Here is a 144,179-nt window from a genome sequence, read left to right as displayed (position 1 = left end):
TCTTAGCCCATTTGTACTGTTATAACAAAGTACCACAGTCTGGTAATTTATAAATGACAGACATTTATTTCTCATACTTCTGGAGTCTGGAAAGTCCAAGATCAAGGTGTCAGCAAGTTTGGTGTCTGATGAGGGCCTGGTCACTGCTTGCAAGATGGCACCTCGTTGCCACATCTTCCAGAGGGGATGAACACTGTATCCTCACATGGTTGAAGAGAGGGAAGGAGCGAATTTGCACCATCAAGCCCTTTTCTAACGTCACTGTCATTCATGAAGCCTCCATCCTCATGACTTAATCATCTCATAAAGACTCCATTTCTTTTTTTAAAAATTATACTTTTAAGTTTTAGGGTACATGTGCACAACGTGCAGGTTTGTTACATATGTATTAATGCCATCACATTGGAAATTTATTTTTAACACATGAATTTTTGGAGACATTCAGACCACTCTACCTTGTAAGGAAAACTTATTTGAAGTCTCATAAAGCTTTAAATATCTAGGTGAACACCTAATTAAATAGTCCAAACTTCACACATTTGGAGTTTGTAAACATTCAAGGACATGACAAAAGGTCTTGCTTGTTAAACAAATAAAAAGTGAACCCAAGGGTAAAAGGGGACATGTAAATAACAGTACAAGCTATTTTCAAGTACTTTGTTTTATTTTTATATAACAAATTTTCTTTAACCCCTTGTTTTCCTTAGGTGTGACTGATTGCATTAGGTTTTAAAGTGAGTTAGTGTACCAAACTGAATGATGTGTATGGTCTTCAACTGTGATAGGGTTTTGCATGTACAGAGTGCATAGTACATCTCACTGGTTTTTATGCCTCCAAATCTGCTAAGTCATCACAACCTGGAAGGTCTTTTTACTTACAGAGTCCTTATTGTATGCCAGGTACTATTCTAAGCTTTTCTTATTCATTAATCCAGGTGATAGTCACATTAATGCTATGAAGTTGGTATTATGATGAATATTCCCAGATGAAAATTGAGGCTTGGAAAAGATAAGTAATTTGTTCAAGGCCATGAAGCTAGTTAAATGACAGAGCTGGTGCTGAGCCCTTAACCAGGTGCTATACTGCTCCCTGTATTATATCTATAAAAGGAGTGATGTTTGCAGTGCTTCACCCGGATGTCTATATTCAATTTGAAGGCTGCAGTCTTAGGTTATATTGCATATTCAGTTAGTTCCATCTCTTTGTATTTCTACTAAATTAGAAATTCTTTTATCACAATTATAAGCTCTTAGAAATGGCAATGAGTGTTTGTTGGCTCGTTTATATAGTTCCAGATTTTCAGACTGCATAGGGATCCAGAATTATGATGAAGTTTTCCACTGAAGTCTATTTTGAGCATTCTAAAAAATGCTAAGCTAACTCACATCAACTTTGAAAGCTTCAACTTGTGAGATATGGCCAATGCTTTTCCAATCTACTCTTTAGGTAGTAGTCAGCTTTGGAAGTATAACGCATGTTCTGTTGCAGAATTTGGATTTTGTTTTAAAATAAGCTTAATTTCTTTCTCTGATAAGCATTGAAAAAGAGCCAAACTCTTAGCTGTCAAGTTGCTTATCCCCCTGCTTGATCTACTTAAAAAATCATGATATGCCCAATCTCAGAATTGTTCCTTTTTCATCAGGAAGTGGTATGTTCAGGCTATTCAAGATACTGGATATATCTTTGAGGCACACAGCTTGCGCCAGCCAATATAAACCACCTTTTCTGGTACTACGAATTTGTGAAGAGATGTTTTTATCTTGCCTATCTTTTCAAAGCCTCTGTGAGCACCTGTTCATTGAACAGCTAGCATTCCTCAGTGGAGAAAGCAGTCCTGCTCCCTCTATCAGTTTTTCTACACAGCACACTGAGCAGGTCATTCCAGGGAAGATGTCCCTTGCCTCCCAGTGCTCTTTCCTTCACCCCCACCCTATCCCAAGACTCCCTCACTCTCTACTCTGCTTATTTATCTCCACGCTACTTATCATCTTCTAAACTATTAAGTTGAAGTGTATGAAGTTGTCATTTGTGTAGGACCAATGCTGTCAGATATCAAGCATCTAACTGACTTATTTATTTCTTTTATTGTTAGTTTCCTTCCATACACCACACAACACCAGAAGGAGGCAGGATATTTTGTCTGCTTTCATAACTGCTATATCCCCAGTCCCCCCAAAGTAGTGCCTATCACATACAATAAATGTTTGTAGAATTAATTAGACCATATTTGCAATTTGAATCATTTCCTTCGATACTGAGTCAAGATGAGGAGGCAGGTTGGTGACTGCCAAGAATTCTCTATTTATAAGGCTCTATGACACCTGACATCTGGGTGCAATTTCTTTACTTGTCCAGCAATACCCCTTCCTGTACACACACATGGCCACACAGCTCACACAACAGTTCTGATCCCAGTGCACATTTTCTTTCTTTCTTTTTTTCTTTTTGAGAGGGAGTCTCACTCTATTGCTCAGGCTGGAGTGCAGTTACGTGATCTCAGCTCACTGCAACCTGTTTCCCAGGTTCAAGCGATTCTCCAGCCTCAGCCTCCGGAGTAGCTGGGATTACAGGCATGTGCCACCACGCCCAGCTAGTTTTTGTATTTTTAGTGGAGATGGGGTTTCACCATGTTGGCTAGGCTGGTCTCGAACTCCCAGCCTCAAGTGATCCACCTGCCTTGGCCTCCCAAACTGCTGGGATTACAGGCATGAGCTACCGCACCTAACCCAGTGCACATTTTCTAATGGGCATGTTGTAGCATTAGCTCCTCCATGTTGTATGCAATTAATATTAAATGACAATAGTGTCATTTGATAACGCAATATTATGTAGGACTCATTCTGCTGTTTCTGTGGATGTGATATTTGTTAACTTTTTAGTTTATCAAGTGTCTCAGTGGGTACCTAGCTTGTACCTCTCTTTCTGTGAGGAGTACAACAGTGAATGATGCCTCTGATTTCAGTCACATGTCCTTAAACTGATTAACAAAGTTAATCAGTTTCATACTGGAAACATGTACTCATCCTGGTAAAATGTAATTGGTTTGCTAAAAAGATCACCATGCTTTGTTTAAGAATGAGAGAACTGGGGATTTGTGAGCGTCATAGATGCCAAGGAGCCTGTCCAACATTTATGGAGGCTTTTGGACTAAATGAAAAAGGGTTTGATCTGTCTGTGGAGACAGAAAGTAGATGAGTGGTTGCCTAGGATTGGGGGTTTAGGTGGGTAAGAGGTTGTGATGGCTAAAAGGGCACAGGGTTAATATAAATGTGTTTAAATTGATTGTGCCGCTGGTGGCTGCACAACCGCAGGTACTAAAAGCCATTGAGTTGTACTCAAAATGGGTGAATAAACCTGTCAAAAAATGAAAAAAATAAAGGATGAGAGAACTTCTTTACCTTCATGTTACTATTTCACGTAGTCTCATAGCATACAACACACTAAGGGTTAGAGGTGGCTAGATCTCTTGTCCAACAAAGTCTGCTTTTTTAGGTATTTCTAGTTGTGGTTTTTTATTTGCAAATAAACATTTTAGTCACAGACTCTTTGTCAGAACACATATATTCAATTGGAACACTGTTTATGTGTACAACGAACAGAAATATTTTTGTTACTCTTTTCATAATTTTAAGCTTTTCTGAATTTATTTTGAATCACTGATCTATTTTTGTAGCTACAACACTATGATAATTTTAAAATTCCAGGTGTATGCAAATAATCTGAAAATTAATTAGCTGAGACTAATTCACCTTAGTTTGCAGCTACCTTGTTACTCTTGAACATCATTTAAGGACATAATGATAATTAAGAAAAATAATATTTTGGAGACAGTAATAATCTTGTATTTCACACTTATGAAATGCAGATGAGCACAACTGAATAATTAATCACTTTTCCTCTGATACTGCCAAACCACCTGTGGACCACTTACTAATGTGCAGGCAGTGGTATGTTGGTAATTGTTTAACAACTGGTTCTCTGGGGAGGAGATTCTGGGGAGGAGGTCCCTTGATTTGCAGCATTTGCCAAATTTGGTGGTGTAAACACTCCCACTATGACCAATTTTAAGCTAACATGGGCCATCAGAATTCCTGAATACTTAACAATTGGTTCTCACAAAATCAAAGTTGTATTAGTTTGTCAGCATACCTTTGGAGGGGGCCACATATCTTATCTTGAAAAACTCTGGTCAAAGGGAAAAAGGTGGTAATTTCTCTAAATTAAAAACCTGTTGCTTAAATTTTAAGACATCTTCTACTTCAGTTTTGTCCTCTAGCTTAGAGATGGCTTATTAGATGCAACTGATCATAACTTAGCAGAGATTTCAGTTTTGGAACCAAAGGGAAATTTCACATTTATAGACTGACTTTATTAAATATGTGAATTGAAATTGGAAAGTGACTGGAGCTTAAATACTTAAAATGGGTCACAGGTTTACTGAAATCTGTGAAAAAATCAGTATGTAGTGGGTTGAGTTGAATCTCTCAAAAAGGATATGTCCAAGTCCTAACTCCTTCCCCCCTCTTCTCATACTTACGAATATAACCTTATTTGGCAATAAGGTTTTTGCAGATGTAATCAAGGATCTCCAGATGACATGATATTGATTTACAGTGGTCCATAAATCCAATGGCTAGTGTCTTTATAAGAGAAAGAACATTGAAACACAGACACAATGGAGGGTAGGGAATATGAAGACAAGGGCAGAGATTGGAGTTATGCTGCCACAAACCAAGGAACAGCAAGAACCACCAGAAGCTGGAAGAGGCAAGAAAGGATTATCCCAGGAAGTCTTCTGAGAGAGTGTAGCCCTGCTGGATTCTTAAGTTCAGACTTCTAGCCTCCAGAACTGTGAAAAAATAAAATTCTATTGTTTTAAGCTCCCACCTTGGGTTGTTATGGCGGCTTTAGGAGCCTAATACACGATATATAAAATTAGTAGTAAAATAAGGAAAAATACTGTTTAGCTAGTTTGTTTTCAACTGAGTTACACAAAAATCAAATATATTCATCTATTTATATTTACTTTACAAAAGATGTCAATATCTAGCCACTATTAGTTTAAATATAAAGTTAATTGATGACAAGTAGTCATTAAATAAGATTCCTGTAACTATTAAGATCATTGCTCTATGAGTATCCTAACTACCCAAATCATGAGTACCGTAACTAGTTGATTTAGGAAACTAGAGTTTACAAAACCAAATAAATGCCTATAGACATTAAGCAGGTGATTTAAATGAGTGAATTTAGCTGGATCTGGCATATAATAGTGTTTGAAGAGATCTCTAGAGAACCGGTGTATTCATGCTATACATAAAAGAGAACTCAGCTATTCAACTCCAGTGCTTATTGTCAGTGGAAATGTGAGTTTCCAGATCCTCTGATTTTTCTGAGGAGAAGTCAGGAATCCAGATTTTTATGTGATAGCCCTGAAATTTTAAATGTTGTCTCAAAAAATAAAAAGGAAAAAGAAAAGGAAAAAAAAGATTATCTGCTTCTGCACAAATCTGTGACCTCTGCTTTAATATAATAACTTGCATAGGTAAACGTTTGTGTCAATTTGCTTTTGACCACTGAAATTGCTTTTTAATGCTTTTAATTACCAATGCTCAACAATAAAAGTAGGTTTAAAATTCCTCATCCTTTATTCTCTTGGTCAAAGTAGTTAGAGTGGCCAGTGGTCTATGGAGAGGAAAATCTTTAATATCATGGGAATTTGTTTTCTAAAACAATTTTGAAGTAAAGGTTTTCACACAATGAGGGTCTTTTCGATTACAAAACAATAGATTTCTTTTGTAAATTTAGGTTTTCATATATTGCATTTCAGGAGATTAAAGTTTCCATAATAAAAAATTGTTATTTTATGAAGAATTCCAACCTCTCATCTCATGTTTGAAGCCCATAGCTTTCAGAACTAGTTATTATGTCTTAAAAATGTCAGCCATCCCAGTTGAAAGAAAGCCCATTTTCTCAATTTTAAACACACATTTGAGGGATTATTTTTAGCTATGGGGACAAAGGCAAAATGGTTTGTTCTACCAGGTGTCATGCTGTCTTTAAATTTTATGAAAAGAAGGAATTAGGAACAAATTCTGGACGATGTTCTGCAGCACATAGAGGTTGAGGTTAATTTATTTTAATTCCGTATTGCTACCTGCTGGTAGGTTACAATGGATGGGTGACAGTTTACAGTATCTAGAGGCACGGCTGCCAGTAGAGGACTAAAGACACTCTCACAGTATCTAGAAGTCAGTGTTCTGAGTCTGAAGGCTCTGAGAAGGTGCCATAGAAGTGGGCCAGGCAAGTCCTGCCTGCAAAGGGAGTAAACCAGCGAGGCATAACATTATACCGATGAATCAGAATAAGGCTGGCTGTTTCGACCAAGCACACTTTCTAATAAAAAAAAATGGTGAAGGAAAGACAGGTGTGCCTCATGGAGCAAGATGATAGGATTCACATTGAGGATAAATGTAAAAGTATTTAAATAAATATAGCCAATTGGGAAAAATATTAAATGTATAAATTTTGAATAAGCATAAATAAATTTAGCCACAAGGAGAAATTATGCCTAATATATTAGAGTTTTCTGATTTAGCAAATGAATTTCTGGAAAATGAATTATCATGGGATTGGTGGTGGGCAACAAAAGTTTGCATATGGATGAAGAGATGGGACAAAAATCCAGAGACATAGGTGAATATTTTTCTTCATAGAAAAGGCTATAATAAGGTTTCTTCTTGAGAAAAGTTGTCTTACTGAACATTTGAAAATTAAGACATAAAAAGTAATAAAAGGAAAAAGATAATGTAAGTATTAATTTTGCACTTGACCCTATATTATTTATAAATTGAATATCCTGTCAACTGACACATAACATATCTGTGTGGGCAGAAACATAGCAAATGAATCCCCTCCTCCTACTTTTACTGTTCTCTCTCTTCCTCTCCCTCTCTCTCTCTCTCATCTTTCATCAAAGTAGTATGTCTACTTGCTTTAAAAAGTACAGTAGTACTAAGAAGCCTTTAATAGCAGTATCTGCCTCACGCTTTTCCTTTTTCCTGGTCCTGCTTAGGAGGCAGCCATCTAATACACATTAAGCTGTTCCCCCTAGAACTACTCTAATACATTTAAATAATCTAATTATTCTGCTATTCTTGAATCAGTTTAGACATTATCAATTTTAGACAAAGATGTAGACAAGGGCTTATGAGTCTCTTACCAGACGTTCCATTTTTCTTTCATCTTCCTAATGAAAATTGTCATAACTCTTAGATAAAGCAGTGGTTCATTTGCATCTGGGATATTATATACAAGTCCAGCAAGTGGGCCTTGAGTAAAGGGCAAGTGAAGTGATTAGCAGGGGGAGACAGGCTTCTGGTAGACTAACAAGATCCCTTTGTAGAGGACAGATCAAGGCTGACACTGGATATGATTGAAGCTTAAAAATGCATAAATACTATGGACAAGGTAGACACAGATGTGTTTTTATTTTATCTTGAAATTCTAGGAAGTAAAATTTTGAATAAATATGAATACTTTATTCTGAATATGCTATTTCCTTAGAAAATTAATCTACTTTACATAGGTGTTCAGTTTATACCCCTAGAAGAGGAACATATTTTTATAGCTGGGTTAGACAGCTGAGTGTATGTGTTTGTGTGTGCATTTTGTGTGTTTTTCTAATTTTAAACAGCTTCTATGTTAAAAATAAATGGGAACCATTGAAAATAAAACTTAATTTATTGAATTGAAATTTTAATGAGGGTTTATGAAATTTGCCATGTCTTAAAATGTGCATTGCCTGGGATTTTGCATGAAAATATAGAGTAGCTTCATAAGTGTAACAAAATAAATTATATGTCCCCTGAACTGCTGGATAAAGAATAATTTTCTTCTGAAATGCACACATACAAACCCTTAAAAGTGTTGTCTCTAATGACTTTGCCTCTCTTGGCAGGCAAATAAATGATTAAATCACATTTTAGCTTTGGTTTAGAAATATCTCAAACATTTTTGCTTTGCACAGATAAATAGAATTTGTTATCATTCTATTTAAAAACAAAACAAAATATTCTCTCCGGCAAAGGCCACTTCAAAATATGTTTCCATAGAAACCAGAGAAGAAAAATAAATGGGAACAAACATCACTTTAGCTCTACTCAGAATGAGCTACACTGGCCAGAGATTTAAACTTGGCTTGAGATAGCACCATTCATGATCATTACATAAGTTGTTAGGAAAAGTAATATCTATCCATTATGTGTACACTTTCTAAATAGTTGATTTATTGCTCTTACTTATTTGATGTTGAGGTTTTTTCCCATTTCTTACTATCATTAGGACAGGGAAGAAACTTGAGATCTTTATGCAACAGTAGTCTCCACAATTTTAGAACCCGGGGAAAAGAGGTGAACTACTTTTATAACTCTTCTATATTTCATATTATTCTGGTTAAAGTATAACCTGGATGAGAATTAAAAAGCAATCCGTAAGGGAAATCACTGGAATTTTTTTAAGCCCTTGATATCAGAGAAGCAAAATAAAAAATTTCATTTTAGATATAAAATGTTTTTTGAAGTTCCAATTGTCCAAAAATATTTCTAATATTATTTTAAATAGAAACTTAGATTTAATCCTAGTTATAGCACACATTAGGGTACATATGATGAATGCCAGTTTTGAGTCTGTTGAATATAGCCGTGAATCTAGAACTTCAGGGATAGTAAATATATAGTGCATAATCGGCCACTTCTCCATCCTGAACTCCTAGCAGACATTGCTAATCAAACTCATCATTCTAACCTGCAAGTTCAGAAGGGTTTAATTTCAAAAATATATGGGGAACTCCAACTCAGTGGCCAAACACACTCAAGTACGCCCACGCACATCCACATGAAACAAAAGCATGTTGAAAAATGAGCAAATAACTTGAATAGACATTTTTTCCAAAGAAGACATACGGTGGTCAATAAGTATATGAAAAAAAATTAACCACATTAATTATCAGGGAAATGCAAAGGAAAACTACAATGAGATATCACCTCATACTTGTTAGGATGGCTATTATCAAAAAACCAAAAATACCAAGTGTTGGCAAGGATGTGGAGTAATTGGAACCGTTGTACATTGTTAGTGGGAATGTAAAATAGTACAGCAGCTATGGAAAACAGTATGGAAGGCCCTCAAAGAAATTAAAAATAGAACTGTCATATGTTCCAGCCATTCTACTTCTAGATATGTATCCAAAAATAAAAATAAAATCAGAATCTTAGAGAAATCGACACTTCCATATTCATTGTGGCATTATTCACAGTGGCCAAGAAATAATAGAAACAATCCAAGTGTTCATCAACAAATGAATGAATAAAAGAAATGTGGTGTATGCATGCAATAAAATATTATTCAGTCTTATAAAAGAAGGGAATTCTGTCATATGCAACAGCATGGATGAAACTGTAGGACATTCTCAAGCTAGTCACAGAAAGACCAACTGAAAGATTCCATTAATATGAGTTATTTATAATAGTCAAATTCATAGAAGCAAAGAATGCAATACTGATTTCCAGTGGCTGGGGGTGGAGGAAATGGGGAGTTGTTCAATAGGTATAAAGTTTCAGTTACGCTAGATGTTCTAGATATCTGCTGTACAATGGAGTGTGCCTATAGTTAACAATATTGTATTGTGCACTACAAAAAAATTGTTAAGAGGGTAGATGCCATGTTAAGTGTTCTTACCACAAAGATATAAACCCCAAAAAGAAAAACAAATGGAAACAAAGACACTTTGAAATATGTCAAATATGTCTATTTCCTTTATTGTGGTGATGGTATCATAGGTTTTTTGCATACGTTCAAACTCATCAAATTGTACACATTAAATACAAGCAGTTCTTTGTATATCAATTATATTTCAATAAAGCTGTTTTTAAAGCAGCAATTTTGTTTCGTAAACTGTTTATACTGTGCCCAAAGGATGGTAAATAATTTCATTCCATGAGCTAACATTGGTCTAGGGATAGTGCTGCTGGGAACATGTCAAAGAAGTCCTGCCTGAGCTCTGCAGGTTAGAGTGATGGGCTTGATTAGCAATGTCTGTCAGGAGTTCAGGATGGAGAAGCGATCGATTGTGCATTATATATTTACCATCTCTGAAATTCTAGATTCATGGTTACATTCAACAGACTTATGACTGGCATCCATCATATTTATCCTAATTTGTGCTATAACTAGGATTCAGCCTAAGTTTCTATTTAAAACAAATGTTTTTGGCAATCAGAACTTCAATAAACACTTCAGATCTGAAATGAAATTTTGGATTTTGCTTCCCTAACATCAAGGGCCAAAAAAAATTCCAATGACTTTCTCATCAAATGGATCTTTAGAAAGACAGAGAGATAGCAGAAGTAATAAAAGGGAGAACAAGAATAAATATAAAAAATGAGATACTAGTATTCATATCTTAGTAAATGGTAAAATATCTCTCCTCTATTTCTGCACTTCTATATTGAATATATAGTCTCAGGGATATATAGATATAGGCCCAGGGATGTCATTGTAAAAAATGAAAACAAGAAAAAACAAGAACTTTTATCACTTCTTAAAGCCAATTAGGGGCATGAAAACACAAATATACTGTTTTTTTTTTTTTTTTTGGTAGAATCAGTCCTTGCCATGTGCCTGTAAACTTGTTGCTACTGCCAAATAACTCAGTCAAATATTGACTTCTTTAAACAGACATGTTTAAGCATGATTTTGAGGGAGGGAGGATTAAAGATGTTTCTAAATTGTTCTTAACACATATTATTTTCCCAAATACTGATGTGATAAGGGGAATTGGTCAAGAAGAGAAGTATCTCTTGGGAACAGAAAATAGGCAGGAATTAACAGTGTTTCATGGTGATGTTTCTCTGAAAAGTAAATACCATGAATGTTTCTAACAATTATAATAGATTATAAATTTAAAAAGAAGTTCAATGTCTTGAGACTAGGACAGGGAAAATAGGACCCTCTCCTATATAGATATTTCATTCTGAATATGCTCTTTAGTAAACTGTGTATGGTCGTGTATTTCCATATTGACTGGAAGCAAGCCAGAAGAAGTGTGTGCTTTCCTTCTAGTAATTAATCAACACAAATATAGTTTTACCGTGTTGAATTTACTACTGCTCTTGTGCCACTCGATTTAGTCCAGTCTAGACCTAAAACTTGTCTCTCAGAAGTCTTCAAAACACACAGACAAAATTCTCTACTCAAGTAGAGAAAACACTTTTGACAGGATTTATTTAATGTTTTTGAAATGGTAATGAACACCATTTATTGCTTTTGATTATGAATTCAATTTAATGTCTGATTTTAAAAAATATCTTTTCTAAGGTTGATGAGAATTTTTAAAAGATTTGAAGCAAAGTAAGAAGGTCCCTTGCCACAATTTATTCCTAAATATTGCCAAAAATTACCCCCATTTTCTTTTTCCAAAGAGGCATCCTTTCTTTTTTTAATACAAAAGAACTATTCTTGTGTGAAAATGCGACCTTTATAGGATTATAAATGTCAAAACATGGTCTTTTTAATTCTCCAAATTTCTGACAGGAAAAATGTCGAATTTATTTACTGCCACCTTTTTTGCTTTTGTGTTCGTAGCTCTTAGCCCAGTGCTTGACACATAAGTGTCTAATAAATGCTAGTTGACTTCAAATGAATTCTTTGAAAAATTCGGTCTTTTAGATCAAAGATATTATCTCTATTATTATCATAACCCGATATTTACTAACCCTTTGTCAAAGTAGAAGAAAGTCTTGTCAGTGAAACCACATATTATAAGAAAGACAGGGTCTTGCAATGTAAGAGTTTAAACTGAAAAAATCAGTGTTAATCTGTGAAAAGAACGTGCATTTTCCAGCTCTGTCACTATAGCAGCAGCAGGATTTCTAATGCCCAGGTTTTTTTTGTTTTTGTTTTTGAGACAAAGTTTCACTCTTGTTCCCAGGCTGCAGTGCAATGGTGTGATCTCGACTCACTGCAACCTCTGCCTCCCGGGCTCAATTGATTCTCCTGCCTCAGCCTCTCGAGTAGCTGGGACTGCAGGCACTTGCCACCACGCCCAGCTAGTTTTTGTATTTTTAGTAGAGACGGGGTTTCACTATTTGGCCAGGCTGGTCTCGAACTCCTGACCATAGGTGATCTGCCTGCCTCAGCCTTCCAAAGTGCTGGGATTACTAATACCCAGGTTTTGATCTCTAGTATGTAATCTAGGTTTTCCCAGAAGCAGATACTGAGGCAAGGATTACAATACAAATAGAAGAGTGGAAAAATGAGAGAGGAAAGGGAAAGAAACTGGTAGAGGTTACATTTTCTTACAAGTTGCCACTGCTGGTAACTTAGAGCTCTGGGATTCAGAGTGAAATGCAGCCTCGGAATTATCCCACCTGCAAGTGAGGGAGTTGGAATATTTACATCCAACTTCCTTGAGTCATTGGTTGAGGGCTGCTCTCAGGTGGCTGGAACTTCCAGCCTGTCAGTCAAGAAGTGGAACCCAGACCCTGGGCAAAAAGACCTCAGGAAAAAAGAAGCAGACACTAGCATTTGAAAACATGCCAGTGAGAACTGAAATGGGAAGGTGAAGAGAAGGGATGGGGCAAATACTGTATCCCATACAAATCTTCTTCTTCTTTAAAAGAAATCAAAACTCTGTAGATAGCTTATTCCAAGTCTTAGGGCAAGGACAATGCAGATAGATTTGGAAATAATTATTGTCAGAGAACAGGGACATTTTAAAGGATTTTGGGGCACTCTTAAAAGGACAAAGTTGTGAGGATTTAAGCATCAAAATAATGATGGTAATTGTGGCTAATTGGAATATATTGAGTCTATATAAGGCCAGTATTTCATGATAATATGAAGTATACAAGACATACTCATAACCATAAAAGAATGGTGAATAGAATAGGGCATGCTTAATTGTATTTATTTAAATAAATGGGAATGCTAATATACGTAGGTATGTTGTTACTACTATTTAACATACATCTGTTTAGGAAGTATTGATAGGTACTTATGTCCATCTGATATGGTTTGGCTGTGTCCCCACTTAAATCTCATCTTGAATTGTAGTTCCCGTAATCCCCACGTGTTGTGGGAGGGACGTGGTGAGAGGTAATTTAATCATGGGGACAGTTACCCTCATGCTAGTGAGTGAGTTCTCAGGACATCTGCTGGTTTTATAAAGATTTCCCCCTTTAGCTCAGCACTTCTCCTTGTTGCTGCCATGTGAAGAAGGACATATTTACTTCTCCTTCTGCGGTGAGTATTTGTTTCCTGAAACGTTCAGCATGGCTGAACTGTAAGTCAATTAAACCTCTTTCCTTTATAAATTACCCAGTCTCAGGTATGTCTTTATTAGCAGCCTGAGAACAGACTAATACACCATCCAAACACAGGGAACTATAAGTACAGTTCTGATAAAAGTAGCAGTCAGGAAGGGAATTGAGCTTGGATTCAGCATCAGTGAATACACAAAATAACCAAAGAGAATAGGGGCTTGACAGTGTGCTCAAGATGATAAATTAGCCAAATGAGCTAAAAGACAGGTAATGGCTGAGACTCGGTTGCTCCCAGTCTCTCAGGAGACACCACCTCTAGATGGCCCTATTAATAAAAATAATAATGATAAATATATAAAAATGTTAAAATATTAACAACACAGGTCTATATCTTAGAAAAAACCATGCATTATGGTAAATCTTGTCATAATTTAAAAGTATTATCTTGTAACATAACCAACCAGAGAAAATAATTACTGTAACTGATCTTAAAATGTAACATTTGATTATAGACTCTGAAGTGCAAAAAAATCTTAACCTACAGTTAGTATTTGTATTATTAATGAAAATATATTTATATTATAGAAAAAATCAATTTCTAACATTGTTAGGAATCAATATTTTCAGAGAGAGAGAAAGAGGAATTAATGGGTGCTAGAACTATTAGGTGAAATGTTGATGGAGAACATTTTATACTTTACTACATTTTTGTCGCTTTGGAAATTTTCACAATAAAAAATTTTAAGAATTTTTTTAGGAAAAGGCATCAGGTTGCACAAAAGTAAAACCTCTATGAAAGGTATGAATTTTTAAAATTTGGAGAGAAGAGAGGAAATTGAGAAAAGAAATTAAGTTTCTTGACTTAAACAATAAACAATCCATCAAAAACCTGTACACTTGATTGTTCTGGTGAGACTATAGCAAACTTGAGAAGGTGTCAAGATAAGTAAAAACCCTGAGAAGATATTACAGTAGTATGGTACTAATCCTAGGAAGATTTAAAAACATGTACAGTAAGGAAATAAATCAAATTCATGGTGTTTATAGATTAAGTGTAAATGTATGCTTGCTAACACATTTTGTAACCATTGCCTTTATGTGTGTTTTGCATGGTGTACAGAGATTTTACCTATACAAAAGTATTAGTCATGCTAAATTGTAATTGCAATTTTGTACAAAAACAATCAAATCTGTGATCAGTGTTTAAATGCTCAAAAATGGTTTTTATGTCAAAAAACTAGAAAGATTTTAAATGGACAACTTGATGCATCTCAAGGAATTAGAAAAGCAAGAACAAACCAACTGCAAATTAGTAAAAGGAAACATATAATAAAAATCAGATCAGAAAGAAATGAAATTGAAACTAAAAAATACAAAAGATCAATGAAAGAAAAAGTTGTTTTTTAAAAGATAAACAAAATCAACAAACCATGAACCAGACTAAGAAAAAAGTGAGAAGACCCAAATAAATAAAATCAGAAACCAAAAAGAGATGGCACAATGGACACCAGAGAAAGATAAAGAATCATTAGAGATCACTGTGAACAACTCTAGGCCAATAAATTTGAAAACCTAGAGGAAGTGTATAAATTCCTGGACACGTACAACCTATCAAGATTGAACCAAGTAGAAACAGAAATCCTGAACTGACCAATAACAAGTAATGAGATTGAATCAGTAATAAAAAATCTCCCAACAAAAAAAGAAGTCCAGGACCAGATGGCTTCACCACTGAATTCTACTGAAACTTTAAAGAATTAATATCAATCCTTCTCAAACTACTCCGAAAGATTGAAGTGGAGGGAACTTTTCCTAACTCTCCTATGAGGCCAGCATAAGCCTGATACCCAAATTAGAAAAGAATACAACAACAAAAAAGAAAACTACAGGCCAATATCTCTCTGACCATTGATGTAAAAATCCTCAACAAAACACTAGAAAACTAAATCCAACAATACATCGAAACAGTAATGCACCATGATCAAGTGGGATTTATCCCAAGAATGTAAGAATGGTTCAACATATGCAAATAAATAAATGTGATACATCACATCAATAGAATGAAGGACACAAAAACCATATGATCATCTCAATAGATATCATTTGATAAAATTCAACATCCCTTCATGATAAAAACTTTCAACAAATTAGGTATAGAAGGAAAGTACCTTAACATGATAAAGGCCGTATATGACAAACCCACAGTTAACATTATACTGATTGAGGAAAGACTGAAAGCTTTTTCTCTAAGAACTGTAATAAGACAAGGATGCCCACTCTCACCACTTTTATTCAACATAGTATTGAAGGTCCTGGCCAGAGCAATTAGGCAGGACATTCAAATTGGAAAGAAGGAGTCAAATGTCTCTGTTTGCGGATGAAATGATCTTATGTATAGAAAAACCTAAATAGTCTACCAAAACTGAAAAATAAATTCAGCAGAGTTACAGGATACAAAATCAATATACAAAAAATAGTAGCATTTCTATATACCAACATTGAACTAGCTGAAAAAAAATCAAGAAGACAATCCCATTTAAGTAGCTACCAAAAAAAAAAAGAAATACCTAGGAATAAATCTAACCAAGGAAGTGAAAGATCTCTACAGGGAAAACAACACAACACTGATGAAAGAAATTGAAGAGGATACAAACAAATGGAAACCCATCCCACGTTCATGGATCAGAGGATTAGTATTGTTAAAATGACCATACTACCCAAAGCTATTACAGATTCAATACAATCCCTATCGAAATACCATTGACAGTCTTAACAGAAATAGAAAATCTTAAACTTTGTATGGAAACACAAAACAACCAGAATAGTCAAAGCAATTCTGAACCAAAAGAACAAAGTTAGAGAAATTACACTACCAGCAATCAAAATATATTGCAAAGATGTAGTAACCAAAACAGCATTGTACTGGCATAAAAAGACATGCAGAACAATGAAACAGAATAGAGAATCCATAAATTAATCCACTTACCTACAGCCAACTTATTTTTGACAAAGTTGCCAACAACATTTGTTGGAGAAAGGACAGTCTCTTCAATAAATGGTACTGGAAAACTGATTATCCATATGCAGAATAATATTAGACTACCACCTCTCACCCTATGCAAAAATCAACATGAAATTGATTAAATGTCTAACTATAAGACCCAAAACTATAAAACTACTGGAAGAAAACACAAGGAAAACACTTCAGGACATTGGCCTGGGAAAAGATTTTATGAATAAGATCTCAAAGCATAGGCAACAAAAGTAAAAATAAACAAATGGTATTTTATCAAACTAAAAATCTGCCAGCAAAGGAAACAATCATGAGTGAAAAGGCAACCTTCAGAATAGGAGAAAATATTTGAAAACTCTTCATCTGCCAGGGGATTAATATCCAGAATATACAAAGAACTCAAACTTACCAACAGCAAAAACTAACCAACTCTAATTAAAAATGGGAGAGTGATCAGAACAGACATTTCTCAAAAGGCATACAATGGCCAACAAATATATCAAAAACATACTGAACATGACTAATCACCAGAGAAATACAAAACAAAACCACAGTGAAGTATCATCTCACCCCAGTTAGGGTGGCTATAATAAACAACAACAACAACAACAACAACAAATGCTGGTGAGGATATGGAGAAAATAGAACTCTTACACACTGTTGGTAGGAATGTAAACTAGTATATCCACTATGGAGAACAGTATGGAGGGTCCACAAAAAACTACAAACAGAACTACCATATGATCCTGAAATCCCACTACTTGGCATTTATCCAAAGAAAAGGAATCAGTATATCAAAAAGACATCTGCACTTCTGCATTTATTGTAGCACTATTGACAGTAGCCAAGTTATGAAATCAGCCTAGGTGTCCAACAACAGATGAATGGATAAAGAAAATGTGATATATGTGTGTGTGTTTGTACATGTGTGTTGTGTGTGTTTCTATTGTTTATCCTCTTCGATTTCATATATATATAATATATTTTACCATGTTGGCCAGGATGGTCTCAATCTCTTGACCTCATGATCCGCCCTCCTTGGCCTCCCAAAGTGCTGGGATTACAGGCGTGAGCCACCGCGACCGGCCTCAACTTTTGAAAAGAATGAAATTCTGTCATTCATGGTAACATGGATGGAACTGGAGGAAGTTATGTTAAGTGTAATTCACAAGGAACAGAGAATTAAACATCACATGTTCTCACTCATATGTAGAAGCTAAAAAAAAGTTGACCTCATAGAAATAAAAAGTAGACCAGAGGATACTAGAGGCTGGGAAGGGTGGTGAGAAGGCAGGGATAGGGAGAGATTAAAGGATACAAAATTACAGTCAAATAGAAGAAATAAATTCTGGTGTTCTTCCACTGTAGGATGACTACAGTTAACAATACATAGTTTTATATAGGTAGAAGGAGGATACTGAATGTTCCCAACACCAAGAAATAATAAATGATGACAGATATGCTAATTATCCTGATCTGATCACTATACTTTATATGTATTGCAACACCACTGTGTATCCCATAAATATGTGTAATTATCATGTCAATTTAAAAAATAAAAGGAAAAGTTGGTTTTCAAAGTTTTGTCTGTCAGATACATGATTTTAATAAATGAAACACTAAAGTACAAATAGTTATAAGTTTTTCACTGGTGCAGAAAGGGCCTTGGAGATTTTTTGAATTAATTAACATAAACCTGATGCTGCAAAAACTGTCCAAATTAGTGTTTCAAGGAGTTTTGTTTTTTTTTCTAACAGTGAGAAATATTCTTTACCATAAAAATTGAGATATGCTGCATTTTATTTTACTGATGACTTCTTTTTCACAGAATTACATGCAGTTGTTAGAATTCAAATAACTTACCCCACAGATGGAGAAGGGCAGGAATTGTGACATTTCATTTTCATAATTATTAATATAAATTAATTTGGTTATTCAGCCTTTGAAGTATTTGAGATTTTCTGTGTCTTTATCTTGTTTATGGAGATGTGCACCTTCTTAAGGGAACAATTGTATTTGCAAAATGCACCACTTGCTGGCTAGATAATGATGATGACAATGCTTAAGAAAGATGTTATTGAACTATGTTGCTGGGCATGTGTTTGAGCCATGTTTGAGCCCAAGGCATATTAGTGCACTTGAATCTGGAAAGACCTGGTGCAAAATTATGAAGTAGAAGAAGCTGATCCAGCTCATAGGATGATAGAAGCAACGTCTTCTAAAATACACGACTTAGTGGGCATATTTTAATTATATTTTCAATTTAGATTGAAAAGTATAGGCATTACTTGTTCAGTCACATGCCCTTTTTTGTAAGAGCTCTTAAACAATAAGAGCCTTAAGTGCAATACAAAAGAATAGACACCTCCTATAATCAATATGTTTTACATTTCAAGAATCCTAAAAATTGAATATGAATGTTTCTTCTGCTTACCCCAGGAGCCAACCAGGAGCTGTCTGTTCAAAAAGAGACTAGTGTATTCTTAATTGTTACAACTATGACATCTTTTTATTCCTCTGAGAGAGCACCAATCTCAGCAAAGACATCACTCCTCAAATTGCCGTGACAGGCTTCTCTCAGATGCAAACAGCTATCAATGTTTATGACTTCCAAAATAAGTTGCCCTTTGAGTCTAGGGCATACCAGTACACTTAAATACAGAAGGGCCTTGTGCAAGAGTATAAAATAGAAGACTTTGTTCTGTGTCCTTTTTTTCTCCTTTGGCCATCTTCTTTTACCCTCGAAAGATGCCCAGGCTGATGTGCTCTCCCTTCTTCTCCCTTACAAAACCTATTCTCTGGAAATTACTGATGCCTAACACATTTTCTACTAGAAAAGTGACTGTATTTCTTACTACCTTTCTTATACAGGATTTCGATTCTTGATGTTTCTGTTTGTCCTAGATGACTGGCACAATGACAAGGCCATATCTATTAAACTTTGAATAAAAAATATATTATGCTGTATGATAATAGCAGAAAATCAAGGGGGCTTCAAGTACTTCATGTGTTTCTGAATAAATTGTGGTCTGTTGTTTCAAATAAAACAAGACTTATCATTTATATTAAGCTCCTGTTAGTTTCTACCAAATTCTTTCTTATTCAAGGATCAGGTTTTGTTCTGATACCAGATTCTTCCCATGCATCTCAAAAAATTTCTGATGCTAAAGATACAGTCAATATATCTTAAGGAGACAATTGTGAGAGTAAACATTCTAGAACCTAAGATATATGGAAAGCATTTGAAGAACTAGATTTTTAAAAACATTAACAAGGATTTCTACGTTTTCATTTTCTACTGGGCCTTGCAAATTATGTAGCCAGATTGACAAAAGGTAACACAGTGCATTCTAACAACAATGATTAATTTTGCCTGTTTTTAGACTATATATAAATGTATTTATATATATAGGATATACTTTTCCTGTATCTGGCTTCTTTCACTCAACAATTCACAAATTTCATGAATTTTTGAAATTTGTCTATATTATTGTGGGTATTTATAGATTATTCTATATTATTATGTGTATTTATAGATTATTAACTCTCTCTATTGTAGACCACTGATTTTTAGGCTTTAGTGTGCTTCAGAAGCATCTGGAGGGCTTGATAAACCAGATTTCTGAGCTTTACCCCCAGAGTTTCAGTTTCAGTAGAACTGGGGCGAAGCCCAAGCATTTGCCTTTCTAACAAGTCCGTGAGTGATACTGATGCTACTGGCCTGGGGACTACATCTTGAGAACCACTGCTATAGAGTATGCCATATGTGAAAATACCATGATTTACTTATCCATGCTACTATTGGTGGATATTTGACTATGGATAGCCTTTTTAAAGCTGTATTCATTTATTTATCCTTGATTATATCAATTTATTCTAACTATATTATTTAACACCTGTATCAAACATCAATGTCCTAGGACCAGAAATATGAAGATTCCTGCACCCAGGAATAGGTGGTCTAGTTAGAGAGACAGAAAATAAACAGATAATTTCAAAACAATAATAAATTCCATGTTGGGAGTATATGTGTGGTGCTTTGGTAACACAGGGAAGGGAGAAAAAATCAGAATGATGGAGATGGTGGAAAAATATCTTAGCTGAAATAACCACTGAGCTGAATTTGGAGTTGGAGTGTTAGCTATGGGGGAGAGATAATTTAGGCATAGGGAAGCTTTGTGGAAGCTTAGGTGGGTGATTGGTAGGCCACATTTAGGGAATTACAGCAGTTCCATATGGCAGGAACATAGAGATAGTCAGAAGAGAGAGAGAGCGAGAGAGAAAAAAAAAAGGAATATGTCTTGAAATGACCAATTTAGTAGACTGGAAGTACAGCATTTGGTATATGAATATGCTTCATAATCTAAATTTACATGAAACTAATGACGAGTATAGATATGCCTTACTTTAAGCCCATATAAATAAATCTAACTTCTCTCATTAAAAAAGATGATCAGTTAGATTTCTAAGTATTCCTCTGCTACATTTAAAATGAGAAAAAAATTTACTTTCCAAAATGGATTTATGTGTCATTTTTTTAAACAAGATGCACATTATCTTACCTTTCTAAAAAAAACTGTGTAAGTTTATATAGGATAACAATAATATAATTATAATATTTACTGAATGGTAAGCATTAAACTCATTTAATCCTACCTAGAATCCCATGAGACATTTATTATTATTATCATCTCTATTTAATAGATGAGAAGATAAAGTATGGAAAGTTTAAATAATTTGGCAAAGGTCACTCAATAAATGACTGATTTCAAACTAATTCCAAGACCACTTCATTAATCACCACGTCTCTTCCCCTTGCTGTTCCATATTAAGCATGGCAAGCTAGAGATGTGGTTTAGATTTATGAGATGATCATCTGGACAGGATCTACAGGGCTCATTCACTGAAGTAATCCCTGCTTTGCCTTCATAGAGCCAATAGGCAAGACAGATATAAACATAAAGGTGTACCATAAAGTATTACAGGTAACATTTGGGCACAAATGAGTCAGAGCTCAATTCTATTTGGTGAAAGCAGTGGAAGTATGCAGAAAGAATTCCAAAAGAAGAGGTTTGAGTCCCCCAATCCATGTAGGTGTTTGGGAAACAAGTGGAAAAGGCCTCTAGCCAGGGGAAACAGTTTGAACAAAAGTATTGTATATTCTGGGAACTGAAAATAGTTCCATCTGGTTTAGGCTGAGGCTGAATATGGAGGAGCTGCATAAATGAAACTGGAAAGGTGAGTGAGATTACCTAATGAGGGACCTTATATGATATACGAAGTCATGGGGTAATTTATAATAATGAGGAGGGAAAGGTTATCAGGGAGTCATATGACCAGATTTGCCTTTTTAACGATCACTGAGAAGGTAGTAGAAGGATGGATTGGAAATGGGCAGGGAGACCATCTAAGAATTATCATTGTAATTTAAGCCTTTAATTAGTATTCAGAATCAGTAGACACATTTTTCCAAATTTCTGGCCAGAATACACTAAGTGATTGGTATATTTTCAGTTAAGCATTCTTAAGCACAGTACAGTGTTAATCTATTTATGCCTATCATGTTTATTACCTATAAAAGACAATGATAAAAATGTCATTTGACTGCAATTCCTCACTTGAAATCACAATGTCACCAAAAAGAAAAATTATACAATAGAGCTACAAAAAATATTGTAAAATTACAAGCTTAAATAAATTGAACTAAATACAAACAAATTCTTTCAACTTGATTAATTTGCTCTCAGATTACAGAGAACTTTTAAAGGAGAAGGTCTATGTAGTCAAGAAATAAAAGTAATGATGTTTCATTGATTATGGCCAATTAAAGGGCCATTACTAGATGCTGAGCCCCTTGTGGGCAGAATTTTTAAAAATTCAGATATATGAATACTAATTACAACCATGGTAATAATAATATTGGTAACTGCCATCCATTAAGTCCCCACTATAAAGTTGTTGTTTCATGTGTATTATCTCATTTAAGCCATATACATATACCAACTCTATGAAGCAGGTGTCATTATTTCCACTTTAGAATAGGAAAATTGAGGCTCAAATAATTTTTTTTTAATTTATTTATTTATTTTTTATTTTTTATTATACTTTAAGTTTTAGGGTACATGTGCACATTGTGCAGGTTAGTTACATATGTATACATGTGCCATGCTGGTGCGCTGCACCCACTAACTCAAATAATTTATCCAAGATCATGTAGTAAGTGAAAAGCAGGGGTTTAAATTCCAAATAAATGTTATCTAGGAACTCATGTCCTTAACTGTTAAATTTCTACAATCTATCCCTCCCTTAGATTGCTACTTGGTAGAAAGTCAATGTTTAATAAATGTCTGCCTTGGAAATACTTAAAAATAACAATACATGGTAACAAAAATTTATAAGCCCTAAAGGACTTGTTTTAATAGTGGAGAATAGATGGGAATAATATATAATTAACAGAATGATATCTTATGCATAAAGAGATGAATGTAAATTTTGAAAATTCAAACCTAAGGGGGTAGACAAAAATAGGTAGTATATGGAGCTGATTTTCAGACAGTTGGAAAACTAAGGCTAAAAGGAAAGAAAAATGTAATGGGAATGTGCACATCAAAGACAAGGACAAGAGAGAAATAATAAGAGGAAGATTTGTGTTTGGTGGGGTCTGTGACATTCCATCAACAATTGCCTCAGGTGCTGTTCATCATTAGAGAGAAGATCCCTCACATAACCTAACAAACAGAAATTATTCCTACCACTTCAAAATATGTATTATTTTAGCAGTTTTTAAAAGCTGAAGTCATGGGTGATTAAGTTTAGTCTCTCAGTATTATTTAGGGTATGCTAACTGATGTAACAAACTATTTCAAAATCTAAATGGTACAAACAACCAAAGTTTAATTCTTGCTCATCTTACATTATATAGGCATGGGGGTTGAGGAGAACTCTGTCCCATGCAGTTATTTCAGTGGTCCAGGCTTCATTTACTGTAATCACTATTCCCTAGGACTTCAAAAGCCTGCAATGGATCCTCCACATCCAGCCAACTGTTTAAGATAAAATAAATGAAAGTGAGGACACTCATGTAAGCTTTTGGTGGCCACATATGGAGGTGATATGCATTCTGCTCATACTCCAATTGGCCACACTCAGTCCTATGGCTCACCTAATTGTGGGGGAACTCTGATAGTAGCTTAGCAGAATATTAAAAAAAAAAAAGAGCAAAGATCAGTGAACAATTAGTCAGTTCCACCCTCCCTAATTATATTGTTAATTCCTAAGGGATATAAATAGTGTTTTATAGTCATTTATATGCCCAGTAACACCTAATAGAATTTCTGGCATATAATAGTCTGTCAACTAATTGCTAATGAGTGTATAAACTCTCTAGCTCATTCCTTAGCTTTGAGGCTATTTAAAGACCTTCATAGGTCCTAGGCACTCTTACTTTAGATGCCCACACCTGAGTAATATCAAAATAACAACATATACTCAGATGCCATTAAATATAATTCTATTGGCAAGATTAAAATAACGTTTAAAATATGATTTTGAAATTATTTGACTACTATTGAATGGCAGAATTGATCAGAAATAAATGTATTGCATTGAAGAAGAGAAGCATATCAAGGCTTGCTAGGCAAAATAAAATGCATTGTTAGTAAATACAAGAAAAAATTGTATAGGTTGGAAATATCATGTTAACACCATACAAAATGTGGAGAAAAAAATGGAAAATGTAGTGTTCTTGCCTTTGAAAGAAGAGTAAGCCAAGAACACAGTTGGATTTTGACCCAATGGAGGAGAAGATCTAAGAGTAAGCTACACAATACCCCTTCTGATTAACTTAGTAATTATACTGTATATCATAACACTTTTATAAAGAGAAATGACCCTATGAAAATAAATTAGTAATTAAACGTGGAATCACACATGAACCACTCCCCAGCCCCAACCCGACGGGAAGATCTTGGGCTTTGGGGAGGAGTTTTGGCCGCAATGGATTAGAGTAAGAATTTGGGACATTATATAGGGGCTAAACTGGGGCCTATGGGCTTGGACACTTTTGCTGGCTAGGCATGTATTTTCCAATGACTTGGCTGTGCATAAATGAAATGTTTATCCATGGTACCTCATATATCTTAACTGATACCATCATTGTATAGCAGGAAACCCCAAAGGAGGGGGTAGAAGACAGTCAAGAGTTTTAAGTAACTCATTTAAATAAAATCAGTTTTGGCTGGGCACAGTGGCTCACACCTGTAATCCCAGCACTGTAAGAGGCCAAGGCAGGTGGGTCAGTTGAGCCCAGGAGTTCAAGACCAGCCTGGGCAACATGGTGAAACTCTGTCTCTAAAAAAATGTAAAAATTAGCCAGGCATGGTGGCCCGTGCCTATAGTCTCAGCTACTAGGGAGGCTAAGGCAGGAGGATTCCTTGAGCCCAGGAAGATGGAGGTTGCAGTGAGCCAAGGTTGGGCCACTGCACTCCAGCCTGTGTGACAGAGAGAGACCCTATCTCAAAAAAATAAAATAAAAATAAATAAGATCAGTTTTTATTTCTTCACAATGATTATACATACGAGGTGGAGCTGGAGGTCATTATCAAACTAACACAGGACCAGAAAACCAAATGCAGCATGTTCTCACTTATAATGAGAGAGCTAAATAACAGGAGCTAAATGATGATGCACAGAGGGGAACAACACACACTGGGGCCTTTCAGAGGGAGGAGGGTGGGAGGAGGGAGAGGATCAGGGAAAAAAACCTAATGGGTACTAGGCTTAATACCTGTGTGATGAAATAATCTGTACAACAAACCCCCATGACACAACTTTACCTATGTAACAAACCTGCACTTGTACCTCTCAATTCAAAATAAAGGTTAAACAAAAACAGAAACCTAATAAGAGGTTGCACTAGTTACAAAATGAGAAAGTCTAACTTCAAAATTGTTTTCAAGTATAAAGACAATGTTTGTGATACTAAGAATGAGGTTGACAGGTTATACGTTATTTAAATATTTAATTGAATATTTATTGATTTAGACTTTGATGCTTTTCCTATTTTGAAGCCAATTTCCACATGTTTTTCATGTCTCCAGTGTTTGTGTAAGCCCCTGAAAATCTCACAGGCCCTAGGCTTTGTGCCTATATTGTGAAAAAGAACAAATGGTCATTCTCAGCACTTGGCAACTGGGTCTGCACCAGAGCATGGCATGGGTAGATAGGCCCATTCCTTCTCCTGTGCATGGAAATCAAAGGCATTCTTGCCGAGGCTTTTGAGAGATGTTTAAATTCTACAAACATGTTAACGTTTTACCAGATGCAAGATCCTGTGCGGGTTGTTTGTAGAAGCCCTTACCTTCAAGGGCTTTACATTTAGCAGACAGTAATTATTTTTGCCTGAATCAACTTTTTACATATATTATGAAAGTAGAAATAGTTATTTTCTAACTCCATAGTTTCCTCTATATGTATTTGCTGGCATTCTATTGTAAGGCACAGCTTTTCCTTCTATCTATAGATCTATCTATCATCATCTATCTATCTATTGATATATATATAATCTGTGTGTATACAAATGTATAAAATCAGTATGTAGTCATGGATTCTTAAATTACTCAATGAGTTATTGTCTATTTATTTTGATGCTTATATTGTCCCAGATGTAACCAGGGGTGCCTCTTTAAGGTGGCTGCTGGGTCCCTTTGTCTTGTTCCCATATGAGCACTTTTTGATTTTCCAGGGAGCTCTGGATCTTTTTGTTGTAGTAGTTAGATTTGGGCGCTAGTAGTGCTCCTGGTTAATGGTCTTTATTGCTTCCTTTAAATAAAGAAAGCTGGGACACACACACAAATTTATATCAGGATTTCCCATTACAACCCAAACTTCACAGGATTCTTCCTTTACTATGTATATTCCCTTTGTTTTATCCTTCTACAGTGAGAGACTTGGTTCTTAAGAATATCAGTATGTTTACTTAGTTACTTAGTTCTACAATATGCAAAAAATTCTCGGAAGTACTATACCTCTAAAGAAACAAATTTATTAAGAGTTCAATAGTTGTGTCAATTTTCATTTTCTTTAGATTAAGAATAAATAGTGAAACTGCTATTCATGATAGTTACTCAGATTAATTGCATTTTGTTTGTTGAATCCTCATTCAGGCTCACTACCAAATTTTGAGGTCTGGATAAATCTAACTGTTTTCAGCTTAAATGTCACATCCTAATGCTGACTTCCCAAACTCTCCATGTTAGGTTAGGTCCATCTGTTAGATGGTCTCATAGCACCCATTGCTTTTCCTATACAGAAATTTTCCTTTTCTTTTTTTAAATTTTATAATTATTTTTTATTTTCTTTTTTTTATTATACTTTAAGTTCTTGGATACATGTGCAGAACAGGCAGGTTTGTTACATAGGTATACATGTGCCTTGGTGGTTTGCTGCACCCATCAACCCATCATCTAGGTTCTAAGCCCTGCATGCATTAGGTATTTATGCTAGTGCTATCCCTCCCCTTACCTTCCCACTCTACAGCAGGCCCTGGTGTGTGATGTTCCCCTTCCTGTGTCTGTGTGTTCTCATTTTTCAACTCCCACCTATGAGTGAGAACATGCAGTGTTTGGTTTTCTGTTCCTGTGTTAGTTTGCTGTGAATGATGGTTTCTAGCTTCATCCATGTCCTTGCAAAGGACATGAACTCATTTTTTTATAGCTGCATAGTATTCCATGGTGTATATGTGCCACATTTTCTTTATCCAGTATATCATTGATAGGCATTTGGGTTGGTTCCAAGTCTTTGCTATTGTAAATAGTGCTGCAATAAACATGTGTGTGCATGTGTCTTTATAGTAGAGTGATATATAATCCTTGAAATTAAGGCAGAAATAAATAAGTTCTTTGAAACCAATGAGAACAAAGACACAACGTGCCAGAATCTGTGGGACACAGCTAAAGCAGTGTTTAGAGGGAAATTTATAGCCTTAAATTTATAGCCCACATCAGAAAGTGGGAAAGATCTAAAATCAACACCCTAACATCACAATTAAAAGAACTTTTCCTTCTCAATCTTCATCAGAGTTTGCTGTTTCCCCCAGTACGCAGTAGTTTCAAAAGGACAGAGATCAGTGTCTGTCTTGTCACCTCTTATTGCCCTCTGAACACATAAGCAGATATTAAAAAATGTTTGTTGAACAAATGAATTGTTCCTAATAGTTGATACAGGAACTCAGAATAAAAGAGAAATTATAAGAGTTCATTTCTTACCTTTATTGCTGCTCTGACTGTTCCACCCTTTTCCTTTCCTCTTCTGCAGGCAAAAGATGTGTTTTAAATTTAGTTGAAAAGTATTTTTTAAGAAACATTTAATAAGCACCTACTGTGTATTTCCTGGGCACTGACATACAGACAGAGATCATTCAGAGGATTAAGATCTGGTGCAAAAATATGTTGTCTAGGGACATAAGTAATCTTTTGAGGTTGCTCAAGGCCCCAGAAGGATTTGGGTAGATGTATTTCTACATTTGTCTGCTTAAAAGGTCATGTTTTTGTTTGACTAATGATCAGTACATTTTCATTTTCATTTTTAAAGATAGTTCTGTCAAGTTTGCTCTCTCTTCAGTGGCTAAGTGTAAAAATAAAACTTCTCACTTGAGTAGCCTATGAATTAGGTTATGCGTAGAAGTGCAAAAACCCATTACTGAAAGGACTACAGGGTAAATAAATGTAAATAATTTTCTTAAGGTGGGTCTTGAGCTATGTGACGTCTAATTTGTACCTTCCAAATGAAAACCATATAGCCAATGATTAAATTAATTTTTTTCGTTGTGTTACAAAAAAGTGAAGAGAAAACAAAGCAGTTTGAACAATGGTGAGAAGCTCTTCACAATGAATTTAGATGAAGTAGGAAAAAAATTGATATGACATGATTTCTGTCATATGCTTTTCTTTTCTCTATTGCTGCTGGACTCCAGGAGCACTGCAGCATCTTTCTTTATGCCCTAAATCAGATCATTGCTTGTTTCTGTTGAGTTCTCAATATGCAGTTGAATCAAACTATGTTTGTAAGTCTCATTTTCTTCATTACTAAAATGATGGTGCACTTTCAATATATTTGTTGAAGATTTAAAATTGTGTACAACAATGTTCTTACACTGTGCCTGATGCACACAGAGTATAAGTAAGTAATTTATAGTCATTATATGGATTCTTTATCTGCTGTCTGTGCACAGACAATTATTGAGTATTGTGTTTTATGAATGAGGTGAGATATTAATTAATGATTAGATACAGTCTGTGTCCCACATTAGGGCATGGCAGAGGCAGAATAAGAAAGGACAAACCTAAAATTACTCTTAGCAGTGAGGTAGAGAGAAGGCCATCCACAGCTGTTGAGGAGACAGCAGAACATGGCACCACAGTTCTCCAAAGTCCTCTGGAGAATGCAATGTATAAGGGATTCGATGTGGGTAAAACTTGGGATACAAAAGAGAGGGCAGAGCCTACAAACTCTGGGAATGGATGCTATGTTTAGAGCCAAGCCTGTAATTCAAGCCAGTCAGATCTTTCCACAGACACAAAAGTCAACAGTCATTGTACTAGGCCTCAAGACAAGACTCAGGTCCCTGGCAGAGATGGGCATGGAAAATGCAGGCCTTAGTCCTACACAGTCTGAGATCCTCAACATGTTCGTTAAGAGTTTCAGCCAACAGAGAACAGGAGAGCTAGTTAGCAGAACTGGAATATAGAGAAGGGACTAAATCCTGAGAATTAAGTACAAGATTTTTCTTCAAGGAGGGAACAAGACTGCAGTTAAAAAAGTGATAAGTATGATTGGATGGTGACATAATACAAAGAATTGGGTTATAAAGACCCACATGAATCTGAGATTTTGCCTAGGAACAAGCTTTATTCATGATTTCAGGGATACAAATTATCATGAGTCATAGTGAAGCAGGAGAAATCTGGAATAGTCAGTGAATCTTACTAGGTTCTTTTCTTGCTGCATCAGGATGTGCTCAGGGCCCAGATTAATATATAAGATCTCTAATGAGTTATGCAATTAAGAAATTTATGGAGGAACAGCTGTTTGGATCATGAAACATCTCTACTTTATACTCAGTTACATACTTTATATGACATTTTCTGGGATCCCATGTCTGTAAATCCATAGATTCCAGGTATGCTTACCGTAAATAGTCTTATATCAGGTATATCCTGCTACAGATGAGGACTGCTGTTAGCAAATACTCATTAGTTTGTCTGCTATGAGGTATTATCCTTAGCTTATTTACATGGCTATTTGACCAGGTCAGCTTTTTTCCTTTTCCCCCTGGAGGTGTCCTGTAGATGGGAGAGAATGACTTGAAAATCTTCTATTTTAACTATTTACTTCCCAGATAGCAAGCCCCAGAGGGTTGGCATTGAGTCAAATTCCCTCCTTCCTGAAATTTGGATTAATTTTGGAACTTAAGAATAGAACTAGCAAGTGGAAGGAATACAGAACTGGGGAGATCTCAAGGGACTTATATGCTTGTCCTATACTCAATTATAAACATACTTCATATCATTAAGGTTTAAAAGAGATAAATAGATATATGATAGATAATAGATAAAAAAGTGCCTTGAGTATATGGAAAAAGGGAGGTCAAGTGAGCTGGTGTAAACAGAGCAGGTTTTGCAGCCTTCTTTATTTTCCTCCTCTTGTAATTTGACCCTGTCTCTCAGCCTACGATGTAATGAGAGTGGTGTCCGCAGTCCACTAATGGGTGAAGTTTTGTCCATAAAGTCAAGGCTCACCACCAAAGTCCGAAATAGAAGCATGAAAGGTAAAAGAGGAATTAACTACAAAAGAGGATATTAACAGGTAGGTGGTTTCTGGGTCTTGAACAATCTTGACTTAATTTGTCATTGATATATAGCTCATTGTCAAGCCTGGAGACCTTTCCTAGTAACATCTCACACCAGCTGAAGATAATTTTTAGAATGGCTCCTCAGTCATGGTTTCTCATGAACTATAAGACACTCAACTAACGTAATCAAATTAATTTCCTTCTATGTTTATAATTGAGGTTTCCTTCCTGTCCTTTCTTTGCCTGTAATTAACAACTAAATAAGAACTGGAGATCCTGCAGTTCACCTTAATGAAAAGGGTGCAGAAAGGGAGGAAAGCTAGGCAAGAAAAAATTGATTATGTCATTAACTAACAATTATGCTATAAGCCTGCCTGGCTTTGCATCTTCCAGCATGATGGGCTTTGGTATCCTGTGCCAAAATACTGAACAGAATTTTAAAAAATAGGCCATCAGATATTTAGAGCTGATGATATTAAGGCTGGGGAAGTGTTCATGGGAGGATTATACAGCTTCTCTGAGTCTTTTGGTAAATAATGTGAGCAATGAATCATCCATTACTTTGCAACAGTTTGTCTACTGTTGCCTTACAGTATTAGTTAAATCTATGTTATTGTTTCCTACATTTCTTTGATTGTATTTGTCTTGCCAACTGCATTTTAAGTTTCTAGAGTACACAAATAATATAGGTGCTCAATACATGTTTCTTGATTTAATTCGAAGATCTAAGGGACCTTGGGAAAATACTTGAAAAATTAGTCTCTATGATATCCCATCTCTACTAAAGGACCTTTAAGAATCTGTAAAGACAGGTCAAATACAATTGTAAAAGATAATTTAAATTTCCTATTGGTGGGTATTCATTATTTCCAGTTTCATTTTATGAGATTTTATAATAGTACAAAAATAACACTAGGCTTAAAGAGAAAGAAAGATAAAGAACGTTATATATCATTGAAAGAGAATTAAATTGTAATAAAAGTTCTTGAGTACAATTTGAAATACATTTTAAGAGAACGATTAAAAAATTTGCTGATCTTTTAATAGGTTTTAATTTTTTTATTCCTAATCTACTGTTGTAAATAGTACTAGGAAAATCTTAGGTACTTCCCTATATTACTAATACCACCTATATTCGTCAAGTTTCAGTTTGAAAAATAGATATGAATAAGTGTGTCCACTGGGGTCTCATAGTGAATGATTCTCAGAAGTTTGTCCAGAGGCCTCTGCTAGCTTCCTGCATCTGCTCATGCTGCCACTAGAGACTACTGGCTTCTTCCCTTTCACCTTCCAAATAAACCATAGTGCTTCTCATCATCAGAATTTTACTCAGATGGTTCAGGATTCTGGGAAACACAGTTCTGACTTTTCTGACTTTTTACTGTGATGTAGAGGTAATGTGGAGAGGGGCTGGCAACAATGCCCAGTAGACCACAGATCACCTTGCACACTATCTATTCATCATTCAAATGTTTTTGAAAGTAGTTGTAATACACAATTTTTATGTAAATATTTATCTGTTTGCCTCAAAGATACAATAAGCATCCTCTTCAGATAGAAAACAGGCACTTTTAGATACATATTCAAGGAAATTCAAAATGACTTTGTCTCACGGTTGGGAATAGCACTCTGGGGAAATATTACACTTTTTTTTTTCTTTCTTTATCATCAAAGTCAGTGCTGACACTATGGAACACCTTCGCAGAGCACTCTTTGCTTTTTGCTTCATGCTCTGAGAGTTTCATGAACTATGGTGAACTATGTTTTATTATGTTTTGTTGTCACAAACAAGACTGCAGGACCATAATGTAAGGGCCAACTTTTTTACCTTTTCTTTGTTAGGAAAAAGTTTAAGAATGAGAGATGTAAATAGGCACTTACTTCAATTAGCAATGCCATTGTTGAGTCAAGGATGTTTAGAAAACAAAATTTATGGTTCATCTGTGAACTTTTTTTTAACAGCATACTTATTATCATGGATATAATTATTTTTCGCTTTTAGAACTCTTTTAATATGCCAGGAAAATGTAATTTGTGTGTAATTTTAAAAATGATGCTCTGTATCGGGTATTAATATCCTTACTTTATAGATGAGGAAAATTGAGGTTAACATCACAGACAATAAACGACATATCCTGGAAAAAAACCTACAGGGCTCCTGCTTTTAACCAACTGCATAAGCGTTTATAGTTAAGAGGAAATGTACAGAGAGCTACTAGCCTAAACTGCATTTTTAATTTCAGTAAACTAAAAGCTAAAAAGCCAAAGTATCATGCCTTTGGTTATACCGCTAACAGGAGAGTTGGAGGTATGACCCAGGTACAATAGCCAGGCTAGGATAAGCCAGGCTGCAGTAACAAACAGCCTGACATCTTGGTGGCTTTAATACAACAAAGGTTTGTTTGTTTCTTTATAAAGTCTAGTAGGGCTCAGGCAGTCCTACCCTATGTAACATGGGTATTTATTCTCCACCTGCTTTAAACTGCCTCAGATGGAAGTGATGCATTAGATTCTACTGGAAAGAATTAATCAAATGATCTTGGGTGGGCACAGTGGCTCACACCTGTAATCCCAGCACTTTGGGAGGCTGAGGTGGGTGGATCACCTGAGGTCAGGAGTTCAAGATCAGCCTGGCCAACATGGTGAAACCCTGTCTCTACAAAAATTAGTGGGCATGGTGGCACACACCTGTAATCCCAGCTACTTTGGGAGGCTGAGGCATGAGAATTGCTTGAACCTGGGAGATGGAGGTTGCTATGAGCCAAGATTGCACCATTGCACTCCAGCCTGGACGACAGAGTGAGACTCCATCTCAAAAAAAAAAAAAAATTCTTAACTATCAGGACAGCAGGGGAAATGTGGTCTTCCTACAGATGTGAACACACAACATTGTCCCTGCCATAGCAGGAGTCCTGACACCGAGTCCCATGCTTGTATCATGACACTAGTCTGCTCTTCACTCCAGATGCTCTTCAGCTTTGATACTGGTTTGATAGTCAAGGTGTATTGTATATTTATATCTACAAAACTGCTCATTCTGGGTTTCTTCTTACTTTAAAAATATTAATTGGCTGCTTATAATGGGAGTGAGTTTTTTGTTTTACACATTTCCACTTGACACAAATAAAACATATGCAACATTCAACCTAATAAGTTAATTTATTCAAAATAGTTGGGGGACTCATCAGGCCTCATAGAAACAGCTGAGGTTTCAAATTTATTTTTTCTAGTTTCACAGTGCAAATGGGCATTGTACATATTTCATATCCCCACTTTCTCTTCAAAAATGTCACTCTATAGCTCTAGCTGCACAATCTTAGATGAAATATCTATGAAAATATGTCACTGTAACACAGATGAGAATTTGGCCAAGAATTGATATTCTTTATGTTACTCTGCAGAGAAAAACTGTAACAAAAGCTGAACAATATATTTAGTATATGACATATGATGAATAGAAGACACATAATAATGCAAATAACTCAGATATATATTGCATAATAACTAAAAATAACTAAAAATAAAAAATAACTCAAATATATATTGCATAATAACTAAAAATAAAAATAAAAAAATCACTGTCAGCCATGCTCTACACTGATACCCAAGGATCATAAAATATGGTTGGACAGTTAAATATCATGACACAATGGAGGCATTAAAGGGGTTAACTCAGCAGGCTTGTGGTACTCCAACCCTTCACGTTTTAAAGAAAACACTATCCCTCAACTGGTTCCTGGAAGATAAACTCTGAGGCTTTAGACTATCTTGCCTGATAAGAGTGTCTTTATATACAGGAGACCTTGAACCACACCAGAGAGTTTATGCTAACAATGAGATTTGTGATGAATATCTGTTTTTTTTTTCTTTTTCTTTTTCCCAAATGGCTGTTGAATTTATTTGCTTGATCAATAATGGTCCTGCCAAAAATTAACCAATGCTGAGACATTTGTAATGAAATACTAATTTTAAAAATCCATGACACCTTGATAGAAATTAGAGTTTATACAAACAAAATAGGAACCTTCAATATTGCCAGCAGCTATAAAGTGAATGTACTGAGACTGACAGGGCAGCAAGAAGGCATTTGCACATTTATATCTGACACCTGACCATACTTTCAGTCACCAGAATATCTTCTCTCCAGATTTAAAAAAAAATGGTATGCTGATTTCTATAACAAAGCTTTTTTTCGTAAAAAAATCAAACAATGGCCAATGAGTCACAACAGTACAATACGTAGAGGTTTAAAAACTACATCAAACAGGTGCTGAAAATAAATACTACCAAAGAGGAGGAGGAGAGAGCCTTCCTATAGCGTTTGTTTTCGTCCTCTTAAGTGTGTGTGGGGTTTGTCTTCCAAGCCATGAGCCTGGCCTGTCTTGCAGTGCTCTTCACTCAACAGGGTGTGACTGCAGCATGTTGCCTCCAGGGTCTGGCCTCTCAGAAGCCTCAAAGCATCCATCTCATCAGATGGACCAGAAACAAGAAAGTGGGGTGGGGTGAATCACAGCTGTCACTCAAAGGAAAGAAAATTTTTTTTATTGCTCAGTCTTGTCAATTGGGAGTCCACCAGCAGATTCACTGAGACAATATGGGTAATTTCAAACTTTTGTTTAAAAGCATATATATGGCTTATTCAGGCAAGGACACGTGTACATTCTAGCCCAAGCAAGCAATCGGAGTCATTCTGTTTTTAAGGAAGGCCAGTTGTTTAAAAGATTTCTAGTTTGAGCAACATCCTCTGTGGATGCACCAGGCCAAGGTGACTACCTCTGCCAACCCAGTGAGAAGGCCTTTGCTGGTCCCCGCAGTGAGGAACCGGTGGGAACAGGCGGCCTCCTCCCCGCTGGCCTGCACTGCCTGGGGCAGGTGGGCAGGCTCCACAGGCAGCCTCTCTCTGTGGCCAGACTAGGCCATCCTCGTGACTCGGGCTTATCAACTGTGGTTTAGAACTGCAGGAGGAGAGAGTTAGGAGGGTGGGCCAGGGAACACACACCAGGCGCCACTCTGGCCAGAGAACATGAGGCAGCTCCCCCACAGGGATCTGCACCAAGAAGGTGTGGAAGGCACAAGCAAGTGTGAAGGTACCAGAGATCCCAGAGGGTGCAGCTCACAGCGGCCACAGCAGGTGCAGCGCTGACCTGGTGTGGTTCCCCCCTTGAATGAGAAAGAGATCCTGATTCTGCTGTGATAAAAAAGCAAAGCAAGACGATTTATGGTTTAAAAAGAAGCCACTCGAGGGTTAAAATAGTTATTTTAAGTTAACAAAGAAAATTAATCTTTAAATAAGGTGACACTATCTGGAAAACTCATCTGTCCCTAAAGCCCACAATGCATCCACTGCTTCGTTCTCTTATGGAACCTGAGCCTGACGCAAAGGAGTCAGACATGTGACAGAGGAAGAGTCTGAGAAGAGAAGACACCTTTACAGAATGTACAGCAAGAAAGCCGGCCTGGCCCCCTGGTTACAGTAAGATGCACAGGTCCTTTCAGTCTCGTGGACTCCAGACGGCCGCGCGGGCTGCTCAGATGGACGTCTCCTTCCTGTCCCTGCTGGGTGATGGCTTCACCGGCTCTTTGCCTGCCTTTGGCTGCTCTTTAGCTTCTTTTGGCCTGAGGACACAGTCTCTGGGCGACTGGACGGCACCACCGCGCCACTCAGGCTCCTGGTCCTCCTGCACCTGCTGCTCAGCCTTGGGTCCCTGCATCTGGAGCAGCCGGAACTGTACGCGCAGCTCGATGATGACCTCGCGCTCCTCTTGAACTGCTTGATTCAAATGATTGTTCTTTATTTCCAGCTCTTCGTGCTGTCTCTGTAAATATTCCAGAATAATCTGCAGCTCCTCATCCTCACTCTCGCTCTCAGAGGAGTACTCCTCAGTCTCACTTCGGCCGTGCTGCTGGTGACTCTGAATTTCAGCAATCTCGGCTCTGAGGCATCCCATCTCTTCTTTTTCTGAGGAAATCTGCCGGCGTAGAAACTGCTCCATGGTCAGGAGCTCCTCCTATTCAGTCAGGATCTCATTCTCCCAAGCAAGGAGAATATTTATAACTTCTTCATTTTCATTCATCTCTTCTTTGGAAACATCCTCTTTTAAAAGACTGGCTATCTTTTGTGCAATCTTGGTTTCACACTCCTGTCTTTAAGCGTCTCTCAGTTTTCTTTTGAGGGCTGTCAAAATTCTTTGGACTTTCCATAATCTTTCTTCTTTAGATAAATCCTTTATCCCACACTGCAGATATCGATGTAAACAATTCAAAAGAAAACCCTGTCTCCTGATCTCCTCCTTGATACCTGCCTGGGTCTCTGGCAGCATGGGCATCGTGGCCATGTTAGACCATCGCAGAGGTTTCGTCACTTGCTTTAGTACCACATTTCCAAAGAGTTCTTGCGCATGTGTGAAAAACACATACAGGACTCAATTGCTGATCTGCACAGTTGGGTTGAGCACTATAGAAATGTTCTGTTTATTCATTTTTGTTTCCAGTTCATTTGCAATGACATGGTCCATGTGCACAATGAGCCAAGAAATCAGAAGATAGTTACATTCTGGCAGTTCTTTGAGTAAACGCTGGAATTCCTGCACTTTCTCAGTCTCCGTGGTCCTCCCACAAGCTTCTTCAAATCTCGGCATAAGCTCTTTGGTAACCAAATTCTCTGGAAGGTCTCACAAATACTGCTTCAGCAAACTGGCTACAGTGTTAGGCTCATATTCTTCCAAGTTGGTAGACTCCTTCCGGTCATAGGCTGCTTTTAGCTCATCCACCTTTGATTTAATTCCTGATACTCTGTAGATCCTTCGCATCATGCCATACTTCTCTAAGTGATCTATACATTCACGGAAAATGGCCGGCAGCCGAATGCCATCATACATCATGGTCCTCTCTACTGCATCAGCCAAAGGAATTCCAAAAATGGGTTTGAGATTTGGAACATCAATCTGAGGCACCTCTGGCTCCTGAATTGGTTTTTCTTTTTCTTCTTTTCCTTCCACTGTTTAACAACATCAGCTGCTGTCAAGTCTTTTGACTTCTTCTCTTTATGTTTTTCTTCTTTGTGCTTTTCTTCTTTATGCTTTTCTTCTTTGGGTTTCTGTTTTATTTTAAAATCCTTCTCTTTCTTTTTAGAAAAGCTGGGCTTCTTGAAAACATGGATTCCCTTAAGCCTCTTCATTTTGGAAGGACTTTCTGCCTCATCTCCAGAGCTATCTTCCTGAAAGGGTGCATAGCCTTCAGTCCTCTTTTCCTTTTTCTTTAATTTTCCTTTTTTCTTCCCATGGTCTTTCTCATCATCAGGCACTATATCAGGAGGCTTATGGAGGATGCCATGGGGACGTGAGGGCTGGACAGTGCGGTACAGTCCAGGAAACTTAGTAGGACTGATCTCTTCAGAGCTGGGGGTCTGGGTAAGCCCGCTGCCATGCTCCATCCTGCGGTGTTCACTGGCGCTGCTGGTGGGGGCAGGAAGCATTCAGTCTTGCTAATGCCCTGACTAGGAAGGGAGGAGGTCTTCTCTGTTACCTATCCATTACACCTGTGCCTGCCACCATGCAACCGACTGCCCCGCTGCCACAGCTGCCGCCTCCTGGCACTCAGGCTGCTGCTGCTGCGGCCACCGTAGCTGCCTCCTGCGCTGTGCCCCAGGCCGGCCTCCAGCACCCCATTCCCACCCCGCCCAGCCTCCACCTGCTTACAATGATTGGGATGGAACGGGCTTTTTTTTTTTTTTTCCTCCTTTGACCCTGGGGCCCACTGTATCAGTTTGACCTCTGGAAGTGGGGAGAAAGTTGGAGACTGAATACCTAGGGTGAGTCAGGTGGGTATGGAGTGCAGCACCTACGTGATTGACTCTAGCTATTCAGTCATGTAGGTGCATGTAGGGACTCCATACCTCAGTGACTGACCACACCAAAAAATCCCTTTGATATAGTGATGGTGAATACTGAGTGTCAACTTGATCCCACTGAAGGATACAAAGTATTGATCCTGGGTGTGTCTGTGAGGGTGTTGCCTAAGGAGCTTAACATTTGAGTCAGTGGGCTGGGAAAGGCAGACCCACCTTTAATCTGTGTGGGAACAATCTAATCAGCTGCCAGCGAGGCTAGAATATAAGCAGGCAGAGGCTGGGCACGGTGGCTCATACCTGTAATCCCAGCACTTTGGGAGGCAGAGGCAGGCACCCACGAGGTCAGGAGATCAAGACCATCCTGGCCAACATAGTGAAAGCCCGTATCTACTAAAAATACAAAAATTAGCTGGGCATGGCAGTACACTCCTGTAGTCCCAGCTACTCGGGAGGCTGAGAAGGGAGAATTGCCTGAACCCGGGAGGCAGAGGTTGCAGTGAGCCGACATCACGCCACTGCAGTCCACAGTCCAGCTTGGGCAACAGAGCGAGACTCTCTGTCTCAAAAAAAAAGAAAGAAAGAAAAAAAATATATATATATAAGCAGGCAGAAAAATGTGAAAAGAAAGACTGGCCTAGCCTCCCACCCTACATCTTTCTCCCATGCTGGATGCTTCCTGCCCTCAAACATCAGACTCCAAGTTCTTCAGTTTTGGAACTTGAACTGGCTCTCCTTGCTCCTCAGCCTGTAGAAGGCCTATTGTGAGACCTTGTGATTGTGTGAGTTAATACTTAACAAACTCATATATATATAATCTCCCATTAGTTCTGTCCCTCTAGAGAACCCTAATACAGCTACTAAGGCTCTAGTGAGCTTCTCTGTTTGGCAATATATTGCATAGGTTGTCATACATTGTTGCTGGGAGAATTCAGTACTGTCTGTACTACTCCACTGGTAGAGAATAAATAGACTCTCATACCTGGTTTCTCCTGGACTCTGCCCTATGTGTCTTTTGCTTTTGCTGATTTGTATCTTTTCACTTCAGAAAGCCACAACCATGACTATAACACTTTTCTGGGTTCTGTGAGTTCTTCCAGCACATCATGAAAGCTGAGGGTAGTCTTGATAGACCCAAAAATGTAGGGTAATAAAAGTTCATCAACCGAAAACACTTTCCAATCCAATTATGAGATATTGTCATAATATTTCAAATATTTGCTTAATGTTTAAAAAACTTCAAGTTTAAAAAGCTTTCCCATATTTGTGCTATTTGCTGTAGAAATTCAGAAGAGGTAAAAATCACTTTAAGATATAGGGGTCAAGAAGGGTTTTATGGAAGAATCTGGACATTGAGCTGGATTTCAAAAGACACAGGAGGGGAGAAAAGACAGAGCAGGGTGAGAAAAATGCCCTCCAGGGTCAGAGGGCAGTAGATAGAACACTTTGGTTGAAGTGTGAATTTGAGGAAGGAAAGTACAAAGCTAAGATTGGAAATGGAGGCTGCAGCCAAATTATAGAGAGTTTTGATGCTGCTGTTGTTTACCATAAAATTAAAACCCAAGCTTTCAGTAAATTTAAGCTAATTAAATTTCAGAAAGTTTCTGTTTGGGGATGACCCCCTATAGAGGGTTTCCATATGTTCCTAAATTCTGATCAAAAGTGAGTCTACTGCCAGAAAGAGTCACTGTAATAATAACCTTGTGGGGTTCCAAACATATCCCCTTTCAGTGATGTCCACATCAAATTTACACAATTTATAACTGCAAAATTGAGTTGTCTTCAGCCAGAAATTGTATGCTCCACCTGTCATCTGAAAATCCAGCTGTGTTCTTTTGGATTATTGTAACATCACAGTAATAAAGGTTTTGCAATCAGAATTCAGCTCACAATTTTGGTAATGATTCATGATGCAAAACTGTCTCCAGCTCAGCCTCCCTGTGGTTTCACTGGCCCTAAAACCCCCAAAACTTCTGTTGTCTTGAAGACATGTTGCCCTAAATACATACTGTTATCGTCGGGAGTCAGTTGGGGGAGATGAGGTTGCAGTGGGTGGAATTTACAAAGAGAAGGTGTCAGGTTTATGCAAAGGTTTGAATTATAGAGGGGCATGAAACTTTGTATCGGTGTTCAATAGTTATAACCGTGGGTAGACCACCATACATCATTTTCACAACAGAATATTGTACAAACCAGCCCACTTCCTTTTCCCCCAGTCCTATAAAGACAACGTTTTACGAATGGCATGTGTTGTTTTGTGTCAAGGGTGTGTCTTCCATCAGGAGTGGAAAACAAAGGCACTCTGTGTTTGTTGGTCCTTTAGTTTGGTTCAATGCAAAATTCAGGCCTTTGGCCATATTAGTGTACACACTAATTTTCTCACATACTCTATGTGTATATAAGAGTACTCTAGAGTATATGAGCGTATTCTCATATACTCCATTTCACATTTAAAAAATCATCTGTACTTAAATTATATAGACACTTTATCTAGTTTCTACTTAATATCTAGTAGGCATGAGCTTTTAGTATGACTGAAATTGAATCTCTTATTCCCCTTTCTCCAAAATTGTATACTTTCCGTATGCCCCTTATCTCAATGTCACCAATATCTACCCAGACTTCTAAGTCAGACATGAAATCATCATGACATTTCCCGCTCCTTCATTCTTATATCCAATTAATCACCAAGTCCCAGAGAATTTACTGCCTGAATCCTTCACCATCCTGTTCACTTTTTTCTGTCCTACCCGTATTCCTTAGTTCTTCACATAGTTATTGAAATAACTTCTTGACTGGTTTCTCTGTTTATCATCTTCTACCCTCTGATGATTTTCTTTTTGAAAATGCATCATAAAATGTTGTACCAAATGTTGTACATGATGGTTGAGGAAGATTTTTTCTGCCACCTTCCCACTCCTCCTTGCCCAGCTCAGTCTTGGAAAAGGCCTGTAGTTGGAGGGAAGAAAACTTTAACAGGAACATTTTGTGAGAGGTGAGGGACCTCTGATATTGACATGTTATGTTAGAGATATCTGGGTGGAAATACTGAGTAGATGGTGATTCACGAATGTAAGTTAAGGCTGGCAGTATATATTTGGAAGTCTTTAGAATAGTCTTTAGAGTATTAGCGGTATCAAAACCCATGAGGTTGGATGAGATCACAAGGAAAAAATAGGAAAAAAAGGAGAGATTCAAAGACTGAGACCGGGGGCCTTCCAATGTTTAGAGGATGGAAAGATGAGGCAAAAAACAACAGAGGAGACTGAGAAGGAGCTTGCAGAGAGATGGAGAAAAACCCAGACTAGAATGGGGTCCTGGAAGCCAAGTGAGGAGAGCACCAAGGAGGCTGACTGATGGCCTCTATGACACAGTGGTGAAGGGGAAGTAAGATGAGGATGGAAAACTAACCACTATACTTAACAACATGAAGGTTGTTGGTGACCTTTCCATTTCTGTAAAGTGGTGGGCACAAAACCCAGGTATGATTGGGCTGTAAAGAGAAGCAGAGGAGAGTAGTTGAGGGTAGAGAATATAGGCAAGGAGGGGAGTTTTTCTCTAAAAGAAACAGAGAAGGCCGGGCGCAGTGGCTCATGCCTGTAATCCCAGCAGTCTGGGAGGCCGAGGCGGGTGGATCATCTACAGTTAGGAGTTCGAGACCAGCCTGACCAATATGGTGAAACCCCTTCTCTACTAAAATTACAAAAATTAGCCAGAAGTGGTGGCATGTACCTGTAGTCCCAGCTACTCAGGAGGCTGAGGCAGGAGAATCACTTGAACCTGGGAGGTGGAGGTTGCAGTGAGCTGAGATCATGCCACTGCACTCCAGGCTGGGTGACAGAGTGAGACTCTGTCTCAAAAACAAAAAGAAAAAAGAAAAATAGGGTAGATGCTGGAGATAGAAGTGAACTCTAGGAGGATTTTAAGATAAGAGATGTTTACATGCCACTGAGAAAGAGAAAATTGATGACACAGGAAAGAAAGAGAATAGTGACTGAAGTAATCCTTTTGAGTAACCAAGAGGTGATTGGATCTGGCACGCAAGTGTAGGGGTTGGATTTATCTAAGAGCATGGAGATTTCTTCGAAATTCACAGGAGAGAAGGCAGAGTATGTGGCACAGATGTTGATAGGTAGACGTAGTGGTAGAAGCTTGTGGAAGTTATCTTCTGGCTGCTTCAATTTTCTCAGGAAAATAGAAAGCAAGGTCATCAACTGAGAGTGAAGTATTGGAAACTTTGAAAGGTCTCCTTCTCAATGAGGTCTTTCCTCCACAAGCTATCTAAAATTCAGTCCCCTGAGCACTTATCACATCACTAATATTCTATCTATTTTGCTTACTTGTCAGATTTGCCATTTCCCCACCAGACTTTGAACTCCATGAAAGTAAGGTTTTATGTCTGATTTATTTACTACTGCAACACCAGAACATAGAATACTGACAGGTAAATAGGTGTTCTGTAAATATTTGTTAAGTTAATGAATGGAAGCATTTTGTGATGATGAGAGTGGAGCAGATTGGGCTTTTTAGTACAAAAGTAAAGGAAGCATCTTTCTATCATAGAAGAGTGACTAAAAAAGCTATGGGACTTGCAGGACATATTGTTCTAAGAGTGGGGAACAATCAGACTGGTGAGTGATTTTGAAGGAAAAGGGGGAAAAATAAGGTTGGTTTTTACTGGTACCCCCGTAAGTCCAGCTTATTTAACAAGTTGGTTATAATATCCCATCTGTTTCAGGAAACTGGAGCAGCTTTACATACCTGAAAGTTTTCTATAGCTTGGAGAAAATAGTTTTAGACTGCGTGTGGGTCAGACAGTTATGAATGTTGAGTCTTCTTCCTTTTCACAATATGTAGCAAAAGCTTCAGGTTCAGCAGCTGACAGTATGACAAATTATAGGACTGGTGGCCAAAGGGAAATGAATCTTAATAAAACACTAAAATCCATGATTTTGTGGCATACATTTTGGACTGCTATGCTTCTCTGCCAAAATTTAGCCCACGCCACAGGAACTAACTTATACACAAACATGTTTTGAACATAGCTGTATTAATAATAGTTTCCAGTTCAAAAAAAAAAAAAGAAGAAGAAAAGAAATGCATCAAGTGACAAGACACCATGTGGTTAGGGGACACATGAAATGGAGTCAGAGACAGAAATTCCTGTCATATGTTAAAGTGTGAGTACACATTCATGCTTTAAAAAACCTATCACCATTTTTTTGGCAGTGTGCTATCATGAACCAATAGAAAGGGCTAGGCATGAGAATCAAACAGACTTGTATCTGAAACTTTATCAGTCAGGATCAGTCAGAACAGAGAAACCAGTCAAGGTGTTTTCTTTTTTCTTACCTATTTTTAATTCTAAATTATTGTAATGCAGAAAATTGTTTACACCATTGATGAAAGGGCTGAGGGAGCTGATGGAAAAGAAGGCAGGTATGGGCAATTCAGAGATTATCAAGAACAAGGAGCTATGATAAGTTCTAGGCATATGCGGCAAGAAGGAGGTGGATTATCAGAGCCCTGAAGCTGAGCCCATCTAATGGGAGCTAGAACTATAGCTAGACCAATTAGACCTGGAGCCAGGAAGCAGCTGGAGCTGCTTCTGGAAAGGTTAGCCCAGGCAAAGCAAAAAGTGGGAGGAATAGCTTATCTTGTCTTCTTGCCTCCAGTCTCCTCTAGGTCCCAACCCTCCTACCCCTTGGAACCCACAAAGGAACCTGGGAATTATAGTTCCTACAATGGAGAGCAGGACAGGGAGAGGCAGAGAAGGTATCTAAGAACAAAGAAACCTCTCAGAAACCCTGTTCAACCTTTTATCAGCTGTGAATCCTTGAGTGATTGTTTTAACATTTAGAATCTATTTCTTTATCTGCAATGTGAGAAAAGGGGTGTCTACCTCATAGGGGTTTTTGTAATTCCAGATGCAATAATGTATGCACAGTGCCCAGTTCAGAGTGGAAGCTCAAAACATGCCATTTCCCCTTTCCCATTTAGAAATATTCCTTAAAGCTTTGTTTTCCTAGAGAAATGAAGTAACTAATGATTCTGAAGAGAACTTGGCCACCAAATCTTATCTTCAGCAATGCTTTAATTTTAATAATCTTCATCAAAAGCAGCACAGAACCCAAAACTGACTCAAAGAGGCAATTACTCAAAGCTCACATTTATCTAGAATTGTTTCTTTGAAATCTTCCTCAGTTCTGGGGGGCCCCTGACAAGATAACGTTTGTGGTAATGGCCACAAAATCAATGAAGTGTTTCTAGAAGAGACAGAAGGCAATAGCCCTTAATCTTTGCTGCTAAAATAAGATGTATTTTTCATAGATCTAGAAAAAGATCTATGAAAAATACAGAAAAATAGAAATGAGGGGTTTTAAATAGAAAAATAGAAAAAGAGGGGTTTTAATCACTGCACTGAAATCTTAAGGGAGACATGTCTTCTGACAGTAAGACCTACTAACTCTCAAGGTTAGGAAAAGTGCATACAAAAGTGTACGTGAGGAAACACAGTGAAACCTCATTTATTTAGTTTGACCTAATTTGAAATTTGGGATAACTTGGTCTTGGAAAGATTTAAGTTCCTGCTGAAGAATCTAATTAATTCAATTCAGCAAGCTCTTACTGAGCTCCTACAGTTGCTTCTGACCTGGTGCTGGGATCAGGATGAAAACTCCTAACACCTATAACACTGCTTTCAAGGTGTTTGTTTCTTGCTGTCTGTGTAAATTACGATTCTAAGAGCCAACTTAATTTATTTAATTAAAAACTTTAAGCAAATTGCATAAATCAATACAAACAATTTTTATCTCTTCATTAAAGCAGGCTGTGCAGAACTGTTATTTTGCTTAAAGAGGTAATCACAAATATAAAAAATGTGAATTTCCTTGGCAGATAGTTTCGGGACCAAAATCCAACCCTGTCACACACTAGAGTGACTTTGGACAAGCCACCAACTTGTGGATAATAATATCTTCTCTGTAGTATTGCCGTGATGGTTAACTAAGGAAATATGTGAGAGGGTTTGGCCCGCTGCCTAGTTCCAATTCGCAAGAAACATTTGAGGATTCCCTTTCTTCCCTTCTCTTGGAAATACTTCACCTTTTAGCAACAAATTTTAGTTATCTAGTCACTGGAGAGTAATATAAAACTAGTTAAATTTTTTTTTTAAATTTCAAAATTATTTATAATCAGCCATGTCCTATCTAGAGTTTACTTGAATAAAAAAGAGTTTTTTTTGTTCTTGACTTACATACAAGAAAGCACAATTGAGGGTACAGGGAGATCAGTTTTTCTCCTGATAACTAGACTATTACAGAATTTCTCTCTTTCTCTAGGAAACAGAAAAAATATTTATTCCCTAGAGCCACCACTGCTATATTTTTGGTATATTTTCCTTTTAATAGGCAGTTTTCTTTATGGAATTGAATTAATGCTGTATATAATATGTATTTGGTATCCTACCTTTTAGGGTAATTGTATATTATAAGCATTTTCCCATGTCATTAAACACTCTGCAAAGCACAATGTTCCATTTTAAAGAAGTAGCATCATTATGTAAATATCTTCTTACCATTGGGCCCATTGCCTAAGTTTCATTTGCTTTATTATAAATAACACTATAAATATATCTTGATGCTTGAATATAGACCCATATTATTGGACTGTTTCCTGAAAATAGACACCTAATCATACATAATAGGTCAAAGTTAATACACGTTAAAGAAGCACTTGATAACAAATATCCACTGAGTGCATTAGCCTGTGAATTATAATTTAAAAAAAATTTAAACTTTTAAAGGAACTTTAAGGAACAAAATAATGTACATTATTATTTCAGCTTTCAGTTTTTTAAATAATAATGAGATTGGAGAATTTTAAATGTTCTTGGTGGCCACTTGAATTTCTTATTTGGCAAATTGCTTGTGGTAGAGCAAATTTTTCCATTTCCTGTTTCTTGAGCATTTTCTATGCTCCAGACATTGGAACAAGGTATATAGAAATTCATCAAATATTATCCCTATCTTCGAGGAATTCTACATATCAAAGGAGAGAGGGGAAATATAGTGTCATAAGATCAGTAATGAAAACATAGAAATAGTTTGCAGTTATAATAAAGTGTGATTAATCTTTGAGACTGAAGTGGTTTTTGAAGGATGAATGGGAATTTTCCAGGGAGATAATTAGGGAAGGGCTTTTCAGTCCAGAAAGTTAAGAGCATGCACAAAGCCTAGAAGTTTGGAGGAGCAAATATGCAGGAACTAAAAGTAGTTAGCAACTGCTAGGCTATAAAATGGGTTAGGAGAGGATCAAGTGGGAAGAGAGGAAGGTGGGATGATGGAGAAGTTTGCAAGAACCAGATGGTGCAGAACTTTGTGTTTCATGCTGAGCAGTATGACTTGACCCAAACGGTAATGTGCCACTGAAGTCAGTCTTTTTATTCTAATAATTTCTGATTTTGTAGCTAAAGAAGTAGACAGCAATTTAAGATTTTTAAATGTCTCATCTTAAACCAGAACAATCTGTTTATACTTTTGCTATGCTAAACATGCTATGGAAAAACCAACACTGATTATGTGATGTTACCTTGGAGACGTGAAAATTATTTTAAGAAGCAGGCTGATTGCCTTGTCCATAGCTCAGTCCCACCAGGGCCCAATTATTTCTCTGATATCACATACATCTTTCATCTATTTAGTTCTGGGAAATGGTGACATTTTTCATGCCACAGCAAAATTGTATGTATTTTAACACTGTCAAGCAATTTGCATTTTACACAGATTCAACATCCATATCTTTTTCAAGCCATTGCATGCCATTTGATTTAGGAAAGCCATTAAGCCATATTGCATAATTTATATGTTAAGGTTTAAAATATAGACGTTAATTTGATAGCTAACCATTACCTTCCCTCTGCAGGCCAAACAGTCCCAAGTGGCCTCAGGTCAAACTCTAGGGACCTTCTCTTTTTCTGTAGTTCTGTCAGCACTGCAAACACAACCATATTGGCAAGTGAGCCTTGAATGGCAGAATTGTGTGGAATTATTTAAATAACAACCGAGGTCAAATTACTTCCATGCACTTATTAAAAATAAATGTTTCTACTGATGTGCAACACAGATACAAAAGAAATACAAAGAAGTATATAGCTAGACGAGTTATCACAGAATAAGTACCCCCTGTAATCACCACCCAAGTCTCAAAATAAAATATTACCAGCACCCCAGAAGCCTCATTCATATCTATCCCCCACCTCCCAGTCAGTTTGATCTTTCTTCTTCCCACAGGTAATCATTATCTAATTTCCACCATCATAGATTACCTTCTCTCATTTTGGGTTATTTTAGTATTATTGTTTTGTACCTGGCAATATTAGTTCAATTTATTCATGTTGTTGTAAATATACCACAATTTATAAGTTCACTTTATTTTTCATAGACTTTGGGGATGTTTGGGGCTATCATAAATAATATGACTAAAGATATTCTTAACACATGGTTTTTGGCGTGCATATGTATGCATTTCTGTGGGATGCATTTCTAGAAGTGGAAATGCTAGATCATTCAGCATGCTTATATTTAACCTTAATAGGTACTACCAAATAGCATTCCAGAGTGTTTTTACAATTTTGATTCTTATCAACAGTGTATATATCTCCTCTAGATCCACACCAATACATTTTTCATTTTCATTTTAGACATTCTATAAGGTGTATATCTTGTTTGGTTCTAATTTGTATTCCTCATATGACTAAGTTGAACATCTTTTTATATGTTTATTGATTCTTTGGATATTCTTTTTAGAAAGAGGCTGTTTTAGTCTTGAACCCACTTTTTTATTGCATTAATCTTTTACTGATTGATTTATTGAATGTGTTTTATATATTCTGGATACTAGTCCTTTGCATATTTTGCAAATATATTTTTCTTGTACGTGATTTGTTTCTTAACTCCCTTCATGGTGTCATTTGATCAACAGAAACTTAATTTTAATGTAGTCCAATGAATTTTTTTCCTTCATGTTTAGTGTTTTTTGTACTTTGCAAGAATTGTCTTCACATCCTATCTGTGTACTTTGAAAGGGAGTATTGAATAGCTTATTTTTTTTCCTCAGAAAGTTTACTTGCTTTTTTATTGTTTGTAACCAATTGGAGATTAACGTGGGCAAGGTGCTTTTGCAGATGCTAGGACCCTTGGGTCTGCATAAACTCAGATTGATTTGTTTCTTTAAAGAATGTTTCATTTGAACTCAATCTGTTTGAGAATCAGAGATTCTCTGTAGCCATTTAGTCTATCAATGCCACCTCTCAACTGGCATCAGGGAGAAATCAGACATCTTCAGTCCATACCTGATCATCTAATTTGTCTCATAAGGAAGGAGAGAAAGAGCAAAGGGTTATGCCTATGAAGAATAACTCCCATAGCAAAGTCATCTCTCATTCTATTGCCAGCGGTGGGGTATGTGAGACAGGCTCCAAGTACCAAAACCACTTGTAAGAAGGGGTGTCAGGTGAGCACATCCACTTGTGTTTTCAGAGAAAGGTGAGCCTGAATTGAATATCGGGAAGAACTAGAAGGAGATTTGGGCCAATCCAACAGGGAGGGAGTGGTTGTAATTTCCTGTGGCTGGGCTTAAATATGTTTCTGGAGCAAGTCACATGAGGAGAACAATGTCTTGGAACACATCTGGAAATACTCATTGTCAGATACTTTCCCCCACATAATTTTTCTTTACATGTTAGACATTCCTATATCAATAAAATTCTCTTAACATTTAATATAGTCATTTTAAACATGACCATAATGTTAAAGAAATATGATTCTCTTCCTCAATCTCCCACAAACAAGAAAGTACTTTGCATTTCTGAGTTCTATTTCTATGAAGAGGGTATTAGCATTGTGCTTCCCTAAGTACAGCAGGAAAATGTGTGATTCTGTGTTTTTTCTTCATCATTAGAGATTGTTATTAATAGTCTTCTAGGGGCACTAGCACTATTTCTTGTCAGAAAGGAGAAGGCCAATGAGTTTAAAATAGCTCTGCTTTTCCCTGCCCCTGGCCTTATACAGAATACTGTTCCTCTTTCAGGAAGTGTGGTCCTATAATCCTGTCTGGCCTTAGTTGGCAGTCATTCTCCACATTGGCAGCCAAATGGTAGTATGTCTTCTGTGTCTTTTATCTGGTGAAAAAACCTTTATGAGTCTATCGGCCTCCAAAGGAAAGACTGGTCAAGCAACTATCTGGTACTCTTGGTCAGAATGCTTGGCCACTGTTTCCTGTGTGGCCATTAACATAACTTTCTTCCCCCAGTTTTCAGTCATTTCCTTTTCTAACTTACAACCTTTGGCACCTCCTGGCATCAGCTAGTATCTTCCTTTTATGGCCTTTGTCTGCCTTTGGGTCCCTGCCTCTTGGATCACATGTTGTTCTGTCACTGCTTCTTGGGATGGCAGAATCTCTCTACTTAAAGGCAAGTGAGGCTCAAAAATGCTGTCTATTAGTAGAGGTGGGATGGGACACAAATGCTTCTTTTTCCATCACTCCCCACTTCTCTTCTTACCACATTCTACCTTTAATTATACTAAACTATTTTTAGACATCTAAATACCTCTTCCACCCTACCCCTTCTTCTATCTGTCACTCTTATAGGTGATGGTGACCTAGTACACACTGCCTCTTCTGCTTTGAACCTTTTCACATCCCTCTCCTCTCATCATCCGTTCCCTATATTTATCTTTCACAATCCACTTCAGGCACGGAGCCTCCCAGAAGCTTTCCTCATTACTTTTCCAACCCAACCCTGATCCCCTAAGTTGTCTCTGAAGACATTTCTATGGATTTCCAGAGCTCACTGTGTGTATGCTGCCTGACACTCCTCACACTGTTTAGTTATGTGCCTATTCACCTGTCCCCCATACTAGACCCTCAGTTCCTTGAAGTCAGGAATCCCATATTTTTACTTGGGTTAGCAGCTCCTATACCAATGCCCAACATATTTGACTAGCACACAAAATACGTTTACTGATTGATGAATGATGACCTAAAAAATGTGCTCTGAAAGAAACAAAATATCTTACGGATTAATGCTGCGCTCTTTATAACTAATTTATAAGTTTATTTTGGATCTTTTCAAATATCTCCCCCCAGCATTCTACTAACACTTCTCTGTACACATGCTAATAGAGAAAGAAACTGAATTTTTTAAGCCTTTTTAATAGAGAAAAAGAACATTAATTTGCTTTCAACGAATTTCAAATTTGTGAAAATGTAGTTAAGGACTGATCTTAAGTTTAGCAAATATGTCTTCAAAGATGATACCTTTTAATTTTGTATTGTATGTGAGAACATTTAAATTATTCAGAAGATGAATATTTTTCCTATTAGTTTAGGGAAAAAATATTCTTATATATTAAATTTATAAAATATAAAATAAAATTTGTAGAATAAAGAGGGAAGCCAAAGGCTTCTGCTAAGTAACATTTTTCTAGTTGTTAGCTTATATCCTTGAAAACAATAGTTCAATTTCAGAATCTTTTGGTTATCTCAGATAACATAAACAGATTCCAACCAGTAAATAATAATGAATTTTTATATAATGAAATGGCCTTTAAAGTAGAATTCTACCATTAGTTAGCTGTGTGGCTTTAAGCAACTTAACCTCTATAACCCTAACTTCTTCATGTGAAAAATGTAATTACTCTAAGAATTATATGGGGAAAAATATATAATACCTGGCCCAGTGTGCCATGCAGTGCTAGTAGAAGATATTGTAATTATACTAACATGATCCAAATTAGTGAGGGTGTTTTATGTTATCTAAGTTTTCCTAGGTATGATTATGATTACAATTATATTCTCAAGTCTGGCAAAATATAAACAATGCCTCCTATTTTTAAGTGTTAGAGTCCATGAAATACTAATTTGCCCTATGAGCAGACATGTGTTTGTTGCTGTTATTATTTTGATTATTATTATTATTATTATTTTTGTCTAACAGGTATCTTTCCCTTTGGGAATTTTTGTTTTTGTTTTCGGTATGGATCAGATGGGCTCAATCCTGCCACCTCACCCCTCATCCACAGGTATGAGTTCAGTATCCAGATTCATTCAACAAGAATAGCATGTCTCCTTGCTTATTGGTTCAGTGATGGATTCATAATTCAAACAAGGCCAATCAGAACCTTCCCTGTTAATGTGTGTGATACAGGGACATTGGGAGAAAGTATGACTCTGTTCTTCTCAAATCAATAGCTACCATAAACTAGAACTGCTGACAGCCATCTTCTAGGGCTGCATGGAAGTGACTATCTAAAGGAAGATAAAATTAAGCCAAAACACAGGAAAAAGAGAAGTGAGAGCCAGAGAGATAAAAATAAACCCTGGACCAAGCCGTTGACATTCTATTTATACTGGGCACTACAATTCCTTTTTTTTTTTTCTTGTACTTAAGATGTAAATTGTTATTCTGTCATTTTCAATACAAAGGGTCTTTACTAATACACCTCAAAGCAGCAAGAAACTGCTGCAGAAGAAGATAAAAGTAAGGCAGTAGAAGATAAAAGTAAAACAAAAACCTTGATGATCAGTACAATTATTCCTAATTAACTATTCATATTCCAGAACAACTTTTAATTTTATTAACATACATCCTCATATAACTATGAAAGAATTCACCCACAAATATCCAAACTCTCAAATATCCATTCTTTTCATCAACAGTTCCAAGTTATAAAAAATGTATTTATAGGTAGTGACTCTGATATTAGAAGAAAAAGAAAACTTGGCTATGCTCTTTATCCTCTAAATTTGGTATTTCCTATCCCAAATTTACAAACAGAATAAATGGATCTTTCCTCTTTCTTTCCATTGATTCCCAAATAGCCCACTCCTTCAGATGTGTATCCTATTCAATATCCTAAAATTCTCAGCAGTCTTTGGATTCAAAGTTCAAAACAGTGAAACTGAAAATTCTCAAGAGGGGACAATAATGTGATGGAAAGGAAGAAATGTTACTGTTATTCCTGCCATGGATACAAGTAGAGCCTCCTCTCTTACATTCATGTAAAATGGTTTTTGTTTCTGTCTTCTCTATTATAGCCTGAGTTATATATTAGTCAAGAACTAACATATTCAAAGTCTTGGTGACCAATATTATTCTAGGATTAGAGGATCACCCACCTTCTAAAAGTCTTTCTTCTTGTCCATTTTTTCTTTAGAATACTTCCAATTAATGCTTAATGTGTGTTCTCAGAGACTGTCTTCTCAGCTGCAAGATGATGGACACTGCTTACTTCCTCTCTTGCTTGCTACTTACCTCCCACCCCAATGACATGTGGCAATAGCAGGACCTTTTCATTATCTACTGACTCCAATCTTTTCTTTTTCCCTTGTTAACAAAATTCTGACCTTGTTCAGAGTGGCAATGTTCTCACATTCACAGGGATGAGCAGTTGATTGGTCATTGCCAGTTATGGCAGACTTGTTTCCAGCTGTCTTAGCTCTTCAATACCCAAATGTGGTCATGTGACCCAAGTGTCAGTTGACTCTGAAGTGGTTCTGGGAAGGCTTCTGATGCTGATGGAAAGAGATACACTCTGTTATGAGCCCTCCCATTTCTTACTTCTTCCTAGCTTCGACATGAATTTGGAATATAAACAGCAGCTGCCATAGTGCTATATGAGCTATGGACATGAGGATGAAAGCCAAAATGCTAAAAATTGCAGAACACAAAGGTGGAAAATCTGGGTCTGTGATGTTGTTGAGTAGTTAACTAGTGTAGAAGCTAGCTGGCTCCATATTTCTTGGCATGTAACGAAAATACACTATTTTTCATTTAAGGTGCTGTTATCAAGTCTCTCATTTGTAGCCACACACCCAGTAATAATGTCCACATATGCTATTTAGGACTTCTCTGCCTAGAAAACTGAGAGGATGCCTCACTACCTCATGTTGGATGTCGCCCTCTCTGCAGGTCACTGATACCAGCTGGGCTTGGCTTCTGTGTCCCCTGGGCACCATTTTCTCCTCTGAGCCTACCTGTTACCACCACTAGACATCAATTATTTATATGACAGCCTGGATGGTACTCTTTATTTTTCATGTTGGTTAAAGCAGAGAGCACACACAGCAATAAAGACCGGTCCCCAGAGTGAATATTCTCAAGGTGCAAGATGAATTTGGACTGGAATCAGAGAACAAAAGTGAGTCAGGTTTGCACAGCAGTGATTCCCATAAAAATGGAGATCCAGTTGACAGAAATAGTTCAGGCCTAAACTGAGACGTACTAATACATTGTTCCCCTTCAAACCAAAAATATTTATCTATTCAACAGTAGAGATAAAGGGAGAAACTGATTTCCTGTTAATAACATCATACACTAAAAGAGGTAACATGCTAAATGCACTTCTACCAACTTAGGCAGATTCAGTCTTCTGAAGATGAAAAATAAGAAAAATATTTCTGTCTTCTATTTTTGTCATCGTTGTTGTTGTTGGTTTTGGTTTTTGTCAATTTTCTGAACCAGAAAACTTTCTGTGAACTCCACTAAAAGGTTGAACAGTTGGATAATAAACTATGTATTCACTTTAAATAGGCTTGTGCCATGCATTCTTTCATTTCAGAAATTTCAGCTGTAATTGCTGATTTCAGGATCCTCAGAGTATTCAACAGGATAGGCACCGTCAAGCAGGGGTGTTTGTATTTCCTCTTGGCAGAGCAATAGCAGTTTGCATTTTGTTCATCGAGTGCAGGTGGAAACCTGAGTTAACCGGCACCTGTTCCTGATTTACTCTGTTGATGCCTTAGCATTCCTTAACAACTGATATCCTTGGCAGTTGTCTGGTTGGCGTGCCCCTTAACATAGTTCTAAATGAGTCACTGTTGTAGGAGAAATGCAGAGGAAGAAGAAAGAGGGCATCTACAATGCCGAGAGGGAAATCCCGTGGACAGCTGGGTGCTGAGCTCTCTTCGTGTGGGTGTTTCTGCCTGCAGGCCTGAAAGGAATAAGCACAACTCCCAACAGAGTTTATCATATCACCACAGGGTATATCCTGATTTGAGCTTGTTACAAAAATCCAGAATCTTCAACTAAGTCGACAGCAACAAAATAATGTATTTCCCTAATTTCTTTATTCTTCTTCATTTTAATAATTAAGACAGTTAAATATATTTATTGGGAATTTAATGTATATTAAGCACTGTTCTAAAAACCATAGGTGATATAGCAAATGTATCTCAGAATTTCCAGCTGAATAACAACAGGATTGAAATTAAAAGTGAATGTGATAATAATCGAATGAAAACAAAATGCTGTTGATGGCAAAACAAAAATGAAAATGAGCACACCCAAGTTAAATATTTGCACTATTTGTCATATTCAACAGCACTGGTTCCACTTGGTGTGCTGAGTATGTTGTTTTAAACTGAGAAATATAACCCTCTACTAGGCTCTAGCTAACAGTAGATGAATAAAAAGGATTTAGGCCCATTCAATATTCTAGAAGTGAGAAATAATGTATAATGTTTTAAGAAATGAATTTCCAACAACTTTCTACAACTGAGCTGACATTCACACACAAGTCCACATTTATTAGACTCCAGGAAACTATCATAATTGGAGGAAAAGCAAAATAATCAAAGATACACATTTTTAAACTTGTACAAAAATCTGAGAAGTATCAGTTTATTACTGAAATTTGTGGCCATAATTTTAAAAATATGTTTTCACCAAACTAGTTCTGACCGTATTAGGTCAGTCAGAGAGAAAGGATGGTTCTATTGTAAGAAAGGTTGTTAGGAAGAAGAATTTCTTCAAGACTATAAGCAAGTGCTGCTGTCAAGTGGAAATGAGGGTGTTTGCTCCATGGAAATGATTGGGTCTTTGAAGTGGCATCACAGAAGTCTCTTTGCATTACTGTGTGTCACAGTTTCACAAGAGAGGCCTTAAGTTTTCCTAACCAAAAGAAAATAATAATGATAATAGCAAAAATATCCTTTGGAAAGAATCTAGAAATGAATTTCTTCTGGTGGGCAGAAGAATAATAAAGCTAAACACCATAGTTCATATATACAGATTATCAGTTAACATATGGCTGAGTAATAAATAATCTTCACTTTATAGAATAGCTGAGTTTAAGTAAGATCAGATTAAAAACATTATTCAGAGAGTCTTATTTTTGATATTTCCTTAACATTAAAGTGTATTTTTTTTTGTTGGGAAAAAATAATGTCCTTGAAGACTCACATTAAACACTTTGGTGAAAAAACATAACTTAGTGGCCATGGCCATGCTATGCTCACTACCATGTTTTACCAACAGTACAGCTCTATGAAGAGAGAAAGTTCTTTCTTAGCAATCCACACATATTTTTAAATCAAATTATTTTTATTCTGTTCTTTCACAGCTTTGAGAGATTCCTTTAGATACCTTGCAATTCCTCCCATCCTTGTTCTCCCAGCCTGTTTATATATTCTCCCTGCTGTATCTGGTATTTCTGTAGCACTGCATGCAAGGGTTTCTGAAATGGTTGCATGGTCTTTTCTCCCCAGTTATTGGTTACATGTTTACAAATGTATACGTAGTTAGGTAACTTTAGCTGTTGAACAAATAAATTCCAAAATTTCAGTAACTTATCACAATACAAGGTTATCCTATGCTCCTGTATTGTATATGTCCCTGGCTGGAGGGCAGCCTTCTTCTACAAGATGATTCCAGGACTCCAGGTTGTTCCATTATCCAGGTCTGCCATCCTCTCCAGTCTCCAGTGCAGAAGGCACATTTCCTTCTTGACAGCCTTGCATGGAAGTGAGTCACAACACTTCTTCTGCCTTTCCATTGGCAATATCTTTTTGTATGGTCCAACCTACATGCAAAGGGTAGGTAGAGTAACCACCAGCTGGGCAGCTTCTTCCCAGCCATGACTCTCCACTAAGAAAGAGGAAACATCAATTTATATTAAATAGTTAAATATTTCTACCCCTCCCTGCCCCAATTTGCAATAGAATTAGGCTACAAATATACACTGTCAGAAAGTAACATCATTGTCAATCATAGACTCCAATCTCAAAAGGCCTTTATATCTAAGAGTCTAAGTTATGTTAAATTAATTTGAGATAAGGAAATACATTAAAATGTCTATAGTACTTCAGCTTTCCCTATGTCAGCAAATCAGTAACTTTGAAAACATGAAGATGCCTGTAATAAGAAAAAAAGAATTCATTTATACAAGAAATGTGTATTGAACACGATTATGTCTTAAGAATTAGATGAGCTGAGCTGAAGACAATAAGAAATATAAAATCCTCTCCATGGTCTTGAATTGCTCTTAGGAAAGTAGACAGAATTGTTTTTTGTGGGTTTCTTTTTTAAAGGTAGGATGTATGTTTCTTTGCCATATTTTACCTATAAATTTGTGAAAGGTGAATATTTGACTTTCACACATATTTTTTGAGTCAAATATATCCAAACCTGCTCTACATAAACTTAATCACTTAAATCTGGGCACAAATTCCAAAGCAAATTTATGAATCCTGTACAAATTTTAAAAACAGTATATACACTGTCCTCTGTATCAGATCCTTCATTTAGTATTATTTGTTATTGCTGCCTCTAAATGTCAAGGGTGTCCGGTTAAGCCAAAGCTAGAAATGAGATATGGCTGGTGGGTTGAGCTAGCTGAACGGTACCCCTCTTGTCTGTACACTTCCATTAGCTGACTGACGTAAGAAAATGGGGAATTTACATCATGCCTTCCAGAATAGGTAACTCAATGGAATTCAAATTGCCAGGAAAGTGTGGATATCCCATCCAAATAAAAGAGAATTTGAATATGGTTTACTTATCTGAGACTGGACTCTGGAAGCTGGAGGGGAGCAGAGGTTCTGAGGTAGGCGTGATAGTCAGTACTTGAACATGACATTACTCAAATTCCTAGATAGCATGGGAACTCTGGGGAGAAGATGGACTCTGTGTATACCATTTCACTAAATACTGTAACATGAACCTCTGCTCTAAAACCTTTATAAATGAGCTACCCCCACTTGGCCCTGAGTTCTGCCACCCTTTTCCCAACTATTCCTCTGCTGATGTGTAAGAGCTCTGGCCCTGCCAAGGTGAAGACCTCAATATCTGTGCTAAGTACCAGGGCTGCCTATACATTATGGGAACAGTCAGCAGTCACTAGAAAAGTAAGAATTCTTCCTCTTTTTGTATAATGTTCATTTGGTAGAAAATTCCTGTAGCTTATATATAAATCTCCTGTTATTTCTTGGTATTGACACAAACATTATACTTGGGATATCGTGTCAAGCTAGATATGGAATCAGACCAATGTGCAAATTCTGGCCCCACCACCTGCTGCTTATATGATCATTCTCTTCCCGAGCCTCAGTTTTCTCATGTTTAAATAGGTATAACAATAATATTTCCCTTAGAGGTTTTTCTGTTTGTAAAGCATAAAATATTATATAATTTAAATGAATTATCTCCTTTTTGCCATTGATGTTAATTGTAAAGACAAACAGGAAAAACAATTTTATGAGAATAAAGGCTTCTCTGAAATTTTTGTTCCTCAGATATGTTAGTCAAATGTATTCTAGACAGCCAAGTCATTTTCTTTTCACTACAGACTTAGTATTTTATTACTTTTGGTGAAGAATAGAGACAATAGGATTACGAGAGAAGCATTAGCCATGACTGAAAGAGAAAGTATAGAAAAGGTCCTCATGTGGGCATTTCTAGGTGAACAATGTTACAGAAATGGTCCAATTAGTGTGAACTTTATAGAAAATGTTAAATGATCCTCAAAGTGACAGATAATACATTTTGATACAGTGTGGTAGGAAATATCTACTTTTAAATGAAATGATTTAGGAATCTATTTTCAATCTGAGACAAACTCATAATTCACAGGAGCTCATCATAAATTATTAGCGCTTAGAATCTTGTTTGCAGCTAATATAGGAAATTGGAGACATTCTTCAAGAACACTTTGTACTAAGTTGTAACTTCTTTTCTGAAAGCATAGAATATGAGTGACTGTACTACTGGCATGAACTTGGATGTCACCTTCAAATGTATACTTGATAATTTTAAAACAGAATATACCTTTTGGGAAGTTCCACAGTTAGCTTAAACTAGAGACCAACTCTTAGAATAACGTTTCTCTTTCAGCATTAATACAATAAATGACATCCTAATTATAAGACAATTAATATTGCTCACATTTTATTATTCTTGTGCTTACTTTACCTGAGCCTACAGTTTTTGTTGATTTGTAGATATTGCTAATGAGACTGAAATTAGGAGTCTGATCTCTGAGTTTGACAACATTGTATCCTAAACAAGAAACAAGTGAAAAGAATTTCGAGGCGTTATCACAAGCCAATACCATAACTAGAAAAATATTTCAAAATGAATTTTCTACTGATGATGATCAGTAATATCACTGTAGCATGCACAGATTGACTCTTGAGCCAGATTCTCTTTTCTTAATATTTATTTTATTTTTAAAATTTCCTAGTGAGCAAATCCATTTTTGACAGCTTGTTCTTCAATTTCATTTACATGACACTCCACAAAGCTTAAAAATAATTTTTTTAAAAAACAAGAGATAAATTAACAAATTGTAACTGTTCTTTTTCTAGAAAGTTCCTGAAACTTTCTAATGAGTTAAAGGTAATTTAACACACAATGGGCTAAGCAGTAATGGAGAAGGAAAGGAGAAAAATGCAGGTTAATCTCACGTACAACATCCCATCCCTTTGTAGACAATATTAGTTTATCCTAAAAATTAGAAATTTAGAGTTTATAAGACAAGAAAATCTTATATCTTATCAAATTGAAAAATCACATTAATATTACCCTGCTAATGATCTCAAATTTGTCCCCCAGCTTCCATTGTCCTGCACCTACTTTGATCATTCATTATATCTGCACCGTTACCATGGCTTCCTAACAAGCCCCCTACCTCTTTCTCCTCTCACCATCCTTCCACTGCTACCATCTGATCACATTCCCATCTCAAATGAAAACCAGAGATGGCTTCTGCTGCCTATAGGTTGAAATATCAACTACTTACCTGGATTTTCAAGGTCTCCGTAGCGAGACATCATCCAGCCTTCCTAGTTATATGCTTTTCTTGGATTCTAATATCAATTATCTATCCTAGACTTATTAGAAATAAAGATTGATGTGATTAAATTGCATATGATTAAAAATATCTCTAAGGCATCTTGCACTGTCTCTACAACATAGTAGGTATTAATAAATTGTAACTGCTATTGTGTTTGCTGTTAGTGTTATTATTATTCTTTACTCTCTCTGTCTGAAATGCTTGCTCAAGTCTTATCCTTCTTCAAAACTCCCCAATTCCAAGGATCAGTTTTCTTCTTCATTGTCCCACAGAATATTGAAACCTCTTTTATAACTTGTATCTCTTATAGCAGTATTTTTTGTTATCTATATTTTCATCAGGATAATGAGTTTCTGGGCAATAGAAACCATGTTTCCACCTTAGCATTCCTCACAGCTTCTACAGTAATGTTTTGAATGTAGCAAGTACTCAATAAATGTTTTTTGGGGGTTGAAGGTGTGGCATAAGAAAACCAATATAAATTATATAATGCATCCAAATAAATTGTCAATTCATTTTACAAAGTGTGGCTATGGTGACCAAATAATGTATTGCTACAAACAGAGACATTTTGAGAGTGACAGAGAATGTTATTGATAATGTGATAAAGACAACACTGGAATGTGTGATCATCTAGATAGAACAAAACTACATGAAAACACAAGTGATTAACGAAAAGAATAAGCAAGTGCATTACCCCCTTCTTTTTTGTTATAATGAAACAACCGTTTGAGAGAAGATTAGGTATGATCAGGTTTGTAAAATACGGAGAAGCCCTAATAGAAGCAATTGGAGTAAGTGCCACTGTTTGAAGATCCCTAGAATTAGCTGAAATTGACCAGTCTACAGAGAATTGAAAATGAGCTCCCTTTTCTCAAGTGCTTGGGATGGAGAGTAAGAGTAAAGTTTTTGACACTTGCCTGCTATGCTGAACAGGAGTGTAATGAGAGAGTGTCCTCAGGCACAGAAGTGTGCCGCCTCTGTAGTGTAAAATCGTTGGCTCAGCTTTCTTCTCTCACATTCCAGAATTTCTCAAGCTGTGGCCTTCATGGCTGTGTGCATCTTTCCATTTTGTACCCTCCTCTCTCCTTATCTTTTAATCCAGAAGCCACAGTACCTCTAGACAAGTATTATTACTTAAGGCTGCGTGGCTGTTTTTTGAAGGTTTTATCCCAGTCTCTGCAGATCCTAAGTGATCATCTTCTCACCCATAGTGGTGTTGCCTACGGAGTGTGAAGGAAGAGTCTTTTCCAAAGAGGAGTGTGGTACCACTTGGGGGATGTGACCCTGTGGTGGTTAGGGCAGGAGTACACGACGTCAGAGAACCCACAGCATCCATGCTGGAGTCAGAGGACGGTAATGAAGTAGGAAGCAATGCTTTCTGTCCCAGTTCTTCCAGAGATAGGGCCTCAAGTGAGGAGTTTAGCGTGGCCCTTTACATTTACTGGGTGAACAGCTGGTCAGTCAGCCAGTGTCCAGCAAGAACACAGAGTGATGTTTTCACGCATACTTCCATGAAGGGCCATTAGTGTAGTGTAGAGGAAAGCCTGAACTGAACACCAGGAAACCGAGAGAGGAGGATCTAACCTAGGCCAGGCCACCAAACAGCTGTGTGACTTTGAACAAGTCACTTAACATCTCTGTGCCTTAAGTCATAAAAGATAGTAACAATCATTGACTATGTCATTTAAAAACTATATGAGGCCAGATGTGAAATAACTTGTAAAACTGTAAATCACTTCAAACCTCTTGTCCCTTATTATTGAAGTAGGCAGCTTTATTCCCTATACATTATACTGTGAAGTCTTTGAGATATAATTGTTTCTTTTACGTACTGTTCTGAGTGCAATTAAGCTGTTTCTTTCATGACTGCCACTTTTTGGCCACATTACCTCAAGACAAGTATTATTATTTAATGAAAAACAAGTAACTGGATTTTGCTTTTCAAATTAAGAAAATTAACTTGAGATGATATGGCTTTTGACAGCAATAACACTTGTGAGCCAAGCTGTCTAATTTGGAATGCAGGAACACTCAACTATGTGGATTTAATTGATTCTGGAAAACCAGTGCATTGTTTTGAAACATGGTGTTATCTTAATGTATCTAATTTCATTAATAGTTTTAGGGAAAAACATCAGACTTATCATCCAGTTTGGCTCCCCTAGTCAAATGCTCTGTGATCTCTGACAAGTCACTTAACATCTCTAGATTTTAATTTTATTTGAAAATCACTTGGAGTAGTTAATATCTAAAATCCTTCCTAGTTCCAAAATCCAGACTATTTCACAATTGTTACAATTTTCTGTTATTTTTATTTCTTGTAGAGATCAAGGGTTGCAGGTGAAGGGAGTCTGGCTATGTGACACAGGCTGGTCTTGAACCCCTGGCCTCAAATGATCCTCCCTCCTTGGCCTCCCAAAGTGCTGGAATTACAGGTGTGAGCCACCATGCTTGGCCCCATTATAATTTTTTAAACAGTTTTTATATTTTTTTTCTTTTATTAAAATAATAAATGCTTGGTTGGAATTAATTTACCCAGAATCAAGCAAATGACAGCCCAGTGATGGTATTTATAAAATGAAGTTGTCAAAATGAAAGAACTACTTTTTGGAGAAAGAGTATTAAAGTGTAATTGACTTTGAAATAACCTGCCTAGGCATGACTCACAAATTCTACCCAAAGCAACATTCTTTAAACTGTTTGCTTAGTATGTAAATTAAAATCATCATTAAAAGACCGGTGGCCATGTGGCAGCTCTATGATTAATGATTTCCACAGCTGAAGTAGAGCCCTTAGTTAATTAGCCTGCCTGATCTTTTGCTCCTTGTGCTTTCTGGGATAGAGCTGGGTGCAGATGTGCTTCCCTGGGGGACAGGAAGGAATCCTCAGTGGTAGGGACCAAACTCTTTAGCTGACCTCAGTGATCTGATCTCATCCACCTCCTCACTTCATCCTTTTTAGCTAAAGGAAGATCATTCCTTGAAAGACAAGGTGATAATGGCCCCAATAAGAGAAGCAGAGTTATTATATCATCATACTCCTTCCCTGATGAAAATCAAAGTAATAAATTGCTTAGCAAGAATTAAGCAAGAAAACATACTTAGCAAGAATTAAGAAAAAAGTAAAGCAAATTTCAAACTAGTTTTCATTTAAAAGGACGAAGTCCATATTCTTTCTTTTTGCACATTTGCCTGTTTGCTTTTGCTTCTTTGTCCCTATCCTTAAGGTAGATACCTGAGTATGGTGGGAAAAACCATCTCACAATTGCACAATATATCCATGTAACAAACCTGCATATGTACCCCCTGCATCTATACTAAGAAATTTTTAAATTTTTAAAATGAACAAAAAGTAATCTCTTGGCTTTCTCACTAACTTGTTTTGTAATTTTGGCAAGTGAGTACCTCTCTGAAATTCAGTTTCTTCGTAGGCAAAAAACATTTCTAGCTTTAAAATTTCTTCAACTCAGTGACTCCATAACTCCTTTTATCTTACTGGAAAAAAAAAAGTGAAAAAGAATATTCATGAAGTCTCAAGGTCCAGGCAGCTGTAGGTCAGAAATTGGTAAGGCAAAGATTTAAGAAAACAAAGCAGAGAGGATTGGGGAATGGAAGCCTCAGGTTGTCTGTAGCCAGGTCAGCAAGACCTGGAGGCACTGGTAATATCAGAGCTGTTTACACTTTCACCGGACCACTGTTGTTTCTATCCTAAGCACTTGGATTATTGAAAAATTCAGTTCTGAAAATGTTAACCTAGACTCACGATTCCAATCATCTTTTCCATTTCTACTCTTGGATTGCCAAGCTTTCATGACAAAAATCATGTAAAATTCATGAAAAATCTGTGGTTTTCAACCCTTTAGCAACCACCTTAAACCCCATGACACCTTTTCTCTCTCACCTCTTTCCCTGAGCAGATAACTTCCCCTTAACCTCATAGAAAACAATAGAAATTTTTTACCAGGAACTCTCCAATGTTTTCCTTTCTGTTAACTAATTTCTCCCAGCATTTAATATGGTTGTTTTACCTTCTTAAAAAGTAGTCCTACATTCTCTTGGGATTACTTCACTATTCATTTCCCTTTCCTTTCATAGCCAAGCTCCTAAGAAAGAATTTTTTTGATCTTTCTTCTTCGTCTTCTACTTCTCAATCACTTTCTGTCTAGATTTGGGTTTCCTCAGAAGCAGACTCCGGGAAAAGGACTCAAGTGCAAGTAGCTTATTTCAGTGATGATCCCAGGAAACACTTAGGGGTAGAAAAAACTAAGGAAAGAGAACACCAATACAGGGTATGCAATTGAACAATCACCTTTATGCTGATAATTCTCAAATCTTTTCCTCCAGGGTACATTCCAACTTCCAAGTCCATGTTTATAAATCTACAAAATGTCCCTAAGTGAATGTCTATTCAGCTCAAACCCAGCATCTGCAAATATTGTTATCGTGGATTCAAGGCCTGGCTTTCATAATTCCTACATATGTGACATTGAGCAAGTTTTTTTTTCTTTTTTTTATTTTACTTTAAGTTCTAGGGTACCTGTGCACAACGTGCAGGTTTGTTAAATATGTATACATGTGCCATGTTGGTGTGCTGCACCCATTAACTTGTCATTTACATTAGGTATATCTCTTAAGAGCAAGTGATTTAACCTCTGCAAGCCCTAGTTTATGCCTCCATAAAAACAGGGACAATATTAGTCTTCTCCGTATATGTTTGAGGGTAAATGAGGCTGTTTGTATTAAGCAGTAAGCAGAGTGCCTAGTACATAAGAAGTGATCGATAATTATTAACTGCCAATATTAACATAATAATGACTTTTTCCACAAACCAATTTCTTCTCATACATTCCCCATCTTTGTTAATGCCGTTGCCATCTGCCCACTTGCATCAGACATTTTCAAATCATTCCAGAATCTTTCTTTCTCAACATCAGGCACCATATTCTGCCAATTCCATCTGCCACATATTTCTTAATTTTGTCATTTTTTTCTTCATTGTTTTTCCTCTGTCTCGATGCCAGCCCTCATCACCTCTTGCTTAAATTAGAATTCCGTAGGGTATTCTCCATGTCTTCAGTGCTGAGCATAATGTATGACACAAAATAATTACTTAATGTTTGAATGAATGAATATCATCAAATCACCTCTGTTATAACAAATGGTACCAAAATCCATCTCTGCGTAGGACTCTTCCTTGATTCCACATTTTCTTCCATGGCACTCTTTTAACCCACGAGTAACTCTGTAACTTCTACCTTCAAAATACACTCAGAGTCTAAGTATTTCTCAGCACCTCCTCTACTAAAGTTCCTAGTCCAAGAACAGATTCTTACCTGTCCACCCAGACTTTTGTCCTCTGCTTTTCGATGTATCTACTACATGGTAGCTGAGGCAATCAGAGTATAAATAAGATCTTAACCATACCTTGTTTAATACCTTCTTGTGACTTCTCGATATCATCTACAAGAACTCTGAAGCCCCCTATTGACTTTTGTCACCTTCTCACTTTCCACTTGTCATCCTACTCATTTTGCTTTGGCCACAATGGCCTTTGTGCTGTGCCTGGAACTCACCAAACCTGCTTTTGCAGTTGCTGTTTTCCTGCTTGGAACATGCTGCCCGCGTCTCCACACAGCTGCATACTTCTCAGCAACACTGCATACTTGTCTCATTATCTCATTTATATCTTTACATCTTATTGTCTATCTCCCTAACCCCACTCCTCAAATGTAAGCTACTTGAAGCAAAATTTATGTCTCATTTATCACTGTCTCCCATAACCCAGAACAGTGCCTAGCACATAGTAGGAACTCAATAAGTAAATATTAAATGCTAACTTTCTTCCAAACTAGATTCATTTAGGACACTAAATGAGGTAAAAAGAGATTAAAATATATTAATAAGAACATAAACAACAATAACAATAAGACCCCAAATGCATATAGATAAGAGTGGAAAGTAAATTTGGAAAATTGGAAATAGCTAATTTGATAAAAGTTTGTGTTTCTTTTGGAAAAAAGTCTTAATTATCATGAAAATGTGAGAAGGAAAAGGTACAAAAATGCTTTAATCTAGAGCAATATATGTAAACTGCTATGGGAGTGCTATGACAATAAGTTCTGCCGCAATTCTAAGAAGGAAGAAGTCTTGTATAGACAGACTGATCTGAGAAGTATGAGATTTTTAAACTAAAATAATGTTAACATCTTCATAAAATAGCACATTCAAAATTCTGACTTTTTAATGGGCTGAGGTGAAATGTGTGTGTGTGTGTGTGTGTATGTGCGTGTGTGTGTAGGGGCAATGAGCTTCTGGTTTAGGGGCCTCAGGCTGCTCATCAGTTTGTAGGTGGCACAGCCACTTGTCACAACCTTCCCATTCCACTTAACCTGGAAACTCTGAGCAAGTTTCTGAGGTCGTCTTGATTTCCCTTGAGAGTCCGCATACCAAAAGCGGTTCTTACGGTAAACTCGAGCTGAGAAACAAATTGATCTGAGAATGCTCCCATGATTCCCATTACCAGAAAATCCTGCTTCTCTTAATTATAGCACAGATTTTCAGAGTGTTATTTCAAGACAAAAAAGAAAAAAAAAATGTTTTTTTTTTAAGGAAGTGGTAGGGGAAGGAGTGTATCACAATTTGGTGCTGTCGTGATGAAGCAAGAGCCTCAGCAATCCACTTAGTGAGTTATTTTAATAAACCACTTCTCGAGTTCTACTTAGGTCAATGATGACAAAGTGAGATACATGAAGCCACTTTACAGGGAAAGAGCTCATGTTTATACAGCTTAGGCAAACTTAAGAAAATAAATCCAGATAATTCTGTCAATAGTAACACAAAGTTTGAGAAATGGTCTCATTCTCATTCCCCTGAACTGGACAATGACAAATCACAGCACTTAGAAAAATTAATGCTGGTTATTTCTTCCCCCAAAATATTGGTAAATAGAAATTTTCTATTTGTTTTAGGTTTTAGAATTGATGTTAAAAGGGTATAAAGCCATTGGCTGCTGTGACAGTAATTACTAGCTGATGACACCAAATCTTTTCTTTCTGTATACCTGGGTAAACTGTACTTTCCAGCCTCCTTTATAGTTAGATGTGTCATGTGACTGAACTTTTGCCAATAGAATGAGAGCAAAGGTGAAGCAGTCCCTTTATAATTAATTTATGAAGCCCCCCACGGGTAATTTTCATTGTCCCTTTCCCTTCTGGCTTGATGCAAATGAGCATAGTGACCTTGAAAGCAACATGATGAAACTGTTAGAGCCACAGGATACAAGACCCTAGGTCTTTGAATTATTTGGTGGCAAGTCACTTGTCAATCAGGATTTTACCCAAGTGAAAAGTAAACTCTCATGTCCAGCCTCTGAGATGTGGGGATTTATCTTTTATATCAGTTAGCATTACCTTAACAAATGCAGCTGGTTAAACTTGCTGCCTAGAAATTAAAGGCCCTACTGGTTCCGTCATAAGTTTAAAAGTGCTGAGAATTTTAAAAAGTGTCTTAAATCTCTTAATCTTGTTTTTTTTTACTCTACATCTAACTTTCTAACAATAATCTCCAGTTAGAAAAATTTTGTTTCTACTGGTATTATGTATTATGTAACTTCCCAGAAAGCTCAGAGCTTTCTGACTAAACTTTTTCTAAGTCATGTGAATTTATGCACTGATGACTTTTTAGACCAATTAACAATGAAAGTCAAATACATAGTTCAGAACTGTGGGCATACATTATGAAGGAAATAAAGATAAGGTAAATTCATTATGTTAATTCTAAGGTTTACAATCATTATCCCCAAGTGGCATGCCAAAATAAACACCTCTTTAAGAAATGGTTCTAAAATCAGGTCACAGATAATCACTTTCAAGCAGTTGGTAAAAAGATGGATTTTTTTTTAAAGACACATGGCTAGTCCTCCAAATAGTGAAACAATATATTGGTATCCTTTCATAAATCCAAAGATTGATGTCTTCAGATACCCACTAATTAAAGGAAGATAATACATCAAAAAGAAGTTCTATCCAGAGATACAATCACGGGCTATGGTACAACCTCCAATATAAAAAGCTTTTATTCTTCAGTCCTATAATTTTCTTTTTTAAACTGGAAACACTTTTGTTCCTGATTTCTAAACAAGGTTCTCTTCTTAAGGAGTTAATCAATCATACTTCTAAAACTGTACCGTGCAGATGAGAAAACAAACTGTTCTCTGGTTTACAAATTGAAGGTTATAGAAATAAATTCCAAGATGTTTACTCATGCATGCAGTTGTATCACTCTATCAGTCGTCAATTTGTGTATGTGAATATTTATGAACCCCTGGAGGTTTGCAAGTAACATAAATGAGAATTATTGGTAAAGAAAGGCAGAGAAGGTCTTTTTAGTAAAAGTATGAAGAAGGACTTCACCCCCAAATGTGGTAGACTACTTTCTTTGGAACAGGGATTATAAAACTGAATTTTATAATTCAGTTCAAAATATATCTATAACCACTCTCCTAGTCTAGACACCAGCAGATTCATTGTTATCTGTGCTTCCTCTCTGAACTAATCCAGTCACATATATGCCAACACAGCACTGCTTCTTTAAGTATTCTTAACCTTTACAAAATGGAGCTGGACATTTGAGAGCCCTCAGTAACAAATTGCTAGTTGACACTGAGTTCCCAGATGCCTCTTGGTGCAAATCCACTTTTGCTTGAAATCCCTTCACTGTATCTCATCCAAGTAGTGCTTTTCTTCCTTTGCCCTACTTTCTTCCTTCTCTCCCACTTCTACCACCACCTCCACCCAAAACTCAAATTAAAAATGTAGTCTTTGCCATGGTGCCCTATCCAGTTCTGCCCTTTCAGTCTCTCCTCCTGCTGTTTTCTCAGTCAGAGCTTACCTGGTGAAAGGAACATTGGACAGGAGTCAGGTGGCTTCAAAACTTGGTCGCTCAGAAGCAGGTAACCTAAATTATCTTGACTTTGAATTTTTAAAAATGTATAAAATAGATATAATTAAACCTATGTCAGAAGACTAGATATAGAAATAAATAATGTTTGCAAAAACACCTAGTAGAATTCCTGGCACATAGTAGGCACTCACTCAGTAATTAGTGTTTTAGTTTTTGCTGCATATAAATCACCTCCAAAACTTAGTAACTTAAAACAACAATGATCACTTACTATTTTTCATGGTTTCTGTGGATCAAGAAGTTAAGAAGGGCTCAGTTGGGCCATTCTTGCTTACAGTTTCTCATTCACTTGCAGTCAGATGTCAGCTGGGGCCGTGGTCATCTGAACAAAGTGGGGGATTTGCTTCCAAGGTGGCTCACTTGTACAGCAGTAGGTTGGTTCTGATTGTTGGCTGGTGAGCCTCCGTTTCTGTGAAGTCTTTTCCACAGAACTGCTTGAGTATATTTGTGGTATGGTGGCTGGCTTCTTCTGGAATGAGCAATTTGAGACAAGGTGAAAACTAGTCACACACCACTGTTTCAACCATATTCTATTGGTCACATAAAGACAGCCCTGGCTGGGCATGGTGGCTCATGCCTGTAATCCCAGCACTTTGGGAGGCCAAGGTGGGTGGATCACTTGAGGTTAGGAGATCGAGACCAGCCTGGCCAACATGGTGAAACCCCATCTCTACTAGAAATGCAATAATTAGCTGGGCATGGTGGTGCACGCCTGTAGTCCCAGCTACTCCAGAGGCTGAGGCAGGAGAATCGCTTGAACCCAGGAGGCGGAGGTTGCAGTGAGCCGAGATCACGCCACTGTGCTCCAGCCTGGTGACAGAGTGAGACTCTGTCTCAAAGAAAAGAAAAGAAAAGAAAAGAAAGACAGCCCTGATTTAATGTGGGAGAGGATCTACATGAGACGATGAATACAAAGGGATGTGAATTATTGGAGACCATCTTGGAGTTGACTACAATAGTTCGACATTTATTTTCTTAGAGAAAACACTGACCACCTTCACTGTGGTTAACCAACTGGCCCGCTTTCCAATTTCACCTTGATGTATTCCTTTTTAGGCTAGTCAAGCCCAACCTGCCTCACGTTACCTTTCTTGCTCTCTCTCTTCATCTTTCTCCATCTTTCTCTCTCTCTCTCTCTCTCTCCCTCTCTCACACAGACACACACACACACACACTGACACACACAGGACTAGAATCAACATCTAAATTTTGCACACAATAGTTTTCAAATTAAATAATCTTTTTAAAATAAACCTTTTAATTTTAGAGTAGTTTTATATTTACAGAAAAATTGTGAAGATAATACAGAGAGTTCCCATAGTCCCCACACCCACTTTCCTCTATTATTCTAGGAAATGCCTTGAAAGGTAGAAAGGATGTCAATAGGTCAAGATGGAACAATGCAAGCAAAAGCTCTAAGGCAAGGAATTAATCTCCTTTCATATCTTGTAGGTGACAAAATTCAGCATTTGAAAAGAGATGCAGAATGACATAAACTAGAAAACTAAATGAGTCAGATGAAGTTGCTGTCTTATTATGACTAAAAAGAAATACTTGTTATTATTTGAGAAATAATTTTTAGAAAGTAATAAAACCAGATAGAAAGGTAACCAATCTGGCAAACTCACAATCCAAAGGAACCAAGATTGAATGACTTGTTTTCTAATGCAGTTTAGGTACAGTTGAATTATATGATCTTTACAATCCTTTTTAGGCTTCTGTGACATGATTAAATGGAAAACAGTGATTGCAAAATTTAAGTAAAAAATGATTTGGCTGAATAGTGATTGTGCTTCTGTGAACCGGTACTTCATCTCATAGAAATAATTATTAAATGGAAGGAGACTCCACTTTTTGGAGTAGAGAAGCAGTTTTGTCTCACTAAAAGCTATAGAGCAAGATGTCTGTAAGTGATCTGGAGTATATACAGTCAGACTGCATTTTATTCCATAGGGAGAACAGGAAAGTTGTTATTGCCCATTTACAGATTAGGAAACTGAGGCTGGAATGAACACTTTCCAGACTAGGCCAAGACCACAGACTGAGTAGATTTTAGAAGTATAATTAACTAGACCAAAGGATTATAGCCCATGAAAGATTCCAGAACAGAGTTTTGTAGGTAAAGTTAAGTGTATTACCTGGAAAGTCTGTTCCATGTTGTATAACCCAAGTCCTGAAGAAGGAAAGTTGCTGTTTCAAGGTATTTTCCTTCTCTGTCTCTTTCTTTCTCTCTGTGATGCACACAAACACACACATATACACATACAATCTCTGAATTCACTCAAACTTAATACTTTTTTGTGCTTTGAAAATTTTAAAAAGCAATGAGAAAGGGAAAAATTTGACAATATTCCTCAGTAGCTTCACTAAGTCTTCCTGCGCCGGGCCTACCCCACAGTCCTCCAATCTATCGTTCTTAGTGACTCCAGGTTACTGCTCCCTGTGCCAAACACAAACGCAAACAAATAGAAACACTGCACTTCTGAACATGTCAACCCCATCCCTACCTAACTCCAAAATGCACAACTAAACATGTTATCTTTATCCCTTCAGAAAATCCTTTGGTGGTTTCCTGCAGGATCAAGTCAAACTCCTTAGCTCCACATACGTATCATTTAAATATCGGGTCCTAAAGTTCGATGGTAGCCAAATTTCTCATCAATTTCCTCATAAATACTACACTCTTGGGGCACTAATCTGACATGTTGGAGGGTGATGGGGCTGGTATTCAGATGCATACAGAAAATTTTCTCATGCCTGGAATTATCATTATTCTTGTCACAACCACTACTGCTTTATTTTTTCAGTGCCTACTCGATGACAAGCATTGCACTAGGACTTAACATGTAATATTTCAGTTAAAGCTTATAACAAGCCTTCTTCCAAGTAATTATCCCCAATTTCCTTTGAGATTACAGAATTAGAGATTAATTTCTACTCAAGGACCTACAGCTAATGGGAGGGTGGATTTGCTCAGATCTGTCTGCCTCTAAAGCCTATTTTCTTTCTCCTATGTTAGTAGAGTGCTACGAAGAGCTATGACTTTGGAGGCATATGGGACTGGGTTTCAATCTCAGCCCTGCCATTTACAGGCAGAATAACCTTAGGCAGAATGATTACTGTCTCCAAATCCCAGTTTCCTCATTTGCAAAAATTAAGATACAAGAAAGGACCTACCTTTTAAACCTTTTGTGAGAATCAAAGGAGAAAACAGATGTAAAGTGTTTAGCTGCTGGTATTATTGAATCTCATCACTTCTACTTACAAAACTCTTGTTTCTCAAGATCCAGTGCACTTGCCACTTCTTAAATTGACACTTTATCCAATTCTGCCAGATGGAATTGTTTTCTACTATGTTCCCATATTACTTTAGTATTATTTAGTCTTATTTGTTCCCCATTGGTCAAGAGGTTCTGGAAGGCATGTGTTTTGCTATGTTGGCCTTAGTTCCCCACAAAGCAAACTCTGAACCAAGTATTTGAGTAAAGCAGTCTTGAGAGGTGCAAGGAACATTGGTAGATAAGGGAGGAAGCAAATAGAGAGGGAAAGCAGCCCTGAGGAGATTTGTTATTAAGTCAACTGTTGTAGTGGGTAACTGATCATTACTATCCCACAGTCAGACTCTGGAAACTGAGAACTCAGAATTACCCCAGCCTAGAAGGTGGGATCTGGGTATTTATATTTGTACACTGATTAGTCTTTGATTATGGGCCACCCTTATACCTGTACAGACACTTCTGGCTTACATAGTGGGTTCTGGAAGCCTGAGGTCAGCCCTCCAACAAAGATGAAGGTACTGCCTTTGAAAGTCAGGCTGGTTTATGGCAAGGGGACCCAAGAAAATAGGGTGGAACAGTGGCAATATCTGCTGTGTGTGTCTCATGCTTCTGTATCATCTTCTACACATTCACATACCTGCTCTTGCTCTTTATTAATTCTTACCTGGACTTTTCTTGTAGAATGTCCAGTACATGGTGTACAACCAATAAATGATTAAAGAGGAAAGGGAAGAATAGAGAAGAGAAAGAAAGAGAAAGGAAGGAAAAAGGAGTGAAAAGGGGGAGAAAGTAAAGAAAGATAAATGCATGGAAAGTAAGGGAAGAGAAAGGAAAAGATGAGAAGAGAAGAGAGGAAGGAGGAAGGAAGGGAGGGTAGGAAAAGGGAAGAATGGCACCTGTATTGTGATTTGAAACAGAGAAATCTCCCTTTTGCCTTTCAAGGTAGCAATAAATGAAATGTATACAGATGCTAAAGAAATAAAGAATTCCTAGGATGACGTATATATGGCTAAGTGTCAATTCAAGATATTTAATACAAGAACAAATTAAAGAATCAGAGTTATAGTCTCTTTTTTTTTCCTTGCCTGATCGAAAACCAAAAAAGTTACTGTAAGACTGGTAAGAAGTCATGACCCTTGGCTTATATAATTTGAGAAAAGAATCTAAGAAAGGCAAGTAAGGATTTTCTTCTTGCTGTACTGGGTAATAAATTTTATAATGAAAACACAATTGCAAGTTACATAATCATGTAGGTCAGAGCTATTGATCTGCCCAGTGACAAGACCTCCTGAACGAATTGCATTATTCCAAAAGGATGGCTCCAAAGCTAATAATGGCAAAAAATGATGCCTGTGTCCTATACCTACATTAAAATTAGGGTCATCGTTTCTGAACATCAAAAATGTTAAGCTCAAGCACCTTGAGAAGCAATGTGGGTAGATGGGCACAGCTCTAGGAATCAGGTCAAACATCTGACTATCAGTGGGACCTTGGAGTGACTATGTAAACTCTCTGGGTTTCAGTTCTATCATTTATAATATCAGGAGACTAGAGTAAGTCAGAAGCTGTAAGCTCAGGTGCCAGTGCCTACTGAATGAATGATAGGGATGATGATAAACGGAGTAGCACACACCTCTTCTAAATGGGCAGCTATTGCTTAGATCCAACCAATGGTTTCCATGGTTCCCATGCTGAAGTTCAGATTGTCAAATCTCCCAATATTCCCTGAAAACTGAAATCTCATATTATGTGAACTTTTCAGATTTTTCTGTGTTGGTACAACTTTTATAAAAAACACAGTGCAGGCCAAAGAAGGATTATCAACTGTGACCAGCATAGGTTGATGGTCACTTCTGGACTAGATAAATCTCAAATGTCCTTCCAGTTCTTCAACCTTTTACAAAATGGTATATCAATGCAAGAGTATTCTGTTAAGTCTGGGACACCTGTGCATAATGCTGCCCCTGTTCCTACCCCTACTCTTTTCCTCAAAAGGGGTTTATGTACTTTGGCTGAACAGTCATGAGTAATATTTCTCAGTGAGGAAATTATGCAGCTGCTTTGGTGCCCTCTTTCCTGATGACCCAGCTACATGTCCCTGAAACCTAAAAATTGGTAGAGACAACCATCCCTACCTTGGAGAAATCTCTACTACTTCCCCCAGTACAGGTTACCTTGAAATTGAAATAGGTTTCTGTATTCCTCTGCACTCTGGAACTTCATTGAAGTCTCCCTCAACATCTTTGCATCCCTCTTGATCTTTAATTCAGATTGGAAAAATTGACATTCGTGGGGCCCAAGTTAGACCTTTAATGCTAGAGGATGTCACTGAAAGTTGGTTAATTATTTCAAGCAACTGATAGAAAGCACAGTCTAGATTAGGGAAAGGACCCAGGGAGAAAGAATGATAGAAAATGCAAAAATAATGATGGCATAAGGTGTTAGAAAGTGTGGAGTGGCACAGGAAGGGATGAGGTCACACTTAAAGGGGATGCCCTGGAAAGGAATATCTTTCTTTGAGATGAGCATGATAAATGAAAGCTGGTGAAGTCAAACTGTTCTGAAGGAGAGATAAGACCAGCTGAATGTCACCCTCTATGTTTCCTGTAAAGTAGAAGCTAAGATTTTTTTCAGAAAGTGAATACTAGTAGGACAATTTTTAAGAAGGAGGAAAAATGCAGAAAAAGTTCTTTGGAGAATATAATAGGTAGACAAATGTATATGACTTTAAATGCCAAGTAAATTTAGGATTTAATAGATCTGAGGTAGCAAGAGCCCACCCTGGAACAAGAGGAACCAGATTACTACTCTTTTCTAAGTAAGTAATCACTAACTTTAAGATAATTGAAGAATGAAAAAGATCCTAGGCTTGGAGAAGGGAAATTTTAATGTTACAGCTCGTGGATGCACAGCTATTTTGGGGGATGTCAAGTTGCAGGATGTAGTCATGCCTATGAGGAGCTCAAATGGAGTATAGGTGAAGACTATATGTACTGAGAAAGTCAAGGTCCTGTGAGGCCAGGAATGGAAGATGGTAAAATTCCTAAGGAACATAGCTGTAAAGGACCCCATGAGACAAATGCTAACATATTTGAAGAAGGTAGGACATTGTTCTGGAGGTTAGCTGTGCATGGGAATGGTGTTGAAAGCAAGGTACTTACTATCCTGGTTTTAGGAATTTTGAAAAATGGCATAAGGAATGGCCTCCGGAGGAGAAAATTGTCAGGGAAATGGAATTGTTATTGGTGACCTCTTGGTCACCACTTTGTTTAGTGAAGAAGATAGAAAGAATCAATTGAATAATGTTATCTGGCAATTGGGAAGGGATTTCAATGAAAAGGGAGAGCAGAGGATCACGGAAGAGATGATAGGGGAGCACCAGAAAGATGCTACAAACAAATGAGAAGAAAATACCATAGCAAGGAGTAGTTTGAAATCAGACAGCCCTGGGTTTGAATTCTGACTCTGCTACTTAGCTGCAGGCATTGATCCAATTTTAGAAGCTTTCTTTTAAGAAAAATAATGCAAAATATAAAACTAAAATTAGGAGCAAATATAAATTTGTATTTAAAAAAAGTAAAATGAAATGTAAAAGAAATATAAAAGCTAACAAACACCCAGAATATCCCAATATTCAGAAAAATAACTATTTTTATTGACTAATTGCTTGACAGTTTTATATACTGTATAACTTGTATAATGCATTCTTTTCTACATTTTTTGCCAGCAAATCCTTAAGTCACCTCTTCATATGACAATGGTTTTGCAATATCATTTTCTATTGTAAGAATAGAAAGATGATTCAGTCCCTTCTCTAGCATAGTTGGTATAATCTTTTAAAATGACTGTTTAGAAAAGTGTCTTTTGGTTCCATAGATCATCATTGGTGATGATTTTTAGAATTGTTGCAGAATTTGGAAAAACATGTGTTAAACTCCCTCCATATGTGAGCAGTAAGATTTGGAAGGAGCATTTTCCATAGACTAGCTTTTGACTCCACACACTTTAAACCTTGTCTTTCCTCTATTACTTGGATACTCCCAGGGCCGGCTGTGCAGGTCAGATCCATTTTGTGATCCAACTTCTGGACCTGCCAGATGAGCTGACACAGTGAATTCCTACACTGGAGTGGCTAGTGATGACTTAACCAAATATAAGTACGCCACTAAACCCCAACTAAATGTATCCTCAATTCAACTAGCCCTTAGTCATCTCCCCAAAATATCCATGACCAACCACTCCAATGCCATGAGGGGGAGTGTGATGGTGAGGAAGTTGGAATGAAAAGAGAAAACAGCCTTCACTGATTTCTGTTAAAATACCTAGCTTTTGCAAATTTAGTTCAAACATACTACCATGTGAACATGATGCTAGGGCTTCTTGCAGGGCCTTAGAAGGGACTCCTGCAAGTGAAGGAACTAGAGCCTAAGCTCCATTAACTTTACAGTAAGTCTACTGCTGACCAGTTACATTCATGCTAGTTACATAACTTCTCTAAGTATCCACTCCTTTACCTCACAGAGTTATAAGGCAGATGAATTGAAAGAATGCATGTAAAGTGCACTGTTCCTGGCATATAGTAAATAATCAATGGCAAATAAAAATATGTAATTACGAGATTTTACAAACTGGTAACCTCTTATTTTGTGTATTTGATTACAGTAGGTGCCATCGAAATTCTCAAAGGCTATGAAGGTTTTTGTTTTTGTGGTGGTTTTTATTTAAAGAGAGTTAGTGTGGGCTACTTGAGTACTTTTTACCCTCCCTGTAGAACTGGGGGCACCTTGGAGTATTATAATGGAGAGCTTGGAATCTCCAGGGGTGGGGGACAGTTTTACTGCAGAGCAGTGAGGGTAAAACAGCTTTACTCCATTAGGAAATCCTGCCTCTGAAAGGATGCCCTCTCTTTTACTCTGCTAGTTGCAGCAGGTATGTGGGCTTAAATAAAAGCATTCATTATACCTATATACATTCCTGATAGAGGGGCAGAAATGAGTGAACAAATATATATGGACACACATAGCCATTGTTTTTAGCAGGTTGATGTGCTGGACTCTCATATTTGCCGTCTCATTTAAGCTTCACAGGAAGCTTGTGCCTATGAATGTCCTCAATATACGGATGAAGGAGTAAACACGAAGAGAGGAGATAAGACTTCTCAGCCCTCACTTGGAATGTTTTGTGAACAAGTGGAAAGGCCTGAGGGATAGAAGCTCTGCTCCATCTGTGTGGTTCTCAGCTATGCTGCAGAAGTGCTGAACCAGCTAGCTTGGCTGCCCTCCTCCTTGCCCTGATCCTGGGGCAAAGCCAGCGCTCTAAGTCAGTCTCCAGAATTCTGTGTGTCAGTCTAAGGAGGACAAGACTAAGCTTGATTAAAACGAGTAGAAGCCAGAGATAGAGATGGGAGTGGGGGATGGTTTAAAGGTTGGAAAAGGGGAAGGAATGGTTGTCTTCAATGTGGAGAGAATGTTAAGTGGAAGTGCAAATATTCAAATATATATATATTTTTGGATAATGGTAAGAGTAGCTTTCTTACTGTCCCCTTTCTAAGTCTCTAGGTAGCATTAATCAAAATAGCTACTTTATTTTAGTTTTTTAAAATATAATTTATTTAATTCTGAGATATGAAAATCTATATTTGTAAAACAGATTAAAAGGCCATTATTTTCTTCACTAAAGGATTTATGGTAAAATTTAATTAGCCAACCAGTACCCTCACAACATCTAAAATTGGATTTGTTATTAAAGATTTGCCTATTACCTTAAGCAGTAAGGCGTACATCAGACCATCAAAATCTTCCATGCCATCAATGATGGTACCTCTGACTGGGAACTGAGATGAAAAGTGAAAAAGCATTGAAATAATTTTATTCCTGCCTTTTCCAGCTCCTCACACTGACTATCAGACACCTGGGCTGCTGGCCCAGGTGTTCTGCCCATTCCCTAGTCCTCTAGGATAAGAGTTGAAGTGGCAAAGTAAGAGGCATTGTCATGTGTGAGAGAGAAGAGTGTCACAAATTGTGTTCCCTGGAAGCAGATGCTGAGATGGAGATAGGCAAGCAAAATGTCTATGACAGGAAGAGAATGGGAAAGAATAGGATTGGGCAAGAGGAGAGTTCAGACCATGATTCAAGGTTGGCAAGGCTTCTGTCCACTCTATGGGAGCTCCAGGGCAAACACTGACCAGCACTTGGCTGAGAGGGCCAGCCCCATATTGCTCTACCTTGCTCAGTCATTGGATACCAGCCACCCAGGAAGAATGAGACCCTGGTTCTCTGCTGTTAAGGAAAACTCTGAAGAAGCCAGTGATTGAAGGCTGATTGATATCAGCTGCTTCCTGCAGCTGGGCAGATCCTTATTCCTTGAAGGAAGATCTGGGTAGCACATTTTCTATTACAGTCTACCCCTTAAACTCCCTGGATCTTCTTCTCTACATATATTGGGGTATTAGGTCCTCTGGGACTCTAGTGGACCTCTTTTATTTAGAGACACTTAGAAAAGCAAATGTAGTAGTATAAGCTGTAGCTGCCATAGCTAAAGTTGGTCTCAGGGCAATGACTGGTAACTCATCTCCTTCCTCTACTCAACTTTCCAGAGTCCCCTCAGCTACTACTTCTGCTGTTCTCCCCAGCTTACCTGGTAGCATGACCTGAATCCTCATTTCTGAGCCCATCGGAGTGTTCCACCTTGGGCTAAAAAGGTCGTCCTCTTATACCTCTACCTTATCCAGTCACTGAATATGGGTAGCCCTAGGAATAATATCACCTCAGCTCTCTGTGGCTGATGCAGATCTTGAATGGGCAATGGATAGAGGCTGTCTGTTGGCCACATTCCCTGAAACTGGACAGCAAGTCCTCTCTTGAAGGCAGATCTGAGCAGCACATTTTCATGTCTGCCAGTAAAGAATGCTATTTTAAGCATCTCTCGCAAAATAATAAGAAAAATATAATTTATACTGGAATGATAATTCACCTGTTATCTAGTTTTTGTGTATTTTTAAGTGAAACAGATTATAATTATTTTTAAAAATTAGATTTTGGATTTCTCTATAAAACATACATTTCTGGGTTACTAGGTAGCACACAGGAGGAAGAAATGACCATCTAGATCCTAAATGAGTGTGAGTTTTTGCTTTAGCAGGTTGTTGTTAATGAATACAGGCCTGCTAGGCCGGTAGCTCACACCTGTAATCCCAGCACTTTGGGACTTTGGGAGGCTGAAGGCAGGTGAATCGCCTGAGGTCAGGAGTTCAAGACCAGCCTGGCCAACATGGTAAAACCCTGTCTCTACTAAAAATACAAAAATCAGCTGAGTGTGGTGGCACACACCTGTAATCTCAGCTACTTGGGAGGCTGAGGCAGGGGAATCGCTTGAACCCAGGAGGCAGAGGTTGCAGTGAACTGAGATTGTACCATTGTACTCCACCCTGGGCAACAGAGAGAGACTCCATCTCAAAAAAAAAAAAAAAAAAAAAAAGAATACAGGCCCTTTTTGGTGTCTTTCTCCATTCCTTAAAAAAGAGGCATAAATTCCATAACCAAAGTAGTCTTGTTTGGATATCTTTCTGATAATAAAAGCTTCAAAGTGAATCATAAAGTCTTGGCAAAATTGAGTGAGTGAATGCTAAGAATAGGTGGCAAATCAGTAGAATGAGAAGATAAATTTCTAGAGAGGACTGTTAAAAGAAGCTCTAAGTGATGGAGACCATCCTCAAAGGGAGAAAGGAATGAGAAATGACCTTGTTCTCCAATAAATGGGCATCAGAATCAGAACTAAAGACCCCTAAGAGGGGCTAATGCACTGTTTAAGGCTGGGAAAAGGCTGTGGTCAGTGTGAGCCACCCAGCAGGCTCACCTCAATGTGGACGCAGAGGCTTCTTGAAGTTGTATGCACAAGCAATAGCCTCCCTTGGTCCAAGGCCAAGTGTGGAACCTAATAGAGGCTAAAGACCTGTGAGTCAACTAGTGGGACTAAGCTATGAACTATGTTTATCATTATTAGCACAGTTGACAGACTACAGTGACTTGCAAAAACATGGAGATGTATATTTATGTATACATACTTTATGTACATACGTCTACAAACTTTGCAGAAAAAATTCCAGCCTGATCTCCATGAGAACACAGATACAAATACATACACATAAACCTTAGCAAATGAATGAACCTATTTCTGTTGACCAAATGAGTCTTATCAAATCCCTGAAAACAAATTAACCTCTAAAAACAACAGTGTCAAAACTCTGATAGAGTTTTGTTTGTTTGTTTGTTTGTTTTGTTTGTTTTGAGACAGTACCTCGCTCCATTGCCCAGGCAGAGCATTGTGGTGCGATCACTGCTCACTGCAACCTTAGCCTCCCAAGCTCATGTGATCCTCCCACTTCAGCCTCCCAAGTAGCTGGCACCAGAGGCACACACCACCACACCCAGCTAATTTTTAAAACAATTTTTCTGTAGAGATGAGATCTTACTATATTGCACAAGCTGGTCTTGAACTTTGACACAAGATTATTACTGAATTCTTTAAGGACAGGGACTTTTCTCTAATCCTTGTTGAAACTCCTAGAGTGGTACTCAGCATAAGTAGTTACTCAATAAATGTTTGTTGAGTGAAGAATAAATGATATTTGATTAACTACAAGTAGAATAAACAGTCGATCTTTTTTGTTTGTTTGTTTTGTTTTTTGGAGACAAGGTCTTGCACTGTCACTCAGGTTGAGTGCAGTGGCCCAAACTTGGCTCACTGCCACCTCAACTTCCCAGGCTCAAGCTATCCTCCTGCCTCAGCCTTGTGAGTAGCTAGAACTACAGGCCTACATGACCATGCCTGACTAAATTTTTTGTATTTTTTTTGTAGAGATGGGGTTTCACCATTTTGCCCAGGCTGGTCTTGAACTCCTGGGCTCAAGTAATCTGCCCACCTTAGCCTCCCAAAGTGCTGGGATTACAGGTGTGAGCCACTGCACCCGGCCCTGAATGGGTCAATCTTTAGGAGCTCTGTTACAGTTATAATTTACTTTACCTATCCCAAATCAATGCCACTTGTTATGAAACAAGGATTATTAGAATTGGAATGGACTTTAGGAATGATCTAATTAAACCCTTTCATTTTACCCATGTGAAAGTGGGTTAGAGGAGTGAAATGACACATAAGGCCACTCAATTAATTGGTGATCTGACCTGTTCTAGAACCCAGGGATTCTGGCTTTGAATTCACTGGGCTAGCAAATGAATATCAAGAGACCTTTGATTGGTTCCATATAGACATATTCATCTGTGTCATGCAGTTTGTTTGAGTCTGTGTGTTTGTGTGTGTTGGGGGGATGAGTAAGCAATATTTCTGATTCTATTTTCAGATTTCTTATTTTCCCCTCACAACACCATTTGCACAGCGATGGTCAAGTCGGTAGGCATATGCATGAGAACCCACTGTCTTGTCCTCCTCCCTTTGCCAGTTCATCTGTCTTTGAATTATTTTTGTGAATATTCTAGAATTAACCTCATTGTAGATTCTGGTAAACCTGATCTTTAAAAACAGTTTGGGTCCCTGACTCATGTGCCTGTTCTGTTTAAAATGTCTAAACAATAAATATTTCAATCTTTCATTTGTACAATTACTAGATATAAGCTACATTATCTCATGCACTTTGCTGTTCACTTTCTATCTCAGGTGCTCCTGCAGCCAACCTTTCAGCATAGTGCCTGCCATCATCATTAAATAGTCCCCAAAGCTCTGTTACAGAGTAATAACCTTGGCAGCGCTGTTCCCAGGGCCAAACCTCTCTCCAAGGCTAGTTACAGAATTTGTTCTTCTCTGGTACTATGTGACACTGAAGCTGGCCTCAGTGAACTTTGTATTTTTAATTTCAGTCTTACTTTCCTTCTCTCATTATTTCTCCTCTTCTCCTTAGCTTCTGTAATGCCTTGTTTCAGGTCAAGCTCGGCTCAACTTTCACTTCCTTCATTTAACTTCTCAGTTCTCCTGACAGCTTGTTCTTTCCTCTTGTTAAAGCTGCACTTTGCAGAGTGTTCTTAGTCTGTAATTGGGGTTTTGGTTCATGCTTAATCAAAAGCATGTATTTTACTTCTAATTACAAAGTATTACTTTATAACTTGAAAATATTGTTCAGGAACTCCTGTAAGCATTAGGGATGGAGCAGTGAATGAAGTCCCTGCCTTCAGTGGAGTTCACTAGGGGAGACAGATTACAAGTAAATGAACATTCAATAGAAGTGAGGTAGTGAAGGTGCAATGAAGAAAAATAAGCAGGAGGAAACAGAGAAGATGAGGAGAGGTGAAGGAGGAATATTTCTGGTAGAGTCAGGAGCATGTCTGTGAAGACGTGACAGTGAGAAGGAATGAATTGAAGGAATCAACTCTGCAAAGACCTCGGGGAAGTGTGTGCCTGGCAGAGGGACTAACAAATATAAAGTCCTTAAGGTGGAAATAAGCACAGACTTTTCAAAGATGAACAAGAAGACCACCATGGCCTGGGGAACGGTGCAAGAGGGGAATGCTAGAAAGCTGGCGAGGTAGGTCAGGGCCAGAGCCCATGCAGCTAAGCCACTGAAGAAGAGCAGAATGGCATGGTCTGCATGATGTGCTAATATGACTCTTCTGCTTGTTGCATACAGAATTGACCTGGGGCCACGGAGAAAGATTGGAAATGTCGGGAAGCCAATTAGGTGACAACTGGAGGAAGATATGGGTAGGATTTGGAGGGGAGCAGTAGGGTTTATCAGAAGGGCTGAAGTTCAAGATTTATTTTGCTGTAATATGCGAGGGAAAGGGCAGTCAAGAATGACTGCTAGGTTTTTGGGCCTGAGCCAAAGAAGAATAAAGAAGCCATTAACCATTTCTGGAAACCTGGGGAGTGCACATATCTGGTTTATATGGTAGGTAGGGCAGAACTGCGAGAGCTCCGATTAGATGTATGTTTGAGATGCTGGACTTAGAACATTCAAAAGAATAAAAGGATATTTTCAAAATCTCAGCTTAGTGCTCTAATTCAAAGGAAAGACACTATTAATATTATGTTTTCTCCTTTCAGCCTGCAACTCTGTATTTTTTATTTAACTTTAAACCTACCTTATTTCAAAAGAACTGTGTCCTTTGAATTCATGTGCAAAACTACATTGTAATAGTTAATGTTTGGATGTGTAAAAGGAATTTTTTTGAAAAGCTTCTGTCTCTATAATCTGAAAGTACCTATGGAAGTTTTAAATATGCAAGACTGAGAAGTTCCCAAAAAAGTCCAGGCCTTACAATTTGACAAAGTGGTTGGTCTTCTCCCAGTGTGACTATTAACACAATGCAGAATCATTGTTAGTAATAGCTGAATATGTGAGTCTCTCTCCATTCTCTCAGCCACTGATGTTTAATGTTAATAAGGGGCAGAACAGGATGAAGTCAGCTTTATAAGAGGCTCTGTGTCATTCTGAAGAGAATGTGGTATTGATTTTTAGAGGGTTAGAAGCTGCAGTGGTTTGCAATAGCAACATCCTGGACCGAGAATGAAGGGACATGCTGTCTAGTCCTGGCATTGTCATTTTATTACTGTGTGGCCTTCAAGTCACATGACCTCTATGGAATTCAGTTTCCACACATAGGAAGTAGAGCTAATATTATACAGCTGGCAAGACTGTTGTGAGAATTCTTTAAAAATGTATGGAAATATTTGAGGGCAATGAAACAATACACATATATATTCTATTTTGAATTATCAGTATCTGTCAAAAACTACAGAAAGTAAACTTTATAGATAAAATCGAACTAGAAAGAGATTTAAGAGCAATGCAGATCTATACAGCCAAGGACATTTCTAGGTCTTAAAATTATTCATGTTGTGTCATAACCTCAGAGTGGATAATAGCTTTTTACAATGGACACTGAGTAAGGCATGAGAATAAGCTGGTCACTTTTATTAATAAAGTGGAGCAAGGTTTCTTTTTTTTTTTTTTTAAACAGGGTTTCACTCTGTCACCCAGGCTGGAGTGCAGAGGTGCGATCTTGGCTCACTGCAACCTTCACCTCCTGGGTTCAAGTGATTTCCGGCTAGTTTTTGTATTTTTAGTAGACACAGAGTTTCGCCATGTTGGCCAGGCTGGCCTCGAACTCCTGAGCTCAAGTGATCTGCCTGCCCTGGCCTCCAAAGTGCTAGGATTACAGGCGTGAGCCACTGTGCCCAGCAATGGAGCAAGTTTTTTTTTTTTTTTAAAAAAGGTATATATTTATACCAACAGGTGATTGAACAAAGCATATGACACTGTTTTACTTTTTTGTTTACATAATGCCTGATAGGATGTTTGTCCCCTCCAAATCTCAGGTTGAAATGTGTTCCCAGTGTTGGAGGTTGGGACTTGTAGAAGGTATTTGGGTCATGGGGACAGATCCCTCATGAGTGCCCCCTTGCATGGAAATGAGTGAGTCATTGATCTATTCGTTCACCTGAGAGCTGGTTGTTTAAAAGAGCCTGAATCTCTCTCTCTACTTCCGTCATCATGTGATATGCCTGCTCCCCTTTCCCCTTCTGCCATGATTGTAAGCTTTCTGAGGCCCTCACCAGAAGCAGAAGCTTGCATTATGCCCTGGTACAGACTGCAGAAGTGTGAGCCAAATAAACCTCCTTTCTTTATAAATTACCCAGCCTCAGGAATTTCTTTATAGCAATGCAATATGGATTAATACAATGCTTTATTCAAATAAAATTTTGAAATGGTTTGTGAAACAATGTCAATAAAAATGATATACAATGGATTAAAGAAATGGATTGAAAAGGAGAATGAAGGTAGGAAAAAAACATGAAGTTGGAAAGTAATGTTATTACAAAAAACACAGCTGAAAGTTCCTTGCTAGGGATTGCTGTTTGGTTCTGAGCTTCCTAGAAGGCCCAGCACAAAAGGCAACATGAGTTATGAGGCATATTGTCAATTTTACAAAACCAAATCATTCACTGCAATGTAGGAATTTCTTTTGTTGTGTTTTCCCCCAAAAGAAACAATTTGTGTAAGAAGATATAATTTGAATGGTCTCAGCTGACCTTTCCTTTTCTCACTTAAAATATTGAGTTACTTGCTTGATAATGGGTTATCAAATGGAGATTTATAGGATTTCACAGGTCAAATTAACCTATGTAATCCACTGGTGCCACAGAAATCACCTATGACTTAAGAGGTATTTCTGAAAGCAATCTAATTTGGCAAAGTAGGTAATGACCTAGAAATTTATGATGAACAAAACACAGAGAAACAGAAGAGTCTTACAACGGAAAAGGTATCAAGTTAAAATCTGAAACTGTTTTTTTATATCTTACATCATTGCATATGACTAATTTTATTACCCCAGGACAAGGAAACTGTCTTAGCCTGCACTTCTTTCATCTGAAAAATTCTGATTTGGAAATAGATGACCTTTTAATTTGTCTTTCTAGCTGTGAGAATCTGAGTTTGCAGTTATACTTTGGATCAGATAAACAAGGCAGGTTGTCTTGGAAAAGGAAAATAACATTTAGAATGAGGGCAAGTACTAGAGGAAAAGAACAAAAAACTGGAGAAATGGTTTCTGTTGTTAAAGCAGCAGATCAAGTGCCAGATCTGGAATTCTGCTTCACATGTGAAGGGACTTGTTCCTCACTCCCTTCGCCCAGGCCTCCCTGCCTGCCCTGTCCCCGTAGGATACTGGAGATTTGGGGGGTAGGGAGAAACAGAGGCTCCTGCAAATGGGAGACAACAATGCATATAAGGGCATGAGTACATGTCAAAAGCAGGGAAATTCAGTTCCATGTTTATACTGTGTGCTCACTCCTTTCCCTGCTTCCAAAATGGTGGTAGCCAGAATCTTCTCCTTCAGGCAGGGGGCAGGAACACTTATATCTCACAAATCAGCCTAGCCAAAGAGAAAAAAAATCAAGAGATGCTGACATCACAGATTCCTCAGTGAAGAAGCCCAGCCATTTCACTACACAGACACCCAGTCAATAAGCTCCACCTACTTGCTCAAAGCTTCCAGTTAACATTCTAATGCAAATAGCCTGTGGCCACCAGACAGTACACAGGTAAAATACAAGTGAACATGAAACAGTAAGTTGGGCCAGCCACGGTGGCTCACGCCTGTAATCCCAGCACATTTGGAGGCCGAGGCAGGTGGATCACCTGAAGTTAGGAGTTCAAGACCAACCTGGCCAATGTGGTGAAACCCCATCTCTACTGAAAATACAAAAATTAGCCAGGTATGGTGGCACACACTTGTAATCCCAGCTACTTGGGAGGCTTAGGCAGGAGAATCTCTTGAACCCAGGACGTGGAGGTTGCAGTGAGCCGAAATCACACCAATGCACTCCAGCCTGGGCAACAAGAGTGAAACTCAGCCTCAAAAAAAAAGAAGTTGGATGAAACTTTTTTAAACAATCAAAATTTTCTGATTAATGTGAATATGAATATATAAGGTATATGCATGTGCTATGAGAAGATAACAAACCTTTGGGGGGGAAAACAATGATTTAAAGAAGTACTTTCAGAGGAGAAAAAGAAGAGCTGTTATACATGTTATACATCTTAGATATTAAAATAAGATAGCAGAAGCAAAAAATTTATTAGAAAATTTGGGAGACAAATTTGAGGAAAGCTTACAGAAAGTGAAGCAAGAAGACAGAGCTATAGGAAACAGAGCAAGAAAACCATAGGAAAATTAGTGGGAACAGTCCATAAAATCTAGCAGCAGGGAACAGAGAAAATGGAAAGAAGGAAAATAACACAGAAATAATTTAAAAACTGTTTCCAGAACTGGAGCACAGTGTTTCCAAATTGAAATAGCCCACTGTGTTCATAAAAATGAGTGATAAAAGACTCGTCACAAGACATAGTATTGTGAAATTTCAGAATACTGAATGCAAAATATAAAAAGTAATAAAAATACCCAGATAAAAAGTTCATGTTTTATTGAAAGGATCGATAATCAATATGGCAGTAAAGCATGAAGGTTAACAGCATGAGCTCTCAACCCAGCTCACCTGGATTCTAATTCTGTAATTACTAGACCTATAACCCTGAGGAAGTTACTGCAACCCTGTGTCACAGCTTTCTCATCCGTAAAATGGGGATAAAAAGTAGTGCTTACCTGACAGGGTTGTTGTTAGGATTAAGTGAGGTGAAAAACATAAATACATATAGAAGTGTGACTGACATACAGTGCTGAGAAAATGTTAGGCATTGTCATTGAGACTTTAATCAGTAGCTCTGGAGGGTAGAAGGCAATAGGTCAAAGCCTTCAAAATTGTGAGGGCACATGATTTCTAGTCTAGTATTCTATTTCCAGACACTGGAAATAGTGCTGGGACACTTTCCTTATGATGAAGTTGACATTGAATGTGTATCAGTGCATTGAAAGAAGATTTTCACAACTGAGGAAGTGTTTGTCAATAAAAGAATGACAACTATATAGGAAACTAAGAATAAACAGCAATAATAATAATACCTTAAAATGAAAAAAAATTGACAATTAAGGAAACCAAAATCTGTTCAGAAAAGGAAAAATAATAATTGTACCCAACCTGACTCAACTCTGTCTAGTGTTTATATGGTCATAACACTATAAACACTATAGTGATATAACTAAAATTATAATAAAGCTCTGTTGGGAAGAAAGGAGAAAGAATAAGGGTGTGTGTGTTTATGTTTGGGATATAGGCAGTAAAAATGAAAGCTAAAGTATAATTTTCTACGGTAGGAAGTCAATACATGAGGCCTAAAAATAAAAAAGCAAATTTGTTTGCTTTTTGTTTTTAGATTGGTGGAAATATGGGGGGCAAATATCATAAAATTAGTTCAAAGAGCTGAAAGTAGCTGCCTCTAAGGAACAAAAATTGGAAAGAGGTATTCGGAATTCTATTTTTCTCTAAGCCTTGTGCAACAATTTGACACTCTACATTATGACCATGTGTAATTTGATATAAAATACACTGAATTCAAAAATTAATATTATCATTAAAAAATTAAGGAAGTCCTAGCCAGGACAATCGGGTAAGAGAAAGAAATAAAAGGCATCCAAATGTAAAAAAGGATGCCAACTATCTGTCTTCACTGACAATGTGATTCTATATCTAGCAAACCCTAAACACTCCACAAGAAAACTCCTGGAACTGATAAACAACTTCAGTAAAGTTTCAGGATACAAAATCAATGTCCAGAAATCAGTAGCATTTCTACATACCAATAATGTTCAAGCCAAGGGCCAAATCAAGAATACAATGCCATTTATAATAGACACACACACACACACACACACACACACACACACACACCCCTAGGAATACATCTAACCAAAGAGGTGAAAGATCTCTACAAGGAGAACTACAAAACACTGCTGAAAGAAATCACAAATGACACAAACAAATGAGAAAATCCTTCCATGCTTTTGGTTTGAAAACATCAATATCATTAGAACTCCCATTCACAATTGCTTCAAAGAGAATAAAATACCTAGGAATCCAACTTACAAGGGATGTGAAGGACCTCTTCAAGGAGAACTACAAACCACTGCTCAAGGAAATAAAAGAGGATACAAACAAATGGAAGAACATTCCATGCTCATGGGTAGGAAGAATCAGTATCGTGAAAATGGCCATACTGCCCAAGGTAATTTATAGATTCAATGCCATCCCCATCAAGCTACCAATGACTTTCTTCACAGAATTGGAAAAAACTACTTGAAAGTTCATATGGAACCAAAAAAGAGCCCGCATCTCCAAGTCAATCCTAAGCCAAAAGAACAAAGCTGGAGACATCACACTACCCAACTTCAAACTATACTACAAGGCTGCAGTAACCAAAACAGCATGGTACTGGTACCAAAACAGAGATATAGATCAATGGAACAGAACAGAGCCCTCAGAAATAACGCCGCATATCTACAACTATCTGGTCTTTGACAAACCTGAGAAAAACAAGCAATGGGGAAAGGATTCCCTATTTAATAAATGGTGCTGGGAAAGCTGGCTAGCCATATGTAGAAAGCTGAAACTGGATCCCTTCCTTACACCTTATACAAAAATCAATTCAAGATGGATTAAAGACTTAAACGTTATACCTAAAACCATAAAAACCCTAGAAGAAAACCTAGGCATTACCATTCAGGACATAGGAATGGGCAAGGACTTCATGTCTAAAACACCAAAAGCAATGGCAACAAAAGCCAAAATTGACAAATGGGATCTAATTAAACTAAAGAGCTTCTGCACAGCAAAAGAAACTACCATCAGAGGGAACAGGCAACCTACAAAATGGGAGAAAATTTTCACAACCTACTCATCTGACAAAGGGCTAATATCCAGAATCTACAATGAACTCCAACAAATTTACAAGAAAAAACAAACAACCCCATCAAAAAGTGGGCGAAGGACATGAACAGACACTTCTCAAAAGAAGACATTTATGCAGCCAAAAAACACATGAAAAAATGCTCACCATCACTGGCCATCAGAGAAATGCAAATGAAAACCACAATGAGATACCATCTCACACCAGTTAGAATGGCAATCATTAAAAAGTCAGGAAACAACAGGTGCTGGAGAGGATGTGGAGAAATAGGAACACTTTTACACTGTTGGTGGGACTGTAAACTAGTTCAACCCTTGTGGAAGTCAGTGTGGCGATTCCTCAGGGATCTAGAACTAGAAATACCATTTGACCCAGCCATCCCATTACTTGGTATATACCCAAAGGACTATAAATCATGCTGCTATAAAGACACATGCACACGTATGTTTATTGCGGCACTATTCACAATAGCAAAGACTTGGAACCAACCCAAATGTCCAACAATGATAGACTGGATTAAGAAAATGTGGCACATATACATCATGGAATACTATGCAGCCATAAAAAAGGATGAGTTCATGTCCTTTGTAGGGACATGGATGAAATTGGAAATCATCATTATCAGTAAACTATCGCAAGAACAAAAAACCAAACACCGCATATTCTCACTCATAGGTGGGAATTGAACAATGAGAACACATGGACACAGGAAGGGGAACATCACACTCTGGGGACTGTTGTGGGGTGGGGGGAGGGAGGAGGTATATTAGGAGATATACCTAATGCTAAATGACGAGTTAATGGGTACAGCACACCAACATGGCACATGTATACATATGTAACTAACCTGCGCATTATGCACATGTACCCTAAAACTTAAAGTATAATAATAATAAAATAAAATAAAAATAAATAAAAATAAAATGACCATACTGCCCAAAGCAGTTTACAGATTCCATGCTATTCCTATCAAGCTACCAACGTAATTTAACACAGACCTCAAAAAAATTCTAATGTTTATATAGAACCAAAACAAAGCTGAATAGCTGAAGCAATTGTAGGCAAAAAGAATAAAGCTACATATTACCCATTCTCAAACTATACTGTAAGACAACAGTAACCAAAACAGCATGGTACTAGTACAAAAACAGACTCATAACCCAATGGGACAGAATATAAACCCAGAAATAGAGCTCCACACCTACAGCCATCTTATCTTTGACAAAGCTAACAAAAATAAACAATGGGGAAAGGATTTTGTGTTCAATAAACAGTACTGGGATAGCTAGCCATATGAAGAAGAATGCAGCTGGACTCCTACCTTTCACCATATACAAAAATTAACTCAAAATGAACTAAAGAGTAAATGTAAGACTTCAAACTCTAAGAATCCTAGAAGAAAATCTAGGAGACATCATTTTGGACATTGGTCTTGGTAAAGAATTTATGACTTAGTTCTCAAAAGCAATTTTCAACAAAAACAAAAATAGAAAAGTGAGACCTAAGTAAACTAAAGTACTTCTGCACAGCAAAAGAAACTATCAACAGAATAAATAGCCTAAAAAATGGGAGAAAATATTCACAAATTATGCATCTGACAAAAGTCTAATATCCAGAATCTATACTAAAAGAATTCAACAAGCAAAAATAAATAACTCCATTAAAAATAGGCAAGACATGAACAGACACTTCTCAATAGGAGATACACAAGTGGCCAAAAAACATGTGAAAAAAATGCTCCACCTCACTAATCATCAGAGTAATAAATCAAAACCACAATGAGAAATCATTCTAACAACCAGTCAGAATGGCTGTTATTAAAAATCAAAAAACAATAGACATGGATAAAAGGAAACACTTATTCACTGTTGGTGGGAATTTAAATTAGTTCAGCCACTGTGGAAAGCAATTTGGCGATTTCTCAAGGGACTTAAGACAGAACTGCCATTCAACCTAGAAATCCCGTTACTGTGTATCCATCCAAAAGAACACTCATATGTTCATCGCAACACTATTCACAATAGCAAAAACATGGAATTAACCTAGGTACCCATCAAAGGAGAATTGGATAAGGCTCTTCCTCTATAGACACTTTATTTTAAGGGGATGAATAATACTTTGTTGAGTGAATATTTCTTAGTTTACTTAGGCAGTCCTCTAATAACCACTGAAGTTGTTTCAAAGGTTTAAGTATTATCACATAGCAAACATCTTTATATCCAGTAATCTCTGAAAAAAATCTCTGATTATTAATTTTAGATGAATACCTAGAAGTAGAATTCTTTGTTTTCTTTTGTAAAAAGCTATAAATTCTTTGAGCCTCTTTGTGTATAGTCCCAAATTAATTTCCAGAAAAGTTGTACCAAAATAGTCTTACACCAGTGTTAGAGAAGAGTAACTCTCTCAACATACTGTCACCAGCATTAAATATTAATTTTCAATCAATTTTGTTATTTAATGTAAAGAACATGTAATCTTTTTGACTTATCAAAAGGAAAATTACTTTCTGTTCATATGAATAGCAGCCTGCTGGTCAGCAAATTTTGTGAGCCCCTGCAGAGACAGCCTAGAAGTCAATTATCAGTATTCACCATTGGAAATCTTGCCTTCGATCAATATATTTGGAAGAAATGTGCTATCACCCATGTTATGTGATACAGACTTTATTAAACTTGTTCTCATTTTTTAAAAAGCTTTATTCTGAACTGAAGGATAATAATGGGCATTGACTTTAGACGTGGTCTTTTATTTTAGACGTAGCTGTGCATTTTATGACTGTCTTAAATTCACTCAGTGCTTCTTTCTTGAGAGCATTCATTCGATATTTATTTAAGAAACATTTACTGCGTGTATACAGTGTTTTGGTATGTATTATTAAACATACATTTATTAAGTATATATAGTATTCTATGATAAACTAAGTGTTGAGGCACAGTGGGAAAGAAAACAGTTCCTGTCCTAAAAGCTTAATCCTTGTAAGTGATTTACAGTAGCAGATTCAAATAGTCCAGATAATCTCAGCAATTGGAGAAAATTTCTGAAAATATATCTGCACATTATGAGAAATAGAAGTGAAAAATTCAACTTTCTGACTGCCAGCCAAGAGCTCAATCTACTTAAAAATAATTGTACATCAGGATATTTAAACTAATAATGTTTGTGTATCATACTATTACAATTAAATATATAGTATGTACATGTGACTGAGAAACCAACTAGTCTCTATTCTCTGTATAAAAATGGACAGAGAAAAGACTTTTCTTCATATGAAATATGTAGAATATTCATAAACTGTGTTTTATCTTTATACATTCTATAACTTAGGTTTTTTTCAGAAGAGAGATTAGATTCTAGTTCAGAAAACACGACTCAGTGCTATCTGATGTTCATTTCTGTCTTTGAACTGCACTGTCAATGACACTTCAAAAGAAAACTGGACACAGGACTTGGCACATACTTTAAATGTCAACATTGAATCTCCATGACAAGGAAAACCCTCAGAATTTTCGACCAACAGACATAGACCATCCTGTTGCTCTACTTCTCAGTCTTGGTGACAGTTCTCCTATTTGTCTAGAGCTTTTTCTGTGTCAAGAACATGTCTTTCTTTATTAGGCATATCTGGATTTACAATTCTCTTCATGAAAACACTGCTTAGAAGCTATCTCCTGGCCACAAGATGTGCAGATAATATCACTTTCATTTTCTGCTCTCCCCTCACAGTGCTCTAAGAAGTTACTCTTTTGAAAGATGGCTTACTGATTAGAATGGAGTCAGGACATGATTATAGAAAGACAGTCTAGTATGTAGTTAGGCCATGTCAGGACAATGACTGGATAGTGTTACAAACGTGAAGGAGCTTTATGGCTCTCCAGTCACCATGCTAGTGAGGAGCAAGTTAAGGAACCATTATCTGAGTGTCTGAAATATCAAGGGCATGTTTCTCAACATGCTTCAGTAAAATAGCCAATAAATACATCCTTCTGTTTTTCTTAGCACTTTCCTGTTCTTAGAGGAGTAGGAGTACTTTTTGTGGAGTATTGAAGAAAGAATAGTTTTATATGTCAGACAGACTTGGGTATCAGTCTTGATGCTGCTAAGTAAGTATGCTGTCTTGGGCTTAAGCTCCCTAAAATTCCAATTCCTCACCTATAAAATTGGGGAAATACTTTTAAAGAAGTGAAGCATAACTCCTCACTTCTGAAGTGTGAATTGTGCATAGTGACTTCCTTCCAAAGAGTATAGTATAGAAAGAAGGAAAAATAAGTAACTACAGTGGAGAAAACTGACAAGCCTGACCCCAAGTTTAAGATTAACAATGATGCGTCATGTTAATAGCATATATTCTTGATATCATGTGATGAGAATGGCATTTTTCTCCCTTCTCCCCAAAAAACTCCATAATCCCAGTCTTATGAGAAAAGTATCAGAAGAAAACAAACTGAAGGACATTCTGCAAAACACTCTAACCAATACTCCTAAGCATGGGAAAATCATACCCATCTTTGCTTGATGTGAAGATTAAAACATATGTTTTAATTATTACATTATTATTGGATAATTACATATCATTCAAAATATACATTCCCACCCCATTAACATCAGGCTTGGCCATGTGACTTGCTTTGACAAATAAAATGTGAGCAGAAATGAAGCATGTCCCTTCTGAGCTCCTATCTTGTGGCTTTCATGCTCTATTTTTCCTCTAAAACCTCATTAAGAACTCTCAGACAGTCAACCCAGATCCTAGAATGTAGACAATTAACTGCTGAGTGGCAGTTGACCTGGAGTATATATGCAGCATGAAAGAGAAATAAATGTTTTTGTAAGCTACTGAGATGTTGAGGTCATCCTTTGATAGCGTAACTGAGCTTAAGCTGAGGACCTAGTTCTAATCAGGTAATGGAGTCCATACATTTTTACCTTCTGTTTCCCTCCGCTTCTTGTTCTTTCCCCATGTCCCCTCCACTTTCTTCTCTTTCTCCTTCCATCAACTTTTCCTTCTCAGATTATCTTATAATTTATAAGTATCTTCTTCCCACTAACAGTCTTTAGACTTTAGCATTCTAGCTTTTCTTACATTTGCTCTTAATAGTTTACATCACTTAGATTTTTCTAGTGTTTTCAGCTAGAAGCATCCATGAGTGATTGAGGTTGAGATAACCTCCTTCTGCTATTCATCTGCCTTTCTTTTTACTCTTTCTACATTAGTTTCCTGATGAAATTGAATTACAATTAAGATCCAGAACCCTTTGAATGGAAAAAGAAACCACTACAAGGGAAATTAAGGGTGTTTTTAAAGAGGTTAGGAGCTGATTATAAGCATGTAAGCCTCATACTTTCATTTTTTTCTTTTAGCATCAGCCATCTCCTGAATCACTGCCCAGTTGCCAGATGCAAGTTTCTTTCTCCAAAGTAAGCCTGGCCAATTCAGCAATTCTTGTTGACTCATCCAGCCTTCTTGTTCACCCAGGACTTACTTAGGCATCCAAAATGAAATTAAATTTAGATTCCTTAATCCTGAGATATCTGTACCTGATAAATGATGCATAGGACATACAGGCAGAAATGATTCCTCTTAATTATGTTCAATTTTAATTTCACATGGATGCAATTTATATGGGAAAATATGATTAGGTTGACCCAGCATTCACGAAATCAAAATATCCAAGCAACCATCTTTACAGGAAACGAATATCCATAGCACACAACTAGAAGAATCTCTGATGGGGTGGTGCTGTCAGACAGTATCAGAAGGAGCTGGTGTTGTGAAGTTAGACACATTTCACATCAGTTTCAAGATTAATTCAGTGGCACAGATAGCAAGAGTTGCTCACTGTTATCAGGTAAGCACACACAATTTTTTTCTAGTCTCTGGTAAAAAAGATTGAAGGGGTTGATTTTCCTTCTCAATTTCAATCTTCAAATTTATATTGCCATCTAAGGAGGTCATTTATCTCTCTCATCTGAACACATAGGATATGTCTGCCCAGGAGGATTCTCTGGGCATCTGGGAGCAAAATATGAAGTTAGTCTGCAAGACAGCTGATTGTTCAGGAATAACCCATGAACTTCTTCCATGAAAAATCCTGATGGCATGGCTATGCTAGGAGTTTAAAGGAGATTGCCCTTTCAACCGCACAGGGGTTGGGTGTTATGGTGGAAGTGGGAAGAATGTCATAGGGTTTCAGAAAAATGAAAAAGAAGAGTGAATACTTTTTCTTTGCCAGAAAAGAACCTTGAATAGGATGCATTTTTCTAGTACAAAAAACTTAATTGCATAGTTCTGAAAGATAGAACATTGTTCAGTTCATTTTGCTAGAGTTGGCAACTACATAAAATTTGGATAAACCCGATTCTAAGTCCTATAAATGTCCGTTGGTGGTTAGAGCTCTGTAGCTTCTTAAAAAGCTGACTGGGCAATTTTCACAATGTTTAAGAATTACATAGAATTTCCACTACTGTTTCTTTCCAGGCCAAGAAAGAGAATGTCGTGGGCAGTAATGGATGAGACAGTCCATCTGGAAAACATTTATTTGCCTTACAGGTTTTGTTAATTCAGCAAATTGGTCCTAACTTTTTTTGAACTCATTATATAAACACTTGCTGGTCATCAAATTGCTATTTTTTCTATCCCTAGCTCAATTTTTTTTAAAGATTATTTCACTATGTACTTTAATTTTTGAAGTTTCTTTGTGGGAACAAGAGCTAATTTGCTAAGTACTTTATCCTTTTTCATATACAAATTTTACAACATTCTAAGGATTTCTGAAAATATACTTTGAAACACGACTTACACCATCCACTTGAAGACAAAGCAGGAAGGTCATATAGCAAATATTCTGATCATCACATGCAATTGCTAAGAAGAATAAATCAATAGAAACAATTAAAAATGTGTCAAACATAATAAAAAGAACAATTATCCAACAAACAGATGCTTATAATCTTGATAGCTTGAGATGGAGGTTAAGCCCAGAAAGTACATTTGAATTCATGAGAGAAAGAAATGCACTTTTAAAATATCAAAAGATACATAGCAATATTTTCAAAATACAGATGCTCCTCAACTTATGATGGGGTTATGTCCTGATAAACCCATCACAAGTTGAAAATATCATAAGCCAAAAATGCATTTAATACATCTAACCTACTGAACATTATGCTTAGCCTAGCCTACCTTGAACATGCTCAGAAAACTTACATTACCCACAGGTGGAAAAATCATCTAACACAAAGACCATTTAATAATAAAGTGTTAAATATCTCATGTGATGTGTTGAATACGGTATGAAAAATACAAAATGGAATGGTTGGGTTACTTGAAATTTGGTTTCTACTGAATACATATAGCTTTTATACCATCATAAAGCCAAAAATTCATATGTCAAACCATTTTAAGTCAGGGACTGACTGTCTGTATATTGTTTCTATCTTTTTAGGACTTGACATAAGGCATTCATGGGGTCCAGGGAGAACATAATTAATTCCTAAAATAGCATGTACTTGTGGATAGGTCATTCATAGAAAACTTTACTTTGTAAGACTTCAGTATTCAAATATTAGCATATTACATAAAAATATGAGGGATGGACAGAGCACTAATGGCCAAGGAGAGTTACTAGGGACAAAACTCCTGGCTTGGTTCTAGATACAAAGTCTATGTCTAGATTTTTGAATGAAAGGAAAATGGAAAAATAATTGGGGATTTGGAGGATATGGTGAATGCATATCCTCCACATTTAAAAACAAATTTTGTGGGTACATAGTAGGTGTATATATTTATGGGGTACATGAAATGTTTTGATACAGGCAGGTAATGCATAAAAATCACATCATGAAGAATGAGGGCTGGGCACGGTGGCTCACGCCTGTAATCCCAGCACTTTGGGAGGCCGAGATGGGCGGATCACGAGATCAGGAGATCGAGACCATCCTGGCTAACACGGTGAAACCCTGTCTCTACTAAAAATACAAAAAATTAGCCGGGTGTGTTGGCGGGCGCCTGTAGTCCCAGCTACTCGAGAGGCTGAGGCAGGAGAATGGCGTGAACCCGGGAGGTGGAGCTTGCAGTGAGCTGAGATTGCGCCACTGCACTCCAGCCTGGGCGACAGAGCGAGACTCTGTCTCAAAAAAAAAAAAAAAAAATGAGGTATCCATCCCCTCAAGCATTCATCCTTTGTGTTACAAACAATCCAGTTATACTCTTTTAGTTATTTTAAGTATACAATAAGTTATTATTGACTATAGTCACCGTGTCATGATATCAAATAGTAGGTTTTATTCTTTATTTTTTTTGTAACCATTAATCATGCCCACCATCCCCCCACACTCCTTCTACCCTTCCATCTGGCCCTATCAGCCATATTTCTCCATAAGTTCAATTGTTTTGATTTTTAGAACCCACAAATTAGTGAGAATATGTGAAGTTTGTCTTTATGAGCCTGGCTTATTTCACTTAACATAATGATCTCCAGTTCCATCCAGGTGGCTGCAAATGACTGGATCACATTCTTTTTCATGGCTGAATACCACTCCATTGTGTATAGGTACCACATTTTCTTTATCTACTCATCTGTTGATGGACACTTAGGTTGCCTTCAAATTTTGACTGTCATGAACAGTGTACAACAAACATGCAAGTGCAGATATCTCTTTGATATACTGATATCCTTTCTATTGGTTGTATACCCAGCAGAGGAATTGCTGGATCATATAGTGCTCTATTTTTAGTTTTTTGAGGAACCTCAAAACTGTTCTCCATAGTGGTTGCATTAATACTAATTTATTATACATTCCCACCAAAAGTTTACAAGGGTTCCCTTTTCTCCGCATCCTCACCAGCATTTATTATTGCCTGTCTTTTGTATAAAATCCATTTTAATAGGGCGGGATGACGTCTCCCAGCACCTTTTCATATGTCTGTTGCCATTTGTATGTCTTCTTTTGAGAAATGCATATTCAAATCTTTTGCCTATTTTTTTATTTATTAGATTTTTTTCTGTAGCGTCATTTGAGCTCCTTATGTATTCTGGTTATTAATACTTTGTCACACTGGCAGTGTGCAAATATTTTCACCCATTCTCTAGGTTGTCTCTTCACTTCGTTGATTGTTTCCTTTGCTATGCAGAAACTTTTTAACTTAATGTTATCCCATTTGTTCATTTTTGCTTTGATTGCCTGTGCTTGCGGGCTATTCCTCAAGAAATTTTTCCCCAGACCAATGTCCTGGAGATTTTCCCCAATGTTTTATTGGAAGAGTTTCATAGGTTGAGGTCTTAGATTTAAGTATTTAATCCATTTTGATTTGATTTGATTTTTATATAGGGTGAGAGATAGGGGTCTAGTTTCATTCTTCTGCATATGGTTATCTGGTTTTCCAAGCACCATTTATTGAAGATACTGTCTTTTCTCCATTGTATATTCTTGGCACCTTTGTTGATAATGAATTCATAGTAGGTGTATGGATTTGTTTCTGGGTTCATTGTTCTGTTCCATTGGTCTATGTGGCTGTTTTTAATGCCAGTCTACCATGCTGTTTTGGTTACTATAGCTCAGGAGTGTAATTTGAAGTCAGGTAATGTGATTCCTCCAGTTTTGTTCTTTTTGCTTTGGGTAGCTTTGGCTATTCTGGGTCTTTGGTGATTTTATATAAATTTTAGGATTGTTTTTTCTATTTCTGCGAAGAATGCAGTTGGTTCTTTGTTAGGGGTAGCATTGAATCTGTAGATTGCTTGGCATAGTATGGACATTTTAACAATATTCGTTCTTCCAATTCATGAACATGTAATATTTTTCCATTTTTTGTCCTCTTCAATTACTTTCATTAATGTTTTACAGTTCTCATAGAGATTTTTCACTTCTTTGGTTAATTTTTAGTTCTTTAATTTTATGTGTGGCTATTGTAAATGGGATTACTTTCTTGATTTGTTTTTCACATTGTTTACTCTTGGCATATAGAAATGGTACTGATTTTTGTAGCTTAATTTTGTATCTTGCAACTTTAATGAGTTTGTTTATCAGTTCTATTAGTTTTTATGTGGAGTCTTTAGGGTTTCCAAATATAAGATCATATCTGCAAATAAGGATAATTTGACTTCTTCATTTCCAATTTGGACTTTGGATGCCTTTTCTTTTCTTTCTTTCTGAGGTGCAGTCTCACTCTGTCTCCCAAGCTGGAGTGCAGTGATGTGATCTTTGCTCACTGCAACCTCTGCCTCCTGGATTCAAGCAATTCTCATGCCTCAGCCTCCAGAGTAGTTGGAATTACAGGCATGCACCATGCCCCGCTAATTTTTGTATTTTTAGTAGAGACGAGGTTTTGCCATATTGGCCAGGCTGGTCTTGCACTCCTGACCTCGTGATCTGCCTGCCGTGGCCTCCCACAGTGCTGGGATTACAGGCATGAGCCACCACACCCAGCCAGGATGCCCTTTTCTTTTCTTTTCTTTTCTTTTCTTTTCTTTCTCGTTTCTGATTGCTCTAACTAGGAGTTCTAGTACTATGTTGAATAACAGTGGTAAAACTAGGCATCCATGTCATGTTCCACATCTTAGTAAAAAGACTTACAGTTTTTGTTCATTCAGTAAGATACTAGCTGTGGATCTGTGGTATGTGGTTTTTATTATGTTGAGGTATGTTCCTTTTATCCCCAGTTTTTTCAGGATTTTTGTTATGAGGAACTGTTGAGTTTTATCAAATGCTTTTTCAGTATCAATCAAAATGATCATATGGTTTTTATCCTTCATTCTGTTGATATGCTGTATCACACTGATTGATTTGTGTATGTTGAACCATCCTTGCATCCCAGTGATAAATTTCTGTTAGTCATGATGAATGATTTTTCTAATGTGTTCTTGAATTTGGTTTGCTAGTATTTTGTTCAGGATTTTTGCATCAATATTCGTCAGAGATATTGACCACTACTTTTTTTTATGTGTCTTTGGTTTTGGTATCAGGGTAGTACTGGCCTCATAGAATAAGTGTGGAAGTATTCTTTCTTCCTCTACTTTTTTGGAATAGTTTAAGTAGGATTTGTATTAGTTCTTTAAGTGTTTGGTAGAATTTGACAGTGAAGCCAGTGGGTCCTGGGCTTTTCTTTACCGGAAGACTTATAATTATGTCTTCAATCTTGTTACTTGTTATTGCTCTGTTCAGGTTTTGGATTTCTTCCTGGTTCAATCTAATGGATTGTATGTGTCTTGGAATTTGTCCATTTCTTTGAGATTTTCCAATTTATTGGCATATCATTGCTCACTGTAGCCACTAATAATCCTTTAAATTTCTGCAGTATCAGTTGTAATGCCTCCTTTTTTATTCCTGATTTTACTTATTTATATCTTTTCTCTTTTTTTTTCTTAGTGTGGTTAAAAGTTTGTCATTTTTGTTTAACTTTTCAAAAAACCAGCTTTTCATTTCATTGATTTTATTTTAATTTATTTCTGCTCAGATCTTTATTATTTCTTTTATTCTGCTAATTTTTGGCTTGCTTTGCTGTTGCTTTTCTAGTTAAGCTTTGTCATTAGATTGTTTATATAAAGTGTTTCCTCTTTTTTGATGTAGGCACTTACAGCTATAAACTTCCCTTTTATTCCTGCTTTTGCTGTACACCATAGGTTTTAATATGTTGTGCTTCCATTATCATTTTGTTTCAAAATTTTTTCTAATTTCCTTCTTAATTTCTTTATTGACCCACTAGTCATTCAAGGGCATATTTTCTAATTTCCACGTGATATAGTTAGGCTTTGTGTCCCTACCCAAATCTCATCTTGAATTGTAATCCCCAGATGTTGAAGGAGAGACCTGCTGGAAGGTGATTAGTTCATGGGGGGCAGTTTTCCCCCTGCTGTGCTTGTGATAGTAAGTTCTCATGAGATCTGATGGTTTTGTAAGTGTCTGACAGTTCCTCCTTCACACACTCACTCTGTCGCCTGACGCCATGTAGGATGTGCCTCTTCCCCTTCTGCCATGATTGTAAGTTTCCTAAGGCCTCCCCAGCCATGCAGAACTGTGAGTCAATTAATCCTCTTTTCTTTATAAATTGCCCTGTCTTGGTTATGTCTTTACAGCAGTGTGAAAATGGACTAATACATCACGTATTTGTATAGTTTCCAAAATTCCTCTTATTATTCTAGTTTTATTCCATTGTGGTCACAGAAGATGCTTAATATTATTTCAATGTTTTTGAATTTTTAAGACTTGTTTAATGACCTAATATATGGTCTATCATTGAGAATGACCCATGTGCTGAGCAGAAGAATGTGAATTCTTCAGTCATTGGATGGAATGTTCTGTAAATATCTATCAGGTTCATTCAGTCAATAGTGCAGGTAAGTCTGATGTTTCTTTATGATTTTCTGTCGCGATTATCTGTCCACTTCTGAAAGTGAGGTGTCAGAGTCTCCAGCTATTATTGTATTGGGGTCTATCTCTCTATGTAGCTCAAATAAAATTTGCTTTGTGTATCTGAGTGTTCCAGTGTTGGATACATATATATTTAAAACTGTTATATCCTCTTGCTGAATTAACTCCTTTATCATTATATAATAACCTTCATCTCTATTTGTAGTTTTTGTCTTGAAATTCATTTTGTCTGATAGAAGCATAGTGACTCGTGCCCTTTTTTGATTTCCATTGACGTGCAATACCTTTTTCCATCCCTTTAAGTCTATGTGTATCTTTACAGGTAAAGTGTGTTTCTTGTAGGCAACAGATGAATGGGTCTTGATTTTTTAAATTCATTCAGCCACTCTGCATCATTTGATTGGAGAGTTTAGGCCATTTACATTCAACATTACTACTGTTAGTAAATAAGGACTTACTCCTGCCATTGTGTTATTTTCTGGTTGCTTTGTGATCTTATCTTTCTTCTTTCTTTCCTTCCTGTCTTCCTTTAATGAAGGTGATTTTCTCTGGTGATATGATTTAGTTTCTTGCTTTCTATTTTTTGTGTGTCCGCTGTATGTTTTCTGGTTTGCATTTACCACAAGTCTTGCAAGTATTATCTTATAATCCATTATTTTAAGCTGTGACAACTTAATTCTGTTTGCATAAACAAACAAGCAAAAAGAAAACTATACAAATTTTATTCTTTAACTTTATCCCCCTACTTTTTAACTTTTTGTTGTTTCCATGTATAGCTTATTGTAATGTCTATGTCTTGAAAAGTTATTGTTGTTATTATTTTAGATTGGTTCATCATTTAGTCTTTCTACTCAGGATAAAAGTAGTTTATATACCACAGTTACAGTATTATATCAGTCTGTGTTGTTTTGTGTACTTGCCATTACCAGTGAGTTTTATACCTTCAGGTTATTTCTTATTGCTCATTAATGTCACTTTCTTTCTGATCGAAGTTCCCCTTTTTAACATTTTTTTAAAATTTATTGATGATTATTATACTTTAAGTTTTAGGGTACATGTGCACAATGTGCAGGTTAGTTACATATGTGTACATTGTAGGACAGGTATAGTGTCAATGAAATGCCTCGGCTTTTGTTTGTCTGGGAAAGTCATTACTTCTCCTTCATGTTTGATATATATTTTTGCTATATATACTATGCTAGCATAAAAGTTTTTTTCCTTTAGCATTTATGCCACTTTCTTTTAGCCAGTAAGGGTTCCCCAGAAAAATCTGTTGCTAGCTGTACTGGAGCTCCATTATATGTTGTTTCTTTTCTCTTGCTACTTTTAGGATCCTTTCTTTAGCCTTTACTTTTGGGAATTTGATTATTAAATGCCTTGAGGTAGTATTATTTAGGTTAAATCTGCTTGTGGTTCCATAATCTTCTTGTACTTTGATGATATCTTTTCCTAGATTTGGCAAGTTCTCTGTTATTATCTCTTTGAATAAACTTTCTACCCCTACCTGTTTCTCTACCTCCTCTTTAAGGCCAATAACTCTTAGATCCACCCTTTTGAGGCTGTTTGCTAGATCCTGTAGGCATGCTTCATTGTTTTTTATTCTTTTTTGTCTCCTCTAGCTGTGTATCTTCAAATAGCCTGTCTTCAGGTTCACTAATTCTCTCTTCTGCTTGATCAGTTCTACTTTTGAATGACTCTGATGCATGCTTCGGTATGCCAATTGCATTTTTCAGCTCCAGAATTTCTGCTTGATTCATTGTAATTATTTCAGTCTCTTTGTTAAATTTATCTGATGGAATTCTGAATTCCTTCTCCATGTTATCTTGAATTTCTTTGAGTGTCCTTAAAACAGCTGTTTTGAATTATCTGTCTAAAAGGTCACATTTCTCTGTTTCTCAAGGATTGGTCCTTGGTGTCTTATTTAGTTCATTGAGTGAGGTCATGTTTTCCTGCATTGCCTTGATACTTGTAGAAGTTCATCTGTGTCTGGGCATTGAAGAGTTGCATATTTATTGTAGTCTTCACAGTCTAGGCTTGTTTGTACTTGTCCTTCTTAGGAAGGCTTTCCAGATAATCAAAAAGACTTGAGTGTTGTGATCTAAGCTGTATCTGTTTTAGAGGACTCCCTAAGTCCAGTAATGCTGTGATTCTTGCAGACTCATAAAGGTACCACCTTGATGGTACTGGAAAAAATCCAGGAAAATTCTCTGAATTAGCCAGGCAGAGACTAATTTTCTCTTACCTTACTTTCTCTCAAATAAATGCAGTCCATATCTCCTGCCAGGACTGGGTCATTTCCTTCAAGGCAGTGGTTTCCCTTCTGGCCCAGGGCATGTCTAGAGATATCATCCAGGAGCTAGGGGCTGGAGAGAGAGCCTTGTAATTGTAACCAGTGTTCTATCCTGCTGCAGCTGAGTTGGTATCCAAGATGCAAGACAAAGCTGCTATCTAAGATGCAAGACAAAGTTCTCCTCCCTCTTCCTTCTCCTCACCTCAAGTGGAAGGGTCTCTTTTGGAGCCACAGGCTGGGGTTAGGGAAGTAGTGATGCCAGCACTCCTTTAGCCACCCCAGCTGGTGTCTCAATAGGTCATGTGCCCCACCCCCATTCAGTCTGCTGGTTCTGGGCCAAATTTAGGACTAGAACTGTCCTAAAAGTTGCAGTCCTTGTGCCCTACACTGTCTTTGTGCAGCCATCAGAGTTGTCTTATCTTTGTGTGTGCCTTATTTTGTCATGGTTGTTGTTTTCTAAGCATTCAGCCTATGATAAATTAATTCATTGATGTATTATAAGCCTGTGTTTTACATCTAGTGCTATAGTTTGATCCTCCAAAATTCATGTTGAAACCTAATCCCCATGGTAACAGTATTAAGAGGTGGGGGCCTTTGGGAGGTAAAGAAGCTAAAGTCATCAAATTGGAGCTCCCATGATGGGACTGGTAGCTTTATAAGGAGAATAGAGATCTGAACTAGCACACTTGGCCTGTGTCTCGCCATGTGATGCCTCCCACTATGTAATAACATAATGACACAGCATAAGTCGCTCACCAGAAGCTGGGTAGATGCCAGTGCCATACCTATGGACTTCCTAGCCCCGAAAACTATAAGAAATAAATTTCTTTTCTTTGTAAATTTCTTCTCTTTGTAAATTGTCCAGTCTCAGGTATTAAATATTCTGTTATAGCCACAGAAAATTCCTTTATTACAGCTCATTCTTTTAACAATGGAATAAAGGATTTTTACTAAACGAACTTTGGCTTTTGAGGGATTTTTTAAAGGTTAAGAAAAACTCTTTGAATGTTTTTAATACCATTTTGATGATTACTGCCACTTTCATACAATTTTATTTTGGTAAATAAGTCACCTGACTTTGGCTTCCCAGGGACCATTTATGCCTAATTCTTGTTTTGTGTTAAGGTCACGAAATCAGTAACCCCAAACTAGCAAAATATTATTAAATCAGATATAAAATGAGGGTTTTAAAGGGTGTATGTTAGTGAGTGGCACCTGATTTCCTCTTAGAGGGCCAAATGTTTTTGGTAAGAAACAAAGAAATGTTTATGATGTAGATGAGGACAAGTGATAATACTTTGGAAGGAAATATATAGAAATATCAGCTAAATTGTTTAAGTAGAGAAAGTTTTCACTAACTGGTGGTTCTCAATGAGGAGGAGAAAATGAGAGAAGGATTAGTCAGGAAGAAGTGCCCAAATAATATGACAGAAGGCTGAAGACTGAAAAGAAGGAATCAGTGAATAATTTCCTGGTAGCAAGGCTATTGAAGAAATTTTTTTAAAAGAGATCATCTAACATTAACTTTTAAGACATTTTCTATGTAATTTGTGCTGTAAGTGTCCTCTTCAAATGCTTAAAATTGCAAAGGAATCATCTACGCAAATGATTGACATTGTTTTGGAGAAATCAAGGAAAAGTCTTTGCCCCTGGTTTGTGTGAGACAGAACAAAAATAGAAGTCATTCGAAATGAAATAAAAGTAAGACTGAAAGTTCAGTGATAGTAAAAAATTAGAACTATTGGTGTCCGTGAAAACATCAATTTAATAGTTATCTCTCAGAAGGTAGGATGGTGTTGATAGGGAGTAGATTTTTTACTTGCTGAAAAGACAAGAGGGTTGAGTTCTTTTATGTTAATTTTTAAAACTGTTAATTTGGCTGAGATTTGGGGTATACTTATATATGATAAATACTAAACCTATACAATTATCATTTGAAATTTTTATAGAAGATGGACTATCAATGCAAATATATTTTATTTGTTATCTGATTATGTCACATTTCCTATCTCCTCCATCTGTGTCAGTTAGAAGAATGTAATTGTATTCATTTTCAAGATTCAGAAAATGAGACATGAAGGTTAATGACCTTCTGAAAGTCAATCTGTAACTTAGAAGTGGGATGGAGCAGGATCCAGAACCCATGACTCAAGTTCAGTTAATGATCTGGAAACACTGTAGTGAGAATCGTTAATACCTCGCTCTTCACTAGTTGTGTAACAATGAGCCTGTATCTCACTATTGTCACGCCACAGTTTTTTTTTTCTGTGAAAAAGTGAATAACAATTTGGGTGGGTTAAATGATATAATATATGCAAAGTTTCAAGCTCAGTGCCTAGAACCCAGTAAACACTCCATTAATACTAGAATTATTTATTTACTTGTTCTTTAAATTATTGTTTGGGGAATAAAGATTAATATTAGTAAAACATTTTCACATTCCTTTCCATTTTTATCATTCCAAAGCATTGTCCATTTATATTTGAGAAGGATTTCTGCAACAGAGTTTTAAAGCATTCTGGCTTTTCAGCCCACAGCAGTTTTAATCTCATGGAAATTACAAATTTACACTAATTGTATAAGATCTAAGGAAAAATCTCAAGTGACCCAGGGGCCATTGGTCTCTCCAATTCTCCTTATCATTCTGGGACTTATTTGGCCTGGGCTTGGACATAATCTCCCATAGACACCTCACAAACTGAGAAATCAATAAAAGAATCCATAGCAGCTCATGGTACAAGAGGCGAAGTCACAGAACCTAAATATTAAATTATGCTGCCACCCCACTTTATTCAAAAAACTTCTGACTTTTTTTTTATTATCAAGATTTAAGTGTCGGGGTTTAGGACTTACCCTGTTTTCTTGAATGTGGCTTATTTACCATAGATTAGAGATGATGAAAGGGATCTTTCATCATGGTTGAAGGCAACTGCTTCCTACAATTGAGAAAATTGAATTCCAGGGATATTACTGACTTTCTTAATCTCTACACTGAGTCATGAGCTTCTATGTAATGAAGTAAGAGTAGAAGACTAATAAGGTCACTCTAAATGACAGATAAGTTTGTTACAACTTTATTGAGGTATAACTGGCATACAATAAATGGCATATATCTACAGGTTATATTATGATAAGTTTTTACATATGTGTATACTCATGAAAACATTACCACAATCAAAATTATTAACATATTTATCACCCCTAAACGTTTTTCATTTACATTTGTAATCTTCCTTTCCTCTCCTTGCTCCCTGTCACCCCAATCCCTGTCATTCCAAGGCAACCACTTACCTGCCTTCTATTACTATTGTTTAATTTGCATTTTCTAAATTTTTTATGACTAAAAGTACATAGTATCTCTATTTCGTATGGCTTCTTTCACTTTAAAAAACATATTTTGAGACATAGCCTTGTTTTTACATGTATCAAGATTTTTGCCTTTTTATTGCTAAGAAGTATTTCATTCTATGGCTACACCACAACTTGTTTATTCATTTACCTGGTAGACAGGTGGTGTTAGTGGACATTTGGATTCTTTCCAACTTGGGGCTATTAAAAATAAAGCGGTTATGAGCATGGTGTAAAGTATTTCAGTGTACAGTTGCTTTTGTTTTCCTTGGGTAAATACCTAGGAGTGGGTGAAATGGTTGAGTTGTACGGTAATATGTGTTGAATTTTTAAGAAACTACCAATATCCAAAGTAGTTATACCATTTTATATTTCTACCAGCAGTTTATGAAAGTTCCAGTTGCTTCACATTTGCATTACAGTTTTAATTTATGTCTTACTAGTGAGAAATGATATTGAGCATATTTAGTGTGTTTGTTGGCCATTTATATACATCTTTGATGAAGTGTCTGTTAAAATCTTTTGCCCATTTATTGTTGTGTTATTTATATTTTTATTACTGACTTGTAAGAATTCTTTATATATTCTGAATAGAAGTTATTTGTCAGAAACCTTTCTTGCTTTATCACACTGGCAAGGATATCTAGTACACTGCTCAATAGAAGTGGTGAGACCAGACATTCTTACCTTGTTGCTGACCTTAGGAGTATATCTTTCACCACCAACGTGATGTCATTTAGTAGGTTGTAGAAATTCTCTTATATTTATTTTGTGCAGGACTTCTTTTTACTAGGACATAATTCCTTTGGTACCATAGGAAGCAGCTCATCTGTGATATTTACCTTTCCCCACTTCTACTTATGTACATAGAACCCTTATGTACGAAAGTAGAAGATGGAGTTTTGGAGTCAAGCTCTACCGGCCATACTGAAATCAAATTTTTTCTTCTAAGGGGAATGACAAATACTGGCATATGTGCCTGTATTCTCCTACTTATGGCAGAAATTAATAGTTGATCACGGCATTCTTTTCCAGGGAACCTAAATGCAGACACAGAAACCAGGTCATCACAGGGTCCAGGCAGCCTCTACAGTTGGCATTTGTGAGGAATATTTTCTGTCTCTGAACTGCAATATTTCCATATGAAACAACTAGAAAAAAATATTCAATTTTGTGAGAGATACAGATGTAGGTATAATATCATTTGGTATCTGGATATGGTCAGGAAGCAGCTGTAGAGAATCATCTTACAGCTTTAAGGGACTTTTCATAACTATTCCTCCAAATAACCTTGTGGAGAGAGTGGGGATTTGGGGAAACCGGATCATTTACAACCCTGTAGAACCATTGGATGGTCCAGAAGAAAGTCTCCTTTGAAATCATCTAACTCGGGAGTTTTCAGACTTTAAATTTTCTTAGCTTCGGAATATTTTCTTTTAAAAAATATTACCAAAAAATTTCAATATATAAGTGCAATGTTTGTGTCTCTGCTAAATTCATAGGCTGCAATCCTCACAACCACAGTGATAATATTAGAAGGTGGAGACTTTGGGAAGTAATTAGTTCATGAAGGTAGAGCCCTAGTGAATGAGATTGATGCCTTTATAAAAGGGCCCCCAGAAAGCTCTCAGTCTCTTTCTGCCATGTGAAGATACAATAAGAAGTCAGCAGTCTGCAGTCTGGAAGGGGGCCCTCCCCAGAACCAACCATACTGGCACACTGATCTTGGACTTCCAGACTCCAGAACTGTGAGAAATAAACTTTGGTTGTTAATAAGCCACCAAGACCATTGTACTTTATCATAGCAGCTCAAACTAAGACAGTAGGAAGATAAAAGTAGAACAGTTGTAATCTCCCTATAGCCCACTCCTTCATGCCTTGAAAGCTCCTGAGCTATCTCATTGAAAAATGCTAAGGCTTCATTAAGCAGTGTTTCAAAACCACACACTTGTCCAACTTTCACTTAATGAATGTTGAAATATAAGGAGTAATGTAAAGTGCCTAAGGGACTTGAAGACAGATTATTTGATCATAGTCTGATATTTTCTTCTATACCATATGCATGCACAGAAAACATATACATTATATACATGTGAGTCATTAATGATAAGAATAATAACTACATAGCCACATAATATTTTACAAAACACAGTGTCACTAATGATATCACTTGGCATCCATAACACCTTCATTTCCAAAGTGGGAACTGAGGCTCAAAGAGAAGTAATTCACCCAAGGCCACAGAGCTGATATGTTGTTAGGTTGGGACTCAAGCGCAACTCTATTCTTAGGTGAATGTATAAATATAGACACCTACTATGTACCCACAAAATTTAAAAATAAAAAATAAAACAATAAAATAAAAAATCTCTCCAGGTGGTACTAATGTGCAGATAACATTGTGAAACACTGGCCTACAGAATAGAATCCTAGCTCCTTCATATAGCACACAAAGCCTCTGTGATAGCTCCAGGTCCAGCTCTCCAATCTTACCCTCTGCTGCTTGGCAACCTGACACTTTGCACTCCAGGATCATAATAGTAGGAGGTTATTGAACCTAATACATTTTCCACTCCTTTTCACATTGTATTCCTTCTCTCTTTTCATATATCTAATGAACTCCTAGTCATCCTTCAAGACCCTGCTCAAGTAGTGACTCTTAGGTGAAGATTTCCCTGACCTCTTTAAACAGAGTTTATGGCTCATTCCTCTGGTTCCACTTTACCATGTACACTATTCTATTATTGTGTTTACAATAGTGACTCACTTAATTATCTCCCTTAGTGAACTTGGCAGAGCAATGTCTTGCTCATATTTTTTGCATGATGGGGGTGGAGTTTTTCTGTCTACCACCACCTGTCATTATCTGCCTTTTTGACTCAGTACAAATTTTCCTGATTTTGTGGGATCATTATTTCTTTCATATATGAAGGAATCAGGAACCTTGCTTAAGAGCATCCTCCCCTGCGTATTATCTGTAACAGAATTGCAGGGACTGGCCACAAAAGCAAGTTAAGTCAGCAGTCTACAGATTGACACAGCCTGAGTTTCTGGTAGTTGATCAATTGTACCACATGTATTTATTATGTGTCTGTTTTATGCTTGGCATCTCAGTATTAAAACACCAGGTAATCTCTGCCTAAAGTTATTCACTCTCTAGTTTTCCACCTTGACTCATATAAAGGACCTGAAGCATATCCAGCATATTTGCAACTTAACTGAGAAGTAGAGAGCTGATAATCTGTACCCTAAAAATCTTAAAATATGAAGAATAAGCAATAAGCCATTGTATGGTTTGTTTATAGGGGTCTTTTTAAACTCCTGGTGGATGTTTACAATTCCTCCATTACAGTTTCAGCTGGTTAGTATAAGATTTTGAACCCTGTTAAAATGCAATAACCTTGGAAAGGAAAACATTAAGTTGTTGCTAGCTAATTTTACCTCCCTGTTAAAGAAATGCCTAGGAGTAGATTTTCAGGAAGACAAAGGATAAGAGCAAGAAGGAGTGTAGAAAAGAGGCATTAGCAAGTAGGTAAAAAATTAAAGAATGAAATACTAGGAAAATGAATGATTCCACAAGGCTTAGGTCAAATATTGTGGTATATTGTGTGGATGAGCAAAATTAAGGTAAATTTTTATGTAAGAATAGAAAATATCAAAATCTGGCTATTTCTAATAATTTTCAAAAATTTATGTACTAACATAAAAATTAATTATGTACTGGAATGAACAAATCAAAAGGTTATTGATGATAAAGCCACTATGTCAGAGATAACCAAAATATCCAATAATAGGGATAGTTTAATAAAATAAATTATTTTATTATTTGTAAGCACTGAACTTTTATACAACTATTATAAATAATGATCTAGAACAGTATATAATTTCTTAAGATGTTATAGATTAGGAAAGATATGCATGATATATGAAGCAAAAAAATCAGATTATAAATAATATATATGATCCTAGATTTTTGGGAAAAATATATGTACATACACATGTATACATAGAAAAAAGATCTAACCACACTGTTAGCAGTGCTTATTTTTGTAGGAGTCTGGGGTGGAAAAACTACAAATATTATAAGGAAGTAAAGAACTTTATGCTTATCTATGTCCTTTAATTTTGTTTTAAACTACAATTTTAAAATTATTATAAACTTCAAAGGAAGTCTAGGAAAGTTATAAAATTATAGTGCATTCTGTCATATTACATGGATTATTAATTATAAGAGAATGTGAGGGAAATATTGAGTGTTTGACTAAGAGCCCCAGTGAGGGTTCTGCTAAGAGAAGTGCCAAAGTTGGCTGAAGGATCACTATTTGCAAGATCCTGATTATATGACAAGAGCAATCAAACAAACCCAAAGCATCCACATAATTTAAAAAATATTTAAAGTCAAATAAGATTTGCAAGGTAGACAAACTTTTACATTCATAGAAATAAACACCTGTTACAAGGATGAAAATTCAGGAACACAGGACCACTGAAGATACAAGCAAGAAATGGTACCAAATGCCAAAACAGATAATATACAAATGTGGGAAAGATTGTATATGTAAGTGAAATTACATGTGCCCTACATGTTTCTACTTCTAAGTCTGGGAAAATTTTCTATCCTAGGCACACTGTTAATAGAAACCATAAAAACTAACTGTAAATTAAAAAAAAAAAAGTGCTAGCTGGGCACAGTGGCTCACGCCTGTAATCCCAGCACTTTGAGAGGCCGAGGTGGGCGGATCAACTGAGGTCAGGAGTTTGAGACCAGTCTGGCCAACATGGTGAAACCCAGTCTCTACTAAAAATACAAAAAATTAGCCAGGCGTGGTGGCACACACCCGTAATCCCAACTAATCGGGAGGCTGAGGCAGGAGAATCGCTTGAACCTGGGAGGCAGAGGTTGCAGTGAGCTGAGATGGCGCCATTGCACTCAAGCTTGGGCAACAAGAGCAAAACTCCGTCTCAAAAAAAAAAAAAAAAAAAAAAAACCGAAAAAAGAAGTTGCATAGGAACATGTGTTTATTACGACATTTAGTCAGTTTATGATGCAATTCACCATATCTGTCTGTACTTGTCTTATTTTTCCCCCTCCTTGAACTCTAAAGATCAGATATTGGGAATCTGTTCTATTTTCTCCAGTAATTAATTCAAGGAAACAATAGATTGAAGATTAAAATCTCCTTACATAGTTCTTGGATCCTTATTTCTCTGGTAAGCTTACTGACTGCCAATGGCATTAAAAAATACAAGTCTAACTTTTCTACTAACTTCTAAAACCCCTGCTGCAAATAGAATCAAAATTAACAAAAGAAACAACTGAACAACAATACAAAGACCTCTGTGGTGCATTAACACTAGCAGGAATTTAAATGCCACATGCAAATATCAAATGACATTTACAAAGCACATACCTTGTCTAATTCTTCTGTTAGCTAATGCAGTAATTACAGATTTATATGTTTCAACAGAATCACCATAGAGAATATAGCAGCCAGGAATATTTCAATCAAAGGGGAAAAGCCACAAAGAATTACTGAAACTGTGACCTACTCAGACATAAAGTTCACCAGGTTTATTCTGCTATTCTGACTGACTGATCCCTTTCATCCTTGAGAATGAATGTAAAAAGTAGGGTACCTGTGTAGAATAAATATCCATATTTATATCTGTATCTATGTATTTATATATCTATTTTTATGTGTTTCTATATATGTATATCTGTATATGGGCTTCAGACTGACATACTGAGTACCAACTCTGGGACATATCCAGATTATAACCAAAGATAACACCTTAACAAGCAAAGCCATACTCTAAAACAGTTCTGTGTAATATGCCATACTGCAATAATGGATAATGGAAACGTCCTATGCCTGCATTATCCAGCAGACTAGCCACTAGCTACACGTGGCCATCGAGCATGTGAAACGTGATTACTGGGACTGAGGAACTGATTTTAAATTTTATTTAATTTTAGTTAATTTAAATTAAAATTTAAATAGCCAGGTTTGTCTGTTCACTACCATATTGGGCAGTTCAGCTCTAAAATAAGGAAACTTATGAAATGACACTGATGAAATGCAATCAAAGTGAAGAAACTTCCTATTCTTACCAACTGCTTGCATATGAATAAGCTGAGCTTCTCTTCCTTTCTATAGAGTTAAGCCATCCGCATGGATTTATGGCAGGGAAGAAAACAGGTAGAAGATAAACACTGGCTATTTGAGATGCTTAGGATTCCTTCTTGAAGATGAGGACTGTGTGTTACTTCTCTGTACAGGCGGTAAATAGAGAAGTACTAGAACAGAATAGGTGATCAAGTAATGTTTATTTTTTAATATGTTGAACAAGGTGCTTGTTTATCAAAATAAGAAACAAATCCAGGCATCTGAATTCTATAAATATACAAAAAAATAAGCACACAGTTGACTATGCTCTACTGTAGTTCATGGTTTGCATTAGACTATACTTTGGCTAGTGTATATACCCTGGAAATACTAATATATTGAAAATCACACATTTTAAACTTTATTACTGTTAAGATACATAGAATGTTTTCACAATAATATCTTTACAGATATTTGATTTAATTTTTTCTTTGATTTCTTCCACATCTATAGAAGAAAGGACTATATGAAAATAATGTCTCTGTATGTATAAAACTCTGAGCACATTACTATTATATTGTTTGATTTGTGTTCTAGGTGTGATTCCAAATGCCTATTTTATCTTATAGTTTAGAGCTGGAAAAAAAGTTTATCTCAATTAATTTTTATGTCCCAAAGAAAAGCTATAGATTTTTGGTCTTCATAGCCAGGAAGTTCTGAGAAACAAAATAAAAGGAATTTCTCATTCGTGGGGGACAATTCCATGGCTCTCTCATGTTTCTGCATGTCATCAAGTGAGACAGTAACTACTTTTTGTTCTGGATTATCTTTTCAAGGATTTGTTTTATAGCAAATAGCCTTGGAAGATAGAAATAGTGTCTCCTTCCAGAGCAAAGTACAGGCATGCCTATTGCCTGCTACAAAGATTTGGGTTCCTTACCTCCTTATGCAATACAGGAGAGGAACTCTTCATATATCTGTGCAGATATCACCTGACCCTCTTCATACTGCCCTATTGCATCTGGGGCTCAGGGAATCAGTGTGAGAAAATACAGATGCTTTGGCTAATGCAATTGCTGTGAGTTATGAAGTCCTTTTTTCTCTGACCTAAGAGTGTCATGAATTCTTTCAGCACTCACGAAAATGTGGCAGGCAAATTGTTAACTTGCAAGTAGGCTAAATCTCAGATCCTTCATAGTTTTAGATACTTATTTGTAGCAAAAACCCATAGAGTTTTGGTGTGATTCACTCTCCTCTTAGATTATATAGCTCTGTATTGTTATTTTATTTGCCTCACTTTCTGTCTTTTAGAAAGTGGAAGACAAATCTTTCACATGATCTAAGAATTAACAAATGATCATAAATCTTATGGCTGCAAGTTTTTACAGATTTTAAGGGATAAAACAAGTTCTGAAGTAAACCTTGAGGCCTTTATTAGGAGATGGTTAAGAGCATCCAAGAGTGAAATCAGGCAGGAAGCCACTTAGGGAGTTACTGTGGAACTAGGTCATTGTTGCAAAAACTGGAGCGAGAATCAATATGAAGCAAAGAAGATGGCTCATAGTCACAGGAGTGAGGTCTAGGGTCAATACTAGAAACCATGCATTTCAAATGGGGTTAGTTGTGGTAGCAAAACACAAACCATGGTAGCAAAACACAAACTTTGAGGCCTTTATTAGAAGATGATTAAGAGGATCCAAGAGTGGAATCAGGCAGGAAGCCAGTTAGGGAGTTAGTATGGAACTAGGTCATTGTTGGAAAAACTGGAGCGAGAATCAATATGAAGCAAGAAGGTGGCTCATAGTCATGGAAGTGAGGTCTAGGGTCAATACTAGAAACCATGCATTTTGAGTGGGGTTAATCATGGTAGCAAAAAAACAAACCAGTGCATCAAAGGACACACTCACACATACAAAAGGAAACCCACAGAATGGGAGAAAGTGTTTGCAAATCATATTTTTGACCGCATGGTGGCTTATGCCTGTAATTCCAGTACTTTGGGAGGCTGAGACAGGAAGATCACCTGAGGTCAGGAGTTCGAGACCCACCTGACCAACATGGAGAAACCCCGTCTTTACTAAAAATGCAAAAATAATTAGCCTGGTGTGGTGGCACATGCCTGTAATCCTAGCTACTCGGGAGGCTGAGGCAGGAGAATCGCTTGAACCCAGGAGGTAGCGGTTGCAGTCAGCCAAGATCACACCATTGCACTCCAGCCTGGGCAACAAAAGTGAAACTCCATCTCAAAAAAAAAAAAAAAAAAAAGGAGTGGTTAATATCCATAATATACAAATAAATCATAAAACTCAACAATGACAAAAACAACCTGATTTTTAAAATGGGCAAAGGACTTGAATTGACATTTCTCCAAAGAAGATGGTCAAAAAGCACACAATGGCCAAAAAGCACAAAAAAAAGATGCTCAATATCATGAATCATGAGGGATATGCAAACCAAACTACAAGGAAATATCTGCCATCTTCTCACCCATTAGAATGGCTATGCTTAAAATAAAATAAAATGACAAGTGTTAGTGATGATGTGGAAAATTTGGAGCCTTTGTGAACTGTTGGTGGAAAAAGATTTAGGTTCCTTCACTCAAGAGTTCCTCTCCTGCATTGCAGGTGCAGTCATTATAGAAAATAGGATGGCAGTTCTGCAAAAAATTGAAAGTAGACTTACCATATGATCCAGAAATTCCACTTCTGGGTATCTACCCCAAATAATTGAAAGTAGGGTCTTAAAGAGAACTTTGTACACCCACATTCATAGCAGCATTAGTCACATTGGCTAAAAGGTGAAAACAACCCAGATGGCCATCAGCAGATGAAAGGATAAGAAAATATGGCCTATACATAAAATGGAATATTACCCTTAGAAAGGAAATTGTGACACATGCTATAACATGGATAAACTTTGAAAACATTATGGTAAGTGACATAAACTAGTCACAGAAAGAACAAATGCTGTATGATTCCACTTATGTGAGGCACATAGAGTAGTCAAATTCAGAGACAGATGGTAGAAAGACAGCTGTCAAGACCTGAAGGGAAGAGAGAATGGACAGTTGATGTTTAATGGGCATAGAGTTTTAGTTTTGCAAGATAAAGAGTTTTGGAAATTGGAGTTGCACAATAATGTAAATGTACTTAACATTACTGAACTGTATTTTCAAAAATCGTTAAGATGATACATTAAGTTATGTGTATCTGGCTACAAACTTTAAAAGTACAAGGCAGAGAAGAGTAGAATTTGCTCAGATTGTCACAGCAGGGTACAGTTTAGGGGTTTATAACTCTGAGTCTCAGAGTAAATCCCCACTTAAGTCTCTGTGGCTGTCACCTCACCTAACCACAATGGGCTCAGGAGGTATACTCTGGGTTCTCTTCTTGCACAAAACTTACAGTCTGGATATCAATTAGATGCAATTTGAAAGTATTATAAACACTTTCAGCTCCTAGAACTGATAAAAGAATTCAGCAAAGTTTCCAGATACAAGATTAATGTACACAAATCAGTAGCTCTTCTATACACCAACAGCAACCAAGCAAAGAATCAAATCAATAACTCAACCCCTTTTACAATAGCTGCAAAAAATTAAAATAAAATACTTAGGAATATACCTAACCAAGGAGGTGAAAGACATCTATAAGGAAAACTACAAAACTCTGCTGAAAGAAATCATAGATGACACAAACAAATGGAAACACATCCCATGCACATGGATGGGTAGAATCAATATTGAAAATGACCATACTGTCAAAAGCAATCTACAAATACAATGCAATCCCCATTAAAATACCACCATAATTCTTCACAGAATTAGAAAAAACAATTCTAAAATTCATATGGAACCAAAAAAGAGCCTACATAGCTAAAGCAAGCCAAAGCAAAAAGAACAAATTTGGAGCCATCACACTACCTGATTTTAAACTGTGCTATAAGGCCATAGTCACCAAAACAGCGTGGTACTGTTATAAAAATAGGCACACAGACCAATGAAATAGAATAGAGAACCCAGAAATAAACCTAAATACTTACAGCCAACTCATCTTCGACAAAGCAAACAAAAACATAAAGTAGAGAAAGGACACCATTTTCAACAAACGGTGTTGGGATAATTGGCTAGACACGTGGGAGAATGAAACTGGGTGCTTATCTCTCACCTTATACAAAAATCACCTCAAGATGGATTAAGAACTTAAACCTAAAACCTGAAACAATAAAAATTCTAGAAGATAACGTTGGAAAAATCCTTCTAGAAATTGGCTTAGGCAAGGATTTCATGACCAAAAAGCAAATGCAATAAAAACAAAGATGAATAGCTGGGACCTAATTAAACTAAGGAGTTGTTGCATGGCAAAAGGAACAGTCAGCAGAGTAAACAGACAACCCACAGAGTGGGAGAGAGTCTTCACAATCTGTACATCTGACAAAGGACTAATATCCAGAATCTAATAAGAACTCAAACAAATCAGTAAGAAAAAAAGAATCCCATCAAAAAAGTGGGCTGAGGACATGAATAGACAGTTCTCAAAAGAAGAGATACAAATGGCCAACAAACATATGAAAAAAATGCAATATCACTAATGATCAGGGAAATGCAAATCAAAACCACAATGCAATACCACTTTACTCCTGCAAGTATGGCCATAATCAAAAAATAAAAACAAAACGGTAGATGTCGGCGTGGGTGTGGTGAAAAGGGAACACTTCTACACTGCTGGTAGGAATGTAAACTAGTACAGCCACTATGGAAAACAGTGTGGAGATTCCTTAAAGAACTAAAAAGAGAACTACCATTTGATCCAGCAATCCCACTTTAGGCTATCTGCCCAGAAGAAAAGAAGTCATTATTCAAAAAATGTACTCACACATGCATGTTTATAGCAGCACAATTCACAATAGCAAAATCGTGGAACCAACCCAAATGCCCATCAATCAACGAGTGGATAAAGAAACTGAGATATATATATATGTATGTATGTGTGTGTGTATATATATATGTATATATGTGTATATATATGTATATATGTGTATATATGTGTATATATGTGTATATATATGTATATATATGAGACATATATATGTATATATATGAGACATATATATGAGACATATATATGAGATATATATATGAGATATATATATAGAGAGAGACATATATATATGAATGAAATAATACTATGCAGCCATAAAAAGGAATGAATTAACAGCATTTGCAGTGACCCGGATGAGTTTGGAGACTGTTATTCTAAGTGAAGTAACTCAGGAGTAGAAAAGCAGACATTGTATTTTCTCACTGATATGTGGGAGCTAAACTATGTGGACGCAAATGCATAAGAATGATACCATGGACTTTGGGCACTTTGGGGAAGAGTGGAAGGGTCTAATGGATAAACAACTACAAATAGGGTGCAGTGTATACTGTTTGGGTGATGGGTGCACCAAAATCTCACAAATAACCAATAAAGAACTTACTCATGTAACCACATACCATCTATACCCCAATAACTTATGGAAAATAAAAGAAAGTATTATAAACACTTTCAGATTAGTGAATGTTAAAAACAAGGTAATTACTTCCTTTTTTATTTTAAAATGATTTTTCAGTTACACAAATAATATATAAATTTATTCTCCTTGTAAAACAGCAAAACACTACTGGTGAGGCAAAAGTCCTTTGATGACTATGGCAAGAGACCTCAGATGCCTATCCCAGTATTCATCTTCCCTTTCTGACTTAGTAATAAACTAGAGACATGGCCAGGTAAAATAATGACAATGTTTCTCCGACTTCTTTGCAGGTAGAATTCACCATCTGAATAAATTAGAACAATAAAATGTAGATAAGAATGTTATTTGACAGCATCTCGGAAATTGCCTTAAAGGATAGCTGGCACATGTGCTCTGTTCCTTTTCTATTTTTATTTTTTATTTCTCCACCCTACTCCTTAGAACTCATAAGTGCTGACTGGCACTCTAGCACTCATATTGGGCCGTGAGAATGAGGGTCATATGTTAGAAATGACAGAAAACAATGCTGGAAAGAGCCTGTCTTCCTATCTTCATGGAATCTTCATACTTGTACCATGTACCTCTGGACTTCCCTTTTAGAAGAAAAAAAGTCACTGTGAATTTAACTTTATGTCATAGACTTCTCAAACTAACCCTGATAGACTCTCATCTCAATTTAAATGCCCTCTTTGAACTTTCTCACCCTCAAGATAAAACTATAATCAGTTTGGTGTGTAACCTTGCATACTTGTCCTGTGGATATGGGCACCCATAGAAGAAAATATATAGTATTGCTTTCTGAGGCTTTATGTTTTATTATTTTGTTCTCTTTTTTCCCCACCAAAATGTCATTATAGTTTATGTATTGTACATATTGTTCAGCTACTAACAACTTACTTAATCTTGGTTTTAATATATTCTGAAGCATATGCTTTCAGATGTAAAAATAGCACATGCGTCTGAATTCAACTCAGAACGTTCTTTCAGGGACAACTAGCTTCACATAACAGAAGAAGACATAGGATTGCTAAAATAATAATAATAATAATAATAATAATAATAACCTTACAAGCAAATGTCTGGAGAACCATGGCCTCTACTGGTAAAGTAACTTGAGAAAAGTAGTTATGTTACTTCGACATCCTAGATTTGCTAAAAGTATCTTAAGCTGTTAGCTGACAGAGGAAAGTGAATTTGCCCTGCATGAATGGAAATCAAGTTGGAAATGGAGAAAGTCCTCCAGGGGGAAAGGTCTTCTACTCTAGAAGTTTAAGTCAGAAAACTTTGCTGCTTCAAAGCAGCTGTTTAAATATTAGAATCCTATGTGCGAGTGGTGCTTGATAAGACGCAACAGCAGCAAACACACGTGACACTCACACACACATTGACTGTGAGGAGTGTGGAGAAGTGTGACCTCCTAAAGTTTTCACAGAGGAGGCATTTCACCCAGCAAACTAATGCATTGCATTTGATTTGTAATCTTCACACCAAACTTGGAAATAGCTCATTAAGCCTATTTTGTGGCAGATTAAGGCTTTAACAGTCCTGATATCTTTGTTTCTTATAATGCTTCTTGTTGGAATTTCTGCAGAATTTTAAAAAAATAGAAACCCATTTATTACTAGGCTATCGCAGGGCCTGACACATTTCAGGTAATGCCTTTTGAATAGATAAAAGAATTAATCAGTAAATGCCTTTCGAATAAATAAAAGAATTAATGATTAATTAATACAGCAAATTAGTCTTAAATATTTTTTCACTTCTATAAAACAAAATATTTTTTTCTTTCCTCTGTTTTGAAGTGGAAATTGAATTATAGTAAAGCTTAATAATCATGCTTCCCTCAAAAGGCATTGATATTTGCTGTCTACACAGAGACTTTCTGTCATATTCAAGGAACATCAACAACTCCAATTCTCTGATTTACTCAAACTAGGCATTAATAGAAAAATATTCTCTTCATGCTAACAGAACCTTGTTGGCAATTTACCTTTAGTATGGTAAAGAAACATAGAGCTTCTATGCAAATAATGAAATTATTCAACAATTTGCATAAACCCTGAAGCTTATGTGCATGTATACTTAATAAACATGGCTCTGACAAACCCAATTCTGTTTCTCTTTCAAGGCCTAGATTAGCATCCACCTTTTTGCTGGCTGGCTTCCCTCGACTGACTTCTCCCTCCCTGTTCTTAAGGATCAAGGGACAGGTGCAGTATGCATTAAGTAATCCTTCCCCTGGGCTTAGTGCTTTATTGTTTACAAAGTCCTTTGCCTTCACCATTCTCCTCCTCATAACTAAAGAGGAAATTGAGGCTACCATTACAGTAGCACTAACTCTCCACCAGGCAGGTGCTAAGTCCTTTGGGCTATCATCTTATTTATGAGGCTTTAGTGTCTGAGACAGAACCTCAACTCCATCACTTTGTAGATGTAAACTTGAGTAAGTTTTAAAATTTATCTAAGGTAGTCTCCCAATCTGTAAAAAATGAGGATATAATAGTACAGAACCCAGACTTGCCAGAAGCATAAAAGGAGACAATTCACATACAGCAAATAACACTGTGTCTGGCACATAGAAACCCATCCATGAAGGTTAACTATTATTATATTGCTCTCCATTATGCAGAATAAAAACTGAGGATCAGACAGGTTATTTTGACCAACATTACACAGCCAGTTTAGTTGTGCATTCACAACTGAAATGTATGTCTTTCTGAAACCAGAATCTAGTGAAAACCACTAATCTATCTTGCTTCATGGAAAATTAAAGTGACATGCTGTCATTGTCAGCCTCTACCCAAGAGAATGTGATAAGCACCCAGTAGGTTGAAGGCTTCTGTCACAGGTAATGGAGAGCTGCTGGGCAGTAGGGCATTCACTTTTACCCTGTTAACTGGGGGATTTGGAAAATGGTCTCCTGACAGGGGACTAAAGAACACAAGGGGCCACTTGATGCCTCAAGCATTTTGGTGGTCTTGTGGGTTTGAAATTTCTCAAATCTAAGCCCAACCCTTCACTTCCTCCCTCCCCCTAAGCAATCTGCCCCGTTCTCCTCCTGTCCTAAGGTCTCGGCAACCAGGAACTGCTCTCTCACCTCAGGAAAGTAGCATCTGGAGAAACTAGCCCTCAGGTCAGCCAACCACCTGCCAAATTCATTTATAACTCTGAAAAAAATGCATTTTATTCTCAGGTGCTGAGACGTATTCAGTTAAGCCTACATCTGTCTAGCTCCAGAGCTGGCATACTTATCTATTCCACTATACCCGTTTCTAAGGGGATGCGGAAGCAGGAGTGCAAAGCATCTTCTTGATCATGAAGCCACCACTCAGCACTTGAGTTCATGATCATTAGCTGATGGCTGGGGAAACCAAGATGTCATGAGAATGGGTTTTGAGCACCTTGCAACTCAAAAGCACCAATCCCAGCTAGGGAGGTGCTACCTTTATATTCTGCTTTCTTGGCAACTGACCCTGTGAATTTATTTAAAAAAAAAAACAACTTGAGATTTTTTTTAAATTTTATTATTATTATACTTTAAGTTTTAGGGTACATGTGCACAACGTGCAGGTTTGTTACATATGTATATGTGTGCCATGTTGGTGTGCTGCACCCATTAACTCGTCATTTAGCATTAGGTATATCTCCTAATGCTATCCCTCCCCCGTCCCCCGACCCCACAACAGTCCTCGGTGTGTAATGTTCCCCTTCCTGTGTCCATGTGTTCTCATTGTTCATTTCCCACCTATGAGTGAGAACATGCGGTATTTGGTTTTTTGTCCTTGTGATAGTTTGCTGAGAATGATGGTTTCCAGCTTCATCCACGTCCCTACAAAGCACATGAACTCATCATTTTTATGGCTGCATAGTATTCTATGGTGTATATGTGCCACATTTTCTTAATCCAGTCTATCATTGTTGGACATTTGGGTTGGTTCCAAGTCTTTGCTATTGTGAATAATGCTGCAATAAACATACATGTGCATGTGTCTTTATAGCAGCATGATTTATAATCCTTTGGGTATATACCCAGTAATGGGATGACTGTGTCAAATGGTATTTCTATTTCTAGATCCCTGAGGAATCGCCACACTGACTTCCACAATGGCTGAACTAGTTTACAGTCACACCAACAGTGTAAAAGTGTTCCTATTTCTCCACATCCTCTCCAGCACCTGTTGTTTCCTGACTTTTTAATGATCGCCATTCTAACTGGTTTCTCAGGTTGTTATTATTTGGAATGGTTTGCCCATTCTTTTGAACTCAAACCACGGTGGGTTCATTTGGGATGGCTTTAAGTTGTTGAAACTTCTCCATAGTCCAAGGCACCTCTTATTAACCCTGACAGGAAATGGAGATTCTAAGAGTTTATTTAAGTAACTTGCCAAAGTTACACAGATTATAAGAAGTACAGCAATCATTTGAACCCAGATCTCCCTATCTCCGAACTTTCAATTTTTTCCTTCTTCCCATGAGGAACCTGCTTCCAGTTCTCACTCACTTTCTATTTCCTGTGTAATTACTGAGTCAATATCTTCCCTAGAGAATTGCCCATTTACCAGTCACAACTTCTGAGGAAGCCGACTCCCCTTGAATTGTTAACCTTCCTATAACTGAACTGGGGTTGCCTTTTTTTAATTGGGACTTAATTAATGGTCATCAGCCTCTCTCTCTCCCTGGCCATGACTTCTTTTCTTGCTAGCTCCCCTTCTCTATCACCTCTTCTTTCTGCAACCCAGAGTCTTCGTGGAAACTAAAGCTAGGAGGTGGCAGAGCCAGGAATGAAGCCCAGGGTTTCATGTCTTTGGCTCAGTGCACTAGCCTCGTGGTCATGGATGTGCTTAAGATGATCCACTGATGCATGGCAAGAAATTACTAGAATGTCTATATTTTAACTTGTTTTATATTTTAGTGCTTTCTTTTGTTTGTTTGTTTTGAGACAGAGTCTTGCCCTGTCCCCCAGGCTAGAGTGCAATGGCGCGATCCCAGCTCTCTGTAACCTCCGCCTCATGGGTTCAAGCAGTTCTCCTGCCTCAGCCTCCCGAGTAGCTGAGATTGCAGGTGCCCACCACTAGGCCCAGCTAATTATTTTTGTATTTTTAGTAGAGACAGGGTTTCACCATGTTGGCCAAGCTGATCTCAAACTCCTGACCTCAAGTGATCTGCCTGCCTCAGCCTCCCAAAGTGCTGGGATTATAGGCATGAGCCAAAGCACCCAGCCAATGCTTTCTTTATAAAATATACACCATGTTATAGTAGTACATATATAATTTATAAATTATGCATACATTGTGAAGGATGTTACTCTTTTAATGGATAGAGATGTGGGATTTTTAAAGTTTGGAGACCATTCTACACTGGTGCTTCAAAAACACTAATGTGTGTGTAAATCACCAGTGGATTTTGTTCAATACAAGTTCATATTCAGTGAGTCTGATGCAGCTAAGATTGTGCATTTCTAACAAGCTCCCAGGTAATATCCATATTTTGGTCTGGATACTATGAGTAGCAAGTCTCTCTACACTGAATTATTTTTCTCAGCTTAGTACCAATGCAGAATTTTTGCTCCTTAGTTCAGTTAAATCCGGGTGCTTGTACCACAACCAGGAAAAAAATAGGCACATGGAAACACTGGAGAGTGAGGAGAGTGGAATTCATTGGACAAAAAGGAAAAAAGAGAAAAAGCACTCTCAGAAAAGTGAGAGGGGGTCTTGCTAACAGGCTACCACCTCACAGATTGAATTCCAAGCCACCACACAGGAGCTTAAGAGGCCAGGCTCCTCCTGCACTGTACAAGGTGTGAACTTCCCATGGCTCTACCACATTTTCCTGGTGCACAGGCAGGTCCCAGTCCATTGCAGGCATGTGCAGACAAGACCCTGGGCAAGTTCCCTCATCTGCACAAAATCATCTGATGTAAGCACTTGTGGGGTGGGTTGGAGATCTTCTGGGGACCCCCCCCCAATCTGCCTCCTGCATCTATCATTCCCCCCTCTAAAGAAGTACATCTAACTGCCATTAGAATAAGGATGAGGAGGAAGACTGATCTTAACAGCTTCCTGCTGATAGGGAGTGCTGTTTTGGGAAAACAGCAGTCAGGGTTCCCTCTGAGGTTCATCTAAGGTTCCCTGGCAAAAGGGGCCATTGTCTAAGGCTCTGGTTGCATGAACATTTGGAGTTTGGTGGCCTGAAGGCAAAAGAGACAAACCAGATTATTAGAAAACATGTGTTAAAACAAAACAAGGTGGGCATAAGGATAGCTCAAAAATCCCAAAGTCTTTTACTAGTTTGGACATGGAGAGGGAGACCAAAAATCCAACTGGTAAAAAACACTTTTACCCTTTTGCTGGCATGTCAGGCTTCTGGGTTCCCTTCCCCAAAGCCCAATCCTAAGCCAACTAGTTTAAAGTTTGGTGGTATGGTTTGGCTGTGTCCCCACCCAAATCTCATCTTGAATTCCCATGTGTTGTGGGAGGGACCTAGTGGGAGTTAATTGAATCATGGGGACAGGTCTTTCCTATGCTGTTCTTGTGATAGTAAATAAGTCTCATGAGATCTGATGGTTTTTATAAGGGGAGTTTCCCTGCACAAGCTCTCTCTCTCTCTGCCTGCTGCCATCCATGTAAGATGTGACTTGTTCCTCCTTGCCTTCTGCCATGATTGTGAGGCTTTCCCAGCCATGTGGAACTATAAGTCCATTAAGTCTCTTTCTTCCCAGTCTTGGGTATGTCTTTATCAGCAGTGTGAAAACAGACTAATACACTAAATTGGTACCATTGCTGAAAAAGTATCCAAAAATGTGGCAACAACTTTGGAACTGGGTAACAGGCAGAGGTTGGAACAGTTTGGAGGTCTCAGAAGAAGACAGGAAAATGTGGGAAAGTTTGGAACTTCCTAGAGACTTGTTTAATGGCTTTGATTAAAATGCTGATAGTGATATGAACAATAAAATCCAGGCTGAGGTGGTCTCAAGTGGAGATGCGGAACTTGTTGGGAACTGGAGCAAAGGTGACTCTTGTTATGTTTTAGCACAGAGACTGGTGGCATTTTGCCCCTTCCCTAGAGATTTGTGAAACTTTAAACTTGAGAGAGATGATTTAGGGTATCTGTTAGAAGAAATTTCTAACTAGCAAAGCATTCAAGAGGTGACTTAGGTGCTGTTAAAGGCATTCAGTTTTAAAAGGGAAGCAGGGCATAAAAGTTCAGAAACTTCGCAGCCTGACAATGTCATAGAAAATAAAATCCCATTTTCTGAGGATAAATTCAACCCAGCTGCAGAAATTTGAATAAGAGGAAATGAATGTTAATCCCTGAGACAATGGGGAAAATATCTCCAGAGCATGCCAGAGGTCTCCGTGGCAGCCCCTCCCATCACAGGCCCAGAGGTGTAGGAGGAAAAAATGGTTTCCTGGGCCAGGGCCAGGACACCCCTGCTCTGTGCAATTTAGGGACTTAGTGTACTGTGTCCCAGCTGCTCCAGCCATGGCTAAAAGGGGCTAACATACAGCTTGGGCTGTTGCTTCAGAGGGTGTAAGCAAGCCCCAAGCCTTGGAAGCTTCCACGTGGTGTTGAGCCTGAGGGTGCACTGAAGTCGAGAAGTGAGGTTTGGGAACCTCCACCTAGATTTCAGAGGATGTATGGAAACACCTAGATTCCCAGGCAGAAGTTTGCTCCAGGTGTGGGGCCCTACAGGAGAACCTCTGCTAGGGCAGCGTGGAAGAGAAAGGTGAAGTCAGATCCTCATACAGAGTCCTTACTGGGGCACTACCTACTGAAGCTGTGAGAAGAGGGCCACCATCTTTCAGACCCCCAGAATGGTAGATCCACCAACAGCTTGCACCGTGCACCTAGAAAGGCTTCAGACACTCAATGCCAGCCCATGAAAGAAGCCAGGAAGGGAGCTATACCCTGCAAAGCCACAGGACAGGGGCAGAGCTGCCCAAGTCTATGGGAACCCACCTCTTGCATCAGCGTGACCTGGATATGAGAGATAGAGTCAAAGGAGATCATTTTGGAGCTTTAATATTTGACTGTCCTGCTGGATTTTGGACTTGCATGGGGCGTGTAGCCCCTTTGTTTTAGCCAATTTCTACCATTTGAAACAGCTGTATTTACCCAATGCCTGTACCCCCATTGTTTCCAGGAAGTAACTAACTTGCTTTTGATTTTACAGGCTCATAGGCAGAAAGGACTTGCCTTGTCTCAGATGAGACTTTGGACTTTGGACTTTTGAGTTAATGCTGAAATGAGTTAAGGCTTTGGGGGACTGTTGGAAAGGCATGATTGATTTTGAAATGTAAGGACATGAGATTTGGGAGGGGCCAGGGACAGAATGATATGGTTTTGCTGGGTCCCCACCCAAATGTCATCTTTAATTCCCATGTGTTGTGGGAGGGACCTGGTGGGAGGTAATTGCATCATGGAGGCAGGTGTTTTCTGTGCTGTTCTCATGATAGTAAATAAGTCTCACAAGATCTGATAGTTTTATAAGGGGGAGTTTCCCTGCATAAGCTCTCTCTGCCTGCCGCCATCCATGTAAGATGTGACTTGCTCATCCTTGCCTTCTGCCATGACTGTGAAGCTTCCCCAGCCATGTGGAACTGTAAATCTGTTAAACCTCTTTTTATTTCCAGTCTCAGGTATGTCTTTATCAGCAGCATGAAAACAGACTACTACATGTGGGAAATTAACTTTTCCCAGTTTGGCAGATGTATCCGAGGGGAGTGTCCCATAGTATGGAGATACAATTACAAATCAGTGAAGAGAGGACAAAGGAGGAAAAAGAAAAAAAAAGAAGCCATTTTTCTCAAAAGGAGTTCCAGGCATTCAGGATGCATTTGAAAGGGGTACAGGCTGAAGATGGATGGCTACTCATCTAGAGAGAGGGGAGCAAGGCATCCTAGGTTCCCTTCTCTTCCTAGGAAATACCTGGGGTATGTGAGGGAGAGAAAATGAGGCATTCATCTTTCTTTCTTCTGTTCTTATATCCCCAAGTACTGGTGACCATGACAAGGTGCCACCCATGGGTGTCATCAAAGCAGCTTTCACCCATGTTAACAAGGGATCCAGGGGGTGGGAATATCTGCTTACCCGCATACACCCTATCTTCCCTGCTGTCAGTAGCCTTCAAATTCCCTAGACCTCATTTATGCCATGGATACTAGCATGACTTTTATCCATGAAATTGGAAGCTGGGCTTAATTGGCAGGAATTAGTCATGTTCACCTGTGCTGTGCCTTTTGGCTTCTGTTATCATCTGTCTCTGGATTCCTCAGATCCAGTTTTCTTTCCTAGGGCTTTGATCCAAAGCTTGGAATTGAGTTTGGGATCAAAAATGTGTCTCGGGGGATTGCAGAGACTTCTTATTATAAGCCAAATGCTAAGGTGAAGCTATGGAATTGAGTCTTCCTCCAACAAAGGAGAGAAAAGGATGTTTTGTGACATGCACAGATAACTGGTGGCTATAGAAATGCTTGCCAAGATTTGGGTATATGTGGCTTGAGTTTGGTTAGCTCCTTTGGTCTTACTTCCCCAAAAAGGAAACCTCCAGGTAACCCTATCTATTCCCATCACCTGGCAGGATTTGCAGGATAATTGCTCAGAACTAGAATATTGATCCAGATTTTTACATTACCCATCCCTTTTGTTTATTCTGAGCTGCAGTCGGAGACTGCTGGTTGGTTAACAGGATTAAGCAGAGTTAGCCTAAAATGTGGGCAAAAACTTAAAAACAACAAATGAGTCTAGAATTTTTTTTTTTTGAGACAAGAGTTTCGCTCTTGTTGCCCAGGCTGGAGTGCAATAGCACAGTCTCGGCTCAATGCAACCACTGCCTCCTGGGTTCAAGTCTCCTGCCTCAGCCTCCCAAGTAGGTGGGATTACAGGCATGCGCCACCACACCCGGCTAATTTTATATTTTTAGTAGAGGAGGAGTTTCTCCATGTTTGTCAGGCTGGTCTCAAACTCCTGACCTCAGGTGATCTGCCTGCCTTGGCCTCCGTAAGTGTTGGGGTTATTTACAGGCATGAGCCACCATGCCTGGCCAAGTCTAGAAGTTAATGACAAATGTATGATAAGTTTTAAAACATAATTTCTCTCCAGTCCTCATTTTTGTGAAAAACAAATCATGATAGGACTGAGTCGTTTGCAAAATATTCTTTAGTCTTATACTTGGCCTGATTATTTACATAAATTACAGGAAAAAGAATAATTATTTCTACATAGGCCTTTTAGATTGGCTTTGATGGAACTCTGTTTCACAAGGAATCTCAGATAGGATACTTTAGTCTTATAGTTGGCCTGATTATTTACATATAGTACAGTAAGAATATTTTTTTCTATGTAGACCTTTTAGATTGGCTTTGATGGAACTCTGTTACACAAGAAATATCAGATAGAACTTTCTAAAGCCAAGCCCAGTCATGGGTTTCTACCCTCAAATACCTGTAAGTTGGGTAAACTCCTCTCTTGAGGTCCCAAGAGCATGGGGTTCCTGGGCCTGTTAGAAACTGACATTCTTTACTCATTGCAGGTTAGAAAACCTGTACAGGGACTGTGTAGACCAGGTATGAGGCTAGCTTTCCCAAGGGGTTTTTATTGGCTCTGCAGGTCGAGCTTGACTCTTAAAGGTAAGCATACCCTTCCAGTCAAAGCCTTGGTAAAACAACCATTTTCTCCAATTGCATCCTGTTGCAAAAGAAAATTGATTCTTATTACACTGATGTAAACAACTATAGTGCCATAAGTTAACAATACTCACAACTAGTTTCCAAATTCTGGAGAAGCCAGACAGAGAGAGAGAGAGAGACAAATATGCTCCAAATTTTATTCACAGGCATATACCTTACTCAATTACTAAATACTGTAAATAGCTCCAAATAAGATTCCTTGAATGTGAAAAACAAACAAGGATCAGCAATGTTCCAAGCAAAAGTCAAATAGATTACTTTAGTTTTCTATTAGTTCAGTCCATTCAGTTAATTCTTGTTTTGCTTGATATTTGTGAACGTTTTAGCTCTTCATGAGTCCTGTACATTTTTCCATTATTCCAATGTCACAATCTCCAAACTTATCAGAAACCTACATTTGAGAGCACTGTTAAAGTTCTATAGCTGATTATAAACCGTCCTTTGAAGAGGATCAGAACAATTGTCTGTGAATAACAAAATCTCCAGGGTAGTTACAGTCAAAAACACGACTGACAAAGAAATTTGGTTATCTCCATGGTTTACAATAGTTTAAAATAACAACCTTAATTGTGATTGATAGCGTATACTCAGACATTAGAATGTTAGAGATCCCATATAATTTTGAAACATATATTAATATTATTCCCTAAAATATAACATGAAGACAATTAAACATCATTTTGGCAATCCCATCTGCCTAAACATGTTAAATAATACTATTTACCTCTCTTCCGGATGCTTCGGGGGCCCTCTGTAGCATCCAAAGCCAGGTGTCAGGAAAGATGATTTCGAAACTGAAGTTTGATTTGGGGATGCCTGTTAAATACATTAGAGGTTTAAAACACTTGATGTTATGAAATAGAATTCCAGATTACCATAAGTTATTTATTTTACCAAAATGATGACTCTGAAATTTTAAAAAAGGAAAAATCTTTTATAACCCTTTACAAATTTTGCTAAAGAGCAGATTAGTTCCTTAAGAGTACCTTGTTGTGCTTTTATTTCAGTGCTCAATTAGCAGAAAAAACATATAATTCCCTTTTGAATTTAGTCAACATGTTCACATATGAAATTTTTCTGCATGATTAATTTTTACAATCCTTCCACAACTTGTTTGAACTTTATCTTATCTAATTTAAAACAATCCTTTAACTCTAGGCAACAATTTTTATTTTAATGACATCTGCATTTTACCAATACTATTTAAGGCTGTTTTTATTTCTCAAAGATTAAAGTCACATGAACTAAAAGGCACCACAGCTTTTATATTTCCTTTGATAAATATTTGAACACTTATCCTTCTTTAAGTTAATTAATTAGAGCTCTTTTTTAATAGACATTACACACACAATACATATATAACTACATAGACAGGCAGAAAAGGATCCAGTAGCTATAAGATTTTTTGTTTGCCAATCTCCTAATTGGATTATTGGCCCCTGGGTGGAGCCCATTAAAAGGAAGACTAGGAAAGCATGCAGTTTTGGAGGCCTAATAAAGAGGTACAGCCAGAAAACAAAAAGATTTTGGGAGGGATTCATCAGACTCCAATTCCTGGGGCTCCATAAGGAAAACAGAGGTCACTCCCCTCTCATGCCTGCATTAAGAGTGGCAAGGCAAAATGAAGAAAAATAATTCAGTTGAGTGATGAAAAACCTCTTTTCCAGAAAAACAAGATCCAAGAAGAGAAAAACATAAAGGCCTTTTAAATATACCTACAACTTGGATATCCACTTTTAATTAAGCTGAGTGCTCTTTAAGAAAATCCTTTTAAATCACTTATTACCTGACTTTTGACATGCCAAGTGGCCAATATTTCTGGCTTTCAAACTTTACTAAAGACTCAGAGAAAGAGAAATGCAAGGTGGTTTGTGGAGGGGAAAAGAATTAACAAATGGCAAAAGTCATGCAGATATCAAACCAGAAAGGACTCATTCCCTAAGCCAGGATTCAACCCATCCACAATTGTAAAATGGCAGAAGCTAAAACAAAGCACTGCCATGTGGTTACAGATCATGCTTCCAAGGACGTAAAACAAAATGGAGGCCTGCAGCAAAGTTTGCTGACCATACAAAAAGACATGCAAAGCACACCAGATTGGCTACAGCTTAAGAACAACCTTACAAATTCTTTTTCATAATTAAAACTCTCCAGAGAATATAAACAGTGATAGTTGGGGTCCTGGCCTAGTAAAACATCTTCTAAAAGGAAAGAAACCTCTTGCTTAAAAGTTAACGCCTGACCTGGTGGAGAAAAGAAAAAAGCTTAAAGTGTAGGGCTGTGCTAACTACTGACAGGGTAGAGAAAAGGGAAAAAATAGCTGAAAGTTCAGGGTTAGAAAGATGTCTGGGGGAAGAACCTCTTTTTCTTATGCAAATGGGTTCCTCCAACCTGGAGAGAAAATTAATTGCTGTCAGATGGAGCTGGACCCCTTGGCTGAGGGAAGGGAAGCCTCCATGAATGTGTGGTGGGGAATGCTGGCTATCCTGCCACATGGGCCTGGGTCCCCCCGGCTGTCTTGGGGCCCAGGCAGCATCTGTGGCTCCTTCCCACCCTGCATGGCCATTAGATGCCACATGCACATGCAGCAGACACAGCCATGCACCCCAGCCAGGAAGGAAGTGGGATCAGGGAGCCATCACTCACCCATCTGTCCCAAATGTGTGTCTGTGGCCATTGGGGTGGGGTGGTGCACAGCTTCCTTCAGAAGAAGGAAGGACTTCAGAAGAAGTCCGAGGACAAAAAGCCTCAGAAACAAGAGGGAAAAAGATCTATTGATCTGCATTTTACTCACCTTTCCTCATGTCCCTATACAGTCCACCAAAATGATGCAGAATTTTTGCTCCTTAGTTCAGCTAAATCTGGGCTCTTGTATCATAACCAGAAAAAATTAGGCATGTGGACACATTGAAAGGTGAGGGGAACAGAGTTTATTGGGTGAAAAGGAAAAGAGAGAAAAAAAGAAAACTCTCAGCAAAGAGAGAGGGGGTCTTGCTAACAGGCTACCACCTCAGAGATTGAATTCCAGGCCACCACCAATTCAGGAGCTGAGGCAGCCAGGCTCCCTGCCCCCTGCACAAGGCATGAACTTACCGTGGTCCAACTCCATTCTCCCAGTGTGCAAGCAGATCCCCAGTCCATTGCAGGCATGCACAGACAAGACCCTGGGCAAGTTCCCTCATCTGCACGAAACATTTGATGTAAACACTTGTGGGGTGGGTCGGAGATTATCTGAGGACCCCCCGTTATCTGCCTCCTGCATCTATCAGTGCTATGGGGCTGCCATAAATGTTCAATCAGTATATGGGCATTGCGTGAATGAGAACAAGCAAGTTAAGTCATATATAGGTCAGAGGTTATTTTTACATCTTCAAAATGTTTCTTATTTGAAGAAAACCAGTACCTACATTTTTGTTATTACTGTGAAATTTCATGTGACATTAGGTTAGGTATCACATTATTTCAAATCCATCCCTGTGATAAATTGGTTTTGGTTTTAGCTCTCATTGAGGGTAATATTCTAGGTTAAAGAAAATAACAACTGCTAAGTGACTAAGTAATAAATTTAATGCTTGAGTTCCCAAAATAAATACTTCAGAGACCCCTATTTTCTCTTTTCTTCATCCCCAGAAGCTCTGTGGGGTGTGTGTCCAGCCTAGGAAATGTACTTCCTTCCCACACATTGTCCGAAGTCCACTCAATCTTTTCTAAATTCAGCATTTCTCTCTCTGGGGCTGAGCACTTAGGGAAGTAATGGATCTACTCATTGACTGGTAGCAGCTTCCTTCCAGCTAGTTCTAGGGAGTGAATAGGGCTGGAGCACTGAACTTAATTGAAACCTAGGCTTAACTAAGACGGTTAGAAGGCAGCCAGAGGGCATGTCAGTTACCTTCCAGTGCCAGCGGGAGAGAAGGAAAGCTGACTGGGCTCTCTGCACTGTGGGTATAGTTTGGATTATTTATGCCCAAACTCTGGGGACCCCAGAGTCACTGCAGAATGTAGGAGAGAGAAGCAAGTGCCCTGTTGCAGCAGCAGGTAGCCCCTTACAAAGGACTTTCTCATTTGACTTTTCTGTATTTTATTTCTTAAGCTTAGTGCTTTATTTTGCAAGGAAATAATGTGTTGTTTTTAAATGACTGTTTAATTCTTGGACAGGAAAGCAATTCATTTCAATGAACCAAAATGACATTTTTGTGAATGGTCCTATTAGCTAGAGGTATTTTAAGAATCCAGAAATGTATGGTTTAGTGAACAATGACAATAATTTTTAAGGTAGTTGTTAGTCTAAAAGCATAGTTTTCATGTATTCCATACTGATGATATAGGAAAACTGAAAATAAAATCTCTTTGGGAGAGATAAATTCATAACAGACAGATAGTAAATATTTTCAGCAAGTTTTAATCTCTCTTTCCCCACCCCTTGTTTTAAGTTTTTGTGTTGTCTTTATAGTCACAGACTATGTAAGAGTTCAACTAATAGACATTTTCAACAGCTTTGAAGGCATTTATAGATTTTTATTTTTCACCAACTCTTAATTCACATATTTTGTTTCTAAATTGTACATAGGTTAAACCTGATCTAGTACATTTATAATATACTTTATAAGATGGATTTGTATTTTGTTCTGTATTTGATTTTCAATATTAAGCAACTCTTATTCCAACTCATTTGTTTCTCATAACTTCATTATTCTGGATATTCAGCAAGATGTTTTGGATTTTTTAAACACACATTTCTTAAGTTCTTACAATGTGCAAATAAACTATCTCTTAGTTTCTCTGAGAATACAGAGGTAAATGGACCTTGCCTACCCTCAAGAATTCATGCTTCAAGAGCCAAGTTTTGAAATATTTGTATAGAAGAATTTATTTCTCTTAATCATCCCTTTTCTTGTTCATGGTCTTCATTTTATCTACTTCTGCATTGATTTCATTCTGTTTGTCAACTGATGGAAACTATGGCAAGAATATGTAGTCTCATCTTTACAGTACATTTCTTACAATTAGCTCAAAAAATCTACATCGTGGAAGGAGCTGTGGCCCTGGATCCACATATTAGACCTCTCCTCTGAGCTGATCACTTTGTTTTAGGCCAGGGATTGGAATGTACCTCTAATGAAGTCAAAGTTCTGAGTTCAATCCTCTTATGGGCCAGTTATCCTCAGATGACTTGAGAAGACTTCACACTCTGATCTAGTCAGATGTTCATGAATGCCTTCCATTGGCTGCAAGGGAAGTAGGTAAAAGAGTTGAGAAAATTAGCCCACATCCACTTGTACTGGTAAAAAGGTAAACCAAAGCTAAGGTTCTGCAGTCAAAAGAATCACTTTTACTTAAACATGAGGCGCTTTGCATAGGTTTTATGCAAACATGGTCAATGTTTTCTGGAGTCTGTGTCACGGTGAGTCTAAGAGGAATGGCAGGGAGTGGGGGGCTGCCCCTATAAGAGGGAGAGAAGCCACCATGTAGGGAAATTACATAGGCAGTTGCCTCCAGTATGTGGGTTAGGGAGCATAGTGGACTGATGGCATCAGAGAATACGAGTATCCCTGCCCTGCCCTGCCTGCAGGACACATTACAGGAAAAGTATAAAAACCTTTCTTAAGACCTTTTCATTGTCAGCATTTGGGATTGGTGGTCACTTTCTGCTGCATCCAGAGTCTTGGACTCAAGACTTTGGGGATTGCAAACCTGAAATACAAGGGGGCAGGCAGGTCTGTAGAGGAGCTCTGCCTGGTCCCTACTCTCTGCTTTTCTCTTTCTTAACTCATCTCTCACTGTAGTGTTATAGTTAGTCTGTCTATTTCCCCTTCTGAATTCTAAGCTCCTTGAGGGCAAGGACTTATAACTTCATCGTTTAACCTAGTACTTGTAGGCCCTCAGTAAATGTTTGATGTTGAACAGGGACTGATAAGTAAAGTCTCAGCCTGCCAGAGGGTGACAGAGCTTGCAGGTCTCCACAGAGGTGGTGAGAGCAGCTGGAGGGGGCCTCAGGGAAGCCCCAAGGAAAAGCACATGTTGGGGGCTTAGTGGGAGCCAGTGGCAGCAGCAATGCTGAGAAGAGTTCTGATCAGAGTGCAGGAATGTACAAGGTTCCTGTAGTGGTTTTGGGGTTGAAATCAGCCCTGAATGAACAGAGGACCTCAGGAAACTACAGTGGTAACAGCAACCAGAGTGGCAAAACAGGTTAGAGGTGGCCAAGACCCACTGGAATTATCCCCACACGAAGGAATGAAATTCACATGGCTCAAACACTAGCTGAAAAAATCAGTATAACAGGGACTTTTGCAAACAGAATTTTAAACCATCAAACAACCTAATATGCCAGTGTTATTACACTCACTATACAGATGAAGAAATTGAAACTCAGGAAGCTACCTGAGCACACAGCTAGGGAATGTCAGGACTGAGATTTAAACTCAGATCATATAACTCTGAGTTCAGTGATGCTTTCATGGCAACACACCTGCCTGAGCCAACCTACTTGAGCCACATTGCTTGGAACACAAGGAGGATGTCTGTCTTGGGGAACAGGGTTATTGCTTCTCAGCTTTAAAGACCTGAAGTAATATCTCATGGGTAACAGAAACCACATATTCTCAGTATCCGGTGAGTACTGGCCTCAGGGTTCCAGCGGGGGGGCTCATGTGTCAAAGAACATAATGCAGTCTCTGTCACTCATTGTCATGTATCAAAGAAATATTCTTTATGAGTCTCTTAGAAGAAGTTATATTCATGTAGAGAAGACAGTAATTTTTAAATATTTATTGTAATCTAAATTTTCTATCCATTTACATTACATTATTTCTGTTAGCTAAAATGATGTATCATTCAGTTGACATTCTTTCCTTTTAAATGTTATCAATTCAGGCTTAAACTACTTAGTTTTCTATGCCAATAACATCAGCTATAGACCTTTTCATTCATGTTATATTTGCCCCTATAGCAGAGAACACCACCACCACCAAAAACCTTTTGTTTAAAAAAACACTGAAATATCCCTCCTGTTCATTTAAAATTTTTCTGAGCACCCACAGCTGTACAAAAGTTGGGTGCTTAGAGATACAAAGAAATAAATTAGCCTCTGTCTTCAAAAAGCTTACATGTAACCACTCACATTGGAATTAAATACTTGCTAAGTAGAGCTACTAATAATATGGCCATGGCAGTTCAGGGAAACAATTCGTCCTAACAGTAATGACTCTCATTTTAGTGGAATCTTGGACCTAAAAGATGATAAAGAGTTTAAGGGCTAGAAAGACAAGCAAAAAAATGGCTCTGCCATGTCCTTACTGTAAAGCCTTTTGCACTCTTTAGGTTCTGTAGCTTAGTGGTTACAGAGTACAGACTCAACTTCCTGTATCTCAGTTCCGGCTTCTGCCACTTACCTTGAACAAATCTCTGATCTCTCCGTGCTTCACTTTTCTCATCTGCAACATGGAGATAGTAGTACCCACCTTTTAAAGACTGTTATGAAGAACTAAATGTCAATGTATGCAAGAAGTATTTAAAACATTGCCTGAAACATAATATTATGTAAGCCTTCACTTCTATTTTTCTCTGTGCTTTTGCTTCCTTTTATCTAAAGCCAAGATAATAATACTGACCTCATGAATTTGTTGTTTGAATTAAATGAGATCGTTCATGTTAAGTACCTAGCACATAGTAAACATTAAACATGAGTTCCCTTCCTACTTAAGATAAAAAATGTATTTTCTCAGTTTAAAACAGACAATAATATACATACAAACATGGTAGCTTAAGGATTGCCTTTTTAGAAATTGCCATGGTAAAGCTTTTGAAATTTGTGAACTTGCCAATAAAAGTTTTGGCTAATGTTTTGCTGGACAATGTATTATTTATGCCCAAGGTCCAAAAGTTATCAAGTTCCCCAAATTGACTAGGTAATTTCCATGCTAAACTCAATGAAGTTTTTGAAAAGGCTTATTTATATCATCATTTCAGAATAAAGCGATCCTATCAATGTCTATAAAGCCTTGCAATTCTCATTTCTTCCACCCACTCTAACAGCTTTAAAGTCTGTAAGCTTGTCAAGAAACTGTTGTTTTTCATTTCACTTTGGAACCCTCTAAGATAATGAATGAGAAGGCCTACATTAAAGGGCATTTGTAATAACAATAATAAAACACTCATGCGTTTGGAGATAAACCAGCTTTAAAAAATGAGTTTTGGCTGTCAACTTATTCTTTCACATTAGCATATATTTTGAACAGTGGCCCTTACAAAGGCATGTAAGTGTTTTAGTGTGGGCAGTTTTGTGTGCGTGTGTGTGTGTGTGTTTAAATAGGGTATTCTCTAGAGCAGTTTTAGATTCATAGCAAAATTGAATGGAAGGTACAGAGATTTTCTCTGTCCCCAGATGTGTGCAGCCCCCCATTATTAACATTCTCCACCAGAGTGGTACATTTGCTACAACTGACTAACCTAAATTGGCACATCATTATCACCCAAAATCCACAGTTTACATTACGGTTCACTCTCGATGTTGTACATTCTATGGGTTTGGACAAATGTATAATGACATGGATCCATCATTATAGTAGATTGTTTTCAATAGAATTGTTTCACCACCCTAAAAATCTCCGGTGCTCTGCCTATTCATCCCTCCCACCCCACTAATCCCTGGAAATCACTAATCTTTTTACTATCTCCATAAGTTTTCCTTTTCATGTCATGTAGTTGGAATTGTATAGCATGTCACTTTTTCGTGTTGGCTTCTTTCACTTATTAATATGCATTTAAGGTTCCTCCATGTCTAGTCATGGCTTGATAATGTATTTCTTTCTAGCATTGAATGATATTCCGTTGTCTGGATGGACTTGGTATACTTATCCATTCAACTACTGAAAGACCTCTTGGTTATGTTCAAGTTTTGGCAATCATGAATAAAGATGCTAAAAACATCCATGTGCCAGTTTTTGTGTGGACACAAGTTTCAGTTCCTTTGGGTAAATAACAAGGAGCACAACTGCTGAATCATATGGTAAAAGTATGTTTAGCTTTGTAAGACACTGCTAAAGAGTCTCCTAAAATAGCTGTACCATTTTGCATTCCCACCAGTAATGAATGAGGGTGTCCTTTGAACAACACATCCTCACCGGCATTTGGCATTGTCAGTGTTCTGGATTTTTCTCCTTCTAATACATGTTTACTGATACTCATTGTTGCTTTAATTTGCTCTTCCCTGATAATATAAAATACTAGCAAACCGAATTCAATAATATATAAAAAATATTATGCGTCATGGTCAAGTTAGATTAATCCCTGGGGTACGAGGTTGCTTAAATATAGGCAAATTAGTCAATCCTATATGCCATGTTAACAGAGTGAAAGATAAAAACCACATGAACATCTCAATAGATGCAGAAAAATGCTCAACATATATTGTTGATGGAAACTTTCAATAATTTAAGTATAGAAGGAAATGTCCTTGACACAATAACATAATAAAGGTCATTTATGAAAGCCCATAGCTATTATAATCAATGGGTGAAAACCGGAAGCTTTTCCTCTGAGATCCAGTAAAAGGCAAAGAGGTCCACTCTCAGCACTTCTATTAAGCATAGTACTTGAAGTACATTAATCAAAAAGAATAAAATACTTAGGAATAAATTTAACCAAGGAAGTGAAAGATCTGTACATTGAAAACTATAAAACATTAATGAAGGAAATTGAGGAAGACACAGATAAAAGGAAAGATAACTCATTTTTATGGATTGGAAGAATAAATATGGCTTAAATGTCCACACTACCCAAAGCAATATGCACATTCAATACAATCTCTATCAAAATTCCAATAGCATTTTTCACAGAAATAGAAAAAACAATTCTAAAAATTCTATAGAACCACAAAAGGTCCTGAATAGCAAAAGCACTAGAGAAAGAAAAATAAAGTTGGAGATAATTACACATCTTGATTTCAAATTATATTTCAAAGCTGTAGTAATCAAAACAGTATGGTACTAGCATAAAAGTACACACAAAGGCCAATGGAACAGAATATAAGTCCCAGAAATAAACACAAACATATACAGTCAACTAATTTTTGACAAGGGTACCAAAAAGACACAATGGAGAGAGGATAGCCTCCTCAACAAGTGATGTTGGAAAACTCAATATCCACATACAAAAAAAGGGAAATTAGAACCTTACCTTACACAAAACTCAACTCAAAATTGAAGACCTAAATGTAATACCTGAAACCATAAAACTCATAGAAGAAAGCACAAAGGAAAAGCTTTTTGACATTGGCCTTAGCTGGCAATGTCATTTGGATATTACAACAAGAACTTAGGTAACAAAAGGAAAAAAAAAGTAGGACTTTGTTAAACTCAAAAGCTTCTGTAAAGCCATGGAAACAATCAACAAAATTAAAAGGCAGCCTATGCATTGGGAAAGAATATTGCAAACCATAAATAAATTTGTTGAGTTTTAAAAGTTCTTCTATATTTAGAATGGTGGTTTTTTATTAGATATGTTGTCACAAATATTTTCTCCCACTCTGTGATTTGTCTTCTCATTCTCTTAAGAATGTCTTTTGCAGAGCAGAAAATTTTCATTTTAACGAAGTCCAGCTTATCAATTCTTTCATGAATGGTGCCTTTGGTATGGTATCTAAAAAGTCATCACCAAGCCCAAGGTCATTTAGAAATTTCTCCTATGTTATTTTCTAAGTTTTTATGCTTTTTGCATTTTACATGTAGGTCTGTGATCCATTCTGAGTTAAACTTTGTGAAGAGTGCAAGGTCTATGCCTAAATTCATTTTTTGTTTGTGGATGTTCACGTGTTCCAACATCATTTGTTGAAAAAACTATCTTTTCTCCATTGTACATCCTTTATTCCGTTATCAAAAATCAGTTGACCACATTTATGTAAGTCTACTTTGGGGCTCTCTTCTGTTCCATTTAAGTCAGTCTGTCTCTCTCTCTCTCTCTCTCTTTTGCCAGTACAACACTGTCTTAATTACCATAACTTTATAGTAAGTCTTGAACATGGACATTACTATAATGGATAATGTTCAACTTCAAAACTTACTATACTGTCTTACTATTATAATGTCCTCCAACTTTGTTCTCCTTCAATATCGCATTAGCTATTCTGGGTCTTTTGCCTCTCTGTATACACTTTAGAAGTAGTTTTTGGTATTCGCAAAATAACTTGCTGGAATTTTGACTGCGATTGTTTTGAATCTATAAATCAAAGTGAGAAGAAATGATGTCTTGACAATACTGAGTCATCCTATCCATAAATATGGAATATCTCTCCATTTATTTAGTTCTCTTATTTGTTATTAAAGTTTTATAGTTTTTCCCATATAGATTTTGTGTATATTTTGTTATATTTATACTTAAGTATTTCATTTTTGGGAAGGCTAATGTAAATGATACTGGTTTTAATTTCAATTTTCATTTGCTCATTGTTGGTACATAGGAAAGAAATTTGCTTTTTTATATTAGCGTTATATCCTGTCACCTTGCTATAATTGTTTATTAGTTCCAGGAGGTTGTTTGGTCAACTTTTTAAATTTTATTATCTGCAAACAAAAGTACTTTTATTTTTTCCTTTCCAATTTGTGTAAATTTTTCTTTTCTTTTCTTGTTTTATTGTATTAGTTAGGACTTTCAGTGTGGTGTTAAAAAACAGTAGTAAGAAGAGACATCCTGCTCATTTCTTAGGTTAGTGGGAAAGCTTCTGATATCTCACCAATAAGTATAATGTTAGAAGTAGGTTTTTTGCAGATGTTCTTTATCAAGTTGAGTAAATTCCCATTTAGTCCCAGTTTAATGTGAGTTTTTATCACAAATGGGTGTTGGATTTTTGTCAAATGCTTTTTTATACGATCATGTGGGTTTTCTTTTTTAGCCTGGTGGTGTGATGGATTACATTATTTGGTTTTCAAATGTTGAACCAGATTGCGCACCTGGGATAAATCCCACTTGGTCATGGTATGTAATTATTTTTATACATTGTTGGATTTTATTTGCGAATATTTTGTTGAGGACTTTTGCATCAATGTTTATGAGAGATATTGGTCTATAGCTTTCTTTTCTTATAATGTCTTTGTATATTATGCTGGCCTCACAGAATGACTTAGGAAGTATTCCCTCTGCTTCTGTCTTCTGAAAGAGACCAAAGAGAATGGTATAATTTCTTTGCAAAATGTTTCACCACAGAACCCATCTGAGCCTGGTACTTTCTGTTTTAGAAGGTTATTAATTTCCTTAGTCAATTCAGGTTACAATGACAAATTACCATAGACTGGGTATCTTATAATTGACAGTAATGTATTTCTCCCAGTCTGGAGGCTGGAAGTCCCAGATCAGGATTGCAGCATGGTCAGGTTCTAGTAAAGGCCCTTTCACATTGCATTTTGCTGCATCATTGCTGTGACCTCATATGGCAGAAAGGGGCAAGAGAGCACTTTGGGTTCTTTTTCATAAGGGTACTAATCCCATTCTTGAGGCCCCCATCCTCATGACCATCATCACTGCCCAAAGCCCCCAACTCCTAACACCAACACACTGGGGGTTGGGATTTTAACATATACATTTTGGGGGACATAAATACTTAGTCCATAACATTTATTATTGATTCAATTTCTTTAATAGATATAGGCCTATTCATATTGTCTATTCTTGCATGAGTTTTGGCATATTGTGTCTTACAATAAATTGGTTCATTTCATGTAGCTTATCAAATTTGTGGGCACAGAGTTGTTCATAGTGTTCCTTTACTATCATTTTAATGTCCACAAGATCTGTAGTGATGTCCCCTCTTTCATTTATGATATTAGTAATTTCTATCCTCTCTTTTTCTAACTCCAGCTAGATACTTATTGATTTTATTGATCTTTTCAAAGAACCATCTTTAGGTTTTATTTGCTTTCTCTATTGATTTTCTCTTTCCAATTTTATTGATTTCTGTTTTGTTTTTATTATTTCTTCTTTTCTACTTATTATGGACCTAATTTGCTTTTCTTTTTCTAGACTCCTAAGGTGAAAAAATAGATTTTAAATATTTCTTCTTTTCTAAAATACACATCTAATACTATAAATATTCCTCTATGCCCTGTTTTTACTGCATTTCACAAATTTTGATAAGTTGTTTTCATTTTCTTTTGCCATTATTATCTTTATTATTATTCAATTCTATTGCCCTTATTCTTTGTTCCTATTTTTGTCTTCTACTTTTCTCTTTTTCCTTTTGATGGTTAATTGAGTATTTTTTTATGATTTTATTTTCTCTTCTTTTTTAGCATATTAGTTATATTTTTTATACATTTTTAGTGGTTTCCCTTGAGTTTGACATATGCATTTACAACTAATTCAAGCCTGCTTTCAAATAACACTATGCCATTTCACCAGTAACGTGAGCACCTTATAACAACATAACCTTAATTCTTTTCTTCCGTCTCTTGTATTATAGCTGTCACTCATTTCACTTATATGTAAGCATATGTAGTTACTATTATTATTTTGAACAAAATATTATCTATTGGATCAATTAAAAATAATAAAAATGAAAGTTATTATTTTACCTTCTCTAGTAAAAAGCTAAACCAACTGAAACATCAGTAGCTCTTAGATTCCTAACAGAGCTGAGGTCATAGGGAAAGCTGCTTATTTAGCTTTTTACTAGTTAAGATAGAGTGGTGACTTTCATTATTCTTACATGTCAGACCAAAAACTGGAAGTTGGCAGTAATATTTAAAATTTTAAATCTATCTCGCCTATTTTTCTCACTCTATATTAGGGTTTTCGTTAAAAGAGATCAACATTTTCCTCTTCTCAAAAAGAGTATATGCTCTTTGTTTGGAGCATTTACTGCATCTGTTCCTCTCTGTTTTAATACCATCTCTCTACCCACTACAGGAATTCCTTGCCCTTCTGCTTGCTTCTCATTCTCACTATCAAAACTTTTCTTCAGAAAGCCTTTCTTAACAAGTTAAGTAGCATAGAGCCAGAAACCATCAGAACAAGGAGTGATCTTAGAGTCACTTAGTGGAACTACAATTCAGATGCTTAAATCTCTTCTATGACACCCCGACAAGCTATCACCAACTGCTTGCACATGCCAGTGGTGAAGAATTTACCACCACCTGTATCCAGGATGTTGAACAATACTGCTCATTAAATGTAATCAAAATACTTCATTTTTCACTTCCCATTGCCACTTTAAAATGTATTTGATGGGCTTTCTCTGGCCACTAAATAGAAACTCTGGCAGAACCTATGCTTTGGGGGCACTCGTTAAGTAATACACAATGCTACGGTATTTTTTTAAGTCACTAAAGAACATTTTCAGTTCTGTAATTAAATATACAATTTAATATGTTAATCAACATTTCAATCTTTATACAAAGGCAAGAATGCCATCCCAATGTACCCCACTCCAGGAAAGCCCTTTACTGGGGTGAGCTGCTCCTTTCTTTACTCTCAGACCCTTCTGTTGGCATACAGGAAGAGAAGAGGGGAATGGAACCAAAAGGTCTTAGTTTATGGACTTAACATACAGCTATTTAAATCAAACTTTTGCAGCTTCACTTGCAAAAACCCCTTCCAAGACCTCCTCACTAATTTTCTATCTGTGATGCTTTATTCTTTTTATTAAAGAGAACCTGTCAAATTCTACAAGCTTAAGAACTCAAAAAATCTGGATCTACTCATGTGTCACAGTGCTGCCTTAAGCTGGCTCCACAGTCCATGGTTCTGGATAATGATTAAAACTGGTGGTTCCCAAGTAGACAGAGCAGGTGGGTTCTTCCAAGGCTCTCCTGCTAGGCCAATCTGCGATGACTTCCAGGATGTCAGTAGCCCCACACTTTGGCTGGTTGCTCTAGCTCTCACCTCAGTTTCTGATTTTCCAGTAGTCCTTTCTATTCAGACCTTCTACTAGACTCCACTCACTTTCCAGCAGCAGCTCTCTTCAGCAGAACCTTACTGCAGATTCCACGTATGTTTTCTGGGCTTTGTGCACCTTTGGACCCACCATTAGAGAAAGAGCATTTTCATCTGACTCAGGCTATTTCTTTCCACACTTCCACTAAGGCTGAGAGCCACAGCCTCTTGCTTGTGTGTCACACACCAGTTCAAGGCTCCTCTGTACTTTCAGAGTGGTCTTTTGCAAGCCC

General features: G+C 37.3%; 1 long non-coding RNA gene and 1 pseudogene across 1 annotated transcript; both read right to left on the bottom strand.

Moving 5' to 3' along the window:
* Nucleotides 1-35,713: 35,713 nt before the first annotated feature.
* Nucleotides 35,714-59,139, bottom strand: LOC100992182 (ralA-binding protein 1-like; annotated as a pseudogene).
* Nucleotides 59,140-68,342: 9,203 nt separating this feature from the next.
* Nucleotides 68,343-136,493, bottom strand: LOC117979829 (uncharacterized). Its single transcript, XR_004670853.2, has 4 exons — nucleotides 136,416-136,493; nucleotides 134,138-134,252; nucleotides 129,752-129,843; nucleotides 68,343-68,594 (listed from the first exon to the last, which is right to left on the bottom strand). It is a non-coding gene; the product is annotated as an uncharacterized LOC117979829 (long non-coding RNA).
* Nucleotides 136,494-144,179: the final 7,686 nt, after the last annotated feature.

This window comes from Pan paniscus, chromosome 2 (genome assembly GCF_029289425.2).
Source record: "Pan paniscus chromosome 2, NHGRI_mPanPan1-v2.0_pri, whole genome shotgun sequence".
Taxonomy (NCBI): domain Eukaryota; kingdom Metazoa; phylum Chordata; class Mammalia; order Primates; family Hominidae; genus Pan; species Pan paniscus.
Note: the sequence above shows the minus strand (reverse complement) of the source record. Positions and strands in the feature narration are given on the sequence as shown.